The sequence below is a fragment of the Podarcis pityusensis genome, assembly GCF_964106645.2.
Source record: "Podarcis pityusensis genome assembly, chromosome: 17".
NCBI classification, from domain to species: domain Eukaryota; kingdom Metazoa; phylum Chordata; class Lepidosauria; order Squamata; family Lacertidae; genus Podarcis; species Podarcis pityusensis.
In genome coordinates, this window is record NC_138042.1 from 4,434,972 (window position 1) to 4,576,007 (window position 141,036).

The 141,036-nt window shown below is 46.4% G+C and overlaps 4 protein-coding genes across 12 annotated transcripts in view; 1 reads left to right on the forward strand and 3 right to left on the reverse strand.

The window, feature by feature from the left end:
• Positions 1–6,634: 6,634 nt before the first annotated feature.
• Positions 6,635–31,896, forward strand: KDM5C (lysine demethylase 5C). Of its 7 annotated transcripts, none has more exons than XM_080987603.1 (28): positions 6,635–7,672; positions 10,478–10,555; positions 11,451–11,573; positions 11,861–12,031; positions 12,347–12,481; positions 14,925–14,993; positions 15,403–15,526; positions 15,615–15,796; positions 16,183–16,341; positions 16,558–16,677; positions 16,884–17,042; positions 17,171–17,352; positions 17,946–18,108; positions 18,197–18,316; positions 18,512–18,706; positions 18,807–18,988; positions 20,118–20,242; positions 20,683–20,830; positions 21,102–21,198; positions 21,333–21,691; positions 21,855–21,993; positions 22,088–22,267; positions 22,363–22,503; positions 23,470–24,009; positions 25,452–25,509; positions 25,714–25,913; positions 27,406–27,609; positions 27,727–31,896. In XM_080987603.1, the coding sequence occupies exons 1-28, from the start codon at positions 7,154–7,156 to the stop codon at positions 27,733–27,735; spliced, it is 4,881 nt and encodes a 1,626-aa protein (XP_080843729.1). In that variant the 5' UTR covers positions 6,635–7,153; the 3' UTR covers positions 27,736–31,896. The 7 variants fall into 7 exon arrangements, with proteins under 7 accessions (XP_080843729.1, XP_080843731.1, XP_080843733.1 ...); XM_080987604.1 differs by having other exon boundaries at positions 6,636–7,672; positions 23,473–24,009; XM_080987608.1 differs by having other exon boundaries at positions 6,636–7,672; positions 12,350–12,481; positions 23,473–24,009.
• LOC308467121 (semaphorin-3F-like) lies at positions 30,733–63,628 on the reverse strand (the record flags this gene model as incomplete). Its single annotated transcript, XM_080988542.1, has 20 exons — positions 30,733–32,796; positions 33,147–33,280; positions 39,457–39,524; positions 41,156–41,313; positions 41,575–41,616; positions 41,710–41,798; positions 42,303–42,525; positions 42,793–42,937; positions 43,055–43,124; positions 45,033–45,147; positions 48,430–48,569; positions 49,660–49,779; positions 50,436–50,529; positions 51,490–51,609; positions 52,150–52,212; positions 52,550–52,710; positions 60,961–61,085; positions 62,525–62,711; positions 63,156–63,383; positions 63,532–63,628. 20 exons carry the CDS (start codon positions 63,626–63,628, stop codon positions 32,335–32,337), a joined length of 2,841 nt encoding a protein of 946 aa, XP_080844668.1. The 3' UTR covers positions 30,733–32,334.
• A 5,880-nt stretch (positions 63,629–69,508) lies between these two features.
• LOC308466605 (uncharacterized protein) lies at positions 69,509–85,240 on the reverse strand. Of its 2 annotated transcripts, none has more exons than XM_080987500.1 (13): positions 85,040–85,240; positions 84,510–84,588; positions 83,984–84,228; positions 83,389–83,525; positions 80,378–81,893; positions 80,002–80,170; positions 77,739–77,995; positions 76,893–77,023; positions 75,791–76,028; positions 75,431–75,566; positions 73,496–73,743; positions 70,499–70,635; positions 69,509–70,403 (listed from the first exon to the last, which is right to left on the reverse strand). In XM_080987500.1, exons 1-13 carry the CDS (start codon positions 85,098–85,100, stop codon positions 70,137–70,139), a joined length of 3,621 nt encoding a protein of 1,206 aa, XP_080843626.1. In that variant the 5' UTR covers positions 85,101–85,240; the 3' UTR covers positions 69,509–70,136. The 2 variants fall into 2 exon arrangements, with proteins under 2 accessions (XP_080843626.1, XP_080843625.1); XM_080987499.1 differs by having other exon boundaries at positions 84,417–84,588.
• Positions 85,241–97,930: 12,690 nt separating this feature from the next.
• HUWE1 (HECT, UBA and WWE domain containing E3 ubiquitin protein ligase 1) overlaps positions 97,931–141,036 on the reverse strand; it is a 74,022-nt gene continuing 30,916 nt past the window's right edge. The window contains exons 25-80 of one of the 2 annotated variants that reach the window (XM_080987512.1): positions 140,378–140,572; positions 137,169–137,385; positions 136,872–136,994; positions 136,281–136,515; positions 135,592–135,822; positions 135,329–135,451; positions 134,953–135,048; positions 134,385–134,654; positions 132,958–133,110; positions 131,827–131,954; positions 131,366–131,447; positions 130,930–131,106; positions 130,675–130,834; positions 130,226–130,584; positions 129,798–129,993; positions 129,357–129,533; positions 128,861–129,006; positions 128,426–128,492; positions 127,890–128,104; positions 127,467–127,678; positions 126,620–126,802; positions 126,125–126,297; positions 125,764–125,912; positions 125,260–125,335; positions 124,649–124,747; positions 124,213–124,346; positions 123,683–123,854; positions 123,005–123,233; positions 122,624–122,802; positions 122,024–122,113; positions 121,783–121,934; positions 119,867–119,912; positions 118,817–119,095; positions 117,272–117,530; positions 117,048–117,181; positions 116,725–116,948; positions 115,695–115,983; positions 115,495–115,597; positions 113,974–114,514; positions 110,919–111,486; positions 108,669–108,787; positions 108,407–108,563; positions 107,233–107,365; positions 106,944–107,146; positions 106,571–106,698; positions 103,872–103,968; positions 103,561–103,716; positions 103,231–103,476; positions 102,851–102,968; positions 102,152–102,292; positions 101,618–101,905; positions 101,401–101,506; positions 100,526–100,643; positions 99,841–100,022; positions 99,221–99,411; positions 97,931–98,459 (exon numbers count right to left, since the gene is read on the reverse strand). In XM_080987512.1, the coding sequence (XP_080843638.1) occupies positions 98,357–98,459; positions 99,221–99,411; positions 99,841–100,022; positions 100,526–100,643; positions 101,401–101,506; positions 101,618–101,905; positions 102,152–102,292; positions 102,851–102,968; positions 103,231–103,476; positions 103,561–103,716; positions 103,872–103,968; positions 106,571–106,698; positions 106,944–107,146; positions 107,233–107,365; positions 108,407–108,563; positions 108,669–108,787; positions 110,919–111,486; positions 113,974–114,514; positions 115,495–115,597; positions 115,695–115,983; positions 116,725–116,948; positions 117,048–117,181; positions 117,272–117,530; positions 118,817–119,095; positions 119,867–119,912; positions 121,783–121,934; positions 122,024–122,113; positions 122,624–122,802; positions 123,005–123,233; positions 123,683–123,854; positions 124,213–124,346; positions 124,649–124,747; positions 125,260–125,335; positions 125,764–125,912; positions 126,125–126,297; positions 126,620–126,802; positions 127,467–127,678; positions 127,890–128,104; positions 128,426–128,492; positions 128,861–129,006; positions 129,357–129,533; positions 129,798–129,993; positions 130,226–130,584; positions 130,675–130,834; positions 130,930–131,106; positions 131,366–131,447; positions 131,827–131,954; positions 132,958–133,110; positions 134,385–134,654; positions 134,953–135,048; positions 135,329–135,451; positions 135,592–135,822; positions 136,281–136,515; positions 136,872–136,994; positions 137,169–137,385; positions 140,378–140,572 (10,127 nt within the window). In that variant the 3' untranslated portion in view covers positions 97,931–98,356. The remainder of the gene's footprint in view (positions 98,460–99,220; positions 99,412–99,840; positions 100,023–100,525; positions 100,644–101,400; positions 101,507–101,617; positions 101,906–102,151; positions 102,293–102,850; positions 102,969–103,230; positions 103,477–103,560; positions 103,717–103,871; positions 103,969–106,570; positions 106,699–106,943; positions 107,147–107,232; positions 107,366–108,406; positions 108,564–108,668; positions 108,788–110,918; positions 111,487–113,973; positions 114,515–115,494; positions 115,598–115,694; positions 115,984–116,724; positions 116,949–117,047; positions 117,182–117,271; positions 117,531–118,816; positions 119,096–119,866; positions 119,913–121,782; positions 121,935–122,023; positions 122,114–122,623; positions 122,803–123,004; positions 123,234–123,682; positions 123,855–124,212; positions 124,347–124,648; positions 124,748–125,259; positions 125,336–125,763; positions 125,913–126,124; positions 126,298–126,619; positions 126,803–127,466; positions 127,679–127,889; positions 128,105–128,425; positions 128,493–128,860; positions 129,007–129,356; positions 129,534–129,797; positions 129,994–130,225; positions 130,585–130,674; positions 130,835–130,929; positions 131,107–131,365; positions 131,448–131,826; positions 131,955–132,957; positions 133,111–134,384; positions 134,655–134,952; positions 135,049–135,328; positions 135,452–135,591; positions 135,823–136,280; positions 136,516–136,871; positions 136,995–137,168; positions 137,386–140,377; positions 140,573–141,036) is intronic. The other variant, XM_080987511.1, reaches the window with a different exon arrangement.

The window sequence follows — 141,036 nt, forward strand, 5'->3', positions numbered from 1 at the left end:
GTCCTTTATAGGTTCTCCATCGGTAGGAAAAAATAACAGGCCAACCAGAGAATATTGAGAAGCAAAGCAGCTAGTAAGCCTAATCTTTATTAAACAGTTGCAACAGGGTGCTCCCCCCACAAGCAGGAGAGAGGAGGAGGACCACGAACCATGTGTGCTTGCCGTTATATAGCCATTTTTAAATTCCCTGCCCTGGAGCTCAAGACTACCCCTCCATACATCATTCATAGATCACAGAAGAGGCAGCCTACAACAGAAATTTGAATGTTGTTGTTTTTCCTGTCTGTCAGGTTATCTGATAATGCCTTATCTGATTGCCTTTTCTGGTAGTCTTGCCATTCCTTTGAGATGGTGATTACTTAATTCCTAAGACAATGGGAAGGTTTTTTTTCATTTCCTCTTACCTTGCAGAGAAACATTTGGTCAGTTGGGGAGAGTTAAAATGGTTTCAGGACTGTCTTCCTGTGCTGCTTCAGACATGTGGTTTATATATTTACGTACGTGTATCTTAGACCTTAAAATTCTTATGTGTCTAAGACCTTAAAATTCTTATTACAATGGGTTACGGTGGTGACAACATCCCTGTGTCACTCCACCAAGGAAGGAGCCAATCCATTCGCACTGATGGGACTGTGCTCCCATGGCACCTTCCAGATGACAGAGCACCCTCCGCTGCACAGTGTACTGCTGGTCTCCAGGTGTTCCTGCAACACAGTGGTTCAAACCTTGTATACTGTTGCCACATACATGCACACTGCTCAAAAGTGCAAAAGGAAGGTAAGAGGCAGCACGGCATCCAAATAGTTCCTCTGTCTTTCATGAACTACCCATCCCAGAGTTTATTGTACATAAGTAGGAAGCTGGCTCCAAGACTTTGACCACCTCATGAGAAGAGAAGACTCCCTGGAAAAGACCCTGATGCTGGGAAAGATGGAGGGCACAAGGAAAGGGTACGACAGAGGATGAGATGTTGGGCAGTGTTCTCGAAGCTATGAACATGAGTTTGACCAAGCTGCGGAAGGCAGTGGAAGACAGGAGTGCCTGGCGTGCTCTGGTCCATGGGGTCACGATGAGTCGGACACAACTAAATGACTAAACAACAAAAGGAAGCTGGAACAGCTTGGGGGAAGGCAGGAAAAAGTTAAATAATAATTGGGGACAGTGGGAGTATTCATTCAGAAGCCCTAAATATGTAGGAAGGGTAAATTGGGTTTACAAAAACGATTTATATTTATACCTTGCCCATTTGACTGGGTTGTCCCATCCACTCTGGGCGGTTTCCAACATATATAAAAACATTAAACAATAAAAAAGTCCCTATACAGGGCTGCCTTCAGATGTCTTCTAAAGGTTTTTAAGTTGCTTCTCTCCTTGGCTCGGGGGTTGCATAACTCCATACCCTCCAACATACATTGCTTTGTCTGGGATTTTCCATCACTTCACCTGCCCAAATGATGGCATAGGTGGCAGATACCCAAGTCTTACAAATAGTTCCCCTTTCTGAGCTCAGAGCCCAGCACCCCAAGCCCACAGATAAGGATAACATCACAGCAAGCCAATTAGCTTATATCAAAGCAACTGAATACTGTATAAACATATATGACCTCATTGATACCAACTAATGGTAGGGTTATTTTGACTACCAAGGTTACATTAGCAAAGCTTCTGGAACACTTCACCTTCAGTTCAACACAAGGACAGAGCAAGCTTATTTTCTCTTTTTTTTTTTAAATGATATTTATTAAGAGTTTTAAAGTTACAGAAAAAACAGAGAAGAAAAAGAAAGAAAAAAAAACAAAGGAAAAACAAACCACAATCAAACAATACAAATTGATAAAAATCAAAGTCAAAAAATAAGAACAAAGCACGTAACAGAACACAATCAAAAAGCAAAAATAAGCCACAAAAATCTAAAAACAAATCCAATATTCTCATATCCTTGACTGTCATTACCTTCTTTCTTTGACCTCCTCACTCCTCCCTTTTTTTGTATCCTAGTTATTAATAGTCACAGCAAATCCTTTCCATTTTTCATAATATTCTGTCATTACATTACCTTAATCTATTTTAACCTTATCTTACTATAAAAGACCTTAAAACTTAAAACTTAGATCTTATTTATACCCATTTCTCATAACCATAACATATTCTTACATAATTCTTTTAACATTTTTGCTAAAGCCAAATAATTTCGTTCCAACATTTTTCTAACATTCATCAATTTTATAAAACAATCCTAATAAAAAAAATTTTCTTCCAATCTTCATCCAGCGTCTCTTCCTCCTGGTCCCAGGTTTTGTCAGTCCTTTCTATCCCATCAATCTAGCGCATTAACCTGGTAATCTTATGTCCGAGGCCCTTAAGTCTCTTCCATGTCCCTTCTGCGGCTCTTCTTCATATTTATACCTGTACTTTACTTTGTCTCCTGCTCCTTTCACTCGTGGGAACTCCAACTTAACAGTGTTTTTGACCCTTCTCGACAAATCAAACCCCTTTCCATGCTCCACACTAAACTCCATGTGGTATTTAAAAACATGTTTCAAAGTCCCTCCAGAATTAAGAGCCCCCACAACCCCAAACATCTCACGGCCCATTGCCAGACTTGAAAAGTCCAAACATCCCTGCATAGGGGGGTCTATCCAACCCCCCATTTCCAAACCAAACCAAACTTTATCTTTCCAAATCTGGCTTTTTCCAAGTTCATTTGTCAGATCCAAAAACTCATGTTCCTGCTGGGCCACAGCTCCCTCCATCTCTGGCACCCGAGGTTCAACAACATCCTCTTCCCTCATCTGATCTGTCAGAGCACACTCCTGGTTTAATTCAGGAGTGGGCTCTATATAGTTACCCACTACCTGTCCGAAATTTCCGATCGCAGCAGTCATTAAGTCCGTCTTCTCATGTAGCTGTTCCAGTAGGGCACTTGTTTTACAGAAAGCACGCATCAGAGCTTCTGAATACATTGTTCTGCAAGGTCAGAAGTCTATTCCCACGATCGTAATCTGCTGCAGCTGCAGAGCTCCCCGATTCAGATTTAGTAACAGTTTCACAGGCTCCCTCTAGGGGAAGAACTTCTATTTGTTCTTTTCTTTTAAAGGCAGATCTAACAACAAAGTTTCCTTTTTCAGATATTTTGTCAATATTTGTTCCTTTAAAATGCGAAGGAGAACAATGGAATCACTATGTTTCTCTTCTTTTAACTATCTGTCAAAAACGTTTGTCTCTGGTCAATGAGCTTCCCAAAGAATGTCAGTCCTGACACCCGCTCCCAGGATCAAGACGGTGGAAAATTACTTTGCTTTACACTCTTTCTGCAGGTTTAAACAGTCCAAAAAAAAATCCCCCCTCTTCTCCTGCTTCCGAAGGGGGTTCAACAATTTTAAATGATGAAAGTTAATCCTTTACAAGCGATTTTCTGAACTCTAGTTTGCCATGTCTTTGCTTTAATCTATCTACAAGAAACGGAAGGCTGACTTCCTGTTTAGACCTTCCCGTTTCAGTGCCAAATTGAGATGAATTTCTTAGTCCAATTTTCCTTTCTACTCGCAGGTCATTATTCAAAGTCCAATTGTCCGAAATTAAAGTACTCACGGGTAATTGTTTTAAAAGCCAAATTGTCCCAGGAAAAAGGCAGCGCTCTCTGGCAACGGCTGTGCGGCTTCGCTCCGCAGAAGAAGCAGTTGACTCTCAGAACCGCGCCACTTCCCCCTCTTCGCTCCGGAGCCCGTAAATGGGTTCCTTTACGGGTTGGGGGGGCGCTAAAGGTGCCCGCCGAATCCCATGGTCACAAGCTTCATCCGCCTGTGATTTTTGAAAGGGTCCCCGCTTCGCCGTAGCGGGAAAGACCCGTTTTCCATGGAGCTGGTCCCTCCGGATCAGAGGGAGTCCGCCATTACCGATGGCGCCACCCCGGAAGTCCTTTCCTCCTTTCCTCTCAAGGCTAGGACTGGAACCAATGGAAGGAGATTTCAACTAAACATCAGTAAGAACTTTCTGATAGTAAGAGCAGTTTAACAGTGGATCAGATTCCCACAAGAGGTGGTGGACTCTCCTTCCTTGAAAATTTTTAAGCTGAGGTTGGGTTGCCATCTGTCATGTGTGATCTAGTTGAGATGCCTGCATTGCAGAAGGGTGGACTAGATGATCATCCAACTATAATTCTATGGGGGGGGGGAGTTTCCTAGTAGGCAGTTAGCTTTCCACATTCAACAGGACAACTTACCCAGCTCTCCCCAGGACTCAACACACTTTGCTTTGCTTAAGGACAGGTATACTTTCTTCCCTCTCCTCTATCTTCCATGTGACCTTGAGATATTTCAAGATGGCTATCATATTTCCTCTCAGTCTCCTCTTTTCCAGGCTAAACATACCTAGCTCCCTTAACCAGAGGTGCCAGCTTAGGTCCAAGATTTAGGGGGTGGGGGCATCGCACCATGCATGTGGGAGGACTGCTTCTGTTCTGCCAATCCAGACCACCAGGGGCTTTTTCTCTCTCCCCCCCACCCACTACCCTCACACTTACTTGCATGCACAAGGCACAGGTTACTGCTCACCAGGACCAGGACGACTGCTGGCCAAGGTACAAATCTGAGAAGAAACAAATCTGACACCGAGCATGGGTTGAAAGATTTGCCCTGTTTTACAATGGGAGCTTTAAACATGCTTATCTTTATGAGGGCATTATGGTTTTCACAAACATGGGAAAACCAAGACCCTTCCAATATTCTCTACCATTTTTCTTCAAAATATATATATTTGGGGGGAGGGAGACAGAAGGAACTTTATGGGGAGTAATGGCTGTAAAAGGGAAATTGCTGGAGAAGGGAAATGGATTTAAAGTGTTGCATTTTAGCCATTTCTCAACATAGCTGCCTGAAACATGGCTAGCTCATAGCACTCATCAGGTAGATATGTCATGATAAATTACAGAAAGTTTAGACAAGTTTTCTTCATTTTATTCTTTTTTAGAACATCCAGGTTTCTATAATGGTGGAATATATCAAGCCCTCACAAATCTCACCCGCCCCCAACCTTTGCCACTATCAGTCTGCTATTGTGGTTGAAGACCTACCTGGAAATAAAGTAAATGATTGATTTCAAAATGACTACAGTTTAACTTTTAAAAAGTAATTTTACTAGTAACATGCTTCAAAAGTAGAATTTAACAAAAAAGATTATTGAGGTAAGTTAGACCCTGCAGTGTTAATTTAAATTCCTCATTAGGCTATCAGGAAGCCCTAGAGACGAAAACAGAAGATGTACAGCAGAAGTGAAATTTTGGGTTCATAGCAGAAGAGAAAACAAACAAAAAATGCCTAGATGAAATACTGAGTTCATTGTTAATTGGTTTTTTTACTTGCAAACCAATTGGAAGCCTATTTTGGCATTAAGCAGCATATAAATAAACAGATCAATAAATAACTTCAATAAGTTCTCCCTGCCAAATTAACATTACTCAAATACCCAAAATCAGTGTTACAACTCCTGTGTCAAGACAAAGTCAACCTGGCACTGCATGACTCCCTAGAGTGGAATTTACTTCTGGGGTTCAGTGGATCTCAGCAGTGCTCTGTTATGTCTCCCTCCCTTTTTTTCTTTTGTAAACATGGGAATGAACTTCAGGTTTGTTTGTTTGTTTGTTTGTTTTATATAAAAAATGGAAAAAATATACCCCGGTGTTCTTGAAGTGGTATAGCCACAAAAATGAGCATTAATAATCATTATAATCATTTTATTATTTATACTCTGCCCAACTGGCTGGGTTTTCCCAGCCACTCTATATCATTTATGATATAGGCAGAATCCTAAGTTATTTTCCCTAATCTATTTTGAGAAAGTCTCTTACCTGTTTGAGACCCCAGTTACTTTAGGCATTTGGTAATTTTCCTTGCCCACTGATATTTGGCAAAGGACCCCTGATAACTTCACTATTTCCGTGTAATCTTAAAAAAAATAGAAAAAAAATAAAAACAATAAGGATAGATTGCATCAGTGATAAGCATTGGCCTGTTCCACAAGCAGTATGCAACACACCCTTGTAGACATTATGAGTGTAGAAAGGAACATCTAATGGAATACTTTTCTGAAATTCTCAAAACAGGATACAGCAGCAACATGCCAACATCTTAGTTGCTACCCGGCTTGTCACCACCCGCATTGTCCTCCAGCATTGTCAAGCTCCAAGAAATAAACTTCTATATTATAGCAATTCTCTTAGGGACAAGATTGCCTTGCCCTGCGTGCGCTGAAGAAGCTCATGCTGAAGCCTGTTGGATGGACTGCAATTAAAATGGAAAAGCCAGCTGCTGGACCAAGATATATTTGAACAATAGATTGCAAAGAATAGGGAGTCAAAAGTTTGACTTGGCCTTGTTCCTAAACGCATCGCATATACGCCTAAAGGAGTCCGCATGAGGTAATCTGTCAACAATATGCAGCTAATGATCCTGCTGATAGAAACTGAACTGAACCGAACCAGCTGTGAGGATCAGGCTCTTCTGACAACTGAATGGGTGGGGCTAGCACTTGCCCCGCCCACTCGACCGCCCTCCCCCCTCTTCCTGTTTTCTGTTCTCTGGCGCAGGCGCGATGCGGCCCTTTAAACGTGCGCAAGGAGTTCCAGCAACCCCATTCCCCTGCTGGTTGAATCCTTCCGCCTTGGCCCTGAGGGACTTTTTCTTCTGCTTTCTTTTGCTTCTGGAGCTCCCGACGTAACTCAACGCACTTAGCTGAGCCGTTTGGATGGGGGTTCCTGCACGAGATAGGTCATTTTAGAGGCGCGCGGCGACATTTGGGGGAGGCTCCTTTCGTACCTGAGGAGAGTGGCGGAGGGAGACGCTTTGTTGTTGATGGCACAGCCTCAGCGGAGGGTATTGAGAAAGTCCAAGATGGCGGCGGCTGCCAGGCCGAGGGGACCCGGCAGGCCCTGAGTCCGGGAAGGGAGGGCTGTGAGAGCGGCACCGGGCCCGGAGAGGCACCAGGGAGACCCCGGAGAGGAGGCGGGAGCAAGGCTAAGGGGAGCGGCGACCCCGGGGAACCGCTACGGCCGAGCGGCCTAGTTAACCCTCTTCCGTCAGGCCTGCGGCTCAAGTGAGGGGGAGGGGCCGGGTATGGCCCCCTGAGGGGCCCCGGGAGGGAGGAGCGGGCGGGGGGCATGGAGTCCCGGGAGGAGCTGGGGGAGCAGACCGAGGCGGGAGACCAAGGCCCGGGAGACTGGGCGCCTCGCGAGGAGAAAGGGGAGCGAGGGGTGCGGGGTTCGAGGGCGGAGAGAGGCCCTTCAGGCGAGAGTTGGGAGCACGGGGATTGTGGGGAGCGTGGACCCAGGTCAGAGAAGGCCGAGCGGGGTGCCAAGGGGGAGCGAGGGGCTCCCAGGGGCGACAAGGCTGAGCAAGGGGATGGGGGTCCCCGGGGAGATCGAGCTCTTCGGGCTCCCAGAGGGGCGGACCAGGCGGACCGGGGGCTGTGGGGGGCAGAGCAAGGCGAGTGGGTGGAGCGTGGCCCGGCCTGGGCAGGGGAAGCCGAACCCCCGTTGCCCCCGGAGGATTTCTTGCCGCCGCCCGAGTGTCCCGTCTTTGAGCCCAGTTGGGCTGAATTCAGCGACCCACTAGGTTACATTGCGAAAATCCGGCCCATCGCAGAGAAGAGCGGCATCTGCAAGATCCGCCCTCCTGCCGTAAGTATGGAATACTGTGGGCAAGGGGACACGAGTTGGGGGGCGCCTGTGGATTTCGGAGTAGCCCGTGCCTGCCAGTGGGCATGCGGAATTTGGAACAGCAGGTTCTTGGTGTGCGACAGGCAGGTGCTTAGAGCAGGTGAGGGCCGTTGGGGCTAGTGTCGGCAAGTGGAGTAGATTGAGTGGGAATTATATTGGGGTGCTCCCCTTTCAGTGGGTGAGAGAGTTCAATTTCAAGAAGCACCAGTGACAGAGCTTGGGTGTGGATAACATGACTTTAAGGATGTATGGGGCTGTTGTAACTCCTGAAAGGAATTATTGACAGCTGTCATAGTTATGGAAGGAGTAGAGTGTGGTGTGGAAGATGTATGGCCTTGGTGGGTTTGAAATATTTGGGTTCTTCCAGCAAGTCATAGCAGTGGGAGCCAACCCAGTGCCCACCAGAGGTTGTTGAACTCCAGTTCCCATCAGCACCAACCAGAGTGGCCTAAGATCAAGGATGATTGGAGTTGTAGTCCAACAATATCTGGAGATCACCACGTTAGGTGTTTTTAGTCTTTGGGATGCTTGTCTTGGCATGATAATAAGAATGGATACGTAGCATCTGTGGGTGCTAGAGGCAGTGATGCCCAGCATGTTGTTTAGGAGCTGAGCCATCACATTGGAGCATCACTTGTGACATAATCAGTGAATGGATGCTGAGTAGATGAGCAAGTTGATGGAGTGATTGGCTTTGTTTGGAAGAATGTTGATTCTCTGTCTTCATAGTATTTGTATCAACCTCTGTCATATTTTTGTGGACTTGGAAGAGGCTTCAGTTTCTGATTGAGTTGTCAAGATGTGGTGAAATGTGTGTTTTGATGTAGAGCTTGTTCTTTTGCAAAGTTGTAGAAGTTGTAGATTGGGTTATCTCCTGCTTCTATTACTTCATGATTATTTCTACATTCTGATGTCTCATGAATTTCTTAGTTTTTCCCTTGCTGGGCCTCAGCTGTAAACTGCACTACAGCTAGCAGTTTCATTCAACAGTGATGAGGTTAAGCTTATATTATTGATTTGCATGTATGTTATTTAGTTCTTTCCCTGTTGTATTATTTTGATGCAGGGGAACTGGTCATAGCCTAAAGATTTCAAAACCCAAAACAGAAAGCATTTCTGTAATGTCCAAGTGACATAAACTTTGTCTAAGAAGCAGTAAAGGGAAAGGCTAGTAAGTATTATTAGAGCAATGCTGCTTTTCTAGCAGAGATTGTATCAAACGAGGCATTGCATAGAGTTTTGATTCTTCTGTGGGACCAGAAGAGATGGTGAAATGGAATTCAGGTAGGTGTGTCTAGAGGAGAGGGCCCATCTGTTTTAGCATTTCTTGCCCTCTGGTCCCACTTAAGCTATTGAAACAACTCCACCCACCCTTCTTTCTCTTCTTCACTGAGAAACTATTGTGGTTTTTAGTCAGTGTACCAACGTCTGTCCAGTGAATAGCTTTTTTGTGAAGGTAAAATGGAACATTTTGAACAAGTGGTTTGTTCCACATTTGTTTCTAGAGAGGTATATGCTGTTGTTCAAACTAGTCAGTGTCCTCCATATCAACTGTTTCTGCTGTAGTCAAGCTTGATGTAGGATGGGAACCTGGACAGTGTGAGTCTGGACAATGATGTGAGTCTGGACAATGGTGCCTAAGAGTTGTCTTGTTAGCATGTTTGGTTTTCCTCTTCCATTTTTAGGTTTTGGAATTTTAAGAGGCATTACTGTTTGATATCTTTGTCATGATTTTGTGTGTGTGCTAACATTTAGTAGAATGTATGGCATTGTAGATCTGCTTTATTCCTTAAGCAAGCATTTCACTAGAAATCAGCAATGTGATAAAATGCCTTGCAACTGAGAAAACAGGAATTTTCCAACTTAGTCTGCCTCTTAAGTTTATTTTTTTTAGTTGAGTTATACTGTTAGAAACCAATAAAATACTATTCTTTGCTGCCACGAGTCCAAGAAATAGCACATATTTATATGAATCATATCGGAAAGGGGGGACACAAATCCTGGTGGCTGTTCAAGCTGATCGAAATTAAAATGTGCAACCATCAATTTGACCCACTTTTGTTACGAGACCTGGAATCTCTCTGTCTCCCTCTCTCTCTCTCCCTCTCTCTCTCTGTCTCTCTCTCTCTCTCTCTCTCTCACACACACACACACTCCTTCACAGGCCTTCCCTTGTCTTTATGTCTGGCATTTGATGACCATGAGCAGTTGCCCCACCCTTGAAGTGCCTGTGTATCAGCATCAGCATAGTTCAGTTCCTGTATGTCCAGTGCCTTGGGGAAGAATATTGCTAATGGGTGAAAGAGACACTGATGATGTCCTGTACTTCTGTCTGTATAAGTGGTCCAGATGAAGACATACACATGCGCACCACTTTACACTGCCTAATGCATTCATGCTTCACTAGGAGGCATCCATGTGGAAAGCTAGGCCTCTTTCAAGTGTCAGCTGTGTCTCTGCTTGATCTCTCTTGTGTATGGGGGGCTGTTTTGTTGTTACATCAAGGGTATTCCCCCTTCTGCCAAAGTTTTCCTGTTTTTAATCTAACTAACGTGCTTAAGCAGTCTAAGCTTAAAATCAAATGGGATCCTGTGGGACTACTTTCTGAGTTTCAAGGCACGTAGATATTTAGCTTAATCCTTGCTCATGGTGGTGTGTTGTGAGCAAAAGTACTGGAATCTCTTGCTGTTTAGATTTAAAAGATTTACATGTGTGCACAAAGAGCATTGGGATCCTAACCACACCATCTTTCCCTCTCATTCTCAGGACTGGCAGCCTCCCTTTGCTGTGGAAGTGGATAACTTCCGGTTTACCCCACGAATACAGAGGCTCAATGAACTAGAGGTGAGTCTTGCAAGTGTACAGACAGAGAACTGTAAGGTTCCTTGCACATTTTTGATAGAATGAATAGGCTAGCTAATACAGATGCCGTGCCTTCTTGTTTTTTGGTACTGGAAAAGGTTATCAGGAGAAGCCTTTAATCAATTGCAGCAAAATTAATATAATTCGAGAAATATGAGAGCATCCTGGAGGATAATGAGAAATTGTGGGATTTCTGGGTTTAATGGCTGTCAGATTTGTATGTAGTATATTTATTTGTATTGTAGTAATTGTTTTACAATGTATTTTAAGGGTTTCCCCACATCTTCATTGCTTTAATTAGAGTATCTCTGATTCTCTGCTCTTGTTCTTTCTTCTCTTGTACTTTTCAAACAATTTATGTGCATAAGGTACTGGCAAGATGGTACAATCCTATACATGTCTACTCAGAAGAAAGCCCCATTGAATTCAGCGAGTCTTTCTCCTACTTAAATGTGTATAGGATTGCAGCTTGAGTTGTATTTGATGAAATAAGTGAACATTCTGAGGCTGCAATCCTAAATGCACTTGTTAAGCCCTGTTGGAGGCACTGAGAATTACTTACATAGGATTGTGCTGTAAGGAGTTAAGGTGTGAGATGGTGACCTAGCACTCTAGCTTCCTTTTTGGAGTGAAGTAGTCAAAGTTTAAAGTCTTAGCTACGTAGATGAGAAAAGTTGAAATATTACTATAGTGCACATGTCTAAGCCGAGTTCAATGAGTGTGTCTGCTATCTACAAAACTGATTTCATCATGGCACCATGAAAATATGTTAGAGGTCAGTAATTGGTGATTGAAAGATTCCATAATTAGTCGGAAACTAATGTAAGTCATTGATATGAGAAAAGCTGACTGCAGTTTGTCATGTCCCTATTACCAGGCACAGACCAGAGTGAAGCTGAACTATTTAGACCAGATTGCAAAGTTTTGGGAAATCCAAGGTTCTGCACTGAAAATCCCCAATGTAGAGAGGCGAATCCTTGACTTGTACAGCCTCAGCAAAGTAAGTTGGAAACTAAATTCCTCCATTGAAAATAAGCTATTCCTTAAAAACAGAGATGGGAGATAATATGTAAAGTTTAAAAGGGATGGTAGAATGGATGGATTTCATTACTGGTTTGGTGAAGGGACTGCCAGGGCTCAGCCTTGGGTTGCTGTGGATCATGATTTGGAGACAGGGATAGGAAAAACCGAGTATGATACTGGAATATGCATTCCTTTTGTGTGATGATTGTGTGAAATTAGCCAAGCTTGGGAGGAATAGTATTTCTCAATATTTTTGTATTCCAGATTGTGATGGAGGAAGGTGGATATGAAGCCATCTGCAAGGATCGGCGGTGGGCACGAGTGGCTCAACGCCTTTCCTATCCATCGGGGAAGAACATTGGATCCCTTCTTCGCTCCCACTATGAGCGCATAATCTACCCTTATGAAATGTACCAGTCCGGTGCCAACCTGGTGGTGAGTAGCAGATCTCTTTACAACAGTGTTCCGTAACTTCTTAAAACCTCATTGCGCTTGCCATTTCCTTCTTATTTTAGATGCTTATAGGAAAGATTGGAACCTCCTGAATGCATTCCCCTTGGGAACTATTCTGTTCTGGAAAAGGATTTTTTTGTAGGCAGGAAGGCAGAGACTTGAGCTGCACAAAGATGTCATGTGCTCCCTTGTGTTAGTCTCTTGCTCTTGTGGGAGAGCTGGATTGCTATCTGATCCCTAGTGATGGGGTCACTGTAGTCATGAGGTCTGTTTGGTGCTAATTCTACTCTCCCCCAGCAGTGCAATACCCATCCATTTGACAACGAAGAGAAAGACAAGGAGTATAAGCCACACAGCATCCCATTGCGCCAATCAGTTCAGCCATCCAAGTTCAACAGCTATGGGCGCCGGGCCAAGCGTCTGCAGCAGGAGGTGAGTATAAGACACACCTTCAGCCCTAATTACAATTTTTGTTCTAGGTTGGGCCAGTCACTAATTCCCAGGGCTGTTACACACATGCATCTCCCTGACTCTGCAGAAAGCCTTGTTTCTTCCTAGACCTGCTGGGGTGCATCCCTCCCACATAAAGAAGTCTTGTCCTCACAGGTCTTAAAGACTGGAAATGTTTGTCTTTGGCTCTTCTGGGACAAAGCATTGCTTTTGGAAGGAACAAGCTCAGTGATTTTAAATTTCTATAGCAGGAAGAGAAAGGAATGGTGATAAGACCAAGTAAATGAGAGTTTACAAACGTGGGTGTTCTTTTCTATAGAAGGGATATTGCCTCACATTTTTGTGTGCGTGCTTCATCTTTATGAGCTAACAATGTAGGTTTAAGCCTTAGTCAGCTGTGAACCACTAAAGGTTTATTGGAATGTAGTTTTGGGTTTTTTAAAAAAGATGTTTTGTTTTTTGTTGTTTGGTTGGTTTTAAGAAAGCAAAATCTGACTATTCTTGTACCTGTATAGTATGTGTAAATGTTGAATCTAGTTGTTTAGAGCATGTTCAAGGGACAGGTGTGTTTATGCATTTTAATTAATTAAAATACATAAGCTGCTTTGCAGCAGCTTCTTTGAAAGTGGCATGCAATAAAATAACTAAAATATGATAAAGATTCAATAAAAGAACAGCAGACACCATGTCATTAAGAGTTGGATTAAAATATGCTGGTTTGTGGAGTACGGATTATTCCAAGCTGAAGGCCTGCCTAAAGAGGCTGTCTTTCAGTAGAGGAAAGGGGTAGAGCAGACTCACAAGAAAGAGCATTCCAGAGTATGGGTGCTGCAACTTGAGGGAGCCCTGTCCTGCATAGCCACTTGCTATCCTTTTTTCCAGAGGTAGGGAAAACTCATAGGTGAAAAAGCATATTATCCCAGTGGGAAGTTGTCAGCTGCATTCCAGTAGCGGGTGGGGGGCCACCAGTCCCATAAGTGGATGGAGCCAGACCACACAGTCATATTCACACACACTCACACGCAAAGCTATTTCCCATGGAAACAGAGACGTATGTTTAAATCTTAGTAGATCTGCTCTAGTTTCACCATTTCTAGTTTGTTTTTAAAAGTGTAAAAAAAAAGTTCTTCAAAACCCTTTATCCTGACTGCAAAAAGCACACAAAAAACAAAAAATACCCTATAATACCAGACGAAGAATGCAGAAAACCTCAATGCATCGCTAAACTTCAGGCCCTGCTTTGCAGCTACTCAAAGCCTCATTTCATGCATTCAGTTGCAATATGTACAGATGCTTTTTGCATATTTGCCAGGAACACAAGACTACCTCTTGGCTGATCTTCTTACAAAGAAAGGATCTGCATTTGCACACTTTGCACAACACCAAAGCATTTTTCCCTCTCAGCCATTCCCTGCTGAACAGCTGATAGGTGGGAGTGGAACTGGCGAGCCTGAAGGAGTTCTGCTGAGTTCTGTATCTGGTTCAGAAGTTGGGAGTTCCCCATCCCTGCTTTAGGCAGTGGTGGAACATGGAGCAAGACCTTTCTGCCATATCTCAGCGGGTGAGCAGGATCATGAAGAGCAAACAACATTTTGGATGTCCTTGGCCCAACCTTTCAAGAACTTCTCTCAGGGTTGGCAGGGACACGAGTCTTGTGGTTAACAGTGTGCAATTGGAGTGTAGCCTCATATATTTCGTTTTCAGTTATAAAATGAAAGACACAACCGATAATAGTAAAGGGGTTGGGAGTTCCTCATCTTTAGGAGCATGGAAATTTATTGGGGTATGTCTCGCAAACAAGGTTAAATCTTTGGCATGAATTAATCTGAAATAACCTCATGATTCCATGGTCTTCATCATGAATATGGATTAGAATCCCCACTTTGTCTGTTTACAGTGAAAGGATAGCTCAGAACCCACATTTTCCTACTCTCAAAACTCTGAAAGAACTAGGGTGACAGCATGGTTTAAAGGTGTGAAGGGCTAGCTAATCTATATTAAGGTGCCTATAGAGGATGAGGGGCGGTGGTAAGAATTAAAATTTCAGGATTATTTCTCCCTTCCCACATTTTAAGCTTTGCTGTGTTGCTGAATAGTTCCCCTCTTGATTCCCCATCAGTAAAATGAGCCAAAAAATAGTTTTCCTCCCCTTTTCTTCTTGCCCCTTCCCCCACCATGACTACCCTGAAATTCTTGAGGAATTCCAGGGGGAGAGTAAAGCCTAACCAGTTGTAGCTCCATTGTAGCAGATGGCTTTCAGTTGTAAGGCACCTTAATTCCTTTCATTTCTAGATGTTCAAGAAAAATAAGTCGTAGACCAGGCAGCCATCTCCTTCATTACAATCCAGCACTACTCCCTTCATTAAAATTCCTGCAGCCCTGTTGTTGATCCCTACTCCCCACTCATTTTGTCGCCCTCCTACAGGAATCCGAATCGTGCCTTGAGCCTCCCAGCGCCCCAGCTCTGTTACCTGAGCGAGCGCCTCAAGCATGGGTACAGTTCCTGTTCTGTCCATCTCTCCTGCCTCTCTCTTACTCTTACTTATCCTGCTTCATGGCTGGAAGTCCATAGACCACATAAAATGAGAAATACGGCCTAAGGAGACTAAATCTCCCATAATACACTCTTGACTTTTGTTTATGTTGCAGTATGGCATGTTTCACATCAGGGATGTATGTAATCAAGAATTCCGTTGCACAATGTGAGGTTCTGCCCCAGGAGCTCAGTCACAGCTTAGCACTATCCTTGCATTATCCAGTTCTCCCTATGCAACAGTTCTTCTCCCCAGTCTATCTTCTACTGTTGCTTTCCTTTGCTGCTGCTTTCTTTGAGTGTTTGTGACACCGTTTAAGGCTGGTAACCTTATATAGTTATCCCCTTTCTAATTACACCTTCCTTGCAGCCAGAGCCAACAGAGGAAGACATTGAGAAGAATCCAGAACTGAAGAAACTGCAGATTTATGGTGCTGGGCCTAAAATGCTCGGTTTGGGGCTTGTGGCCAAGGACAAGAATATGCGCAAGAAAGGTGGGAATTGTGAGCTAGCCCTGCATTTGAAAAGCCGGAGGCAGAGTCGGCCCTCTCCATTCCTAAGGTTTTTTCTCCCCAAATATAGACAAGGAGATGCCTGAGTGCCCTCCAACAGTGATAGTGAAAGAGGAGGCCCCTGTTCCGGAGACTAAGCTGGAGCCCGCATCACCCCGACGCTATGCAAACATGAAGGAGGAGCTGAGGCACAGTCCAGAACCTTGCACCAAGATGACAATGCGCCTGCGTCGCAACCACAACACTCAGTTTGTAAGTGGAATCTTCTGTGTTTGCTACTCATTAGTCAGGTGCCCTCCATTTGCCCCTCTATATCCTGCCGTTGCATTAAGTATCCTTTGTTGGCGGAGGAGGGCATCTAGAGCGGGTTACCTCCTCTCTCTTGTTCAAGGTCTCAGGATCTCATTTTCCTCTTTATCTGTGATGGGATGGATCAAGACTGACTAATAGATGCTGGTTGCAGGGAGATCACAGTCACACTTTGCCTGCTTGTATTCAATAGCTGAATCACCGTCCTGTACTTTCCTTTGGAACATGCAGTGATGGCTGCTGTCAAAGAAACACCATTGATAGGGTTTAGCAGACACATGTTCTTGATTCTTATATGAGTGCTTAGGGTTTGCTCCATTTTCTTCCAGATTGAGTCTTTTGTTTGTCGTATCTGTGCACGGGGAGATGAGGATGACAAGCTCTTGTTATGTGATGGCTGTGATGACAACTACCACATCTTCTGCCTATTGCCCCCCTTACCTGAAATTCCAAAAGGCGTCTGGAGGTGTCCTAAATGTGTCATGGCGGTAAGGGGTCCCTTTCTGCCTCGTGACAGCAGGCACAGTGGAACATTTCTTGCACATCTAGATGTGAAGATGCCTGATTTAAATGGATCTGGTTTTGATTAAAAAATAATTATGAATCTACTGCTAACCTGATCATCATTGATAATTTGGTGGGAGGGGGCAGTGGCCATGTCTGAATCCTTTTACTTATTTTTTTCTGTCTTTGTTCTTCCAAAGGAATGCAAGCGCCCCCCAGAGGCTTTTGGGTTTGAGCAGGCCACTCGAGAGTACACACTACAGAGCTTTGGCGAGATGGCAGATTCTTTCAAGGCAGACTATTTCAATATGCCTGTACATGTGAGTCACAGTACCCTCACTGTAGGCTAGGCCATGGGCTAGTAGGACCAACTTATTTCTGGGAAGGTTGTGGAATATGCTGGGTGCTGGAAGCAGGGAACACAGTATCCTGTTCTTTTGCAGATTCTGCCATGCAGTTTCTAGTGTCTTGAGTTTAAAAATGTGGGGTCTGTATTCTTGACTACTTCTTCTGCTTCTTTTCCCAGATGGTGCCAACAGAGCTGGTGGAAAAGGAGTTCTGGCGCTTAGTAAACAGCATTGAAGAAGATGTAACAGTGGAGTATGGGGCTGATATCCATTCCAAGGAATTTGGAAGTGGCTTCCCCATCAATGATGGCAAAAGGCAGCTCTCTCCAGAGGAAGCGGTGTGTACCCTATTGAAGGCAGATGTCCTCTTGCCTACATATCTTAAGCCCCTCACCCTTTGTAACTTGAGGCTTACATTGTACTACTAGCCTTACCCTCTTCCTTAGCTCTCTACATGTGATTGCAGGAGTATGCAGCTAGCGGCTGGAACCTCAATGTGATGCCAGTGCTGAAGCAATCGGTGCTATGCCACATAAATGCTGATATTTCGGGCATGAAGGTTCCATGGCTCTACGTGGGCATGGTGTTCTCTGCTTTCTGCTGGCACATCGAGGATCATTGGAGTTACTCTATTAACTACCTCCACTGGTAAGACATTGGGGTGTGGAGGGGAGGGGCCATGGAGGCTGGATTTGTTGTCGAGTGCAAGGCTTCTCTAAAGGCAGCACAAGTGGGAAGTAAGAAAGTCACTATTACAAAGAGTAAAAATTTAAAAATCACAAATAAGGGTGAAGGAATATTTTATTTTATTTTTATTAAATCTAAATAGAAAGACAGATGAAAGAGAAAACGGTGAACACAAGTCCGCTTTCATGGCACTTTGCATGGAATTTAGAGGACCCCAGAAAGAATTCTGCTATAATGGAGCTCACATTATATAGTCTTTAAATAATAAGCCTTTAAGATAAGCAGTGCAGCGAGCACGCTTTCTTTTGTTACTCTGTCAGTTTTCCTCTCTTTTTCTGACTTCCTTCACTACCACCTGTTTTTGAACCTTGATGTGAACCAGTTTGGGAGACAAAATTTGTCTGAAATAAAATTTGCCTCTTTCTATACACTTCAGTAACCATATGTCTTGAGGGGGCATTTTGAGGCTGCAAATCAGTGGATGCTCAGGCTGCCTTCTCCCGTATTTTAGGGATAGCTGAAAGCAGCACTTCCTGACTCAATTTCTTTTTCAGGGGTGAGCCCAAAACCTGGTATGGGGTCCCATCATTTGCTGCTGAACATCTGGAAGATGTAATGAAGAAGCTGACCCCAGAACTGTTTGAGAGTCAACCAGACTTGTTGCACCAGTTGGTGACGCTCATGAACCCCAACACACTCATGGCTCATGGGGTCCCAGTGAGTAATCTATCTGTCTAAGTAGCATGTATGTGTGTCTCCCTTGCACTGCCCTGTTCTCATTGCTTCCCCCTGTATGCTTCTGCAGGTTGTCCGAACCAACCAGTGTGCTGGAGAGTTTGTCATTACCTTCCCTAGAGCCTACCACAGTGGTTTCAACCAGGGCTATAACTTTGCTGAAGCAGTAAACTTCTGTACTGCTGACTGGGTGAGTCATATTTCTGCATTTTTAGAATATTTTTCTTGTAAGAAAGAGTGTGGTGGGCTACCAAAGCAGGACTTCAGGGTGATGAACGTGGGTTGCAGTTTATGACTGTGGAGTATGTAAGGTTCACCTGACAATCCTGGGAGCCAGAGATCCTCAGTTGTATTGAGGAATGGACTTCTTTCTTTTTCTTCTTAGTTGCCAGCTGGTCGCCAGTGCATTGAGCACTACCGCCGCCTCCGTCGATATTGTGTGTTCTCACATGAGGAGCTTATCTGTAAGATGGCTGCTTGCCCTGAGAAGCTGGACCTGAACTTGGCAGCTGCTGTGCACAAAGAGATGTTTATTCTGGTGCAAGAGGAGCGCAAATTGCGCAAGGCTCTTCTTGACAAGGTGCAGGGAAATATGATGGGTATATGATGCAGGGGCAGGGAACAATTGTATGATAGCTGTGGATGCCTGAGCAGTTGATCATTGTTTCTTCCCACCCCAGGGTATCACGGAGGCAGAGCGGGAGGCCTTTGAGCTGCTCCCAGATGATGAGCGCCAATGTGACAAGTGCAAGACAACATGCTTCTTGTCAGCACTAGCTTGCTATGATTGTCCAGATTGTCTTGTCTGCCTCTACCACATCAATGACCTCTGCAAGTGCCCCAGCAGCAAGCAGTACCTCAGGTGGGCAGAAAGAAGTAGACTGCTTTGTTTGTTCATTTAAATGCATTTATAAACAAATTTAGACTTCTAAAAAGCTCTAAGCAGTGCGTAACAAAAAAACAAAACAAAAAATTACATAAAAGCAACAAAACATCAGTTTAAAAGCACATGAAAAGAAGAAATCAGGTAATTTAACCAGCCAGAGCAAAAAGACATGTAAATGCAAGACATGTAAATGCGTTATTTTGAACAAGTTATTTGTCTCCGCCCCTTATTTGTATTTGTTTCCCTACATCTGGCTGACTGGCCCTTTCAGCACTGAAGGCCTGAACTAGGTGATTTGAGTATTATAGCATTGGAAACATGTGACACTGCTTTTTTTTAAAAAGCAGCTAAGATCTTAAGACTGTTTTCTTGGTGTCACTTTAGAGGAGAGGTGCTGAGTTGGACACAGGGAAATGTATGGTTTATGACTCCTGAAGTGTTACTAGGCTCAGCTTCCGTATAGGTGAAATCGTCATGACTGTCACACTTCATTCAAAAACAAAATTAACATAAGCAGCCATCTGTCTAGCACACAAAATTGGCAACAGTCACAACTGTTCTAGGAGTGATGTGTTTACCCCAGTGGTCCACACGGCAGCGTCTTGGTACCCTGACTCAGATGTTGGGGTTGGGAGACACCCTGGGAAAAAGGGGGGGGCGGGCTTGGGAAACTTGTTGAGAACATTGCAAGATAATGGCACATCTGTGCCTGCCTGACATTTCAGGCTTGCATGTGGAAGTTTGGAGGATACCTTATTACTATGTTAAGAGTGTTCTGAAGTGCTCCTATAAACCTATTGTCTGTAAAAAGGCTGCAGAATAGGAATACTGAAGGTTTCACTTTTTCAGAGATGCTAACTTGGAAGTGAGAAGCAGTAGCCGTTAGTAACTATGACACAATGAAAGTGATAGGAAGATTGACACTAAAATAAATTGTAGGTGCATTCAAAGTCTTAAAAAGATGGTGTGTTGCTTTGTGAGAGGAGGAAATAATAGTTTCAGTACAGGTTGTTAGGTATGATTTGATGGTTGATGAATGGACTTTTGTGGGCTTTGCTCTGATTTTGAGATCAGACTGATCCCTTCTTTTTACTCCTCCATTCAGGTATCGGTACACTCTGGATGAGCTCCCAGCCATGTTACACAAGCTGAAGGTTCGAGCTGAGTGCTTTGACATGTGGGCCAACAAGGTTCGAATTGCTTTGGAAGTCGAAGATGGACGCAAAAGAAGTAAGTGACCTTGGGCTTCTTATTTCTTAAGGCACTGGTGTCTTCTAATGAATAAGGTTAATCTCTATGGTCTCAGTGGGGAAGTGTGCAATTATCCCCCAAGGCCCTGCATACAGGCTGAGGTATGATGTGAGCAGAAAGTATGCACCCTTGCTGTAAGCATTAGGACTTCCTTTTGTTAAGTAGAATGTGAGAAAAGCAGTGATAAGTGGGACACGGTAGTAGGAACTGAAGCATAAAATTCAGAATGAGAGTGATGGAGCTGGGAATCAGGTAATGTGTCACCCAATGATTGAGAGACAAGAATCCCACAATCGTTGGAAAGCTTTTGGCAACTCATGGGCTTTTTTCTGACCTGGGTTCCTGAGGTTGATAGCAGGAGGTGTAGCTGAAGAGGTGTAATTGGCTCTGAACTTCATGGAGTGTGTCTGCTCTTGCAGCCTTGGAGGAATTGCGTGCCCTAGAGTCCGAGGCACGTGAGAGGAAGTTCCCTGAGAATGAGCTCCTTCATCGACTCAAAAGCTGCTTGAGTGAAGCAGAGAAGTGTGTCTCAGAGGCCCTGGGTCTGATAAGCAGCCAAGAAACTGGGTGAGTGAAGACTGCAGATAATGAGTTTTATATACAACAGTATAAAGTGTGGATGGCATAGTCTTGCATCCAGCTTTATATGTCCATTGGGCTGAGGCAGTCCGTTTTCCAGGGAGCCTCTTCTGCAGGGACACTCTTCTTTGTTTTCATCGTACTGTATTGGTGAGGGGGCTGTTTTCTTCAGTAGTTTTCTGTGGGATCAAGTTTTGTTGTGTTTCTCTCTTTATAGCTGCTAAGTGCATTCTGTCCTTTTTCCTGCTTGCTCTTACAGGGAACCATCAGTCCATATGACAGTGGAAGAATTACGTGTTTTCCTAGAGCAAATGAGCAACTTGCCTTGTGTCATGCACCAAATCAAAGAAGTCCAGGTGGGATAATTGGTGGTGTATTGTGGCCCCCTGCCACAACTGGAGATATATTGTGCTCCACTGGGAACACTGATGACTGGTGTTGCTTTCTAGGTGAAAGGAATCTGTCTGACTTGATATGTATCATATTCTAGGGTGTGTTGGAGAAGGTGGAAGCTTTCCAAGCTGAGGTTCAGGAAGCTCTACAGGATCTCCCAGGCAACTCCCCAGAGCTGCACAGACTGCTGGCTCAGGGAACATGCCTAGGGGTGGAGGTGCCAGAGATGGAACTACTGGAGAGACAGGTGCAACAGGCTGTCTGGCTGGAGGAGGTCAAGCAGACTCTGCGTTCACCCCAAGATAAAGTCACTCTATCTGTTATGAGAGCACTCATCACCTCTGGTTGTGGGGTTGCACCTAGCCTTGCTGTGGACAAAGCCATGGCTGAACTACAGGAGTTACTCACTATTGCCCAGCGTTGGGAAGAAAAAGCCCAGATGTGCCTGGAGGCCAGGTGAGGTTTAAGCACCATTGTTGACAGGGAAGAGTTCAGATGCCTGAGTATTCACAGCCCTTGTTGGGAGGGTTCACCTCAACAGAACTTAGTTATTTGTGTATGTGCCAGAACATGCCCATGAAAATCCTTGTCTGATGACTTCCCTCCCCATCACTTGCAGGCAGAAGCACCCACCAGCTACACTAGAGGCCATCATCAAAGAGGCAGAGAACATCCCAGTGCACCTGCCCAATATCCTGTCACTCAAGGAGGCTCTTTCTAAGGCACAGGCTTGGATTGCTGATGTTGAGGAGATCCAGGTGTGCTGTAGCCCTGAGGATTTGGGTAACTTTGCTGTAAAGGCCCCAGAATCACACAGTAACCTCTTCAATATGTACTATAACCTCTTTACAGAATGGGGATCATTATCCTTGCCTGGATGACCTGGAGGGGCTTGTAGCTGTGGGTAGGGATTTGCCGGTGCGTCTGGAGGAACTGCGTCACTTAGAAGTGCAAGTGGCTACTGCACATTCCTGGCGGGAAAAGGCTTCCAAAACCTTCCTCAAAAAGAATTCCTGTTACACGTTACTTGAGGTTAGTGATGGCATTGTGCATGTGAGATGGGTGGATGCCATTCTAGGGCCTGATCTCTTGAATCAAAGGCTTCATCCCTCGCCTCTTTCTCCCAGGTGCTGTGCCCATGTGCTGATGCCGACTCGGACAGTGTCAAACGCACCAAGTGGCAGCGGGAGAAGGAACCAGGCCTATACAAATCTGATACAGAAAGCCTGGGCCTCTCAGCACAAGACCTCAGGGACCCTGGCTCCGTTGTGAGTGGCTGGCTTGAGAGGGCTGTTTGTATTATGAATGGGATCTGGGGCCTTTTCTCCTATGAGAGGTGTTGGTTCTGAACTAGCCCCAGGTTGGCAGGATTGTTTCTCATACCTTCACCTGCAATGGTGATGGATTTGATTTGATCTAATATTTCTGAGCTCAAAGCAGCTCACAGTCATCACAATAGCATTAAAAAACAACAGACACTGCAATCACTATACTATCAAACACAGTAACACATGAATAAAGCAAACAACAAATTCTTCAAAATGATTGATACAATTCAATAAAATCATAGCAATGCTTTAGATATTGCGGAGGTCCATATTCAAAATTTAATGATTCTGAAAGCAAGTAGGACTGCATTGCTATTGAAATATAAAAATTGATATGGTGGACTTGTGCTTTTGTAGATGAGTACAGTGGTGCCTCGCAAGACGAAATTAATCCGTTCCGCGAGTCTCTTCGTCTTGCGGTTTTTTCGTCTTGCGAAGCACGGCTATTGGTGGCTTAGCGGCTATTAACGGCTTAGCGGCTTTAAGAAAAAGGAAACAAACTCACAAGAACTCGCAAGACGTTTCGTCTTGCGAAGCAAGCCCATAGGGAAATTCGTCTTGCGGAACGACTCAAAAAACGCAAAACCCTTTCGTCTAGCGAGTTTTTCGTCTTGCGAGGCATTCGTCTTGCGGGGCACCACTGTACTGAAGAATCTGGGAAATGGGTGGCATGTCTGGATTTCTGCTAATAACTTGCTTTAGTTCAGAGTTGGGGTAGCTGTAACCTTCCAGCTCCTATAAATGCCCAACCAGATAGTGCAGCAACATCTGGAGGACCACAGATTTCCCATCACTAATCTAGTAGTACCTTGTTTGGAGAAGGGGAAATTAGGTTCTAGTGAGGAGAATGGGATTCTGCTTAAGTTTTTACTTCTGTGTAATCACGACTATGTAACCTTGTGCCAGCAGATCTTGGCCTTCAAAGAAGGCGAGCAGAAGGAGAAAGCGGGGATCCTACGCCTACGTCAGTCAAATGCCCAGAAGCCTGTGCCATCAACGCACAGTCCTCCTGGGGGCCAGTACTGTGTATGTTCCCAGCCTCCAAGCCCTGCTATGCTGCAGTGTGAACTGTGTCAGGACTGGTTCCACACCACCTGTGTGGCTTGGCCCCGCCTTGGCAACCCCCGCCCCTCTCCTGCATGGTGGGAATGGGAAGCAAAATTCCTCTGCCCACTCTGCCAGCGCTCTCGCCGGCCCCGCCTGGAGACGATCCTGGCTCTGCTTGTAGCCCTACAAAAGCTTCCTGTGCGACTGCCTGAGGGAGAAGCTCTACAGTGCTTGACAGAGCGAGCCATTACATGGCAGGACCGTGCCCGCCAGCTCCTAGCCTCCTCAGATGTAGCAGCTGCCTTGGAGCGTCTGGCGGGGCTGCGGCAGCGACTGGTTGGAGATTCGGCCAAGGAGGCAGGTGCTCTCAAAGAGAGCAGCTGTAATGAACAGACCAAGGTAAGTGAGTACAGGGGGAGATGGGTTGGTTTTTAGTGCTAACTAGTCAAGTCTGGATTGGGAGCGTAAGTGTGGTGCATGTATTTGTCTTTCATATAGGTGTGTTTGCTTTCCAGTGGCAGAATGTTCTTATTTTGTAGAAACGTCAGCTTAGCAATAACAATAAAAAGTAAATGTATAGATTTTTTGTCCAAATAGGTATCTAAATGAGACTGGTGGTTATAATCCACATGTTCCATTGTAGAAAGAGCAGTGAAATCTTCGTACAGTTGTGCAGTCAGTGGATGGTGGGTGTTCATCCTTCCAGCCTTTGCAATAAGGAACTTCTTTTGTTGTACATTTGTTAGTGCCCATGCCTACTGGCAGAATTCTGAATACACTTTACTGTATTTGGGGCCTTCGAAGAATTTGGTAATTTTGGCTTTAAAAAAATGTAAATTACAAAAAGATACTGTAGGGAGGGAGATAAGGAGGAACAATAATCTTTCTTTTTTACAAAAAGAAGTGCTGGTACCATTAATATGCAACAGAATGGAACCACTTGGAAAAATACAATTCTTTTCCAGCTTCTGAATCTTAAATCTTTTCATCTGTTCTGGAAACCAAATAATTATTTGATTCAGATCAATATGTGAAATTCATCTCCCACCCCTATTGCTTGGCCTTCATCTCCCTTGCCACACTGCTATAATAACAGGAGGAGCCACTGCTGCCAGAATTTTCCTGCATCTAGCCCTTATACACCCCTGCCTGCCCACTTCCTGTTATTAATGTGCAGTTGTCCTATCGCCAGACACTGTGTGTTATTTTGCCCCACGTCCATCACCCATTGGTTCTTCAGGCCACTGTCTAGTTTATCCCACTTGGTTTTAGCCACCCTCTTTCTGGACCACCACCTCCAGCATTCCTCTCTCTCTCCGTCACTTAGTATGCAGCACCTCTCCTTAAGCACTGGAAAGTTCATTCAGTGTCCTTTTCTGCTTTTCTTGATTAGTCCCTTGCCTCAGTTCCTAGTTTTCTCTGCATTTCTGCAAGCCTTTTTCTCCTGACACTTTCTACAGGTCTCTCATTGTATTGCCTATTATGAACCCCCCTTTCCGTAGCTGTTTCATGTCCTGGGACCTCCTCACAGTCCTCAGACTGTGTGTGAGATTTCAGCCTCACCCAAACCTACCACTTTCTTCCCTCAAAAGCTGGTTTGCCAACTGCTTTGTTCCTTAAACAGCTGAGCATTCCAATCCATCACACCAGTTTAGCCACTCTGTCTCTCAAAGGTTTGAACATGACAAAGTGTGATGTAATATACATCTTTTGAATTGCCTTGCCTTGACTACCATGATCTCAAGTGAATCTCTCTGCAGGGCTACATTAGTCCCTGTGCAGAAACTGCATTTGTGATGTGGAAGTCCATTTCATCACGCATCTTCTTTTTCCTCAACCAGGTTTCCTTGGAGAACGGAGACTCCACAGCTCCAGAAAAGAATGGCTCCTGTGCCTCAGGTATTTCTCTAGTAAAGCCCTTACTTTGCCAGCTTCCCTACGTAGAATTTAGGAAGTTTGTAGCTGAGTGTTCCCCTTATTTTTAGGCACCTTTGGTGTCTGCCTGGTTTAACAATTATTTGGGGAAATTAGTCCTAGCCCTGTTGTGCAGCAGAGGATTCTAGCTGTTTCTTCTCCTCAGTTGCCTTTCTGCCCCTCTCACAGACCTGGAGACACTCTGCTCTTACCTGCCACGGCTGCAGGGCCCTGTACTGGAGGTGACAGATGCCATTCGCCTACCCCTGGAGGAGCTGCTAATGGAGGGAGATCTTCTGGAGGTGACGCTAGATGAGAGCCAGAGCATTTGGCGCCTGTTGCAGGCTGCTTCTGCTCCCCAGCTCGACAAATTCCACCAACTGCTAGATGTAAGCGACCATGCTTTCCCCCCCCTCTGGGGGCATATTCTAATTATCATCAGAAATCCTGATCTGATTCCTTATTTGTTGGGACTTCTTTCACTAGCCATGAATTCATTATGGCCTCCTTCATCACAGGAGTGTTGGAGGAGGACTCGTGGATGTGGCATTTGTCAGTGAATTAGGAATAGATTCATACCTCAAGGGACTCTTATCAAAGCTGGAGTCACTCATGAACTAAGCAGCTGGCTGTTCTTCTTTTTTTAAAAAAAATGTTACATTTGTATCCTGCCTTTCAAAAAAAAAAGTGCTCAGCTAACAGCAATAAACAAAAATACAATGAAATGCCTTGGGGCACCTTTAAAAATGTCATATTTATTGTGTCTTTAAAGTGCTGCAACATTCTTTGTTTTCCTAACATGGCTTCTTTTATCCAACCTGCTCTCTAGCAGAGAGCAGATCTAGAATCCAGAAAAACTGAAGGTGGTTTATTAGAATAAGTGGTAGACTTCAGGTGTAGAATAAGTGTGCCTGTAGTTGCATTACCTGTGTGAAGGGGCCTGAGGAAGGGCTTATCGTGCAGGTCAGTGCAGAGGGGTTGAGTCATAAGTTAACAGCATTGTAGAAGCAACTGATTACTATGTAGGTATTAGAATTACCTGCACAGGATTATCTTGGAAATAGCTTTGAATCCATCCTTTTTCTTTTTCTTCCTTTTTGCATTTTGCAGTAACTGCAGCAGTTGTGATATTCTCTGGAAGTCACACAGGGGCAGAATTGGAGCACCCTGGTCTTGCTCTATATGGCATCAAGGAAAACAACCCTGCCCATTGTTGTACTTTGTACATTTCTCACATTTTCCCAATATTGGGTTTCAGAATAGTTTGAATACTTTTGCAAAGCCTTGAGTGAGTTGGCTGCAGCAACTTCACAGGCACAGATGAGTGCCCACATGACAGATCTGTATCTGTGGTGTAGTTTTGCCATGAAAAAAAAATTGAAATTAAGCCAAAGCTTGCAGTAAAAGGTAAAGGGACCCCTGACCATTAGGTCCAGTCATGACCGACTCTGGGGTTGCAGCGCTCATCTCGCTTTATTGGCCAAGGGAGCCGGCGTACAGCTTCCGGGTCATGTGGCCAGCATGACTAAGCCGCTTATGGCGAACCAGAGCAATGCACGGAAGCACCATTAACCTTCCCACCGGAGCGGTACCTATTTATCTACTTGCACTTTGACATGCTTTGGAACTGCTAGGTTGGCAAGAGCAAGGACCGAGCAACGGGAGCTCACCCCGTCGCGGAGATTCAAACCGCCAGCCTTCTGATCGGCAAGTCCTAGGCTCTGTGGTTTAACCCACAGCGCCACCCGCGTCCCTAAACTTGCAGTAGGCTGGGATATTACACTGTGTATCTGTAAGAGGCATAAACTACGTAATAACCCCACATAAGTATCAGAAAAACAGGATTTGTCAGCCCCTGCTTTCTTGTTTGATCCTTTTCAGCTGGAGCAAGCAGAGCGGCGTGGCACCCGTGGGAGAGGCCGAGACTCTGAGCGAAGGCGGAAGCGGAAGACAGAGCGCGGCGACTACCCACCCTTGCCCAAGGAGGAATTAGAGCCAAAGAAGATCCGGGGGGCAGACCCAGCGCTGCCTCAGGGTGGGGCTCCCCCTGCAGCAGGCACAGATTGCAGCCACAATGGAGTTGGGGTAAATGTGGAATGGGGCATGTTCTGAACTAGTAGTGGGGCACTTAGGGGTTTGGTGTTTGGTTTTTTTAAGTCAGGCGAATAGTTAATGTGTAGTAACTGTCTTCCTTTTTCCTAGCAGTTGTGACGGCTAGATGATGCCTGGATTTCCCCTTCCTGGACTATACTGCACTGCAAGGGACTCTGGCAGCCCCATGTCACCCTGTTGGTTTGACTAGCACTCTGCATGGGGGGGAGGCACCTAGTCCCAGAAGCTGGAGGCTACAATCTCCCCCACCCGGACTCAGCACTGGCCCTGCACCAGACTATTTTCAGATGATGTAATATTTCATTTTCTTCTTTTCCTCCTTTTGTATTGTTGATACCTCGGCAGGGGGAGGCATTGCAGGGGTCACCATGGGCACCAAATGCAGGACCCACCAGTTCCCTTTGGTGGAAGCAGCAGGGTGCACCCTGTTGCTGCAAGGACTAGAGCCTTGCAGAGACCTGTTGTGGGTGGCGATAGCAGTGTGTGCTGGGAAAATCCCCAGCTCCTTGCTTCTGGCAGTAAAAGGAGTCAGGTGCCCTCTTAAGGGCAGTGCCCTGCTCCTCGTACCAGCATTCCCTAGATACAACAGGGGCAGCGCCTCCTGTTGCACAGAGGGGCAGCTCTCCCCAAACACCCTTATCTTCCTCCTGGTACCTGTTGGGTTTTATAGGAACTGGGGTAACCACTTTGTTCTTTAGGGTGGTGGACGGGGCAAGGAATCTTCCCGTTCCACTCCAGCCTCCACTCCACCCTGACCTTCCTACCCCCAAATCATGGGCCCCATGCTGCCTCAGGCTCTGACACTAAAGTCCTTTTGTCTTTCTCTTTTTAGTGTTTTTCCTTTTTTCCAGCAGGGGAGGGTGGGCTGTTGAGGGTAGGGAGGGGTGTGTTATTTTATTGTATTATGATTTTTTATTATTATTAAACTTTGGAGGTTAATGAACTTACTTGGATTTTGGGGGTGAGCGCCACCTCATCCGTCAGGGGTGCTTTTAGCAGTTGTCATGTAAAATGTAGGCATGCACAGGTCTAGTGACTGCTCCTGTCTTGTAACTTCCTGCTATGTAGGAGGGTAGCTGTGGAGCACTGAGAAGCCCTGATTAGCTGCTTTCTCCTTTTGAAATTCTGAGTTCTGGCACCCTAGTTTTCAGTAAAAAATAGTGTGATATGATTCTTCCAGGTGCCTAATAGTCACTGTAGAGCCAGAGTGGGGAACCTGCAGCCCAAGGGCCGCATGTAGCTGTCAGCCTAATCCCATACTGCTGGTGATGGTGGGGAACCTACCAGAAGAGGAGAAGGAGGGGGGTGGGAAATTCCACAATTGATCAGTTCGGTCCTGTGGCAAAAGTAATCTGTCCCTTTCCCTAGCAGTCCACTCTCTAGGGAGAAGTGGGTGACAAGAAAATAGAGAAAAAGGTTGCCCACTTTTGGCAGCAGCCTGGCCCATCATTGGCACATGACAGAAAGTTTCCCATACTCTAGCTGTAGCAAGCCCTGCTCTCCCTCCAGTAGTGAATTGCACATCACCAAGAAAAGAGAAAGCCCTTTAGGCCAAACCTACATACGTTGCCAATAAGACACAAAGAAGGAATTTGAGGGGCAAATTGTTATGGCTCTGAAAATGAATATTTAAAACTTTTTTTAATACTTCAGAAGCCCTACCACCCCCCAAAAAGCCCAGAGAAGTAGAAGGACCAGTAGATGACAGAAGGGTACTGAACAAAGACAGAAAGAGTGAGATTAATAGATTTTTCTGTGTCAGATGATCTTTGAGACTTAACAGCGAGTGCACCTGAAAAGCTATGTTAAAGGGAGGTGAGAAAGGATGATATTTCAGAACTCAGTTGTCAAATAAAAAATTAACATCAGCTGGGCTGGGCTGCATGACACTTTAACCAAGGCATTTTCCCTCCAATATTAAATCATTGATATTTTGTGTAAAACAGGAAAATTATTTTTTTCCTTTTTTTGGAGAGGAGTTGAAGGCAGGCAGTGGAATAACAGGGTTTTTAAACATCCAGGAAATTAGAAAGCCATTTCCCCAGGTAAACTGATAGAAAGCATTATTTAAGACTAAGATACTTAAGTCTACATAGGACTGGCCTTCCTGGTGAGAATCAACATGGAGGAAGTCTTGCCTCCTTAACATCTTTGGAATTCAGTGTCTCGAACACTGAGCTAAGACCAATCAGCATTAGATGCTTGGGATTCCAGAATGCTTTTGACTGTCCCTCCCCATAGCTTCCTAGGAAAGCTTTGCAGTGAGATGAGAGGAAGAATTTTCCCGTGGACCAGTAACTGGCTATAAAGCAGTGAGAAGCAAAGGGTAGATGTGATTGAGTAGTTTTCACAATGGAGAAGAGCAGCCAGTAGTGTTTTAAGTGTCCCTCTTAGAATTGATGCTATGTAATATTTTTAAGCAAACTATAGGCAGGGAATAGTAAGTAGCCAAGTTCTGCAAATAACACCAACTTGTTCAAAATGGTGAAATTCCAAGGAGTCAGGGCAAAGCTTCAAAAGGGGCCTCCACAGAGGTGTATACTATTTTATGCTATGTGTAACTACCCTACACAATGTGCTTTTAGTTGTTATAATAATAGCACCAAGCTTCGATGGCTTTTAAAAAGGGTTACATAAATGTGTGGAGGGCAGAGCTATTGCTACCCATCAACAATAGAAGCTTAATGGAAATTACATGTGCCAAAACACCAGATTTTTTTGGAGGGGGGGGATGGTAAGATGGCTATTGTTTCCAGCAGCTTCTGCAAAACACAATGTTGAACTAGATGGGGCTTGATCCATCGGGGAAACCTTTGGTTCTTGAGCTGGATACATGTCCTTCTGGAGCCTTTGTAGCACCATTGCTAGGTTTTTTCCCTTACCCTTCCTCCTTGGTCCAGCACTTGAAGGTGGGGCTGCAGGGGTGTAGGCAGAACCCTCCTACAACTGAGGCATAAGGCAGTTCCCCTACCGTGGGGAGAAGGAGTCTGCACACACAGAACATGTAAAAGGGTGTCTTTCCTGCTGTAGACAAAACAGAAAAGCTGGAGAACTCCAATCATCTGAATAACCTGCAGTCCAAAGCCTGCTACTGCATTTCAGTTCAACAAGCATTTTATACAGGACTCAAAAAAATAATAATAAGCAAAAGTAGCCTTGTCTTATAAGAAAAATTCCAAACTTCACATTAGAGCAACAACTTAACCCAACCAAACTCTCACAAAATTGTTATCCAGAACGCTCTCATCAGGCTAGATGGCAAGCAAAGCAGGGGGGACTGTAGACATCAGCATTTGTCAGTCTTATGGTGGCATGTAGAAGGAGGTGGCAGGCATTAAAATGAGAGACTTGAGCCTGATGACTTGTTCCCCCAGACTATTAAGAGGAAATGAGATCCCAGTCAATCCACCAAGGATTGCAAAAGGCATAAATGCACCCATTCTGCTGGTGACCAACAGTGTTTGCGGGAACCATTGCCAAGGCAAAGAACCGTATGATCTAGTTGAGATTCCTTCATTGGAGGGGGTTGGACTAGATGACTTTGGGAACGCTCCCAATGCAACAGTTCCATGATTCAATGAGGTTTTGATGATTAAGCGGTATATAAAGCACATTAAATAAAATTCTATAGTTGCAGGTTTCAGGTTGCATCTGTGGCTGCTGGGAGAAAAGGCACACATGATGGATGAAACCTGCAAATTACCTAGCTGTGTTTCATTTGAATGTCTGCTACATCCTCCCACATTCCATCTTATGATTCTGACTAAATGTAGTCTCCATGGTTTCAGCACTAGCCAAGTCTCCCCTCCATGCTTTTGTTTACCTGAAGAAGCATTCTAAAAAATTTGAAACCTTTATAACATTTTGGTTCACTTAATAAAAGTATTTTCCTAAGTTGGATATTGAATATACAGAGCAATTGGTCTTCCCACTCATGCAAATTAACTGTATTTGCTTATTTGGCCAGAGACCAGACAAAACCTAGGATAGATCTGTCTGTTGATTACTTCCATTCAAGGGTAAGGGTCAGTTTTATACCTGTGTTGTAGCCAAGGTAAAAGTCAGCTTAATAACATGTTTTTTATCCTTCTCTGGTGTTGACCCCTCTCATTCTCGGTAGGTCTTTGATCTAACTGGATGGGGCATTACAACTACATTTTAAATATAATTTTAGGATCACTGTGCAGGAATGTTGTTACTTTCAGAAATTCACCATGGCCCTCTGCATTTTGTTTAGAAAATAAACTGGCATTTTTATTCTCTGCAGTCTGCTCCTGTAACAGAGGGATAATAAACCACGAGGTTAATGTTGAAGGAAGCCCCACCATTTTCCTATCACAGTAGGAAAAACAGTTTGTCATGTTAGCGGGGGTGGTGGTGGTAGGTGGGTGGGAGTGAATGAGCATTGTAAAAAATAGACTCTAAAACCAAAGCCCCTGGAATCTGCACTGGTCATATATCTACAGCTGTGGGACAAACCAGTGAGCCTTGGTCCTGCAAAACCTTGGAATTAGCCTGGACACACAACACAACACACACGATTAGCATCAGTGCTGTCCCCTCAGTTTGAGGAGGAGAGAGGTTTCCCCCGTCTCTGTATCCACCCATCTCTTACAAAGAGTCCCTTGGAATGTCATTCTCTCACGCCAGAGAACGTGGGTTCAAATCCTCTCCCCGCTCTTTCCCCTCCCATGAAGCTCAACTCCGAGGAGGGGAATGGTGGCCTGTCCATGGCTTGGAGCGGTGGTGGTGCTGGCGGCGGCGGCTACTGCTGTTGATGCTGCTGCTTCTTTGGGAGTGCTGGGGACTACTTCTGGTCCAGTTCAGAGAGTGCTGGGTGGCTCTGTACCAGCTGCTTTGCTGTTCCGAGTCCCACAGACTAGGTCCGGTGTGGGACTGGCGGCCGCTCCGACTACGCCGTGTATCCTGGCCTTTGTTGAGCTGTCGCCAGTAGCTCTCGCAAATGCCAAGAGCAGGGGCCTCCTGGGTGATGGCCCCCTCCAGCAAGGCATGTGGAAGTACGTGCAAACGAAGACGGCGCAGTGTGTGGCGGAATCTGTTCTCTGTGCCTATGCACTGGTAGAGCCCACCATCAGCCGGTGTCACTGGGCCTAAAAGCACACCCTGGGGCGTGCGCAGCAACACACGATCACGGGGCAGCTGCAAAGGGAAGAAGAGAGTGAGGTAACTGAAGGGATTTAAATTTTCTCTTTAGAAATTGCACTCTGTCCGTAAATTCCTGCATCGGTTAGTGTAGCTGCAGTTTTTGTGAGATAAGTAAAAGCTGCTCCCAACATTCCTCATGTCAGAGATGCTATCAGACTGCTTTTTTTTTTTAAGACAAATGTCAGTGTGACTACTCCCCCCCCCCCCCGAAAAAGTTTAACATCATAGAATCATAGAGTTGGAAGAGACCACAAGGGCCATCGAGTCCAACCCCCTGCCAAGCAGGAAACATCTCCACAGTCCACACACTCATAGCTAAAGGTTATTCAGGATGAGGGACTTACCACCTTGCGCTTGTCAGAATTATCAGCTTGCATAAGCCACTTGATGGAGGCATGGGGAGATCGTGGTTCACACTCTAGGAATACACTTCCGCCTTCTAGTCCATATTGAATCTGCTCATGTAATTGTTGCTCTACTGTAAAAAAAAAGAAAAAGTTTGCAAATAAGTCCAGGATTTGTTGAGTGTTATAACCCCACTGTAATTCTGTATGTTCTGCAAGTTTGTCTTACTTGGTTAGCACATAGGTTTGCTTTTCCAGAATTGTTGCTGCAGAAATAGTTAACTCAAGAATTCAGCAATCAGCACCCAGTCCCCCATGCCTACACCACATCTGTGTTGCCCAAAGCTTCATCTCTGTTCCATGTAGTTAGAGATAGCAGTAGGAATTCCCCACAGCCTTGGAACTGGGCACCATGACTAAGTACAGCTACCTGCAGCACAGCCAGTTTTAGGCTACACCTACGTTGAGTAGAATATAGGCAGTGCTCCTGGAAAGGCAGTAAAATGACATGCATTACAGCTTAGCACAAAACAGAGCACTTCTGCACCTGTGAGGGAGATGTGCAGACAGGGCCAAGTCCTGGTAAGTCTTCAAAAGCAAAGCAATGAGCTCAGTTAATGAGAGGCCCAACCAGATCAGCTTGTTCAATGGTTGGGAATATAAATCCCAGGAGGACCAATGCTTTTTTCTGCTAGACATTTCAAAAGTCAACATAATTTCATCCCAGTCTTGTTAGATGAGAGTGGTGTGGGTTCAGTTATCTAAAGCCGTAACAGCATGTTATGAACTATATTAAAAGCACTTCGGTCATTAGGAGCTATGGATCACACCAGTGATGCCTTACTGAACGCCTACAAGCAGCCCTCATTCTCCAGTGCTTCCAACAGATAGGAATGAGTTGTTCAAGAACCCACAAAAAACACAAGCCAATGGTGCCTTTGATTTAGATCAGGCATGGGCAAACTGCCCTCTGGATGTTTGGGGACTACAACTCCCATCATCCTTAGCTAACAGGACCAGCTTTCAGGGATGATGGGAGTTGTAGTTCCAAAACATCTGGCGGGCCAAGTTTGCCTATGCCTGATTTAGATACATCGTAATAAGTCTTCCAATGGAGGATTAGTAAAGCTGCCAACCACCTGGCAAGCAGTAAATACGTTGGGAGATCACACTTTGCTGAATCTGCATTAAATGTGACAGAGCTGAGCAGCCAAGTCAGTCACTAGGAAAAGAGCTAGTGCTGGATTCTGGACCAAAGTGTAAGTAAGGCTCAAGCAGTATTACAAAAATTTAGGAGAGTCCTTTGTCACAACTTCAACAGAGGCTAATCATGGACAAAAAATACCCACCATATCTGTTTAAAAATGTGTTGCTTTGGATGGGGACATATCCTCAGTTGCAAAAATTACAAAAATTAAATAAAAAACAGAAATTTGCTGCTTTCCTATTAGAGATCAGAAATGCTATGGAGACTAAATTTGCCTACCACATTTCAGCCCACCTTCCTTTTAGTTAGACTCCATTTTGTATCCTGTATCTTCTGGGCCATCAAAAATGCCTTTCATTCCCCTCTCCAACTTTTCTAATTTCTGAAGTGGAGGACAAGAGGAATGACAACCATTACCAATGATACCACACCTCACAATGCAGGAAGACTGCCAAAATTGCCAAATTAATGTAGAAAAGTCCAGGAACAGGGATGTACAGAGTTAGCTCTTAGGAAGTGTTCACTGCCAATTTGAGATAAGGGAATGCCTTCATTGTGGAACTGATGTAGCATCTTTTTAGTATACCCAAGATAAAACATATGACTAAAACACACTCCTGCAGCCAGAAGAAGCAAGCAAGCAACACTTAGAAATTCCTGATATCCAAGAATTTAATAGAAGAATTTAACCTTCAGATAAGCTGAGAATAGCAAGAAGTACTAGCGCACACACCCTGCTTTGATAGCTGAGATTCCTGTGATCCTCAAACCTACCAAGCTTGAGATGATCCTGCAGTACAGTTGACAAAGCAGTAACTGGATGTTCACAATCTCACAGCCCCACTCAAGCGCCAGCTAAGGCAGGAAAGCGAGTAAAGCTGGAAACACCACTTCAGCAAAACTCTGTATGATTACATCTTGACCATCCTGATCTGGCTTAAAAGGTAGATTGCTTTGCCACAATTTGCATAAGATTTGGCCCAGGAGACTGTGCTAAAGGGGCAGGCTAGTGATAAAGAAACATTCTCCAGGGAAAGTACAAAACAACTTTAAAATAAATTAAGCTTTGCATACCATTTCTCCCATTGATGAAACTGTCAGCCACTGAGTTAGCAACTAACACATCCTGACCATGACTGATATCACAGCCAAATCCTCTCAGAGCTGGCCTAGAGGTGCAAAATCCCACACTACAAGAGGGATAGGGAACCTATGATCCTCTGGATGTTGCTGCACTACAACTCCCATCATCACTGGCTCCCATTATTGGCTCTGCTGTCTGGGACTGATGGGGGTTAGAGTCCAACAACATTTGGAGGACCACAATTCCTCCATTCCTATTCCTTGAGAAGGCCTTGCCCATTGCGACAGTTTCCACACTCCAAAAGCAAAGTACACCAAAAATGACCACTGTATCTAAGGAAGGAGGCTTGAGTCCATCAAAGCTTGTGCCATAATAAAGTATTTCTCTTTAAGGTGCCACAAAACGTTTGTTGTCTTTGCTGAAACAGACTAAAACAGTTGTATTTCTGGAAACACTAACATGAAGACAGGCATCAGTCAAGATAACCTTTGCATCTCACATTCTTCCACCAGTGATTTCACTCGGAGGCGGGCAATCATCGCAGGCAACAAGTGTGTGTTCTGCAGCAGTGCCTGCCTATGTTCCACCTGAGAACATCAGCCATTACCCCCTGTTGCCAACCAGAGCTGTGTGTGGCCTAAGGCTTATCCCGCAACCTCTAAACTGGAAGATACTGTCCCATTGCTAGTGCTAAGTTTGTTTCAATTTCAGCCCCAATCTGTTTGTGTGTGAGGAGCAGGGGACACCATCTTGTTCTTTGCCTCAGGAACCAAAACGTCTAGGACCAGCCTTAGACAAATTTATTTGGAAAAAGTAAATAAATTGCAAGAATCTTGGTCAGAAGCTGCCACTGATAACAATAAGAAAGGAAATGACTTGGCAAGTGCTTCTACTCAGTTGGCAAGAGGAGTAGGCTTTTAGTAAGCCTTCCTGACGATAAGCCTTGATAGTGTTAGCCCCATTCTCTTCTGTTGCCTCTAAAGTAGACTGTCTTTCCTTCTGCGATGATGTCCCTCAGGTATTCTTCATAAGCAGGGAAGCCCAAGAGCTGCATAGGTGTAAGCAATCTGACTAACCCCTGTCAAAAAAATTATAAACCCTCCCAAACATCTTGGAACTAGACTGAACACAAGGAACTAGATATTAACACAAGGAATAATAACATAAGGAAGTGTGTAAGGGGGAAAGTATTTGCTGGGCAGAGGGCTGTTGTGCTCAGGTCCTTTGGGCTTCCCTTAGGCATCTGGTTGGCCACTATGAAAACAGGATGCTAGCTGCCCCATTGGCATGATGCAGCTGGCTCTCTTCACATTATTAAGGTATTGGGAATAGAGGGTTGTTCACATGTCACATTGAACATAGGCACAAGCCGTATCTACACATGTACCAGTGTTCATATGAAAAAGGGCGCGTGTGTGGATTTGTGCAACACAACTATTTACTTGTGGAATCACACCATGTATGCCCACTTGACCACTTTGATCTGCAGAATTAGCACTGCCATAGGTGCCATATTTGCCATATTTGTACTTTTTTTTTGCAAACTGCTTAGAGGTTGGTGGTACATAAAGGTTGTGTGTGTGTGTGTGTGCTACATATGAATACCACTTACTGTGGCTGAAATTCCCTGTGTCAAAGGTACTGAAGATTTTGTGTTGAGCCCCAGACTATTGCTGATCAGTCTGAATCTACTTCAGCAAAGCCCTGTGGACCCACCAGGCCACCCTCAAATCGTTAGGAAGATTTGTCTGGAGGGAAGGAGGCAGACTACACCTAAGTAGCAATGAGGTCACTAGGATAGAGCAGCATACAGTCCTAGTTGAACCCACCTCAGCAGAGCACAGCACTGGAAGAGGTGCAGAAAAAGATAACCTCAGATGATCAAGGGGCTAAAGCATCATCACTACAAGCCTAAAGTGTCTGATTGCTTCGTGGCTTACAATGCAGGAGGACAACTAAGGGAACCACAGCAGAGGTTCATAAAATTACGCATGTTGTAGGTAGAGAGGTTTTTCTCCCTCTGTCATCACATTAGGCCACCCAATGGAATTCATGGGCAGCAGATCCCCGGACAGACAAAAATAAGCACTTTTTTCAACCAGCGCATCATTAGTTTATGAAATTCACTGCCTCACAACAAGGTGAAGGCCACTGTCTAATCCTCCTTTAAAGTCATTTATGCCAAAGTCGCAGAGGATGTAGCTCCATGAGCTCTATTAGCCATGAGGTCTATATGGAACACCCACTTTCAGAGGCTGAATTTCAACTACTGTGGGGCAAGCAGCGGAGCTGTGTTGGCATCATGCTCTGCTTGCCAGTTTGCCAGGAGAATCTGACTGGGATGCCAGACTTAGGCGGACCTTTGTTCTGAAGCAGCAGGGCTCTTCTTACACTTCTATAAGATTTCCATGGCCTCAAGGGTCTTTAACAAAGAAATTGAGCAGATTATTCAAAATAAACAATTAAAAAACAAGACTCTAAAAGATTCTCCCATCTTTCACCTTTGTCACCAAAAGGATGAAACAGAAACACAGGTTTGGAGCACCTTGTAACTTTATTAGAGAGGAAGACTCTCTTTCAGAACCAGCATACACAACCCATCACAGGTGGCATTTCTTCTGGTAACTCACAGCAGTTCTTGTGGGGCAACCCATCTTGCCATTGTGCAAGAATTACTCTTCCATTACAGGAGTATCATGCATAGGGGTAGTAATGTTTATGTCTCACAAGGGTGGGGAATCTTTTTCATTCCCCCATGGCCAACCTTCTGGAGGCTTGTTGGTGGTTGGCAGTGACAGAAGCCAAAGGGGGCGGAGATGCTTACTTTTGCCAACGGACTACATTCCAGCCAGCCAAAAGACAAGATTTCTACCTCCACCTGACCTCTCTCCATACTTTATCTGAGCAAGCAAGAGTTCTCACGCTCCAAGGACACATTCCCACCAGGCAAAAGCACAAAAGGGGTATCAAAAGTGGCCTGGGAAGACTCCTGAAGGCCAGGCAGAGATATCAGGAGGGCTTCGTGCCAACTTAGACAAATGCTTCCCATGTGTGGAGATCACATTGCTTGCCCATGCCACTTTTCCCTGCACAACCCCAGTGCTGGCTCTTAGCATTATCCCACTCTGCATTCCTAATCCACTAGAAGGTCATTGTGCTCCCCTTTTGAAGATCCTGGCACCCATCTCCCCTGCACTAGTAAGTCCTCAAATGGTCAATTCAGTTCATTTCCCACCCCCACCAATCTCTAATCTAGATCGTCCTCTGACACTTAATGCAGAGGAGAAATACCTTCAAATTTATCTTCTAAATCCTCATTATGTTTAACACAGCATATGCAATCCTACCCTTCTAAATTGGAATTACATTACTTTCAGGGGGAAAGGAAGCTGCCTTTTACCAGGTCAGAATATTTATCCATCCAACTCAGTATAGTACTCTGGCCACAGCTCTCCAGGGTCTCAGCCAAGAGTCTTGCCCATCACTTGCTAAACCAACCCTTCTTTTCAAAAAACCTGTAGATGCCAGGGATTGATTCTGACACCTTCTGTATTCATCCTATGTGCTATGGCCTCTTCATTCAGCAACAGAGCTGGCTTTTATAAAGCCAGGAGTTGCTGCAGCAGCCAAACCACAGAGAGTTTTCTCTCAACCTTTATTACATTACCTTCCTTGCAGAAGCAGTGGATTTGTTTTTCTTTTGAGAGTGCTGAGCAGGCATGTCCTGGTCTGAGCATCTGAGATAACCCTTTCCTCCTGTGGCAATTAGGAACTGAGCCTGCCTCTGCCTTTTGATCCCCAGAGGAGCCGGACTTCCCATTCCACGCAGCCCTCCCGAGACTTGCCAAATTTTGTCAGCATTTGCGTTAAGGGAAACGGCACATTTGTTGGCAAGCACTTCTTCACACAGCACACAGTTGGACTATGGACTATGGATCTCCATCAGCTTGGATGGCTTTAAAAAAAGGATTAGACAAACTCTTGGAGAATAAGGCTGGGATGGTGCTGTGAAAACTTACCTTTGGCATTAAAGCCCCGGCACTGCCGCAAAGGGTCACCATGTTTGATGTCCTGACGGCGGCTCCTCCTAAATGAGAGGGAAGAGGTCAAACTCATTCCCTTTTCCAACCCAGGAGACTTCTTTGAGACTTTCTTTTGAGCAGCTAAGGGAAATTAGTAAACAACGACCAACCATAATCATGATGATAGGTAAAGGTAAAGAGACCCCTGACCATTAGGTCCAGTGGTGGCCAACTCTGGGGTTGCGGCGCTCATCTCGATTTATTGGCCAAGGGAGCCAGCGTACAGCTTCCGGGTCATGTGGCCAGCATGACTAAGCCGCTTCTGGCAAACCAGAGCAGCGCACGGAAACACTGTTTACCTTCCCACCGGAGGGTACCTATTTATCTACTTGCACTTTGATGTGCTTTCGAACTGCTAGGTTGGCAGGAGCAGGGACTGAGCAACGGGAGCTCACCCTGTCATGGGGACTTAAACCGCCGACCTTCTGATCGGCAAGTCCTAGGCTCTGTGGTTTAACCCACAGCACTACCCATGTCCCATCAATCATGGTGCTTATTATTTTTCTGTTTAACAGCCAGGGATGGAGCACCTGTGGCCCTCCAGATGCTGTTGCACTACAACTCCCATCATCCCAGACCATTGGCCATGATGACCAGGGCTGATGGGAGTTGGAGAGCCACAGATGCCCCATCCCTGATTTAACCAACTCATCCTGCCCCCCTTCAGTTTAGTGCTTCAAGGCTGCTTCTATTTGAACAAAATAGTTTTCAGTCAAGTTTCCACATGCAGACCCTCCTCTTAGAACAAGCTGCCTTGCTCTCTGCCCTTTGTCCACACTGGAGGGACACACCACAGGCAAATAGGGCAAGGCTGGGAGGGGAGGAAATCTCAGTATTGGTGGCAGCAGGGGGGCTGGGGAAGCCACTTCGGAGCAGCCCAGACCAATCTGAGAGTGGAGGAGAGAACCGCCAAGCCAGGGATGCTCCTGCCACAGCCAGTCACACATTACAGTGGTACCTCTAGTTAAGAACTTAATTTGTTCTGGAGGTCCATTCTTAACCTGAAACTGTTCTTAACTTTTCTTAGCCCACTTTAGCTAATGGGGCCTCCCATTGCCACCGCGCCGCCACCGCACGATTTCTGTTCTCATCCTGAAGCAAAGTTCTTAACCCAAGGTACTATTTCTGGGTTAGCGGAGTCTGTAACCTGAAGCGTATGTAACCTGAAGCATCTGTAACCCGAAGTACCACTGTACTTTTGCTCAGGGATCAGACCTGAGGGCAGTAAATAGCCCTCGTAGAAGTGGCCTTGGAGGAACTGACTCTTTCTTTTTCCCTTGCCAGTGGTGTTTTCGGGTGCCTCTGCCAGAGCAAAGAGCAAGCCCTACCCCTGGAATGGAATTCGCTCCCACAAGATATAGTGATGGTCACCGCCAACACGGATGGCTTTATAAGATGATTAGACAAATCCATGGAGTGGCTGCTAGCCTCCACTGGCAGAGGAAGTATGTCTCTGAATTGCTGTGGTCCAGCTTGGGGGCTCCCCACAGGCACACGGTTGGCCATTGTGAGAACAGAACGCTCAACTCAATGGACCACCGCCCTGATCCAACCTGCAGGCTCTCCTTACATTCACGCTTCCCTCCCTCCTTCCCTTGGCATTTGCATTCCCAACTTAGCACTCTCAGGATGTTACCTTTTGGCTGTGTGGCTGTAGCGTGCGCAGCGCTGCCCATCCCAAGCGCAATAGGGATCCCTGGCCAGGCAGCAATCGGCACAAGCTTCACCGTATTCGCGGCATCGATGGAGGCTCAGCTGGGAGACCCCCACGTCTGAGGAGGCGTACAGCTGTTGCTGCAGAGCAGAGAGGAGAGAGCAGCGGCTGAATGGGAACCTGGATTTGTCCTTTTGTTGCAAGACCACCCGCTTGCCTCCTACAAGAGGAAGCCTGGTCTTCAGCCTCTGCACAACAGCAGCGGAATCCTAACCTCCCTTCTCAGAGTTGGAGGACTAAGCCCACAAGGTCCTTCAGGTACCTGCACCCCTGTCAGAGCAGCGACCCAGAGTGCTCATCTCCTACTTTGCTCCTCAGCAACAGGTACCTCAACCACCTACCCGTTTAGAGGATATCCACAGGGTCTTCACAGGCGCTGGAGCCTGTAAGGCAAAAAGAGGAGAGGCCAACGTTGAGAAGGGCAGACAGGTGGCAGTGTTAGGGCAGCAACAACAGGGAGCCACGTGTTCACTCACCCTGAATACTTCCACCTCCTCCAGGGTCAGCTCTTCCAAGTTGCCCTGTTCCTTCGGCAGCACAATCACCTTCTGCACTGTGCCCTGGTCTGGAGGAAGAAGACCCAGACATCTTCCTTCAGAAGCTATGGAGGACATTTTACTCCAGTGCTTCAAAGAGCTGAACTGGTTGCTTGTGGACGGTATTTAGGGACAACTTCAAAGGTGTTGGTGTTTACCTTCAAAACACTACGCTAGGGATGGGGAACCTGTGATGGGGAACTTTAGAGGTTGTGGGACTCCAACTCCCCTCAGCCCCAAGCAGCATGGTCAGAGATGATGGGAGTTGTAGTCTGAGAACATCTGGAGAGTCACAGTTTTCCCATTCAGCCGGGGAAATTAAGAAAAAGAAAAGTCACTCAGGTCACAGCTGGGAATTCAGTGGTATTCAATATGCACTTGAAGCACCTATTAGCACCTTTAACAAGAACAGGTCAAGAGGTGAGTTTTCTAGGTGACTTCCACCACAGCCTGTGGGAGTGGCTGAAGAGTGACAATGTCAGAAAGCATCCCTAGCTAAGCACTCTCCAGCAACTATAGCACCCATTACTTACCTGTCCCAAGAAAGAGAACCTCATAGCGCCCGTCCACTGCATCCACTAGGTCCACGGCCAAGGTGGTGAAGCTGTAAGGCACATTGGTCCTCACAAGCAGGGGGCGGCGCTGCAGTGGGTAAACAGCATTGTACATCAGAGGGTGGGCACGCACAAACGTCACCAGCTCGTCTGAAAATTCACGTGTGGAGCGAAGCCCTGGGGTGAAGGTTCCTCCTGGGCACTGAGAAAGAGAGCCAGGTAGCAGAGTCAGAGTCTTGGCCAGGGTGGGGGGAACTGTAGGGGTCCAGCTTTCCCCACCCTACCCTGCTAACCTTCTTTGTACCCATAATGCAAAGGAAACACACAACTGAGTGTAAAGCAGGAGAGGGGGTAAATATAAGGAAGAAATCGCAAGGAGCTTAGGGAAGGAGAAAAGGGAGGCAGACAGTGAAATCCAGGCGCTGAGGGGAATAGCACATTAGGGGAGTGAGAGGCCTTGGTGACTCACAGCTCCAGGGCGAGGGTAGGGCACCCGTCCTGTGTAAGGGCCCCACTGGTAGTTGTGTCCCTCCTTGTGGGCAAAGGGCCCATTGAAGACTGTGCGAATGTCGGCCATGGAGTAAACGCAGACCGCAGAGCCACGGAACACGGACCTGGAGGAAGGGAGAAGGGAGACAGGGGCACACACCTGTGTGAGGCCCAAGGCCTGCTGAGCAGGCTAAGCCCCAACACTGAAGCCCAGCTGTCCCCACCAGGGGGTGCTCACTCACCCCAATGAGGAGAACACCCCATAGAGCAGAGGGTGCTTCTCGTCCTGAGTCGGCAGCAGGAAAACGTCACCTGGAAGAGGGAAACAAAGAGGCAGAGCTTCTTGAGGGAGGGGGGTAGGTTGTGCCTGAAAGATTTCCAGTCCCCATCTAGCCTATGGCCAACCCCCTGCATCAGGGGTGACAACCTGAATAAAATATTTGGGGGAGGGGGGTAAGCTCTGCCCTGCATAATCAATCACAAGACGCACAGACACCATTTGAATGGCAATGCTCACCAACTTTAGGGGGGCAGCCCCCTCAAATATTTTTTGGGGAGCCAAATAGACCTCAGCCCCTAGAAGTTGGTGCCTATACCTTGCATGTATCTCTCAATTACATCTGTGCTGTGGCTTAGGGGGACATACTGAAGCAAATGGCAGCGAACAAATGGCATGGCAAGGGGTTGGATTAGATGATCCCCAGATCCCTTCCAACTGTCCAATTCTATGATTCTATGAACACACATGGAAATCCAAGGGTTCCTTCCAAAGGGTCATAGGAATGGATCAAGTCCAGAGAAATAGGTTGCTTACATTGGAGATGGGATTGATGGGAGTTGGGAATCCACAGGATCCCCATCCTTGCCTACACAGTGAATTTAGGGAGATCTGCAAATGGCCAAATGAAGAAAAACATTTTTCATCCCAATGGCCACTGGAATACACAGGGCTGGGATCTTCCACCTTGACCTGGAATGCTAAGAACAACAAGCATCTTGGCAGATGTCTTTTGGAATGGCCTCAAGAACCACTTGAAGTTGACAGAGCCAAGATATTTCAATGGCCACTCTCTGGTGACGCCTGGCTTTAAGTCATAGAATCATAGAGTTGGAAGAGACCACAAGGGCCATCGAGTCCAGCCCCCTGCCAAGCAGGAAACACCATCAGAGCACTCCTGACATATGGTTGTCAAGCCTCTGCTTAAAGACCTCCAAAGAAGGAGACTCCACCACACTCCTTGGCAGCAAATTCCACTGTCGAACAGCTCTTACTGTCAGGAAGTTCTTCCTAATGTTTAGGTGGAATCTTCTTTCTTGTAGTTTGGATCCATTGCTCCGTGGCCGCTTCTCTGGAGCAGCAGAAAACAACCTTTCTCCCTCCTCTATGTGACATCCTTTTATATATTTGAACATGGCTATCATATCACCCCTTAACCTCCTCTTCTCCAGGCTAAACATGCCCAGCTCCCTTAGCCGTTCCTCATAAGGCATCGTTTCCAGGCCTTTGACCATTTTGGTTGCCCTCCTCTGGACACGTTCCAGTTTGTCAGTGTCCTTCTTGAACTGTGGTGCCCAGAACTGGACACAGTACTCCAGGTGAGGTCTGACCACAGCAGAATACAGTGGCACTATTACTTCCCTTGATCTAGATGCTATACTCCTATTGATGCAGCCCAGAATTGCATTGGCTTTTTTAGCTGCCGCGTCACACTGTTGGCTCATGTCAAGTTTGTGGTCAACCAAGACTCCTAGATCCTTTTCACATGTACTGCTCTCAAGCCAGGTGTCCCCCATCTTGTATTTGTGCCTCTCATTTTTTTTGCCCAAGTGCAATACTTTACATTTCTCCCTGTTAAAATTCATCTTGTTTGTTTTTGCTCAGTTCTCTAATCTGTCAAGGTCGTTTTGAAGTGTGATTCTGTCCTCTGGGGTGTTAGCCACCCCTCCCAGTTTGGTGTCATCTGCAAATTTGATCAGGATGCCCTTGAGTCCATCATCCAAGTCATTCAAGCTAATTCTTTCTCCAGAGCTTAGGGTGCAATTCTGTCTCCTGTGCCTCAACCCTCTGACAGTCACCTGCACACACAGAGACAATCACTAAGCCTCAGGTTTCTGCACCAAGGGTGGAACCTGAAATCCTTATGGCCTCAACCTCCCCCTGCCAACATAAATCATTTCTGCCCCGCCAAAACAAAATCCCTCTCCAAAACAGCAGCTCACGGAGCTCATCAAAGAAAGTCTCCACGCCGTCCTCTCCAATCACTGAGCAGACAAGCCGAGCTTTAAGGAAAGTCGTCCACTTGTTCACCAAAGAGCGCTGCCCGCCATCATCATTCTGAAAAGGGAAATGTACAAGGGTCTGTCAGCTAATCCCTACAGTGGCCAAAGCGAATCACATGCTTGGTCTCTGAGTGCACAGCTTTTCTTGCAGAAATAGACAGCATGTAGAGCCCAGTCTGGATTAGGATATTGGGGGGGGGGGGTGGCTTTAGTTCTCCCCCGCCACCAGTATGCTCCCATTCTAGAAAAGAGGGTGATGTACTTGCAATCTGCATTGGGTCAGGGGGAAGCTTTCATTCACCCCTGAAGAACAATAGATCCAGCAGCCACCTCTGCGCTGGAAGATGAAGAAAGCCATTATTTGTACTGGGACCTCTTGCCTTAACACCAGAATGCAAGCAAGAATCAGAAAGCTTAAAAAAAAAATTAGAACATGGAGGGCATGGAATAGGAAATGGTAGGAAAGTTTTATCACAGAGGAGCAGAGAAAGCCAAACAGAGACCCTAGGATTTGGAGATCTAAGAGCAGCAGGAGACTCTTAGTTGATTCAATTAGGGGGTGGATCAAAATTCTCTAACCCAGGGACGGGCAGGCTTCAGGCTTGAAATATTTAACTGCATCTTTTTTTTAACCAAAACATCAAGGTCCACCCATCAGAGCAGTGTGCAAAATAGTGGCTGGTGGGTGGGGCGGGGGAACACAGAAATAAGGAACAGGGTACCCTCTGAAACCTTTGCTGATCCACTGCAAATCAGCCAGAGATCTATCAACAGAGCTTGGTCTTTCTGTCTACCCCTGCTCTAACTCTTTTTCAGCAATAGCACTGTTACCCATAGAGAAGACAGTTGGGTGAGCACTAATTTCCAGAGGAGAGCTCTTCACAATCAACTTTAATTGTGTGACCTGAATTTGCTGGTATCTGAAGTGGCACCATTTCAAGATCTACACAGTTAAAAGAATCAGGAACTATGGTGGACCTTGGAAAGTGAAGGACTCTCCTTCCTTGGAGGTTTTTAAACAGAGGTTGGGTGGGCATCTGTCAGGGATTCTTTAGTTGTGATTCCTGCATTGCAGGAGGTTGAACTGGATTGTCCTTGGTCCCAACAATTCTATGGTGCTATAAATATATGGCCCCACCACCCACTCACAGCACACTGGAAAAACTTAGAGGTTACAGAAAGAATGCACATGGGTCTGGCCCACTTTTCTTTGAACCATACCTTGATTATTGATTATTGAAAAATAAGGAAGAAAAGTTTAAAAATAAAAATGAACTGGCCAAAGGGACAAGAGTAAGTAAAAGGGATGCCAGGAAACCGGGAATTAAGTTCACATGTAGTGGGGGTATAAATACGTACAATTTTTAGGGCAAAGGGTGTTTAAGGAGATAACAGAAATCACTGGGTAAAAGCTGGCCGAAAGTCCAAAGGTAGCATTATTATCAATTTACGATGGGGTGGAAAGTTCGCAGGCTATGAAGGACTTGCTCACAAATTTATTGACAGCTGCACAAGTCATTATAGCTAGGAAGTGGAAGGGGCAAGGTGAATATAAAATGGAAGAATGGTATAAAGAGGTGTGGGATAAATTTATTAATGATTTATTTATTTATTTATGATAAATTAACATGTGCTATTAAGGTAAGACGGGGAACATGCAAGAGAAATGATTTTGAGGAGATATGGAAGGGGTTTGTAGAATTTGTACTGTTAGAATGGAAAGGGGTCAAACCATTGCAAGAGAGGTGTTGAAATCTTGGGATGTTGGATAGCTACAATGGAATGGTCTTGCGGGTGGGGTGCACATTTTTATTCTTTATTTATTATTATTACTTTGTCAAAATAAAAAATAAAATTATTTTTTAAAAAACAGAAAGGATTTGGGGTAACCAGTTCAGGCATCCTTTATTAAGTGCTGCTGGGCAAATCACTAGGCTAAGTAAAACAGGTTCCCCCCCCCGCTGGGTAGGGTTCTGTACTTAATGTAATTGAGAGCATTTTCAGACCTGAACAACAGTTTGAACCTCATGAATGTCCTGTAACTCAGAATGTAGTGGCTCTCCCCTAATCACATGACAGGGTTTCAGTGGCCATGTGGTGAGTTGTCAGGGAAATTCAAAATATTAATCACACACAATCTACCAGGAAGTTCCCTGCACAAGCCACAATGAAAGGATGAGGGAATCTGGGCTCTTTTCCAAGCTCCCATGAATTTCAATAGGGATTTTGCAAGAAAACATTTGAGTTAGTTGTGGTCACAACCTGTGCACAACGAAGACCAGAATGGCTGTGCATATACCTACACCTTCCACAGGCTCGCTATGGTGCACAGATGTGCCGCAACTGGCACAGGACCAGCGTGCTTGCTTGCGTGTCTGCATCTCTGTGTGCTTGTGGGAGTGCAGAGAGTAATGTGGAAGTGGGGAGCGTTCCTGTTCAGGGTTCCAGCCCGCCAATAGTGCTCTCTTCCACAACACACCATCACCCAACAACAACAGATACCGAGTGTTCATTGAGCTGTTAGCTTTTCTGTGTTGGTTTCTTAATTGACGCACAAACACATGCCCGGCCAAAGATAGCCTGCACTTCTGTAAACTCTGAGGTTCTCCCAAGCATGCTGACACCTCCCTTTTATTCCTCAGTTGCCTAATTTGGTGCTGTAATCCTGCTGACACTGACTAGCAGAGTTCACTAGCTGAAAGGGAGTGATATGGCCCAAAGCAGATCCCTGCTGGAACAGACCAATGACAGTTCTGGTCCATTATCCTGTTCCTTGGGGAGTTTACAAACAAGGCATCAGGCAACTCCCACTAGATTTCCCCAACAGCAGCATCTGCCATACTGCCTCTGAATTCTTATAGTACAGTACAGCATTGTCTGGTTATTAAATCCAGCACACTGTATGGTAGTCAACTAATTCATTTTGTAAGTGGATTACCACTAGCACAACAGGACTCCCTCCCCAGCTCCTCCCCCTACACGTGCCCCAAAATTTGCTCCAGGGGGTTGGAGGAACCCTAGAAGAAATTTAGATGTATTCAAAGGTAGGGTGGGGGGAAGTCCCATTGAGCAAGCAGTAATCCTAAGGCTAGTGGGACCTTGACTTAGCAACATTTAAGGCAGCCCAGAATTTGGAACCCTTTTCTAGGATCTCCAGGTGCAATTTTAGCTCTGCAGGAGCGGGGACACAGCCATCGCCACCAGCAAAACACACGCTCACACACCCCTCAGGCGGCAGCCCCCGGCCTGCTCCATCTTTCTCAGCCTGGTTCCCCATGCCTCAAGCCAAAACTCAACCGTGTGGGTGGGTGTCTCCCCCACTCCAAGCGTCGCTCACCAGGCAAACCCGTCCCACCCGAGCGAGCACAGCAGGCCCCACGGCACCCTCAAGCGCTTTCTCACGGAAAAAGAAGTAGAGCTTGTCATCGTTGTGGTCGGAGCTGTCGGGGATGACGCGGGCGTGGAGGAAGACAGGGTCTGGTGGGGAGGGGAAAAGTGCCGTTACCTTGGTCCGCCACTAGGCAGCACAAGCAAACACTTTAGCCCAGTGGCTGCCAACCTTTGGGGGCAAGCGTGCCACAACAAGCCAAGTACAACATCTAGGAAATTTTCTACACTTTAGTCCAGGCTTCCTCAGCCTCGGCCCTCCAGATGTTTTGAGACTACAATTCCCATCATCCCTGACCACTGGTCCTGCTAGCTAGGGATCATGGGAGTTGTGGGCCAAAAACATCTGGAGGGCCGAGGTTGAGAAAGCTTGCTTTAGTTATAACACATATTCTTATGAATTGGGGTAATGCTAATTTTTTCAACGGGGTGGGTGAGTTGGATCTGTCCTTTTGCATGATGAGCATTCAGATTCATAGTCTGCTCTTTGTACACTCAGTTTTAACGTTTCTTTTAATGCCACGAATCGCTTTAACTCACTTTTGTGAAAAAGTGACAAATGAACACAAATACAGTGGTGCCCCGCAAGACAAATGCCTCGCAAGACGGAAAACCCGCTAGACGAAAGGGTTTTCCGTTTTTCAATGCGCTTCGCAGGACGAATTTCCCTATGGGCTTGCTTCGCAAGACGAAAATGTCTTGCGAGTCTTGAGATTTTTTTCCGCTCCCCCCCCTTCTTCTAAGCCGCTAAGCCTTTAATAGCCTTTTAGCAGCTAAGCCGCTAAGCCTTTAATAGCCGTTAAACTGCTAATAGCGGTAATCCGCTAATCCGCTAATAGGGTTGCTTCGCAAGACGAAAAAAACCGCTAGACGAAGATACTCGCGGAACGGATTAATTTCGTCTTGCGAGGCACCACTGTAATAATGAGGATGAGGACGGGCGTAAGTCTGCTGAGCTGAGCGGCAGGCAGCAGCCTAACAGAGGAGAAGCAGGCGGGGCTGCAGGTTTCGCCTCTATGGCACTGCCAAGTGCAAGGCTCCCAGGTGTGCCGCAACATGCACCCCGCTACCTGTGCCACTCACGCCACAGGAGGTGAGCCATAATTCTCGCCATTATCCACAGTGTGCTATCCCAGCACTCATCCCCACCCACTTCTGGCTACCTCCATCAGCCTCATACCATAGAGCCAGCGGGAATCATGTTGCTCGGTGCGCACAGCCGGTCGAGGCCCCATCGTTCGGAACACGGCAGCATCAGTGCCCATGAAATCCACATGAACTCCAGCATACAGTGTGTTATCTGGGGAGAGGAGAACGGTGGAAGGGGCAAATGGCAGCATTAGTCGAATAGACACAGAGACACAAGTAGACATATAGCCGATGCAAACCTGAAGGCAAGGGAACTGGGTACAAGAGTGTAGACCTTTGGTCCATCTGCTCCAGTATTGTCTGCCTTAACTGAGAAACAGCAATCCAGAACATTAGACGTGGGTCTCCTAACCCTGTTTTTGAATCTCCTTTCAATTGTGGTTAAACATGGGACCTTATACTTCCAAAGTATGTGCTCTGAAACTAAGTTATGGCCCCTCAGTGGAAAATATCTTCTTGGCCTGCAACATCCTCAGCAGCTTCTTGTTCCCTGCCAATCAGCTGTTTAGCGCTAACTGGCTGCTTAGCTAATGCAGCATGTCTAGTAAATGCAAGAGAAAGACAAGTCATCAAACAATGGTGGCTGTAAACACACAATGACATGGTCTCTGGCTCCATTGGGCAACCTGTGGCCATTTATATGCTGACAAGCAAGATAGATCACACTCATCTAGAGCTCTCTTGTAAGAAAAACAAGAGTTAAAAGACAAATACATGTATATGCACAACACTACTGGTACTTCATAGAGATAACTGGTAGCAGGGTTGCATCCAGGGACACATGCAAACTCACTCAAAGTCACTTACTGACAAGCACAGCCGTGCTGTGCTGCCGGGGGTCATATGGGCACTTGCCCTTCCCTGGCTCCAGTGAACGAGGCACCATGCGGAAAAGGTACTCCTTTGAAGGGATGAAAAAAGAAGAGAGCATGAATATGAGCATGGAAACCTACCTTGAACACCTAACCTAAAGCCCAGCTCATTTCCAAAACTGTGGAGGGACAAAATCCCACTCTTGACCTGCTCTCCTTTTCAGAAGTACCCTCTCTCTTCAGAAGCTCACACAGGTAACTGCCTTAAACTAAGGCTGTGTACTCACTAAAACACATTTGTAGAACATTCTTTCCTCTTAAAGAATTCTGGGCACTGTAGGTCACCCCTCACAGAGCTACAATGCCCAAAAATCCTGAGCAAACTATAGAACCCAGAATGTTTTTTAGCGGTATAGGATGTATGTAGCGTACATTTGTCTAGCGTACAATTGGTCCCTCTAACTTGGAAGGCTTTAAAAGAGAATCTGACAAATTCATGGCGGAGATGGCAATCAATGGCTCTTGGCCATGACGGCTATGTTCTGTCTCCACAGCTGGAGGCATCAATGTTTCTCAACTCCAATGGCAGGAAACTACGGGAGGGGATGGTGCTCTTTTGATCGAATCCCGCTTGTAGGTTTTCCACAAGCATCTGGTTGGCCACTGGGAGAACAGGAAGGTTGACTAGATGGGTCATGTGCCTGATCCAGCAGGCTCTTCTTGTGTTCTAACTCACTATGGTCAACAACAGGGAAACCTGTGGGTCTCTAGATGTTGTTGGCTGCCAACACCCATCCGTCTCAGCCTCCATGTCCAATGATCAGGGATCAGAAGAGCTATAGCCCAGCAGTATCTGTGGGGCCATAGGTTGCCCACACCTGAGTTACATTGACTGGCAGTGACACTCCAGGGTTTCCGACTGGGATCCTTCCCAACTCTACCTGGAGATGCCAAGGATTGAACCTGGACCTTTGGGCATACAAATCATGTCTCTACCACTGAGCAGTGGCTCTCCTCCCAGCGGGAAGCAATCCAGGTTCTCTGCTTACTTCAGAGCGCCAGCCACGGTTGACGAGGGCACAGACTGGGTGGTAGGCCCCTGTTCCACACACGTACAGGTGAGTGCGGTTCAATGGCTGCATAAGCCGGATGTAGTTGAAACATTCGCCCTGGAGGGTAAAGAGGAAACAGGGCATGAGCTGGCAGACATCCTCCTGGCAGCCAGAAGTTGGCTCAACCCCCATTTTCTTACCCTGTCCCTTCCCCAAAAAATAAAGAGGAAGGGGAGCTGACTTCTGGTGGGGGGCATTGCTCAGAAACACAGGCTATGCAGGATCAATGGATAGCAAAGATGATGTCATGGAGGTAACAGCTTTGGGGTTTTTTGGTAATATTGTTCTTAGAAGTACACAAGAAAGCCCGGGAGGTCCAGGGGTATTCCTGAAGGCACATCATCTTGTTGAAGGTAAGCAAGTCTGGGCCTGGGAACCACATGCATGCCACCTCAGGTTCCACAATGGAAGAAAAGCGGGATATAAATGTAAGAAACTAAAGTAAGGAGTCAGATGGATTCAGGGACAGCCATAGCCACAAGACAAATGGTCTTTCCACAGGGATTTGGGGCATTTAGACCAAAAACCCCACTAGCGGTTGTGAGGTGATACCCAGGGTGATAAGAAGAGAGCAGTGGAGCAGCAACTACGACTCACCCTCTGCCCCTTCCCTGCCAGGCGACACTCATTCTGGTGGCTGGGAAGTGCTGGCCAATGAATCTGTGCAGAGAGAGACAGAGAGAGATGAACAGGATGGGGATTGGCTTTGATAGAGTGGAGGTATTTCTCCCTCCATGCCAGGCCTTCACGCACTTGCAGTTAGCTGTCTTCTGAAGCTTGGCCAAGAATCCAGGGTGCCCATCTCCCTGGCTGCCTCTGCTCCAGCCTATCCCATGTTCTTCTTCACCTCCTCCCATGTTACCCCCACCAACCAAACCCAGCCTTTTCTGGACGCATCCAGCGGACCACAGCCCAACCCCATAAATCCTGGGCAATGTGGCCCCTTTCGTTCTGACGCAGCGCAGCTCTCCTTGAGGCCCTCTGCAGCAGGGCTTACAATGAGCGGCTCCTTGTTGATATTGTGAAGATCCAAGGCCACCAGGAAGTCTCGTGCCCCCAGGTAGAGCCGCTCCTGGTCTTGGTCCATCAGCAGGATCCGGTAATCGCTTGTGTTGAAGGAAAAGCTGAAGGGGCGGGCGGTGCGTGTCTCCAGGAGTTCTGGGGAGATACATCCTCGGAGTCAAGGACCAGTCCCACAAGCCAGCCCACTCCCTCAGCCCACTGGCCTCCAAAAGGAGGGTAAGTCTCAAGCGTCCTCATCCCCCTTCTTTCTTGCTGCCTTCCCCATAGAATGGGCAGCAGTGGGAGCAAGCTAATCTATGTGATCCCTGGTCTGGGCTCAGGCCGAGCTGAGCTGAGCTCAGGGGGTATTTTGGTCCCATGAAGTGGCTAAGGCGGAGCCGACGTGGGTGGTGGGGGGAGGGTGCTCAGCGGCTGGTACAGCAAAGAGCCTAAATCCCCCAGCAATCCCCCTGGCCACATTCCAGAGGCGAAGATCAGAGAGTGGCCTGGTGAGCTTCCCACCTGCGGTGACCTTGGGGATGTGGCCAGAGGACAATCAGCCTCTTGGCCCAGCTACTGTCTGCAGCCAAGTCTGGACAAGAATTCAGAGACCAGGGACAGAAATTGGCCTAATCCCTGTGGACAAGTGGACAGAAGAGCAGATTTCCGGGGAGCTCAGAGAGGGAGACAGGTGGGGAGCGGGGAGGGAAAGGAGCCTGAGTGGGATGAGGAATTGAGATCCAATTAAAATGAAAGGAACAAAAGTAAGTGCAGGAGCAGGACTCCAGGGCTCTCTCCTCTGTTCCTTCTGCTCCGATTCAGCCGACCGACTGAATCTGAACGCCGGAAACAGAACCCGGAGAACCTGGTGGAATTCCCCAAGCATTAACACATGGCAGGTGGGAGACTATCATCCCCCACCCTGCAATAAATGTCAGGCAGCCCCATGGCAGGATGCCCAGGGCAGGGTGTGTCACGCATACCCATATCTGATGTATACAATGACCATTATATAACACTGCATACACCAGCAGTGCTGGGGACCCCTTTCAGGGATATACACACAACCAAGCAATACTGGATTATTTCTTAGGCATTATAAGCAGCAACTTGAGAGGGCATGGGAGAGTTTTTCAGTCATAAAGGAGGTGGTGGTGGTGGTAAACTTGTGACCCTCTGGATGTTGTTGGACTCCCTGTATCCTTTGCCTTTGGCCATTCTGGCTGGAGCTGATGGGAGTTGGAGGCCAACAGTATCTGGAGGGTCACACACTCCCCAACTGTGCCATATGAAAACTGGGTGTTATATAATTACCAGCGGAAAACTGTCAGTTATGATAATTAATTACTAGGTGTTAGGTGAAGGTACAACTTCCCTGATATTCTCCTCTGACAGGAAGGGGAGAAGCACCACAGGGTGCTCTTGCCATACCAGCAGCAGTTTGGGAGGCTGTCTATATGGGTCCCCAGAGACTTTGGAGAAAGAATGTGTTTATGACGTTTGCACGGGATAAATCTGGAATCTCTCTGGAAATAACATGCTGTTGTTTTTTCTGTCTGGGGAAATTCATGTGGTGATTCTGTTGCTGGGTAAACAAAGGCATAGTTGCTAAGGAACACAAATCTGCAAGGAAAAGGACCTTTTGGGGCTCTGAAAACCCCTCACGTCTTCTCTCCTTGATTGGGCCCACCAGTGGCAATGGATGGTGTTTTAGATGTGTCTCCACCACAACAATACACAGAATACTTTGAAAGCTGCCCCTAATTTGCACAGCCAAGGTGGAGGGACACTTCTACCAGCCAAAAACCAAACAAATAAAAAACAGGCATCATTTCCTGTATTCGCACACAAGGCATTTGGGCAACTTTGTCAGGAGCGTGCAGGAAGACTCCCTGAAATGCATATCCAGACCAGAGATGTGCCACTAATAAGAGCCTTGCTAGATCAGACCAGAGGCCCATCTAGGCCAGCATTCTGTGGTCACAGTGGCCACCCAGAGGTCTCTGAGAAGCCCACACACCAAATATGAGTGCAATAGCTCTCTCTCCTGCTGTTGTCCTGCAAAGACTGGAGCTCAGAGCACATAGCTGCTATCATGACGAGTAGTCATTGCTAGCCTTATCCGCCATGAATGTGTCTAATCTCCTTTTCAAAGCCGTCTAAATTGGTGGCTGTCACCACATCCTGTGGAAGCAAATATCATAGTTTGAGTAAGTGCTGTGGGAAGAAGTACTTCCTTTTGTCCATTTCCACACAGAGAAGGTATTAAAAACTGTCACCAGACATTTATTAGAACCAGGTGGGTATCCTCTTTCAACGAACCACGTTTGGGGTTAGTGTTTGGAGGAAATCAGTTGGGGCATGAAATGTGGGAGGCAGTTATGGATTGACAGTCGGGATGGTGATCAAATTTTGTCGGTTGACAGTGGAGGGGGGAGAGGATGAAGGGTAGAGGGGATTAGCTGAGTGGGAATGTGTTTAGGAGATTACTAGTTCTAATTGCATTCATCCCAGACTTCAGCTGACTGAATTTATTTTCATTGTTCCTCAAATAAAGCACTTGGTTGTTAGCCCTGGATAACTGTTGGTGAAAAAACATGTTTAAATGGTTTGAACACCTACCCCAATACACCTATTCACTACCTGACCATGAGTTCGTAGTGGATAGCTCAATTAAGACGTTGTGTAAACAGCATGGAATAGTTGCCGCCGCTGCCTCCCCCCCCCCCCCCCCAGTTCCATGCTAGGAACCATTAGGAAAGGAATTTGAAAGAAAACTGTCAATATCATTATGCCATTATACAAATCTTTGGTGCAACAGCACTTTAAATACTGGTGCAGTTCTGGTGGTCTCACCTCAAAAAAGAATATGGTGGAACTAGGAGAGGGTCAGAAAAGGGCCACCAAACTGATCAGGGAGATGGAGCAAGTCCCCTGTGAGGAACAGTGGCAACATATGTGGCCTTTGAGTTTAGAAGAAAGGCAAGTAAGAGAATACAGTGGTACCTCGGGTTAAGAACTTAATTCGTTCTGGAGGTCTGTTCTTAACCTGAGGTTCCACTTTAGCTAATGGGGCCTCCTGCTGCCACCGCAAGATTTCTGTTCTCATCCTGAAGCAAAGTTCTTAACCCAAGGTAAAGTGGTACCTCTGGATACGAACGGGATCCATTCCGGAACCCCGTTCACATCCTGAAGTAAACGTAAGATGTGACTGTGGGTCTGTGCGTGCCACATTTCGCCACTTCCGTGCACGTACGTGGCATCATTTTGAGTGTCTGCGCATGCGTGAGCGGCGAAACCCGGAAGTAACACGCTCCATTACTTCTGGGTCACCGCAGAGCGCAACCCGAAAATACTTAACTTGAACCTACTTCAACCCGAGGTATGACTGTACTATTTCTGGGTTAGCGGAGTCTGTAACCTGAAGCGTCTGTAACCCGAGGTACCACTGTACATGGCAGAGGTGTATAAAATTTAGCATGGCATAAGGAGAAAGTGAACAGAGAAAAGTTTTTCTCTCACACATAACGCTAGAACTTGGGGACACCCAATGAAGCTGAACGTTCAAAGATTCAGGGTGGGCAAAAGGAAGTTCTTCTTCACACAGCTGAGCCATGGAATCCACTCCAACAAGATGCAGTGATGGTCATCAGCAACCCGGATGGCTTCTAAGAGGATGAGGCAGATTCATGGAGGAGAAGGCTATGAGCAGCTACAAGCCACCAAGGTGATGTTCTACCTCCACTGTCAGAGGCAGGATGCTCCTGAACGCCAGTGGGTGTGAATCACATGTGGGGAGAATGCCTTTGCTCTCAGGTCCTGCTTTGTGGCTTCCCATAGACATCTGCTTAGCCACTGTGGGAAGAGGATGCTGTACTAGTTGGGTCTATGTTCCTTTCCCAATAAAAATGCCTTGACACTTCCTGCATCTACATACTACTGTTAGCACAGCAAGACTACAACACTTTTGGAAAGCCATGAACTTTAACAAGCCTCTGGAAGTCAGCACGAGTGGCAAATGACCCTTGCAATAGAACTTGCTGTCCCCTCTGCCCCAAGCTCACTGGGTGGCCTCACTGGTTCTATTTTATATCACTAAAAAATAAAATGTTGTTACATGCCTTGGCACAGGGCAGACAATCAGTTGGACATGACCTTCCCACATTGTGCAACAGCAGGAGATCCCACCATATCAAAGGCACACACAAGCAGAACCCGCTTTGTAAAGGTGCATGGGCTCTTCATGCGGCAGACGTGTTGAACAGCCACAAAGAACATTGCGCCCCCAGCACAGATCTTTGCCACACCCTGGCCAAGCCCACAGTGCAATCTAGGCTGCAGCAACCAAGCGGCTTCAGTTCACAAAGAGCAACTGTACAACACTCTTCTCCCCACACTGTTCCCAAATAGCAATGCCCAGCCATACTTCCACTGCACACCCTCCTGCCTTCATGAAACATAAGCTGGCCAGGCTCCACATGAGATCACTGACTCCCCAAGCCTGCAATCCATGACATGCGTCCTCACCACATACAGTCCTATGGGTGCACACAGACACAGGCAAACACACGTGTCTATGCATGTGTGCATTCATGCGCGCGCACACACTGGGCAGAGTAGTGTTCAGGGCTTTGCCTTTTATAGGCAGGATCGCTGCTGCCAAAAGGAATGAATTGTCCTTTGGCCAAGGATGTTTCTCTCTCGCGCGCTCTCTTGCACACACATGCACACCCATCCACTTCAAGGGCTGGGCTAGCACCAAATGCCTTAGCTGAAGGAAAGGAGGGGAAAGGGGCTGCAAAGAGAGCAGAGGGCTGGGTGCCCGTAATGGGGGTTGTGGCACGCACTCCCCCAGCAATTAAACGATCTCCTCTCTGCACCAATCTCTCTCACTTCCCCTTCCCAACAATGTGCTTTGAAAAGGGGAATCCATCCAAGTGTGTTCCAGCCTCTTCTCTGTATGGCATGCTGGGTATTTTAAGCCCTTCTGGGAAATCCTTTCCCCCTGTGACTGGCAAGTAACCAGATCCCGGAATCCCCGAGAACAGAGAGTGTAGGGGGAACCCAGCAAGGTCATAGGAGATGTATTTGGGGATGGGGGGAGGGCAGCAGCAGAAGCCAACATGACAGCAGAGGACCCACACATACAATGGCATGCGTTTGTGCAACTGGGGAAAAATACACCTGTAGTAAGGCACTTTGCACAGTAAGAACACAGTCTAGGCGATTTTCCTGCCTTCTGGTGGTATCTCAGCATGCAAGGGCATGCCTTGAAGGTGACGCTTGTGCCAAATTCGCAGGTGTCATTGGCACATGAATTGACATGATTTGCTGCATAGGACGCCGTCAGGGAGAGAAACCCACACAAGCAGACTTGGCCCTGTGCACATTGACTGCATGGCCCACTCATGCTGTCCTACACATGGCACAAAATGCTGCTTATGTATGTACAACTCATGGCAACCATTGTGGGAATGTGTTCACCTTCACTTATGTGTGAATGGCTTTATAGTTCACATATATAGTTGACAATCTCTGTCCAAAGATCTGCTTGTGGCTAAACGTTCCCATTTAAGTGTAACCAACTGCTCACACACTTGCCAGCACACGAAAAGGTGTTGCTTATTGTGAGACTACACACGTACAGCTGCCAGAATAAGGCTGCATGATTATGTGGTGCCTATGGAACTTATTGCCATATGGTGGTGCGGCTGCTACAATGAGCAAAAGCATTTTTTTAAAAATCACAATTAGATGAATGTAAGGAAAACAGACTTCGCTGGTGGCTTCTAGGCATAATAGCCAAAAACGCAGCCACCATAAAGGAAAACAGCATCTCTCTGGCTACCACATCAGAAGGCTTAACAATGAGGGATGGACATGGGCATCAGACTGTGCTTGCAAATCTCTCTGAGGATTCTGGTTGGCTGCTGTTGCCAGAATTCCAAGCCAAAAAAATCCAGGCCGATGGTCAGATACCAACAAACAAATTTCCTGATCTGACAGGAGACCTTTTCCTGTTGCCCCATGGAGGGACCCACTGCACATGCATAAACATAGGTAGAAAGGGGTACCTATTTTCTAGAACAGGAATGTCCAACTCCCAATAGACTGCAATCTACTCACAGTACGGTATATAGAAAAACTGGCAGCGGTTTACCCATCCCTGTCATTGGATGGACCAAAGTTGTTGAGCTTTTTTGGGAAAGGCAAAGTTATTGAGCCACTGTTGTTTCCCCCCCTTTTTCGGGGGGGGGGGGGAGGAGATCACTGAGGGGCCAAAGATCTACCAGGATCTACCAGGTACACCCCACCATCTACCAGTAGATCATGATCTACCTGTTGGACATGCCTGCTCTAGAACACCTTACTGTGGGTTCTGTGGTTCTCAAAAAGGAACATCCATGCTTCCTTGCGTCAACCAACTTTCAAGATGAGAAATGTGGCATTGTTCTTTACGGGCCTCATCCGCATGCAAAAAGGGCATCTTCATGTCCTCCTCCACTTGCACACGGGCAGATATCAACATTTATAGTCCACCTTTGTTTGAGCAGCTCACGGCAGCACACATGGGGATTATCCCACTATATCCTCACGGTCTCCCTGTGAGGTGGGTTAGGATCAGAGATAGTGACTGGCCCAACATCATGTAGGAAGTTTTAGAGCCAATTGTATATCTCTCTAGCCCAAGTGGCCCTGCATCATGCTAGAGTTGTGAAATGATTGCCTACATTTTACACACACAACCCAAAGCCCTTGCCTACCACTGCCACAAGCACCTGTGAATCTGCCCCTGTTTTTCTTCTTTCCTTTCATGTCACTGCTTACTCACATACAACCTGCCCTCTGACTGATCAACACACAGTCTGCTCCTCCTCAATGAATGGCTATGACTTCAAACAATTCCAAGGATCTTGGAGTACAAACACAACAAGTGAACATTATAGAGAAAACCACGTGTGGAGATCCTCAAGATGAACTCAAGTGCAAATTCAAGGAGTGAAAGATCTCTCTCCCCAAACACCCCCTCCACCAGGTTTCCCTTTTTTAAAGGGAAATTCCCTTATTCCGAATAGGACTCCTCGCAAGAAAAGGGAAAAGTTGACAGCTATGACCAGGCTCCTGCACAGTAATAATGCACTATTATTATTAGTAGGGCTGAAAGGTTTAGCCAATCAGTGAGACAGAGCAATTCAAAATCTTGTAGATATTACAGGGCAGCAGATTTAAAATAATTCACTAGCTTTTACCCATGCACATATTTTTGAATTCACAGGCAGCAAGCACATTCAGATGAGAGGAATCACCCCCTTCCAACTTTCTCCCAAGGAGGGAATGCCTCTTCTGGGGTGGGCACCTTCTGTGGGACACCCACATGCACCCGCTAAGAATGCTACACTCCTGCCTCAGAACTGTAGTTTTATTCATATGCAAACCAATGCAGATACAGTCAGTTGCTCAATTGATTAAAAATCTTGCATGGCTTAATCAGCTTACCGGTTTCTTTCACCAGCTGACAGCCCTAACTATCCTGATCTCTTGGTGCTGCCTGCTGCCATGAGAACCCCATATTAGGTTGGCTGACAGAAGCAAACATACACATTTTAGTATGGAAAGACAGTGTTGTGTAATGGTTAGTGCTGTACTAAGGAGAGATTGATTAAAATCTCTGCTCAGCTGCGAAGTTCACTGGTTGTCTAGTCATACCTGTTCACCTAACCCTACCTCACAGGGTTGTTGAGAGGGTAAAAAGGAGGGGAACCAGAACTGTGTGCAATGCATTGCCTTGAACCTCGAGACAGGACATCAATAAAATAATAAAATAAATGCAATGGGCTGTAGCCAACTAAGTTCTACTCAAAGTAGACCCATTGAAATGAATGGACCCAAGTTAGTAATGTCCATCAATTTCAGCAGGTCTACTCTGAGCAGGACTAACACTGGATACAACGCAATGAAAATCACACGCCCTTCCATAAGAGTTCTCAGTTCTAAGCAGCGCCCCTTCCCAGAGTTGCCCCAGGACCAGAGCCGGCACTGCCATTAGACCAACTAGGCAGCTGCCTCAGGGGCAGACCTCTGAGGGGCACGATTTGATACAGATTAGTTTGGGTTACATCTTATAAATTCCTGATAATGTTTTACTTTTCCATTTTGAAGAATCTTATGTCTACAAGACACGTGTTTCTGAAGAGTGAAGTTAGCAATTTGGGAGGCGGGGTGCCGGGTACTTAGCCTTGCCCAGGGGGCAAAATAGCCCGGCGCCGGCACTGCCCGGTGGTGCCCCACCTCCCGCTTCCCTTCTGTGCCCACCTGGAAGGCGACGCCCACGCGGCCTTGTCCTCCTCCACCCCCAGCCCTGGGCCTCACCTGAGTCCCGCTGAGCCGCCCTCTTCTTCGTCTTACCTTTGTAGGTTAGGTAGACCCGGGGGCGCCGGCGCGGCTGCTCTGGCCCAGGCAGGAGCAGCAGCGGAGCAGCAGCAGCAGCAGGGGTGCCCAGGGCGCCATGGCCGAGGGAGTCCTCGGGACACCTGGGGCGGGAAGAGAGAGAGAGAGAGAGAGACCCCTGGAGGCGCGCCCTCCTTCTGCCGGGCTCCGGGGCACCTGGCGAGGGGCGCGGGCGAGGGATAGGCGCGCGCCCCTGGGCGCTTGGCGGGGAGAGGCCTAGAGGGCGCTGCGTCCGAGGGCGCCAGATCAAAGGCGCTGCCTCGCCCGGCCCACCCGGCGCCCGGCCAAGGCGCTGTAACCCGAGCGGGGCCGCGGCTCCTGGGCACTTCAAAGGCTCGCTCTCCCTCTGCGCGCTCCCCCCTCGCCATTCTTGCTCTCCCCTCCTTCCCTCAGGCCAGCGGCACTTTGAAGTTGGGGGGCGCGGGCTGGGAGTCCCCAAATGGGGGCTGGCTCCCAGCCCACCGCACCCCCCCAAAAAAACACCTCTACCTCATTGGACTGCTCCCGGACCCCGGGAAATGGCGCCCCCTGCCGGCGCCCCGCCCGGAGCCCTTCGCCTTGGGCCGGCCCCCTTCATTCTGGAGAGGGCACCGATGTTGCGGCGGCCTCCTGACGCCATCACTCTCAGCACAAGGGGGCAGGAACGGCAGCAATCCCTCCCCGAGCCCCAGCCGGGCTATAATCTTCCCCATGCCACAGAACAGGTGCCAGGGGACAATGCCAGCAGCACCCCCTCCGCGCGCCCCGCCAGCACACGCGGCTCCCACTCCGTGCCAGCGGGGCTCGGGCTGGGCGCTTTGATCCGCCTGCCAGTCCCGTCCCTTCGGCTCTCCCTGCCCGCGTGCGCCGCGGCGCTGCCCCGTCCTGTCCCTAGTTCCGCCGACGTGCTGCAACCTGTCGCTTCCATACCTGAGCCAGGTGCAGCTAAGCGAAGCAGGGCATGCTGGGACATGGAGTCCCAAATGGCCCCAGGAGCCAGAGGGGCTTGGCTCACCCCCCTAAATCGGGGGCCCGCGCTTTGCCTGTTGGGCCACATCTCTCGCTCTCTCCCTCGACGCGCAAGAACTCCGTGTCCCCTTCGGGTGCCAGACTCAGGTCCGCGCCCCCCGAGCCCAGATCCGCCACGGTTTTGTTTTCAGCCGGACAGAAGCCTCCCGTTATTTGCTGCCTGGCCCTCACCCCCAAAGCGGCTGCATCTCAGACCAAAGCTGCAACCCCAGCGCGCGCTTTCCCGGGAGCGAGTCCCACTCAAGCGCCCGCGGACCGTCTTTTGGGTAAACGCGCGCAGAGCCAAAGCCAGAAGCGAAGTAGAAGCGGCGCAAAGTGTGTGCGCCCCCCTCCCCGCTTTAGAGGAAAAATAAATAACAGGAGTGGAGAGGAGGAATGTTGCAAGCGAGGGTTGCAGTGGAGGTTGGTGAGGTGTTCCTGGGAACACTGGGAAGCACTGGGGCGAAGGAACAGGGCCAGGATCGTGGCCAGGGCTGCGGAGTCTCCGGCAAGGCAAGGCGCAGAGGCCACTCACCGCCCCTCGCCCGCGCTGCTCCCGGTTCCCGACCAACGCGGCGGCTCAGAGCCCGCGGGCGCTTCCCCTGGCTGGCGCGCACGAAACTTTCTCGGGGGTGCTGTTCCTCCGGAGGGGAGCCGCTCGCCGCGAAGGGAAGAGGCGCATCGCTGCCCTTCGCCTCCCCAGCCGCGGGGTCCTGGCTTTTGTCACTCTGCGGAGGGAAAGGGAAGCGGCTGCACGTCGCCCCGCCGGGCAAAGCCACCGCGCTAAGCGGCGTGCAAGTTCCTGCTCTGCCTCCTGGAGCCCGAGCGGCAGAGCCGCCTCTCCCGAGACGGGCGGGACGCCTTAACCCCTTCGCCGCTCCCGGAGCAGAAGAGGAGGAAAGCGCTCCCGAGGAGGGCGGGCGGGCGGCGTGGCGCCCCCTCCTTCCCCGAGCAGGAGGGACTCCGAGCAGATGGGCGGGGGATGGGGAAGACCTTCCCCAGCTGGGGGTCTCAGCCCTGCGCCCGTGTCTTTGATGCCTCCTTGCCTTCTATGGGGCGCTCCTCCAAATCTGCCCCATAGCCTTTGGGTGGTGGTGGGGAGAGAGAGGGAATCTGGCTCCAGGAGCAAAGTCCGGAGTCCGGAGGAGCTGAGAGAGGCCTTTTACCTGCGCCAGGATTGTGTGTCACATCAACCCCCGCTCGTGCCAGGCGGGCCCAGGAGGCTCCGGGGCGCGCTCCTCGGGAGCGGTTTGCATCCTGCCAGCCGCACCTTTGGCCTCTCCCCAGCGAGGAGGAGGGCGGCACCTGCAGGAGGCCAGGAGAGGGGGGTCCCTGGCAGCGGAGCCGGAGAAGGCGGGGTGCGAGGTGCTGGAAGGAGCCCGGGGCAGATCCGGCTGGAGGAGGAGAGGCGAGAGAGACGCCTTGACAGGTGGGCAGGCCGCCCCCCTCCAGACTCCAGCTCTTTCCCACCAGCGCACCCTTCGCACCGGGCGACCCACCTGATCGAGCTCCTCTTAAAAGACAGGATGGCGCCAGGCTTACTTTGGCATCCAGCGGAGATGGGATGGGGCAGCTCTTGCACAACAGAGCCCAGGATGTAGCTTCCAGGAGTGCAGCTCACAGGAGCAGCGCGGCACATCTCTTGCCTCCTTCAAAGGGCGCAGAATGGAAGAAAGTCTCTTTCTCCAACCTCCCCCCCCCCTCCCTGATGCATCTCTACTCTTTATGACCCAGTGGGTTTTGAGAAAGGAGGGCTGTCAGAAAAGGACAGCAGTCTGAGCCCACAGCGCGCCGCATTTTGAAGTTAGCGAAATAATATACTTTATTGCCCAATGTTGGACTGCCCTGTAAGACCATTTCGTGTGGCCCAAACATACCACTGTTCCGAGGTTGCTTTCCTGAGCTTTGGACCACATCTTACATACAAGGCATAGCGAGCCCAAGATCCAGCCCTGAAAGTTTGCTCTAATGATGCCTCCAGGGTCATCTCTGGTGAGGCAGTTGCATCTTTTCCTTTGCTACAGTACAGGAGAAACATTGAACTCTAAAGGAAAGACCCCCAAAGGCAAAGGCCTGTAAATATAGTCAACCACAGGCACTACAAAACTATGTAAAAAACATGAGTCAGTGAACTGTAAAAGAAACACGCACACATGATTTATACCAAATATGGTCTTGTGTTGTGCAGGGATGGGGAACTGGTGCCCCCCCCCCAGATGTTGGTGAACCATCGCTCCCACCACCTCTGATTATTACCTGTCTGAGGCTGATGGGAGATGGCGTCTCACTCTGACAACATCGAGGGCCACAGATTCCCATTATATTTTCACAAAGTGTGTCATTGTGAACCTTGGTCTAGGACAATGCAAAAGGGAGGCCTAGCAGCTTGTTCATTTCATTAGCCTATTGATGAGGATGCATAATTTAAACATTGCACATCACATTGACATGTAATAATATTTTATTGAGCTAATACTTAGAGAGTACTGATTTATTGGGTACCAGATAGTGCCCATGAACATGAGCCTTCTAGATTGAATTGATTGACCAATATGAGTCATGTAGTTCTTCAGTTTGGGTGCAACCTTCCAGCCCATGTGAATCCACAGAATCCTTTAATTTTTACAAAATGACCTGGTGGCGGCCTGGGGGGTGGGGAAGGCGTGGTTGGCCATCTATCAGAATACTGTTACAACGCCTACAGAATCAGAAATACAGTGGTACCTCGGGTTACATACACTTCAGGTTACATACGCTTCAGGTTACAGACTCCACTAACCCAGAAATAGTGCTTCAGGTTAAGAACTTTGCTTCAGGATGAGAACAGAAATCGTGCTCCGGCGGTGCGGCAGTAGCAAGAGGCCCCATTAGTTAAAGTGGTGTTTCAGGTTAAGAACAGTTTCATGTTAAGTACAGACCTCCGGAACGAATTAAGTACTTAACCCGAGGTACCACTGTAGTCAGCAGGTTCCTTGCCCTGTGGGAGACACCTAAAGGCTGCATAGGGAAAACATTCTTCAACCAGGTCTTTGGCCGTTAAGCAGTCTTTGGCCTTTTAAATATTTGTGGGGTGGGGTTATATTGTAGTTGTTGTTAGCATTCTGTGTTTTTATGTTGTAAACTGCCCTGTAATCTTTGGATAAAGTGTGGTAATTAAATTTGGATGAAATGTGGTATATAAATTTAATTAATTAATAGGGAAGAGCCATAATTCAGTGGCAGAGCACTCTGGTCCCAACTTTAATCTCTAGTTAAAATTAATCAGATGATAGGAAAGACCACTTTCTGCCTGAGACCTGGAGTGCTGCTTCCAGTCAGAGGAAGCAAGCAATACTGGGATTGATGGATAAACAGTCCTAGTATATATATAACAGATTCATTTTTTGAGAGACTCTGTAGATCAGTGCTGGAACACAGATTCAATTCCTGGCATCTCCAGCAGCAGGTCTGGGAAAGACCCATTTGAGATCCTGGAAATCTGATGCCAGTCACCGCAAAACAATACTGAGCGATATGGACCAGAGGTCTGACTCAGTCTAAAGCAGCTTCCGATGTTCTTCATACGACCTTCTCCCCAGGAAGGCTCAGTATAAACTGACCTTGAGAAGGGGAAAAAATACTCTGTTCAAAGGCACAGGAAGCCAACACCCTTCTTGTATTAAGAAAATATCACGCCAGAAGATAATATTTGTGAGTGATTATAGTTGTGCATTGTATATTTGGAAGGATTTCAAATGTCTTGTGTACATTGGGCTTCTGAATGACCATTCTCACTACCTTCCTTCCTTCTGCTTAAGCCTCCTTCTATTTCAACCACAAATGTAAAAAAACAGAATCAGAGCAGGTGGGAAAGGCAAAGAAAGATGGGAACATGCTCACTTATAAGGTTGCCCTTCAAAAATAAAAATGGAAAAACAGTACTGCACAGAGTTGGGAAACTCCAATTCCCTTCCCTGTGCTAAAGAGTTCCCCTCCCCCACCCCATGCCCAGATTTCCCAGACTAGTGCAAATGCCTCTTTTCATGCTACAGCCTTATTGTTAGGAATTGCTGCCCAAGCATGAGCTATTCCTGTCCCCCTCCCCATCCTGTGTGCATGCCACACACAGCAGGAATGGTTCCCACGGTTCCTGGTCATCCCCCCCCCCAACCTCATGGAAGGGGGCTGCAGGGGAGGGCATTACTAAAGGGAGAGGGAAGAGGATGTGTTGATAGAGATGAGAGAGAAATGAGCCTGATTAGCGGAGGAGGGTTTGATTATTCCCATTGCCAGCAGGTGCCGGCGGAAGGAGTTCCATGGGGATGGGGGTGCCTAGCAACACTCTCTGAAGCGCAAACTGGGCGGAGGCAGATGGGACCTGAAAAACCAGCCAAGGAATGGGGGGAACCTACACACCCCCTGGAGGAGTTTAGGTCCCAGGTCAAATTCTTTGGGCCAGGAAATCTATTGCAATCCACAACAGAAGCAAATCCCAGAGAGAAAAACAACTTGGGCATCCATTCTCGCCCTTCATAGAAGCACTCTCCAAGCTTCACTTTCGACCCTTGCAGGTAAATTTGCAAGGGAGTTGAGCCTGTTATTGGAAAAGCCAGAAAGAGACTTCTAGACCTTGTCTACATTGCATTCAGGCTAACCGTTATGTGGGCCAAATACAGATCTACACTTAAGGTTTCCTCACTATCCCAAGACTGTGGGCTGGAAGAGAATAGAGGTGAAGTTGAAAACCTGTAAATGTAGAAGGTCTCTGATGAGATTTTATAGATTCTCTCTCAGCTATATCTATACTTAGAGTATATATAAAGCACATGGTTTCCTTCAAAGAATCTTGGGAAATGTAGTTTGTTAAGGGTGTTGGGGATAAATTCTTCAGGGATAGACATGTGCTTTAAATGTTTGGTGTGGATGTGACTTTTGTCTGTAACGTCTGGCTGAATCACCCAGTTACCGTATTTTTTGCTCTATAAGACTCACTTTTTCCCTCCTAAAAAGTAAGGGGAAATGTGTGTGCGTCTTGTGGAGCAAATGCAGGCTGTGCAGCTATCCCAGAAGCCAGAACAGCAAGAGGGATTGCTGCTTTCACTGCACAGCGATCCCTCTTGCTGTTCTGGCTTCTGAGATTCAGATTTTTTTCCCTCTTGTTTTCCTCCTCCAAAAACTAGGTGCGTCTTGTGGTCTGGTGCGTCTTATAGAGCGAAAAATACGGTAATTATACTGTGAAGGTAACTCTTGACACAGTGCATCTGGTGGAGTTAGGGCAGAGGCCAGGACTGAGAATCAACTCCTGGATTCTGTCACTTGCACACTCCAAATATGGTAGCTATGCCTAATGTATGCAGAAGACACTATTTTGCACCTTTCCTGAGAAGAACTTGGCACATGTTTTTGGCTCCTGCATAAAGTGGAAAGCAGAAGATGAGGGTGTCTGTGAGAACAGGGCACTTCCAGACAGCTGATAATTTTGCAAGTGGGAATCAGCTGCATATTGGGAAATTCAGGCCATGCAGTTAAGATGGATTTGGTGCTTGGGCTTAAAAAATAATAAATAATGAGAGTAACAGGGAAATACACTGGGAAATGTGGGGTAACAATTGCTTAATGGTGACATTCACAACATACATTTTATGCATCATTATACCACTTTAAGGGGATACGGGTGGCGCTGTGGGTTAAACCACAGAGCCTAGGACTTGCCGATCAGAAGGCTGGCGGTTCGAATCCCCGCGAGGGGGTGAGCTCCCGTTGCTCAGTCCCTGCTCCTGCCAACCTAGCAGTTCGAAAGCATGTCAAAGCGCAAATAGCTAAATAGGTATCGCTCCAGCAGGAAGGTAAACGGCGTTTCCGTGCGCTGTTCTGGTTCGCCAGAAGCGGCTTAGTCATGCTGGCCACATGACCCGGAAACTGTACGCCGGCTCTCTCAGCCAATAAAGCGAGATGAGCGCCGCAACCCCAGAGTCGGCCATGACTGGACCTAATGGTCAGGGGTTCCTTTACCTTACCACTTTAAGAGCCATGGCTTCTCTCAAAGAATACTGGGAACTTCAGCACCCTTAACGAACTACAGTGCCCAGGATTCTTTGCAGGAAGTCATGGTTCTTCAAGTGGTCTAACAGAGCGTTAAATTTATGGTGTGGACTTAAACAATTGTATAGATTCCCTGCAAACAAATCAGAATGAATGCTCAGTAAATAGCTGCCATCATAGGAGGTCCCCAGAACCTTTGTGCAAATGAATAATAATGAATGTTCAATAAGTAGGCTGCCTGCAAGTGACCAAGAACAGCTTGAAGGGCAGGACATAAAAGCTGGAAGTAGGCAAGGTGTGGAGGAAGGAAGAGAACTCAAAATTACATGGCAGTTCAGAGGGGAAGAAGGTAAATCACAGATTCCAGCCCCAAGGGCCTTGGCTGTGGAATGCCAGGTATTCCTTCCCCCTCCCTCCATGTCTGCAGTAATTGTCTGCTTTGCTGTTTCCCTTGCTCTAAACCTACATGCACCACCACTCCTTCTCTGACCCTACAAGTGATCCTGCCACATTTTCCAGTGTCCTTTGGTTCCCCCCTGTCCCTGCCCTGGCTTTAAGGCAATGGTCAGCAACTGACAGCCCCCAAGCCAAATCTAGCCCACAAAAGACTGCCAGCTGATATACAGACCATGGAAGCAACAAGCCATGTTCCAGGTACAGACATATAGATATTTGCTTCCAAACCCCAAACACACACCCCAAACACACTTCCTCACAGCTCATTGCATGCCTCTGTGAGGTTTCTGCCAGAAAAGGGGGAGGGGCTGAAAACGGTTCCTGTGGGGGAATCCTTTGGATGAAAAATGTGGGATAACCAGCCTCATATAGCCAACATGCTTAAGTCTAAGTAATGCATGAAGGGGTTAAATGCCATAGAGTAAACTGTCTGCCAGGCTTAGCTAGGGCACTCCCACTCTCCTTGGGAGGAGGGTAAACAAGCCTATTGTTGTACCTCAGTCTACCAGCGAAGCTAAGCATGTAAAGAGGTCTGAGCCGGTTGCTCTAAGCTCAGACCGCATGGCAATAACAAGCCACTCTTATGTTCCTATACCAATAATTTAGGAACTTTCATCACTTCATAACAAAACCAAGTTTTACTGCCTGTGTAACATTTTCTGAATGCCATAAGGGAAAGTGCATGAATCCAACCTTTGAAGAGTTTGCAAGCAAATCATTTTTAACTTACCAAACATGTGGTCTTTTTCTATGCTAAGGAAAGAGGGGACTATTTTGGAACTCACAAGGACATATTTTAAAGGTCTAAGAGCCTATATTTCAATGCTTTGCTTTGCTGCATGTTTTGTGGTTGTAAATCTCTGCTGGGGTTTCTCACCAAAGAATGCTTGCCTAAAACCTGGATAATGGCATCTGGAAAGTGTGTACATACACACACCCCACCTCCGTATTTTTTCCTTGCCACCAACAAGGAAAAGAAGGGCTTGAAGTTTCAGTGCTAGGCCCAATATTGGTCTTGTACCGACTTGAACTCTACAATGTATTTGAGAGCATTTTTTTTATTGATTCGTAGTTTTAATTATAAGATTATAGTCCAAGTGCTGATATCAGCTATACTTCCCAATTGCAGACACATATTCTATGCAAATACCATGCTTGGGAGAAGTAATGGAAGACTGTACAAATCAGAAGTTATCTGGAGGGTCGACTATGTATTGTATGGAAAATTCTCCAGAACGTCTACCATGGTTTTTCTATCTTTCTCCCTTAAAGTCCTTAGGACGATGCCTTACATATTCTTGAAATATCTCCATCTCATCTTTGTTGCTTGTTCCTTTACTGAAGCAATAGCTGGCGCAGAAGTCCACAGTAGCCTCAAGACTTGTTGCTAGACTCTCACTCCCAGGGACAGGCCTCTAGTTGATGGCATTGTCCGGAAAGGTGCGCATCTGGGCCATCCCAGCTGAGACTTGATAGACCACTGCTGGAGGCAACTGTAGCAACTGCCCTTCACCTGGTGATTTGTTTTGGATATCCCATGGTGCCTGCAGAGATGAGGAGAGCGGGGCCACTTCCAGCACAGAAAGTCATGCACCCGGTAATCGACTGCAGAAGCTGAACCGTCCAACGCAGCACCTTCAATAGGAATGAGAACACACTAATATGTGTGTTCAGCCTAACTCTGCCTCCCTAAACAATGAGAGGATCAGGAGGAGCATCCAGCTACTTGGTCCACAGGCTGCTGCTCTCCCACGGGGCAGGAATAATTGGTGCTTGGCTTGTCTGGACGTTTTTTCTATCCAGTCCACATAGGAGGTGATGCTGGAGGACAGAACAACCATCTGGGATCCCGGAAAGGGCTCACTCATCAAGCCAACCTGGCTCCATGTCATGCTCTTGGCCTCCAAGTGGCACAGCAGGGCTGCACCCTCACCTACCTGGGAGAAGAAGAAGAAAAGAATGAAGCAAGAATGGCCTATCACAAGATGTGAAGATGAGTGGTTGGTTGGAGGCTGTTTGGAGAGATACTCACAGCAGCACCAGGCAGGTAGCTAGAGCTATTTCTTACAACACAGTACATGCCTGGATTGACCCCAGGATGTTCCTTGGCACAGTCTGAGGGCATCAGCACCTTGACTTGGTATGCGCTGGAGTCAGCCCCAATTTCACCTGTCAAAAGATGGGTGATTAGCCAGCAAACTGCTTCCAATTCACTTCCCACTTTTGGGAAAGAAAATTTCCAGAATCCTTCCTCCATCCTATGGCATACTGCCCCAAGCTCCACCCTGTCAGAATCCAGCCTTGACTCCCAAATCCCCGGACTCTACATTTGTCCATTGAATCACACCATTTTATCCTGAACTAATTTGTCTCAGGAATTGTGCCCTCACCCCACCTCTGCTTCCATCACCACAATAATAATCTAGTTTAGCACCACTGAAAAATCCACCACTTCCCTACGCTTTTAGCCATATGCTTTCATCATACCTACACCATAAACGTGGGGCCTAATTGCAGGTGGCAGAAAGATATTTCTAAATTTGTCTGGCAGGGCAAGAAGCCTAGGATAAAATTTAAAATACTAACAGATGCAAAGGAAAGAGGTGGATTTGCCCTGCCAGACCTTAAACTTTACTATGAATCAGCAGCCTTTTGCTGGTTGAAAGAATGGCTACTTCTTGAAAACACTGACATTTTGGACTTGGAAGGTTTCAATAATGTATTTGGATGGCATGCATATTAAGGTATGATAAGGTCAAAGCACATAAAGCATTTAGAAACCACATTGTCAGGAAAGCGCTATTTAATGTTTGGGTAAGATATAAGGATTTGTTAGAAAACAAAACCCCAAGGTGGCTGTCACCAATGGAAGCGAAAGCCTTGAAAAAGGTCAATATGGAGGTCAAATGGCCGAAATATTGGGAAATTTTGGAACAAGACGGAGATAGATTGAAATTGCAGAGTTTTGAAAAACTAAAAGACAAAGTGCGAGACTGGCTTCATTATTATCAGATAATGGAGGCATTTAAATTGGACAAGAAAATTGGCTTCCAGGTGGAAAGATCCAAATTGGAAACAGAATTGTTAGAACCCAAAACTAAGAATTTGTCAAGAATGTATAACTTGCTGCTGAAATGGAATACTCAGGATGAAACGGTAAAATCGGCTATGATTAAATGGGCACAGGACGTTGGACATAATATTATGTTTGCTGACTGGGAACAGTTATGGACCACAGGTATGGAATTTACGGCATGTAATGCCTTAAGAGAGAATATTATGAAAATGATATACAGGTGGTACATAACCCCAGTCAAGCTTGCGAAAATCTATCATTTGCCCGATAACAAATGTTGGAAATGTAAAGAAACTGAAGGTACATTTTTTCACCTATGGTGGACGTGCCCAAAGATTAAGGTTTTCTGGGAAATGATATATAATGAATTAAAAAAGGTATTTAAGTATACCTTCCCTAAGAAACCAGAGGCCTTTCTCCTGGGCATAGTCGGCCAAATGGTGTTAAAAAGGGATAGAACTTTTTTTATGTATGCAACAACAGCAGCAAGAATACTCATCGCAAAGTATTGGAAGACACAAGAACTTCCCACGCTGGAGGAATGGCAGATGAAACTTATGGACTATATGGAATTGGCGGAAATGACTGGCAGAATCCGTGACCAGGGAGAAGAGTCGATGGAGGAAGACTGGAAGAAATTCAAAGACTATCTTCAGAAACACTGCAAAGTTAAGGAATGTTAGAGTGATGTTGGACTGAAAATAAGTGGCTTCCAGCTACATAGGTTAAAGTTAATGATAGACTAAGATTAAAGATCAAGATTAAAGATGTTTAAAGAAATTGAAATTTGATATGAAAAGGGAAAATTTTAACGTTATATGATACTAAGATCAAGAATTAGGTTTAAAGAAGTTGAAGTTATATATTTTAATATTTTATTAAACTAAAGATTGGGATTAAAAAAGTGGAAAAGAAACTGCTGGACAAATAATTTAGATGGGAATACAAAAGAGGGAGGTATGAGGAAGTCCAGAAAATAAGTAATCTAAAAATGGAATGGAAAAGAGAGTTTGTTTTTAATTGTTACGTTTTCTTTTGTTTTTTTATTGTTGAGTTTTGTATTGCTTTTTGTGTGTGTTGTTTCTTTGTTGTTTAAAACTTAATAAAAATTATTTTAAAAAAATAAAAATAAACGTGGGGCCTAATTGCGAGGGACACATTACCACAGACATATGGTCCCCTCCTGCCAGGTAACATTTAACTACAAAAGACATGAGCTATATCATCATTGCTTTCAGTGTTTTTTCACTGTACTTCATTGGATGATGTTTGCAAGGAAGGATGTGCATGATGATGGCATGTAACATGTCATTTAACAAATGTTACTAGGGAGACACAAGAGGGGCCGTGAGGCAGCGACAGTCAAGAGTTCCTCTCAACATCTTTCTGATACACTTGCACTAATTTAATAGCCGTTCCTTCTCCTCAGATAACCCTGGGGATTTTTTGCTCTATGAGGGATCGCTGAGAAGTCTCAGCACCCTTGCCAAACTATAATGCTCAGGATTCTTTGCAGGCAGCCATGGCCATTGCATAAAGACTGATGGAATATAGATTTGGAGAGTAGATGTGTCCCTGGTGGGTGTGTCTTCAAGGACTGTCTACTTCCACTCAGCACAGCTGATCCTTACAGTTCACACACAAGCTGTGTGTGTGTGTGTGTGTGTGTGTGTGTCTGTGTCTGTGTCTGTGTGTGTGTGTGTGTGTAAGCAAACGCGCACGCACGCACACAGAGTAGTTGGGGGCAAAAGCCAGGTTAAGCTCCATTGGCTGCCTGCACAAATCTTGATGCACCGTTACAGGGCTTCCAAATGAATGTACTAAGGGATATTTGATGTTAAGGAACAGAGACTGTTTGAAATAGTCTTGGAGCATACAGCCCTATACAATAGCAAGGTCCCTCTCTCCTCTCCCTCTCCCTCCACCCCACTCCCAGTCAGTCTCCTGGCATACCAGATGGCATCATTTGTAGACCCATCACTTTGCAGCTATCCCAGGGCTCCTTTGGGAAGTATGCCATAGCAGCCACATGTTGGTCAAAGGCGATGGGCTTCTGGAGGAGCAGCAGAGCCACGTTGTAGCTGCCAGAGAGACTGTGCTGTGCTGTCTCCTCATAAGGGTAAATTGCAGCAACATGGATGCCTCTGGTGTGGCCCTTGGGGTGTGTCAGCCTCACAAAGACAGCTATGTTTGCTGGGTCCCTGCAAACAGTAAAGAGGGGCCTGGAATAACTCCATTTTGGGTCAAAGGAAAAGCAACAAGGCAAAGGGAATAGTGAAGGCTAGTCCATTAAGGCAAATGGGGCACTGCCCCACCAACCTCAGTCTGCCCTAGCCCCCTACCCACCTGCCTTCTTAGCTACAACCAGTTCAGGTGATGGCACTGGCCGTCTGCTTTTTCCTCCTCCTCAGTCTCTGTGTTGCCCTTGCAGAACTCCGCAGGGAGCAGGATGGGGACAAAACTAAAATCAGTTGGCGCTGGCTGTTATTGACTCCAACTCCATTGTGGCCTCCCTGCTTTCCACCCTACCAGTCCCAAATGGGCACTAGCCATCACTAACAGGGAATAGCCTCTTGTTCTTCATTTTTTTTGCTCTTGGTAGGACCCATAAGGTCGGCGGTTCAAATCCCCGCAATGACGGGGTGAGCTCCCGTTGCTCAGTCCTAGCTCCTGCTAACCTAGCAGTTTGAAAGCACGTCAAGTGCAAGTAGATAAATAGGTACCACTCTGGCGGGAAGGTAAACGGTGTTTCTGTGCGCTGCCCCGGTTTGCCAGAAGCGGCTTAGTCATGCTGGCCACATGACCCAGAAGCTGTACGCCGGCTCCCTTGGCCAATAAAGTGAGATGAGCGCTGCAACCACAGAGTTGGCCACGACTGGACCTAATGGTCAGGAGTCCCTTTACTTTTACCTTTAGGACCTATAATGATGGGACAGGGCAGGCAGCAGGCTCAGCTATGTTTACATAGTTTATTCAAAGTAACAAGTCCTCCAGAAACTATGGTAAACTTGATGTTGACCCATGTTAAAATTAATCTGGGCCTTTTTCTTGCTTCTGTTCATATTATCTGAGCTCATTGGTGATGCTGCGAAGTACAGCCATCTCCCTTTCCTGTATGCCCTCTGAGCAGCTATATCCTACAGCAGGGGTCAGCAAACTTTTTCAGCAGGGGGCCAGTCCACTGTCCCTCAGACTTTGTGGGGAGCTGGACTATATTTTGGAAAAAATAATGAACAAATTCCTATGCCCCACAAATAACCCAGAGATGTATTTTAAATAAAAGGACACATTCTAATGTAAAAACACGCTGATTCCTGGACCACCCGCAGGCCGGATTTAGAAGGCGATTGGGCTGGATCTGGCCCCCGGGCCTTAGTTTGCCTACCCATGTCCTACAGCCTAGGTGAACAAAATAGGTGTGCCTCTTTCACATTCACCCTGTAATGAAATGTCTCCCTACCCTCCCATGTAGCACGGAATGGGTGAATACAGTGGTACCTCGGGTTACAGATGCTTCAGGTTACATGCGCTTCAGGTTACAGACTCCGCTAGCCCAGAAATATTACCTTGGGTTAAGAACTTTGTTTCAGGATGAGGACAGAAATCGTGCAGCGGTGGCACAGCGGCAGTGGGAGGCCCCATTAGCTAAAGTGGTGCTTCAGGTTAAGAACAGTTTCAGGTTAAGAACAGACCTCCAGAATGAATTAAGTTCTTAACCCGAGGTACCACTGTATTGATAATGAACTAGAGTTCCCCAGAGGGCATGGGCTCTGATCTTCTAACACAGGGCTAGAGAACCTGTAGCCTGTGGGTCCAAGTTGGCCCGCCATGCTTCTCCCTTTTGACACTGATTCTGAAGGAGGCCAGGAGAATGGGGGCATCACTTACGTCTGTTGAACACACTGTGCTGTAGTCAACACCCAGTAGCGGTTCAGAATTGAGCCCCCACAGCTCTGATTCTCACATGTGGCGATGAGCACTTGCCAGGGCAAGGACAATTGTGCTGAGATCCATGCAACCAGGGCTGAAGAGGGCAAAAAGGCTGGGTCAGTGTGTGGTGGGAGAGAGGACAATAGCAGAGCAAGGGAGGCTAACTCTAAACAGCAGGAAATGTACATGGAATGCCATTCCTGTCAGGGGTGCTCTGGAAGGCATTGTGCCATCCTATGTACAGGCCACAGTGACCTGGGGGAGAAGGGACATGTGTTTTGAAACAGGTCACATGAGAAATTCCAAGCTATCACTCACTCTCTGGTTTCTGTAGCTGCCTAAGATTTTTTGTAGGCCTCAGATGTTTCCAAGGAACTGTGCGATTGTAACGATACCCTGCAACCTTTGTGGTCCTCTCCAGCCAGGGCAGGTAGTGGGGCAGACTGCTGAAGACATAGGGGCGAGAGCAGGCTTCATCAAAACTGCTCAGTACCCCCAGCTGAAGCCAGGCCCCACCCTGGGGGTCAGGGCAGATCAGTGGAGAGCCCACATCACCCTGGATAGGAGGAGGGAGAAGGAAGAGAAAATGAGAAAGAGAAGTAGGTACAAGAGAAACTTCCCAACCATTACACTCTTTCAAACAGCAGTTGACCTGCTTTCTGTGGGGCACTTCGTGCTAGAGCTGGCTCAGTGGCTGCCTCAAACAGCAGGAGCCCCCAAGCCCTGCAGGTGCCCCCCTGACCCACTGTTGGCACAGAAGTGGTGCTAGTATTGGTGCCAATTTTGGCTGAAATCGCATCCGAAATTTTGCAAGACCTTGTGGAGCATGCACAATCTTGAGCAATTTCAGTGATATCTCACCCAAAATTGGCAGCAGGAAAGGGATGCGGGTGGCGCTGTAGGTTAAACCACAGGGCCTAGGACTTGCCGATCAGAAGGTCGGCGGTTCAAATCCCTGCGACGGGGTGAGCTCCTGTTGCTCGGTCCCTCCTGTCAACCTAGCAGTTCAAAAGCACATCAAAGTGCAAGTAGATAAATAGGTACTGCTCCAGCGGGGCGTAATGGTCAGGGGTCCCTTTACCTTTACCTTTATGGTAGCAGCAGTGGCAGGGCAAGGCGGCATTTCCTGTTTTGACATGCCGCCTCTATGCAAACCATGAAACAAGCTAATTTGTAAATACCCATCTACTGGATCCATGAAAGCAGTATGAGAGAGACAGAGAACATGCAATATCTAGGTGCTGTTGTACCCCTGAAATAGCTATGTGTGCCAGGCAGGAATTATGTCTTTTAACCTCTTCAGTTTAACAAATGGGTGAGGAGACTGACTTTTTAATCCACAGCCAGCTGATATCAGCGCCGAGTCAAAAAGCGGTGGAGGTGGGTCATAATGATGATCTACTCCCAAGCTCTCTCTCACCGTGCAGACTCCTTCCGGGCCCATTTGAGCCTTGATACAGAATATGGCATTGGAGGGCTGCTCTCCAAGCTGGTCGCAGCTGGTGATGCTCAGGATGTCTAGGGGATGTCTCAGCAGCACGGCAGGGCCTCCTACAGCAAGGAGAGAACATATGGGGGTAGCACCATCTGCCCTCAAGTTAGGCAGCATAAATCCATCTCCATGCCCTCAGTGATGACCACCAGTAGGGCTCACAAGAAGATGTGGCAGGGCACAGAGATGAGGATCCTTTCGCCTTCCAGCTGTTGCCAGACTACAGCTCCCATCATACATGACCTTTGACAATGTTGGCTAAGGCCAGTGGGAGTTGGAGTCCCTTAGCAACTGAAGTACTGCAAGTTCCCCACCCCTATAGTAGGATAAAGAAAGTGAGCAGATGGGAACAGGAAGGCTGAAAGCTGAAGTGGGCAAGAGGAATAAGGAGAAGAGTCCAGACCAGAGCAAAAGAAAAGGAATATTGGGATAGAGAGTGGACAATGGACAGGATAGAGAGTGGACAATGGACAGGAGTGTCCATGAAGATGAACTGTGGAAGGTTGATGTTCCCAGACTTATCTGAAACAACAAGCCAGCTCTTTGGCTGCCTGCAAGAGTGATGTAACACTAGCATTATATCTTTCATGCATAAAAAAACAAACAGACTTATCTCTCTTGGGTATCTTTTCTGGGGACCCTAACTGCTAACTGATATGCACTCTTGCTCACAGAATCACAGAAACTAGAAGAACCAACAAGGTCATTTAAGAGAGCCCCTCCCTGTGCAATTCAGATCAAAGTGTACAAGCAGAAAGCAAGTGCACCACTTACCTTCCAGCACAGACCAGCCTGGAAGCCAGCAATTTCTGAAGTCACCTATTGTATCTGCCTTGTCTGAGAGACACACAGGTGCAACAAAGGGACCAAATTCCAGGGGCTCCTCCAATTGCAAAAGGCCCAGGTTGTGAAGGTCCCTGTGCTCCAACCAGTTTGGGTGTGTCAGAGACTGGCGGGTCTGCACTGAGTACGTTGCCTTGGAGATGTCAACTAGACCAGCCTGCACCAGGGCCAAAGCTTCTGAATTTTTTCTGAAACAGAGATACAGCAACATAACAGTTTCAGCAACCACACACAACATGTTGCGGAAGCAGGTATCGAGCACTCCATTGTAGACACTGTTGTTATTTGAACTTTTATTATATGAACTGTGAACTTTATACAAAATGCAATCAAATAAAATGTGCTTCTGTGGCCCCATAACACCTGCACAGCATGTAAAACAAATTACATATATTTGGGGTGGGAAGGTTATTAATGCTACATAAGGACTTCCTACTTCAGTGGGCGCAGAATGATGAACACATGTTCCAGTGTGGTGGCTGGGTAACTTTTTAAGGCGCAACTCAGCACAAGTCTGGAAATCACTGAGAAGGATAAAAATGCATACTGTTCTAGCATGCTAGTAAACCACCCTGTGATCCTAGGATGAAGGGCAGTATAAAATAATAATAATAATAATAATAATAATAATAATAATAATAATAATAATTATTATTATTATAATAATACAATAAAATTGAGCATTTTAAAATGGATGCAATACTGGTAGCAAACGGGTGCTTGGGGCAGCAATATATTTTGTAAGAGTGAACGGCAGTAAAACGGCAAATGCAATTCAGTGTATTCATGGGCAAACAACAACAACTTCATTTGACTTATACGCTCATGGGCTCCAAAGTGGTGGTGATTGACCAGGAACGAAACCAAGGGGTCATAGTGGATAGCTTGATGAAGATGTGTGGCAGCTGTGGAAAGGTAAATTCCACTTGAAAATAAAAATGCTGTTATCATAATGCAGTTATTCAAGTCAACTACCTTTGGAATACTGTGTACAGTTCTGGTCACCACAGCTCAAAAAGAGTATTTATTGTAGAGCTGAAAAAGGTTCAGAAATGGGCAACCAAAATGATCAAGGAGATGGAGCAACTTTCCTATCAGGAAAGCTTACAACATTTGGGGCTTTTTAGTTTAAAGAAAAGATGTGTAAAAGGAGGCATGATAGAAATGTATAAAATTATGGAGGAAGTGGATGGTGTTTCATAACACTAGAACTTTGAGACATCCAGTGAAGCTGAATGTTGAAGGATTCAGGGCAGATAAAAGTACAGTTTTGAGTAAAACCATTGAAATTCATTCCTTATATCTTTAGAGTTTTGGGTCTACCACTGCAATTTTATTTATAATATTCTGTTTTCCCCCCTTCTGCAATTGCCATGCCATGTATGGCACCGAAAAATTAATTTTACAGCTTGTTATCAGATGAAGGAGAATATATTAAAAATTGTGTATAGGTGGTACCTGATGCCCATAAAACTCATCAAAATGTACAAAAGGGGCTCTAAACTCTGTTGAATATGCTCAGAGGAAGAAGGATCCCTAGAACACATGTGGTGGCCTTGCAAGCAATCAAAAAATATTGGGAGATGGTCTATGAAGAATTTTTAAAAATGTTTAAATTCACCTCCCCCCCCCCAAAACCCGAAGCCTTCCAGCTAGCCATCATAGGAGAGGAGCTACCAAAAAAGATGTGTAACTTATTTTTATATGCCACGGTTGCTACAAGAATTATGTATGCAAAGATTTGGAAAGACAAAGCTATTCCAACAGAAGAGCAATTGTTCGATAAACTGACAGTTTGCAGAATTAGCAAGCATGGCTTCTAAAATAAGGGATTGTGATGAAGGGAGGACAAGGGCTGAGTGGGAATATTTCAGAGAGTACCTAAAAAGAAATGATATTACAACTAGCCTGCAAGCAACCGTTTGAACAACAGTAAAATAAAACGAAGGAATTGGTAGAATTAAAATAAGGTGTAGAAAACAACGGAAATGCAGTAAACTAAGATTCTGTTAATGTCACTGAAGGTTAGCTTGGGAAGTCTGCAAAAAATAGTATAAGGTAAAATGTGTATGGTGTACTGTAAAATTGAAAATGCAGAGAGAGAGAGAGAGAGAGAGAGAGAGAGAGAGAGAGAGAGAGACCAAGACAATGCACCCATCTTGAACTAGATCAACCTGAATAACAGGATACTTACATAAGGTTGGCACAGTTGGCTGAGGTTAAAATCCACCAGGGGTTGAGAATGGAGCCAGCACAGGAATGCTGGATGGGCAGCTTGAGAGCAACAGCCCAGGGAAATTCCCCCAACTCAGCCTCAGAGCAGCTTGGGCATTTGGGCACAAAACCAGGCCGCAGCCCACATCCTGAAGGGAAAGACCAACATATTAGAAATGAATTTGCTTGCCTTCAGTTCTCAGATTATCTAACAGAAGTCTGAAGTAATATTATCCAGTACAGTCTATTTCCCGACAGAATGGTGGGGGAGCAACTGGTGGCACACACATAACCAGTTCCTCAGATCTCCCCATTATTATTATTATTTTTCAGGGGTGGGGAGTACATGTACTCACCAAATTTACGATCCGTAAGAACTGCCATCTTGTTAAGTTGGTAGGTATGGGAGTTGGCATCCCATGCCAGTCCCATCTCACACTGTTTCAGCGTCACCTGTACAGGGAGTTGCAAGTTGGGCATTATGGTTACACTAGGTGGGGCAAGTAATGCTAGGGAAGGGCCAGGAGATGGGCCTTCCTCGCGTTTACTCTTGGGGAACTGTGGCCTAGCTACAACAATATGAACAGGAGCACCTTGGTTGATATAAGTGTCTGGTATGGATGCTACGGCTGTTGAAGGAGGTGTTTGTGGCTGTGAAGTGGTAGCAGGTATTATTATTATATGTGGTTGTACAACAGCTGACATTTCTGTTGAGTGTATTGTGGATGTTACAGATATTTGGTTGGTTGTAGAGGATGTTGTGGACGACTGCCCTGTTGTTGTGGACGACTGCCCTGATGTTGTGGACGACTGCCCTGTTGTGGACGAATGCCCTGCTGTTGTGGACGACTGCCCTGCTGTTGTGGACGACTGCCCTGCTGTTGTAGACGACTGCCCTGTTGTTGTGGACGAATGCGCTGTTGTTGTGGACGACTGCCCTGCTGTTGTGGACGACTGCCCTGTTGTTGTGGACGAATGCCCTGTTGTTGTGGACGACTGCCCTGTTGTTGTGGACGACTGCCCTGTTGTTGTGGATGACTTCTGCATTGTTGTGGATTTTAGTGCTATTGTAGATGTTGCAGAAGATAGATGTTCAAGTGTGGAAGACACTACAGAAGATGTTTCTCTGGCCATTGTAGATGTCTGTCCAGTTGTTGAAGATGATAAAAATGGGGAGTGTCTGGTAGTTGTAAGTGTTACATGGGGTGTTGTGATATTGGGGAGGGACTGTGTTGTTGTGGATGTTTTCTGAATTGTTGTGGATGTTGTAAATTTTACATTATTATCTGCTGAAACTATTGTGACTATTGACTGTAGTCTGTTGAGTGCAGATGTAGAGTGCACTGAAGTTGTAGGTATTACAGTCAATGGTTTTGTAGCTTCTGGCGATGAGAGTTCATTTGTAAAGGTAGAATCCAACAGTGGGGGGTTGGTTGTCACTTCTGATGGTTCTTCTGTTACTTCTGATGGTTCAACAGGTCCAACTGCTTCAGATGCTTCAGATTCTTGTTCTACAATTGGGGGTGTTATAGACGCTAGTGGGACTTGTGTGGTTGTTTGTGCTGTTGATGTGAATACTATGCCTGTTGGGAATGTTACAGATTCTCCAGCTGTTGAAGATAATTCTCCTTCTGTTTCAGACAGAGCATATAATGGTGTGATTGCTGGGGGAGGCAATTCACCATTAGTGGTCTTGCTATCTTTCAGTTGTGGACCAAGTGCTCCTTCTTGACTCAGCCACTTCAAATGGGATAAAATCTGAGAAGCCAGGATAGGAGCTGTGCAGTCGTGTAAGCTCTGGGACACAACACCCATCACCTCCCAGTGCCCGCTGCCAGGGTCACGACAAATCACAGGACTGCCTACAGACACCTGTAGCAGAAAAGAGAGCATGATAATCAGATATGGAATGAGACAACTAAAGCAGATGATATAAAGGGTCTGTGCCACTAAAAGCAGTAAGAAAGGCTGCCTCTTGGGAAGCATAGGAGCTCAGTAGTTGTTTTTTCCAGCTCCTCAGCTATGCTGCAGTTGGCATGAAGAGGCAATTATTTTGTTTGATTGTGCTGTTTACTGTCCGCACCAGCAGGTGAAACATGACAGGATGTGTCCAGAATGAAGAAAAGGTGTCCCTGTCACCCCCGCCCTTCATTTCTCCTACATAACTATTTGTGCTTTCTGGTAATGTTTGTTGGTGTCCTATACACTTGCTCACACTTAAAAAAAAATCCCATTAGAATTCTGGTATTTCCAAACCTTGGCCAATCTTCCCTTCCCCTCTGCTGACTGTAGTTCCTTTCTAATCACATTGGTCTTATCAAATAGTATAAGACTACATCTAACTTCCCACATATACAAAATGGTGACTAGAAAAGGGAAGTATAGAATGGACACCCACTAGAGAACTGATGAGGTAGAGTTGGTTTGTAATACAGAATCACAATTTGCTGGTCGTTGCTGAAGTATGAGGGAAGTGCTACCCTTCTCATATGGTGCTGCCTTTTTGAATTTTGAACAAGGACCCCAAAATGCAAAGAGATATGACAACAATAGCATTGTGTGAAGTGCTCTGTCCTGGTACCCCATTTGCTAGAGAAAAGGCACCTGGCAAGGGATCCAGGAAGAGAAGAAATGTTAGCCATGCTTAAGCTCCTGGGTTGTTCTGGAGACAGGTTGCTTTGTACAAGAGGCTTCTTCTCTGTACCCTTTCTACCTGTTTCCCGTGGCCAAGGTTCCCTTTTGTGAGCCTTATGTGTACAACATGAAGTTAGAGAGATACAGACACATGCTGTGCACCCTATTATCTGGTCTCCCTGTGTGGGATTTACCGGTATATACAAATGGTAATGAGCTGTGATGGGTTGATGAGTGAGTCACCCCATATCCACCCCATTACCAGAAAGCACCGCATATACTCTGTTATGGAGATGTGGTCTGGACAAAAATTTATGTGCAAGTGGCCATTGTTCAATCCCTCCTCCCCAACGTGATCAACGGGAAGGATTTTTTGTGGCCAGGTCTAGCTCCTGCCAACCTAGCAGTTCGAAAGCATGTCAAAGTGCAAGTAGATAAATAGGTACCGCTCTGGCGGGAAGGTAAAAGGCATTTCTGTGCGCTACTCTGGTTTCGCCAGAAGTGGCTTAGTCCTGCTGGCCACATGACCCAGAAAAACTGTCTGCGGACAAACGTCGGCTCCCTCGGCCAGTAAAGAGTCGTTTGTCAGGGGTCGGCGTCAGGGGACTTAACTATCAGGGGTCCTTTACCTTTACTAGGGTTGGTGTAAGTGTGTGTGTGTGTGTGTGTGTGTGTGTGTGTGTGTGTGTCTCCATTCACACAATCGATCCTGAATCCATTCATAAGGGATTACCATGCAGTTTGTGTCATTAGACGCCTCTCTTGAAACGCACAAGTTCCATGATTTGCCTATGTCAGGCCATTGCTTGGCACATTCCGATGTCACCAAAGTATGCACAATGATCTCCTTCACTGACCATCTGAAGGACCCTGTGAAGAAGGAGAGATGACTATAAACCGCAAGGCCTGTTAGCCTAACTCCAGGGATCCACTCCAGCGCTCATCAGTCTCAGCGCTGTGCATGTGTGTGCATGCTTTTTTTAAAAATCAAATTCTCCTACATAGCTTTCTCTAACTTCTAAGCCTTCACTGACCATATTTTTTCTAATATTTCCATAGCCCTAAGATATATAATTTATATAATTATATAATAATATAATTATACAATAATATAATTGAGTAATAATCACCCCAACACTCAATATATTAAACTATGTGCCAAATACACATTAGTTGAGTATAGTGGTTCTAACAGATGTGACACATACACTTAGTCTTTTTAAATAACTTGCAGACTTATTAGTACCTATGACTTTGACTCTGGGCTGTGGTCACCTTCCCCACTAGCACAACCCCCTCAAACCTTGACAGGGCACCTCCAAACTCACCGTCATATCTCCGCTCAATAATCCTACATTCCTCTTGTGTGTCATAGGGTTTTTCTTTCCGAATGACACAAGCTGGCCATATGTCTGGCTTCCTTAAATCAACTGGCTGGCCAAGCAGAATGAGTCCCAGGTCATTGTTGGGTGGTGCATCCCAAGAGCTGAAACCCCGGTGTGAAATGAACTGGCTCACTGTCTTGGTGCTGAAACGTCCGTGAGCGCCAGTGAATTCTACATTGCTCGGCTGCCTGCAAGGCAAACATGGAAGGTCATTTAATAATCAACCATAGCTATTAGATCCTGAATGGCGAGACCTTACTCCACAACAACCTGTTCATTGTTCAGGCACTCTGTTTCATTTCAGAACCAACCATCTTAGGACCAGAGCTAGCACTCCATCAGGAGAAAAGCACTTCCAATCTCTCACATTACTCACATCAGTAGGAAACAGTTGGCTGCTGTCAGGACCCACCAGCTGCTCAGGACAACTCCTTGGCACCTTTTGCCATTGCCAAATATGTTCACTAACCATGGTGCTTCCAGGGCTTCTCTCTCTTCTGGGGAGGGAGACTTGTCCCAATTCGTCCAGGGATGTCGGATGCTACAGACTACAGAGGAACAGTAGAATATTGTAGGATCTCCCATTCCCTGCATCTTGTCTGTGGTACAATGTGTAATATATACTTTAGTTGGGGCTTTGGATATTGAGCTGTGGTTAACCCCAATGGAGGAGTCTTTGATGGCTCACCAACACTCCAGGTCAGTTCTAGAGTTAACCTCTAATGTAAACCAGTATTGCACACCCTCCCTCAATATGGTACAGGTTAGTCAAATGAATTAGTTGGTTGTGCAAATGAATGCCACATGGGACCTTTTTCTTTTTTTAAAAAATAAGCTTTATACATAGTTCATTGTCAGGGGCTAATGTTCTGTACTTGAAACCTCCCATTCAGTTATACCACTTAATCCTAAAGGGTTTCTGGGTTGCACAAGCCTTTTGGCTTCCCATAACATGGGGAACAGAACTCAAGTGTGCTAGCTCCGACTGTGGTCACTTACAGGTGGTGGAGGAGGACAAAAACAACTGGGAAAGGGCAGAGAGCCCAAGGAGAAGCTCCATCCTTCCTCTCTATGGCAGAGGGAGGCTTTGGGATCATAAAGGTGCTTCATAGGGAAGATGAGAAGAGGTAGTGTAATCCATAGGCCCCACTGAGGCAGGGAGTCAGCACATGAGTTGTCTGGGATGGAACATTTAAGCTCACAAAAGACTCACCTGTGACATCAACTCCATAGAACTCTTGAGACCTGCTTTGAATTCTAGCATGCCTTAAGACTCTAGTTCAGTGTTCCTGTCACCTTTTCTGATCCTTGAATGCAGTTCTCTTTCAAAGATGCTGCTGTTCCCAGCACTGGCTGGAGCTGATGGGAGCTGGAATCCAAGAAACATAAGAACATGGGAAAAGCATCCTGGACCTGGCTCACCTAGTCCAAGCAACCTGTTCTCACAGTGGGCAACCAGAAACATATGCGAAGCGCCAAAACAGGACCTGAGTGTAACAGCACTCTACCCATTTGTGATTCCCAGAAATTGGAATTTAGCAGGGGTTTGAACATGTGGAACTGCTGTGCAATTATGGACAGGGCAGTTTGAAATTAGAGATACTAATTATGTTTTATGGCACTGTTACACTCTAGAATAAGATGCATTTAAAATAAGGTTCCTCTGAGTCTTGTAAATAAAGGTGCAAGTGTTACCAATCACCTGCAGAAAATGTTTACTAGCCTACTGGGAGGCAGACAGGAAGGATGGAGAGCTCTGTCCCTCTTGGATGCATTTATCTCATGTGTGGAAAGTACTGAGTGTTCCATCTCTCCTCCATAGGCCTGTTCTCTCACTTTCATTGAATTCCATTTGCTAGTGGTTAATACAGGGCTGGGTTATCTACTGCCGTGTCAATACAGTACTGTCAAATTAGCATGCTTTAGCTGTACTTGTTCATTAATGGAATTCTCCTACTCCTCATATCAGTGTAAGCTGCTAAGGGGCACTTCCAGATGAGTTTGTGGAATGAGTGCTACTCCGTGCTATTTTTCTAGCAGTGCCAGAACTGAGTTCCAGATGGAAAAAAGCTCTGGTGCTACTCATGCAAGTTTTTTTAGTGCATCCAGGTAATGTCATCAGAAAACTAGCCCATGCTCCCCACCCCATTTAATATTGATTGCTCCTTAGCACACAAAATCCAGTAAGTATAACATGTGCAGTCACTGATGTTGAAGCTCCTTAGTTTTAGTGGGCAGTTTGTCATGTGGCTGGCTTCTATCACGACCCCCTTTGCTCTGTTTTGCTACTCAGTTGAGGATCATAACTTAGCCATTTTACTTCTGGTGCACAAGTAGAATGTCCCGACTGATATCTGCAACTCAGCGGCCACTTGCCAGAACCAGGCTGTTGTGGAGGCTGGCTGGAGTGGTGGCTGTGGGAGCCATGAACCCCAATAAAGGCTGTGAAAACTTGCACTAATTCTGCTCCAGCTTCTTTCTTGGAAAGTAAATGGCTGGTTGAAGGAACCTCCTCACTGGAGCAGGGGCAATATTTTGATAGAGGTCTTGCATGAGAGCAAACTTGCACAAGATCATTTTTAAAAAAATGGCTGATATATGTATTGTGACTATCTTTAAGCAACAGGATTTGGGACCTGGAAGTGGGGTAATGTTGAAGGAAAACAGCCAGAGTTACTGTAGCTCAGCTGGGCTTAAGATTTGAGTACTCTGCTGTATTCTGGTCCTTTATTATATCTGGAACCCATAGATGGGTGGGATTTGATGTTCCCTTGTCCTCCCCCACCCAAAGCACAAACCTCGTTTCCCCGCACTGTGAAATATGTTTATAATACTGTATCTGCTCTTGTGCAATTCTGTCAATCTTTTTCTAGGTGTGCATGTTTAGATAAAGAAATACCTGTGTTCATACCTAGAATGGAATAAATAGTGGAGGGTCAGAAAGGATTTATTAAGAGAAAATTCACACAAATTTTACAGTCACCTGGTTTTAGGGTGCTGGTACGATTGAACTTATTTTTTCAGTTGCCAACTCAACACATTCAAAGGGCTCAGGCTTGTGTGTATGTTAAACATTATTTAGAAAGAGCAGCCAGAGTGGGGTTGGGGGGACCACATATAAAATGCCTACTGAAAACAAAATACCACATAGCGTTTTTATGCTTATTCTCAAAAAGTAAGGTCTGCACCAAGCGTCATATTCCTGCTCTTAGTCACCGGGGTTTGATATTTTGAGTTAGATATTATTATTATTATTATTATTATTATTATTATTATTATCATTATCATTATCATCATCATCATCATCATCATCATCATCATCATCCCGCTTTTCCCTCAGACTGCCACCATGAGGGAAGTCATGTTTCACATGGGCCAGTGAGGTGGGCAAAGCCAGCTTTCCCCTCACGCTTCAACTTGCCCTCAGGCCACCCGAAATGTTCAAAAGAGGGCCTTGAGTCATCAGCGCAGGGTGCTTTCCCTGGCGACCATCCCCACAGCTGCCATTCCTACTTGGCCTCCCGCGAGTGGGCGAAGCAAGCACCTCCCTTAGCTGCCTAGGGATCTGTCCCCTCGCCCCTTTTAAAAATGGTGTCAGCCCCGTGAAGCTGTTCTCCATGAGGGCGCCTTTGCACCCCATGCCCTCAAGATGGCTACGAAGGAACTGGCACTCGAAGATTTTGCCCGCCCCAACTCTCTTCGTGTTTTTCGCAGTTCATGAAGAAGCAACATATGTTTTCCCAAGCAGAACCGTCTGAGGACGGAGGAATGGCTGCTTCACTGGGAACAGAACGATAAGACCAGTTAGGGGCAGAGGCTATCTTGCAAGGGAAGGCAAGATGCAGACATGTTTGTGTTTCTTTCCTCGGCCGGCAGACTGGAGTGGGGGGACGGGGACGTGCATGAACATGGGGGAAGCGCTGCCCTTCAAATTCCAATATACTTTTGAATTCCAGCGACAAAATAATTGCATTCCTCGACTGCTTAAGTCTCACGAGGGTGCGCCGTCTAGCTAGATCCGCTTCCACCCTCATGTTGCTTCTGTGGCAAAGGGAAAACGGGACACCAGAGCAAAGATTGCTGAAAGATCTTATGGGGTGGAGGATGACAAGTCTTCATCATGGACTTCCAAAAGGGCAACAGGGGAAAGAGTAGAAAGTCATCCTTCTGACACACACACACAAACACACACACACATTCTTCTTTCTACCCTTCACATCCAGCGTGTGAGACTTGTTTAGAACTGGCACTTCATGCTCAGGACAGAGCTGTGCTGGATGCAAACAATCCTATACATGTCTCCTAAGTAAGTCACATTCAGTTCAATGTGACTCCATGCCTATGATGCAGGATTCCATCTTTAAATGTGTTTAGCATTCTGTCTGACTCCTTCCTTTCCCCAGGGCTACAACTGTTTTGCACAAAGATACAGCAACTTGGGCTTTCAGAGGATCTCCTGGGCGCTGTGGCTTTCCCAGTTGCCAAAGACCATGTTAAAAACTAGGCTGTGGGACATAGATTGCCAGGAACTAATCTCAGCTGCGGAAAAAACATGCTCCCCTCTTTATTTTCGACTCTCTTGGGCGCAGGAATTTAATCTTAATTACTTGCAAATTTTGTTTAACCCGCAAGAAAGAAGGGCCTTTTCACTGGCCGGGTTCAATTCTAATCCTTCTAACCTCCTTTGGGGCAGGTTTGTGGGTTTGGCAGAAGGAGATAGGATCTGCCCATGCGATGCCCACCTGGTGGAAACTCTAGCTCACATGGCCCTTAACTGTAAAATGTATGATGATCTCTGCCAACGATTTCCAGACCATCTATGTATTCCAACATGGAAACCAGAGACGGAGGTTATGCGCTTCTTATTACAGGGGAGAGACCAGGAGCTCACCAAGACAGTAGCTAAGTTCCTCTATTTGATTTTTTGTTGCCGAAGTAAGCTACAGGATCCTGCCCTTGCTGGAAACCCACAGAGATGAGGCGGATTGCTCGCCTCTTCTGCCCTTTGGCGGGTGACTGCGCTGTTGGGGTGGCGACGAGATCGCACTGGCCTAGCTATTTCAAATGTATTCTGAATGTTCTTATGGGATGCCTGTCAGTGTTTGTAAAAAGCAAAAAAAAAGAAGGAAAGGGTTCTGACCTCCCTTTGTCTCCTCAGCCTGGTCCTCAGACCCTTGTCGGCATAAAAGAATCCAGAAGAATATCCTTGCAGAGTTTTATTCTTAAAAGTCTTTGTGCAAAACACGACTGAATAACTATACACACCAGCACTAACCAACCAACCCAAACTCCAGCCTCAGCAAACTAACATTTCTCACTCTATATATACAACTTGGTGCAGGCCGCTGAGATGCTGACCCAGCTTTATTCACATTAAAGAAACAGCGGCCATTTTAGCCGTGACAATGCCAATAAAGGTTACTTGACTTGACTTGAATTCAATGTGACTCCATGCCAAAGATGCAGGATTCCATCTTTGAATGTGTTTCATCCTGTTCTCACCCCCCCCCCCCCAAATTCCTGGGTACTCTGCCTCCACAAAAGGGCCACTGGACCAACTTAGGAGCTGCCAAGAGGGGGAAATGTAAACAGATGCAGTCTAGCGGTCTACCACTAAGCAATAGAACAACACCCCCCATTTCTTCGCCCTCTTTCTTCTCCACAACCATAATATGTCCATGACATTAGTGTCTCATACTGAACATTAAGTTTTGGAAAAGACTATGAATCGAAAGTGGAGACGCTATATGTATTTTCCCTTATTTGTTTATTTTGTAACACAAAGTCTTCAATACAAACCTTTTTTTAAGGGAAGAATGCTGCGCTGAACCACGCTAGGTGGCTCTCCAAAAACAGCCGCAAACGTATTGCTGCTGCATCCTTCCTTAGAGGTTGTGAGCACCTCTGGTGGTGCTAAAGATGTGCGTTCCTCTATTACGGCTGCTTTTGATGCTGCACTGTTAGCCTATAACTGTTAGCCTATAGCCTTTGAGGCAGAGAGAGAACAAATTCAAGCCATATATGAAGCTCACACAGTTTCTCCCCCTCCTCAATTAAAGAGGGCTTTGCTATGCTCAGGTGGTTTGGCTATGGGCAAGTGCTTCTCATCCAAGTGGCAAATTACACGGCAGGCTTATACACAGGCTTTCTCACTCTCATATATCATAAATGGATAGTTATAGCCACACTCTGTTCTGCATCCAAGCATTACTTGTTTTGACTTGAGCTCTACTTAAAAATAACAAATGTTTCTCAATAATGAGGTACTAACTTCCCGAAGAGTTCTCAAAAGCCAGCCTAGGAAAACTAAGCAGGATGTTCTGTGTCTCGGACATCCTTTATAGCATTTGCTTCCCACCCTTCCTGGAAGGAACTCCAGGCAACATACGTAGGATTCTCTAATTTTAACCTCACAACAGACCTGGGTGGTAAGTTGGACTCCAAAATAGCAATTTGATAAAGGTCACCCTGTGAACAACATAGCCGAATCAGGATTTGAATCTGGTTAAACACATCAGAATCCACCTATGGATTCTCCAGATACAGCAGGCCCCTCCAGATACAGCAATGTATGTCACCAGACACAGGAGAGCAATTAAAGGCATAACGAATAGAGACACCTTCCAAGTGATATGGACCCCTTTCTTTAAGCTTGTTAATGACAAATATCAAGACCTCATTATACAAACAGTTCAATATTTTCAGTTGGAGAGGTTACATTAAGTAATACGTTTGAACGTTGAATGTGGAAGTTTATGTCTAGAGTCAATGGATAGAACAAACACCGTTAGATGTACTGCTGCATGAGTGCTTAATGGTTTTTGTATTTGTTTAAGAACCAATAGAAATTTGAGTTTTTTTTAAAAAAGGATGCCCCTCCAGACTATCTCCAAATTTGCCCAAATGCCGAGTAATCACCTTTTAAAGGTAAGAAATAACTGCACTCTCTCTTTTTAAAACACTTCTGGGACAAGGAAACTGTAACAGACCCCAACCCCACTCCATCTGCTGCAGAAAATCTAGAATCTGAAAGTACTGCCTTCTGTCATTGAGAAAAACAGAAAGTTTTAACAGAAACTTTTAACTGATTGTTAAAAGTGTTTAAAGCAGAGTGAAAACCCCAATTTATGGTTGACAAGAAAGATTAGACAGACGAGAGGAGCCCCCTATATGTGAAAAATCTTTAATCCTTTTTCTGCTTCCTGCCACTAGAGAACTGGAAAAGCTGAAAGTAAAGTGATCATCATTAGCTGTGAGAAAGGAATTTGCTTTGAGATAAGACACAGTTGCAGCTGTGGAAATATTAAGGGGGATTTAGTTGCTAATAATATCTAGTACATCAAAAGCATCCAGTTAAGGTACTTTTGGATCTCCCAGTGACCGCTGGTATTGTTCAACAGTTGATGGCTGAACAATTAATAATGATCAGATCAATGTTAGATGAAGAAAATGAGCCAAAGAGATATGATATGGAAATGGGGAACACTCAGAGAATTCAGACCAAACTGATGAAAAAGTGGCAGGACTGGATCATGAAATAATTAAATTAAAAAAATGGAAATGACTTCCATACAAGGATTTGGAGGAGAGGATAAAATAAAAAATGGCGAGATGAAGAATTATTCAGATATGGTACTGGTAGCATTGAGAGGGGGGGGGGAAACTTTAGGAAAATTTCAGTCCTGGCCTTCCTTCAGTTCTAGCAAGGAGATAATATTCTGCATATGACCTGGAGTGAATTTAGAGGATGCTATTAAAATTATGGTACTCTTTCTGGAGCAAAAGCAAATGGAAGGTCATAGATGATGAGATTAGGATACTATCGTAAATGCAACAGGAAATGAAAATACAACAGGAAATGGAATTGAACATATGGAACTGGACGTGACCTAATGCATGTATAATGGGGGGGGGGAATATGGAATATTGGCCCAACGTGTGATCACAGTGGGGAGACTTTAAGATGGACATGGACAGAAGAAATTATTATCATTCAATATGGAGTAATGGTGGTGGGAATTAACAGAAGTAAAGTTTAAAAAAATGGTTGACATTTATCAATAATAACAATTAGGGAATCCATCTTTGTCTTTTCACGGGAAAAAGAAAATAAATGAGATACCTTGACTTAAAATAAATATTGTTTTACAGAAAGTGGAGAAGATGGATGTTAGCATGGACTGAATGATCATATTTTTTAATGTAACCAGCAGATGGAAAATCAGTTTTCTTTTAGTATCTTTTTGTCTCCCTGTCTCCTTTTGTTTTTCTTCTTTCTTTAGAATCCTATGTTCAGGGCCCTTATTAACACCCAGAGATTGTATACTCATAGGGCTGGTAGATGGTTGATGGAGGACCCCGTGTGAGAGAAAGGGAAAGGTCGGTCTCCCAGGGTGAGAGGCTGGGAGGATAAAGACCCAGGTGAGACCTGGGAGGAGCGAGTGTCCACTGTGGGTGGTAAGGGCTAAGAATTACTTTTTAAGACTTTGCATTCAACTTTTTTTTTTTTTTTTTTTTTTTTTGTAGCTGTAATTTTACTGTATTATGGGAATCTCTTAATAATTTTTCCAAAAAGGGGGTGGGGGAAGAGACAGAGTACTGAGAAGGCAGCAGGCCTGAGGAAGTCGGGGAGAAGTGCTAGGCTGGAAGAGTTCAATGTCCATTGTGCCGGATGATTTGGAGGAAGCATTTATTCTGTTACTTATTTACATGATTTTTATCCAACCAACTGGTCTGAGCACATGCCTTGTATGCTGAGAGCCCAGGTTCAATCCCAGCATCTCCAGCTAAATAAGGTAACATGACAGGGAAGGAAGGACCTTGGCCGGAGGCGCTGGACAGCAGCTGCTGCCAGAGACGGGCAGAATGAGGTTATTTGGACTAAAGTCAGACCAACATGGCTGCCTACCTGAATCTGGACTAAAGAAAGTATCATATGAAGATTGGAAGAGCAAACTGTTCAAGAATGATGGGAAGGAAAACTGAAGCAAGACTAAAGGTAAAGGGACCCTTGACAGTTAAGTCCAGTTGCGAACGACTCTGGGGTTGCAGCGCTCATCTCGCTTTACAGGCCGAGGGAGCTGGCATTTGTCCACTTCCGCAGTTTTTCCAGGTCATGTGGCCAGCATGACTAAGCCGCTTCTGGTGAACCAGAGCAGCGCACGGAATCGCCGTTTACCTTCCCGCTGGAGCGGTACCTGTTTATCTACTTGCACTGCGTGCTTTCAAACTGCTAGGTTGGCAGGAGCTGGGACAGAGCAACGGGAGCTCGCCCCGTCGCGGGGCCTTGAACCGCCGACCTTCCAATTGTCAAGTCCAAGAAATAAACAGTGAAGACTTTGGCATATGGATAGCCTACACTAAAACTGGGCTAAAGCCCAGCCCTCACTAGTACAGTCATACCTCATGTTACGTTTGCTTCAGGTTGCGCGTTTTCAGGTTGCATCCCACGGTGACCCAGAAGTACCGGAAAGGGTTACTTCCGGGTTTCGCCGCTCGCGCATGTGCAGATGCAGGTTGCGTTCATTTCAGGTTGCGAATGGGCCTCTGGAACGGATCCCATTCGCAACCAGAGGTACCACTGTACCCACAATGGTCAGGGATAATGGGAGTTGTACTCTGAAGCATCTGACTACCTTTGCTTGAGCAGGAAGAGTATTGCCATGGCTGTCTTTGACTTAGGAAGATCACTGCCCCCAACTAGCAAAACAGCCTCAGAGTAAGCAGGAAAGAGACATCATGGCCAATACTGAGGCACAAGGATTGCCAACTGTTTGGGGCCCTTTGGCATTTTGAGTGTGTCATGGGCATCATTCCCTCTTCAGTTGCTCCTTTCCCCCGCCCCCGGCAGATGGAAAGAGCAAGAGCACGTTCTGTGTGTTCTCACAGGATCTGGGTAAAGGTTGCTTCCAGTAGGATTAAAATGTAAAAAGGTAAAGGACCCCATGACGGTTAAGTCCAGTCCAATTTGACTATGGGGTGCGTCACTCATCTCCGCTTTCAGGCCGAGGGAGCCAGCGTATGTCCACAGACAGCTTTTCCTAGTAATGCGGCCAGCACAACTAAGCTGCATCTGGCGCAACGGGACACTGTGATGGAAGTCAGAGTGCACGGAAATGCCGTTTTCCTTCCCACCACAGCAGTACCTATTTATCTGCTTGCACTGGTATGCTTTCGAACTGGCTAGGTTGGCAGCTGGGATAGAGCAACGGGAGCTCACCCCATTGTGAGGATTCGAACCGCCAACCTTCTGATCAGCAAGCCCAAGAGGCTCAGTGGTTTAGACCACAGCGCCACCTGCGTCCCACTAGGATTAAAATGGAACCTCCTGAAATAAAGCTTACACTGGTGTACTGCACAGTAGAACAACAACACCACAATAATCTTCTGCTAGCCAGCAACAGAAAAACTCTGATTCAAGGCATGGATCCTTATGATTTTTTATGTAGGATAAAAAAAACCCCAATAAATCACATAATGGTGGCTTTGAGGGACTATCTTGCAAATATTATTTGGGCCTATGACCATCCATTTTTTGTATCATGTCAGTGGTGTAAAGGATTGAATCCATTATTTTTTACAGTTCAGTCAGTTTAGATAGACATGTTCTGTTTTGGGGGGGTTGGGGAGGAGTAACCTGTGAATAATTTCAAGAGGATTCTGCATCTGACTCAGGGGTGTGTGTGTGTGTGTGTGTGTGTGTGTCTGCGCACACATGAATTCTCTCTCTGGCTCTTCATTGCCTCTGCCTCTCACTCAGTCTGACACCACTCCCTCTTTTTTTCTGTCTCCACTCATCCTTCTTGCTCTATTCCAGGCTTCCTCAACCTCAGCCCTCCAGATGTTTTGAGACTACAATTCCCATCATCCCTGACCACTGGTCCTGCTAGCTAGGGATCATGGGAGTTGTAGGCCAAAAACATCTGAATGGCCGAGGTTGAGGAAGCCTGCTCTATTCTGTCTCCTTTCAGGACATACCACTATCTTGCCCCTGCCTTCTCCTCAGTCAGGCCATTTCCCTTCCCTTTTCCTCCTATCCCCCCCCCCCTAAATCCACTTTCTGTTCAGCTGAGCCTTGAGAAGCAGAGAGAGCTAAAAGAGGAAGTGGGAGAGTCACTCTTCCCACTTGCTTTCTTGTGTCATTTTTTTGAGGAGGAAACAATAATCCCCATTGCCAACTTATGGCAAAGGGGACAGAGGACAAGAGCATTTCCCTTGCCACTCACAAAACCTAAGGATATAGGCATCATGTTGTTAAGTCCAGCTGTAGCTTCACTACTAGTTAAAAAGTCAGCAAATTGGCTGCTGCCTCTCCAGTGCAGATCTCTGTAACTTCATTTTGAAACGTTCAAGCAGATTGCCAAAAAGTGCTCATCTTCCTTTCCTCTGAATGATAGTTTTACCTTACTTAGGAGAAATCTGTACATTAGGCCCAGCTGTTATTGCTGGGGAGACAGAAACTGGACAAACTTGTTTCCTCCCTCCTGACCACAAGCATGAAAGTAGTAATGGGACCCCTGACCATTAGGTCCAGTCGTGGCCGACTCTGAGGTTGCGGCGCTCATCTTGCTTTATTGGCTGAGGGAGCCGGCGTACAGCTTACGGGTCATGTGGCCAGCAGGACTAAGCCGCTTCTGGCGAACCAGAGCAGAGCATGGAAATGCCATTTACCTTCCCGCCAGAGCGGTTCCTGTTTATCAACTTGCACTTTGACGTGCTTTCAAACTGCTAGGTTGGCAGGAGCAGGGACCGAGCAACGGGAGCTCACCCCGTCACGGGGATTCGAACTGCTGACCTTCTGATCGGCAAGCCCTAGGCTCTGTGGTTTAACCCACAGCGCCACCCGCATGAAACTGGACAAACTTGTTTCCTCCCTGACCACAAGCATGAAAGTAGTAGCGTCATTCAATTTTGCCCTAAATGAAGCAGTAGGGTACAGAAAGGAATAGACATGGAGATTTTAAAGAGACTTTCAGAGGACAGAAAGGAGGAGTGGGCAAGAAGCCATTGCCTCTCACATAAGAAAACCATTCAAGAGGTTTCATCAGCATTCTGCTGGCTCATTAACTGCCTCCAGGTGATGTTTCTCCAGGTGGAGTGCTGGGGTTAGTGACCTTCTAGGTGATGTTGGGACCAGCATGGTCAATGGCCACAGATGATGGGAGATGCAGCTCAACAAGATCTGGAGAGCCAGTTTTTCCCCATTCCCCTTTGCCCTCTTACTACCAGACCACCCATTTCAAAATCTGGGAGTCTTAGTCCTCTACCAAAGCAACAAACAATAAGTAGTGATGCAATATGTATTAATATTAGGTATTCGGAAATAACAAAACACTCCACTTTGAGATTCAGTGCCCAGAATAAATGATTCAGAAGTTATTCTGGTCTTCCGAGATTGTTCACTGAGTTCACAGAGGAATTTCTGGCAAGGACTCATGTGGCAGAAGGGATAGAAATAGGATGACAGGAAATTGCCTTGTGGGGTGGAGGACAGGGAGCTTGTGTTGGACACTCAAGTCCCAACCTGTTAAATGAGAAGCATTGCCAGTTTCTTAGCATCTTGCCTTTTCAGACATAACTCCAAGTTATTTTTGCCAAAGCGATGTGTGGTACAAACCTGGTTAAAGGAAGTGAGGTGTGATTGCTCAGGATGCAAAATGGCATGCTGGCTAGTGATCTCATAAAATACAAGCATGTCATGCGCTGGCTGGACGCAGAGGAATGGTTGGAGGCACGGGCTGGGGAACCCCCAAGGGAAGAAAGCTCAGAGCCCAGGGAATGGTGCTGGGATGACAATGAGTGGTCAGAGCGCCAAGCCTGGAAGGAGGAGGTGTCAGAAGCTGAAAAGGTAACGGTTTAGTGAGCAGGGAGGGTCTGTGTCAGAGAGAAGTCCAGAATCAGAAGATGAAGCAGGAGAGGAGGGAGTCCAAGAGGCAGAGATGAGACAGGCTGGTGAAGAAGCTAGGATGTCTCCTCGCTGCCTGCTCCAAGCTACCAATCCCCCTGGTCGCCCAGGACCAGAAGAGGGGCGAAGGGAGAGGAGCAGAGACAGGCACGTTGGCGTAGTCTCAGATTGTTTGGAAAGGACGAGATTTAGACAGCTGTGGGAAGGTGCGGATCTTCAGCCTTCATAAGGGGCAATACCTATCAAGAATTGTTGTGCTGATTAGGCCTGGCTCCCCTGAGCAGACCTTGTATCTTCTAATGAAGAGTTAACTTCACATATTCTATGTGATTCATTGTTGGCTACCTCTGACACATAACTAGAGATGCCACCCTGCCTTCCCGAAACTGCCAAAATCAAGAGAGCTGCTTCTCTCTCACGCTGAATATACACACCCCGTTTCCAGCAAATAAAATTAGTGGTGAAAACTGGCACAAGAAGCTGCCTTATACCAAGTCAGACCATTAGTGTATCTAACTCAGTATTGCCTACACTGACTGGCAGAGGCTCTCCAGATATTGAGATTGACAACATTCCCAGTCCTACCTGGAGATGCTGGGGACTGAACCTGGGACCTTCTGAATGGAAAGCAGATGCTCTACCACTGAACTACAGTCATAGGTGCTAGAAGCAAGATCTACCCCAGCTTGCCAGAACACTATGCAGACAGGAAACAACCACATGGAGGACCATTATTTGGGGTGGGCATGTTGTCAAGAGACTTCCCATCCTACTTGAGTAATCTTTGTCTTGCTAGAATTTCAGTCACAAGTGTTAACCAGCTGTACATGGAGATGTCTGGGATTGAACCGGGAACATTTTGTATGCAAAGCATGTATGTTACCATTCAGAATGGCCTAACTGACTCCTTCTGCATCTCCAGAAGATCTTCCCAAAGCCAGGTGGACTCTCCACTCTTACCAAAATGAACACACAAGCACAGTACATTCTTATCAAGAGTGCGCTTTTATTTTTTTTATTTTTTTTCCTTTTTTTGGAATTTTTTAAACCTTAGGTTCCCTTCCAGCAGCAAATGGGTGCCAAGGAAAGAGACCAACAAAAGAATCCAAACGCTCCCTCCCGCCGCCTCATCAACACATTCCAAGCACAAATTAAGAAATGCAAACTAAACCAAAAAATATATATATATTTATATATATAATTTGTCTTTTTCTCTCCGGGTTGCACCCCGGCCCCACCTCCGAAGACGGCTGATTGGCTGGGGGTCTCTGGCTCTCTTCAGTAAGGGGGCAGCAGGGCACGCACACACACACACAGGTGGTTGGAAAAGGGGGAGCAGCATCGCTCAGTTCCACTCCCTCCTGTTGCTCCCCAAGTCTGACAGTAGAAAAATATGGCAGCTGGAGCCACCCTTACGCCAGGCCAAAGCCCTCCGAGCACTCCTGGATGGCCAGTAGCAGCATGTGACGCAATTTCTCATAACTCTCATAGGCAGGGAGGTCCAGCTGGTTGAAACTGGAGGAAGAAAGCATCAGTGTAAGGGGGTGGGGCCAACCAGATTGACTGCAAAGTCAATGCCTTTCTTTTTCCAAAACCAGAGCAAAAGACAGTACCTCCACCCTTCCCAAACTGGCCAGAAATCTTAATCTGTAGGCCGTGATCACTTTACTGACAAAAATCTACAGATCTACAGCCTGCTCACATTTGATTCTTAGCAGTATTTAATTTCAACCACAGGACAGCCTAAGAACCTGTTCTGAAGGTCAAAATTCAGTCCTTGGAAGTGATGAACAATCCTCTGCACATGTGCAGAATGTCTATCCCAAACAATTGTCACCCCATCCAACTCCATCTGGGATTTGGATTTGCAAGGCACAAAACTGGAGTTCTGGCACCTCTTTCTTTAGGACTTGACCACTGACTCATGACTCAAGTTATAGATAGCCTCTGTTTCAGAAACACACTCATTCCCTTTCTCCCCTCCCGGCTCACAAAATCCCCAATTGTGTTTCTAGGTAAAGGAGCAACAGATACTGCTGTAGAAGGGAAGCTCCTGTAAAATAGCTAGGACCTTACAGATATTCATAGGAAAAAACCTTCAGCAGCGTCATGGTATACGTGTTATGGCTCAAGATGATAACCAGTGAATTCTAGCACTTACACAAGCTTGGAAGGCCTCTTGGAGTTAGGGTGATTATATGACACACTTCCATTTACATAATTTTTTTTCCTGCATAATGGAACACTAACAATGGGCTTATCCATTTGCCTCTTACCACGTGTGAGCAGAAGGCAGTCTATCTGTTGAGCGGTCGTCTCTGTGGATCTGGAATTTCTGGATGCCGTTCATGCCCTCTAGGGCAGCAAACCCCTGCAAGGGCACCTTGGATGTGCCTGTGACGAACTGCAGGAACTTTGCTCTGTCTGCCTGATCAAAGGAGCGCAGGGCTCGCCAGAACCACTGAATCTGTGAAAGACAAAAGCAGGTCAGAGATGCTGGCATTTCTGAGAAAGTGAGAAATTTGCAGGCCTCCAGAAGTGAAGGGCCCAGAAGGACCAACACAAAGAGGAGCCAATAGGGGGAGAGGATAGCAGAAGGGATGGGGTCGCACATTTCCTGCCTTCCAAGCGGGAGGTAGCGATGATATATGCCCGACAGGAGAAGAGCCACCTTAGCGGCAAACAGAGTTCCAAGATCAAACTTGTAGTCAAACATATCAAGGCTGCGATACTATACAAATTTACCTGAAGTCTCATTGAGCTCAATCAACTAAGGAAATTAATTGTTATCATGCCAAGAAAAATCAAGAGGATTCCTCTCCATTAGGCCTTGACACTTCCACTCTGGAGAAGAGAGAGTTGGTGAAAGGCAACCTGCTAGAAAGGAAAGGCTAACCTGGATAGAGTTTGCCTGGTACTTGTGGTACTCTGTGTTGGACTTCAGGTCATCTATGTCAATGGTGGGCAGCCCCGAGATTAGCAGCTCCAGCTCCTGCTCCGTGAAGATGGAGATGAGGCGCTTGGGGATAATCTCATAGAAGCCCTCCAAGAAGGCAGCCAGCTGCTTGCGGATTGCTCCTGCCAGAAGGGAATATGGATTATCAATGGGTGGGGAAGGCAATGGAAGTTCTAAGTAGCCGAAGAAGAGGGGAAACTATTGCTCAGGAGGGAATAAAATCTAAACACTGAAATGTGCACATTTATGTAAAATTTACAACTTCTCACAGCTGATTGGTAGATGAATCTGCCTCAAGTACAGTGTCTACGTAATGACCTTAGACCGAATTAGACAACTAAAGTTTTTGTTGTTGCTGTTGTTTGTACACTTTTCCTTAAAAAACACAGTTTGGCTTCCTTCTTCAGGCTATTGCTATTGATCCGGTGAAACAGCAACTCATGGACAGCTCTGGTATGACACTAGTTCTTTGCTTAGAATTTAGTATAAATTATGAGATAGGGAGGGAATGTTAATTCAAAAGGTAGACGCAAGTTAATAAGTGGAGGGATCCCATCTTCCAGCAGAGATGGGTTTAGATCATCAGGTTCTTTTCACTGTTCTCAGGTGTACTCCCCCAACACACCTGTCATTCGCATCTGACACACCAGGTGTACATATTCCTTCTTGTTCTCCTCAGTCACAAGGATGTTGGCTCCGTTGGGCTTAAGGTCACGTACTTCACACACACCAAACTCTTGAACCTGTTTGGGTAGGGGAGGAGGAAAGACAGAAGTGTACTAAATAAGTAGAAACTGGATTAACAAGAACATCTCTTGGGAAAAGAGAAGGCTTGCCTTGCTCTTTCTGACAAGGACCAGAAGTGAGAATGACTCAATACTGGCCTTGATTCAATCCTTTTTCAGTTTCACAAATTCCTCCTCAGCCTCAAATTACAACCCAATGGATGCTTCTCTTAACAAAACACCATAATGTAGTTGCAAGAATCAGATTTACCCCTTGTGCATAGTAAAATATAAACACACAACCAAAACCGAACAGCAGCAGCCATCATTCAGGGGCAACGAAAGACTCTGGCAGTTATCACCAGATAATACATCCTTACTATTCTGGAACACTGTGTCCGAATGCCATTCTTGTTACAGTGCTTGATAATCAATGCCAATATCCACAGCCTCATTGTTTCTCACATTGTTTAGAGAGTTCTAATTTTTTAAGATCAAAAGAAATCTGAATTCAAAAGGAAAGAGCTGTATCCACTGCTAGAAAATCCCTGCAAATATATAGTCATCTTCACCTATTATTACACATGGAGGGATTTGTACAACTTCTGGGTGAGGAATTCTACCACCTTCTTGATTTTTATCCATCATCTTCAAAATTGTCCAGATTGAATGGTTGCCCATTCTATGCGATAGCCCTTTGTCTCTTTAGCTTCAATATCCTTCAACTTCCAAAAGATTTGCCCCAAAATACTTCCATGAGAAGGGGACAGCTTACCTCTGTGCTGAAGGTGAGGTCATAGCCCAGTGTGGAGACATCGTTTTCCAGAAGATACACCAGTCCCTGGTAGAAGTGGTAATCCTCACTCTCCATATCTGTGTACCTGTATGGTTGAAGGAAGCTGGCTGGGTTAGGAACATGTTTTGGGAAAGATAGGAAAGCATTTTAGATGGACTAGTTCAACAAAAACCCTAAAAGCAAAGGCACTACTCACCTGACAGATTTGCCCAAGATATGCTTGTAGAAGGAGCGGGTGAAGTAGCATTCCAGCAACCGGTTATCATATACTGCTTTGGCCACAATGCGCCCTACAAACTTGAAGTAGCTCAGGTGGTTGGGGTTACAGTGAGAGGAAGGATTGATGGTGTAGGTGACTCGATCGCCAGGCGATGTGCGGAAGAGCGCATACATGGGGTTAAACATCTCCCGTGAGATGATCATGTACCACTCGCGCAGGAGACCTCCAGCATCCTGACCCTCTTCCCCTTCAAATACTATGTACCTGAAAAACAGAAGAGGATATAATAATAAGGAAACGTCAGAAGTGGATGATGGGTTTAGAACAATAAGGCTGGCAGGGACTGAATGTCTGGTTTATAGGTTCAATCTACAAAATAAGGAAAAATCAACATTTAGACAAAACGTGGGCAAAGGTCCTCAGCAAGGGTAAGAAAGAAAACGGTGCACATAAGAAGACTCTGATTACAGCAGCACGCTAAAAGTTCTAGTAGCTGAAGAAGTTGCTTACAATCTGTTTTTCATTTCCTCGGGCGACTTGCGATGCAACTCCCGGTATGAGTCTTCAAAGACATGATCTCGACGCACATGCACAGCCATGTCTTCTTTCCGCAGCCCCTCATCAAGTCTTTCCAACTCTTGCCGGAAGTACCTTGGAAAGAAGAGTAAGCATGTAGCCATTACCTCTCACATTGGGCAGCCCCCAGGGCTATTACTATGGAACTCCCTGAAGCCAATTCACAGTTACAGTTGCAAAGCACTAACAATGAAAGAGATGACATGTTCTACAGATGTAGATGAAAAGTGGGCGGGTTTGCCATCTCTCCAGCCCTTACAAAGTGTCTTCAGAATTGAGGCTGAGAGACACTTTTGACTATACTTCATTCTAGGGGAAGAAGCATATCAAACTGAGTAAGACCACCCATCCAGTCACCACGACTTCTCCTGCCCCACACTGATCTTTTTGCCAATGGAGGAGCTGAACAATGCCAAGAAATGAGAAATGTCTGGGTAGCCAACCTAGAGGGCATCACAGCCAATAGAAAAGTCAGCACACAAGCCTAGAATATCACTCAAGCAATCTGCCCTAGAGGTCAAAAGTGAGACATCATACTCGTGCTTACAATCAATCTCTGGCATCTCCTTGTTTTTTAATTATTATTTAAAATGAATAGGAAACAGAATACTAACACCCCACCCTAAAACCTACTTCCGTTTGACATCAAAATCCAGCACACGTATGTAATCCACGAGGACAGCAAAGGGGCCGTCAGCTAAATGGGTGGTGGACTGGCGCAGGATCTGGTTCAGCACAGTGCGGTGTGTTTCTGCAAGACGAGAACAAAAGTGAAGGTTCGGCTGCACGCTCCTTATTGTGTTTCTTCCAGGCATGCTGCAGAAACCCGTTAATGAAATTCCTCCACAAGTATATTCCCTAGTTAGTCACACCTTGATCCACACACTCCTCCCTCAGCAAACCAGCTGCCCTTCTGAGATAGAGACAGCCGAGAAACCCCCACTTGAAGCCCTCATGAAAGAATTAGTCTTAATACCCTGGACACAGCCAGACATGCCACAGTTTGAACTAACCTGCAAAGCGGAGGAACTTCTGTGTGTCTGGGGGAAGGCTGGAGGAAATGTGCATGGAAGAAGGTTCACGGGAGAAAAAGGGGTCAAGGGAGGAGGGTGTTGCAGGGGTCAGTGGGGCAGGTGAAAGGGGTGGGGGCTCGTCCTTGATGTGAGCCAGCTGGCTCTCCCGGGTGTCACGCACTGGGGGCTTGCTTTCCCGCTCTGTGGCATGCACCAAAAAGAAGGCCTCCACTGCAGGCTGCAGCACTGTAGGGAAGAGAGCAGAAGGTGAAGTTCCAAGAGGCAGAGAGGCCTGAAGCAGACCAACCTTCCAGCAGCCCAGAACCTTACCAAGCACAGCATGTTGGTCATGCGATTCTTCCAGCTCCTTCAGGCACTCGCCCAGCATATCCCATAGTTCATCCAGACTGAGTTGCTCACTTAGCAGAGGCAGATCCGGAGGACGCTCCTCTTTCTCCTTCTCACCCTGCTGGGACCCTTCTGACACTGTAAGAACAAGAGATCAGTCCTTCACACTTTAGCCTTCCCAGTTCCAGGACAGGCAACTCCTTCAGACCTGTAGAAGGAGGGCCTACGGCAGGTAAAACAGCTTCTCTACTTCAGAGACAGCCACCCCTCAACTGCAAAAAGCAGATACTAACCAACTGATTGGGTGTCTTGTGTGGTGGGTGACGGCTGATCCACATCCATAGGTGATTCGTCTCTTCGTACAGAACCCTCTGCCTGGTTTGGCTCCGACTGAACAGAAGAGATGCACACATTAGTGAGGGCTGAAGCTTCCCAAGAGCACTTAGGAAATAGGTGCTGGGAGGTCAGCCCAGTAACTCCCAAAAGGCAGGGAAGAAAATGGACCATCAACAGAACTGTGCATGGTGGCCCTACCACTTTCCCCATCCTTTACAAAGACCAAAAGAGGTTAAACATGCTGTTATACACAAGCTAAAATCTGCAGAGGGAATGAGCCGAATGACACAGCTACAGGAGAAATAGGGGAGCAGGGAAAAAAAGCTAGCAGAAAGCATGACATGCGTGAATCTGGAGGTGGAGCACTTACAGCCAGGAGCAATGGTGAAGTGCATGCACCAGAGTGGGGAAAGTTCTTGGAAAGCAAAGAACAGGTGTGGAGAGAAGAGGAAAGTTGTCATCAGGGACCTTCCTGCAGGGATAACCTCATATTTAACAAGGCCCACATGCCAGGGGCAAAGGCAGCCCACATCTCTCTACAGAAACTGGACAGGACTGGGGCCTCTAAGATGCAACAATCTGGAGAGAGGTAGGCTCAAGGATTGTACACACATTACTGTATTGTCACATCCACTCCACAATAGTTGTGATTGAAAAGTACACCAACGTGATTCAGTTGTGTCACTTGTGCTTGCAAACAAGCTTGGTTCTTGCTGACCTCTAATGCATTCTCTCTACCTACTGCAACCCAGAAGTAAATGCAGCAATTACTTTTTATTGCTCAGCTACTTCTCATAGGAAAGTAACGTGCGTACAGGCCCTAAGAATTTGGGCTTCAAGCCATGCTGTGTGGTTGCTGTGCTGGTCCTGCCCCGGGGCCACAGGGACAGTGGAAGTACCCTGAATACATGCTGGATCTAACAAGTGGAAGTGAGCTCTTAGAGCTACCATGCGTGTCAGCTCACTCACAGCCATGTCAAGTTGGCTTTCCAATTTGAGTGGCTTTGAGCCAGGAGAAGAGAATAAGGCTGAAGGGCAGAGGAAGGCAGACCAGAACTATGGATCACATGTTCAGTCCACAACTTGTACAGCTTTGGGTTAGCTCCCTTGCTGTTTGTGCTTTTTGAAACTTCCACAGAAATCCAAAAGATTTACTATTAATCACAGAACATCTGAAGCACTAAGCAAGTGTCAACGGCTGAGACCACAGCAGAGTGTCCCCTGACCACTTGTCTTTTACTTCACTAATATTACTTGCCGCTGCCACAATGCCCACCTTTTAAAATGTCAAAATTCCAACAACTTAAGCAATCAGAATGCTAAACTTCACAAAACTGATTTGGTCTGTAGGCAATGGAAGGTTATTTCTTACAGGCAGTATTTTGCTTTTCACCTGAAGAATCCAGGGTGGATCACCAATGCTAAATATCTGCCACTGTAGAGATGGCTAGCTTGCTTTCAGCTTTTAACACGCAGCTTTTCAACCAACAATCCTAGCCAAACAGTGTATGAAAAAGGCAGCTGAAACCAGAAAAACAATCCCTACCCTGCTTACACAACTGCAGAGCCTTCCATTTATTCCTGGTCAGGCCTTGGCTTTCCATTAGTAAGGAAGGGGAGATGCATAAAGGAATTCCCCATCCCAAGCTCAGTTCTCAATACATAAGCAGCAGTTAGTGATGTATCCACCATGGAAGTGGATGGCCTTTCAAAATGGGGAAGGCATCTTGAAGCTGCAGAGGATTCTTCACCCAGCTCACTGTCTCCTACTACAAACCCCGTCCCACATTCAACCTGCCTTCAGCAGATAACCCAAAATCGTATGAAGAGGAAGCAAATAAGGTTAGAGCTATTTGGCACAGAAGTGTCCAAGACATACAGAAGCTAAACACATTTTTTAAGTGTTGGAAGAGTAACTAAAATAATAGAAAACAAAGGGGTGTATGCAGGAGTGAAAAGTCCGAAGACCACAATTTGTTAAAAGATACTATGCAAATATCCAACTCAGATTTTTCATATCAATAAGCAACTTCATAAAAGGTAACCACCACCAGAGCCCATGGAGGTATATATTGAGGTTGTTGGGAGAACAGCCAAGGAGTATGCATAAGCCAGGTACAAAGAAGGAAGACTTCTTTTGTCTTCAGCATTTCTTACACTTCAGCTGAAACCAGCTGTTTTCTCATCCCTCTACCCAATACATAGAACCAGTGCTTTTTTCTGGGGGGGTACGCAGGGGTACGCATACCCCCTAAACATTTTGTGAATCTTTGTACTTTTGTCCATTTACTGTATTTCCCCCAATTTGAACTATAAAATGGTGATTTTCTTGAGTCAAAATGAAAGTACCCCTAAACATCTTTTTAGAAGAAAAAAAAAAAAAAAACACTGCACAGAACCCAGAATCCAAATCACAAACTGTCCTCACAAGCTCTTCCTCAGCCTGCTCTGAAGAACAGCTTTTTAGGATCAAGAGCCAACAGCAGCAAGGAGCTGAAGCTTCTTCCTTCCCTGGACAAAGAAGCTCCTCTGATGACAAACCAGTTGGCATAAAAAGGGAGGAGAAAAGATGGAGAAAGGAATGTAAAATAATGAAAAAGGGTAGTTCAAATAAACAAAATGAGTGGCCTACAAGCGCCACAGGCACCATGCTAACCGTTGTTGCTTGCTGCTGCCTCCGGGCCCTCTGACCCTCACGTACCATTTGTATAATGGCGTCAGCCTCAGCCTCCAGCTGCCGAACAGCGGCCTGGATGCTGCTAACTGAGCCCAGACCGGAAGTACCTGCAAAAAGAGGGGGAGAGAAAAAGAAGAATGAGGGTTGGTTCCTACAGCTGAGCCTGTAAGATTTAACTCCCTACTCAAGCTTTGAACCGACCCCAAAAAACTGCAGTGGCCTATGGGCCTCTCAGGTCTTCTGTAGGTAAAGTATGACTGGTCTGAACCAGTATCAGGAGATCTCCCACCCATGCTCTAGCATCTACAAACAGGCCTTGTGCAGACAGAGCTTGCTCTCCTGCCTAACATACCTAGCCTGCCTGTCTGTTTTGCCTTTTTGTTGGCACGGCGTGTGTCATCCCGTAGTTGGATGATGACCTGCAACACCCTTAGGAAAAACTTCTGTGTGGAGGTCTTAGAAGTCAGCATGGACATTGAGGGTAGCTGGAGCTCGCGACCACCCAGAGGGCGCTTCTGTGATGCCACAATCACCACGTTCTCAGCAATGTCAAACCTAACAATTGAGGAAGAAGGTGGGGAAGAAAGTCAGAGAAGGCCACTCAAAAGACAAAGAGAAAGGCCAACTTGAAGGAGACTCACCTGCTCTGCATCTTGCCTTTCAATTTGGTGGTCTGAGGCTGTTCTTCAGGGAGCCCGTCTGGTGACAGGGACTCACACTGGGCTCGACGTTGCTGCTCCAAGTTGTATTCTCGCAGCTCCGCCAAGAGAGTACCTGGAAAGGGAGAGTAGAGAATTAGTGAGTCCTATTTAAGAAAATTGATCCCACCTCTCCACTATAAAACTATACCCAACATGACAAACAATATCAAAACACATGATGGTAAAACCATTAAAATCCAGAAAACAAAGATTACGCATCCACAATTTAAAACAGTCAGCATAAAACCCGAGGCAATAAAAAATCCCTGCCTAAAAGGAATTGTGTTCACTAGGAAGTAGAAACTAAAAGGGCCAGTTGAATGTCCCAGTGAGAGAGCATTCTGCTACTGGGCTCTCACACATCCCAGCCAACCTAGAATAAGCCCACACTGAGACACAGAGGAAAGATCGTAGATGGTATGAATGGTCTTGGATGTGAGCCATTTAGGGCCTGATGCCAGGTTGGTTGGCATTTTGAATTGCACCCACAAACTTACTGGTAACCAGTGCAATTGTTCTAAAATAGGTAACATGCTTACATAATTGTGTTCCTGTGAGCACCCTACAGCTGCTATTTTCTGGATCAACATGGGTGGTCATGTAAGAGTACAATTTAGGGCCCAGATTCAACTTATCTGGTGCGCTAGTGGAAGTCAGTTCAAGGGCTTCTACTTAGCACAAGGGGGATTCCCCGGCCATGCTTGCTACCTTGTTCAGAACTGACTGAAATCCCATATTTGGTTTAATCACCCTGCCCTACCACCAGGAGCAGTTCTGTTATGCTATGGTGTGACTCTTTCTAGCAGAGACAGTTCCAAAAGAGACTATAGCTCATTCAAATGTGACAGCAAGGAAAACAGTCTTATGGGTTACTATCCTCTGTGAGGAGGTGTGCATTTAAATGTTACCTGTGCTTGGACATGTAAATCCCCAGACTATCACACTGGTACATGAGAAGAGCACTGAAGCCCATTGTTTCTATGAGCTACTGGCTAATATTCCTAGCTTCACATTTCTGACTGTTCACTGTGGTACTCAGTGTTTGAGGCAGGGCAGGACCATTAACCAAGCCAGCTCCTCAAACTGGCACTTCTCCAGTCTCATCTCTCCTTACCTATCTGCTTGCAAAGAGTGTAGCCTAGTTGCCGGGCCCCATTAAGCAGAAGCTTGAGCACAGTGTCACGTGTGGCTGAGTCACCCCGTGACAGTTGCAAAAGAACGTTGGCAGCATCTTCCAAGCCTTCTTCAGAGCAGGAGTGAGATGTCAGCACCTGGAATGGAAGATGAGAAAGTCACTGTGCTGCTGACAGCTCAAAATGTTAATCCCTTCCTCTCCCCTCCCCATATTGTGTGTTGGCCACACCCACCACACTCACCTCCACAGACAGCTGTAGCTGGTTCTCCGTTAGGCCTGAGGCAGCCATTTTGCTGTCAGTTCCACCTCCACCTCCCACTTCGCCTACCTTGGCTGGCGATTTGCTGTTTTTTGGGATAGCTGCAGAGAACGACAAGATACAAGCTAGAACCAACTTGGGATTTGACAATTAACCAGTGAGAGAATGACCAAGCAAACCACCAGCTATTTTTTGAAGTCTGGGTCTCCTTTGAGCACTTGCCTACCATCTACCTCCATCCCTACACAGAAGTCACAGAGACACCCTCTCTCTATCAGGCTTCTATAAGTAGGCAATATCCTCCTTGATCACGGCTGTGTTCATATATGTGATAAGTTTGCAAATACCAAGGTGGCAGTGGAAGCTACAATGTACAGAACCATTCCTGCCTGTCCCCAGAGAAGGAAGAGGCATGTAGTGGTGGCAGGTGATGCCCTACAGATGCGGACAGCGGCAGCAGTGTGCAGAAGAATGACTCATGCTTTCAGTTGTCTCTACACAAATGCACAGAATATGGGAAACAAGCAAGAAGAACTTGAGCTCTTAATACAGAATGGCAACTATAATCTAATAGACATTACTGAAACCTGGTGGGATGAGGCTCATAATTTTAATGTAGAAATTGAGGGGTACAACCTGCTCAAAAGGAACAGATCAGTCAGGAAGAGAGGAGCACCAGCATTGTATGTAAGGGATGTGAACACTTGTAAATGGAAACTGGAGCAAGCTCGTTTTCTCCTACTCTGGAGGTAGGACCAAAACCAGAGGATTCAAGTTACAAGAAAGGAGATTCTGACTAAACATCAGGAAGAATGTTCTGACAGTAAAAGCTGTTTGGCACAGAGTGGAACAGACTCCCATAGGAGGTGGTGGACTCTTTCCTTGGAGGTTTTTAAGCAGAGACTGGATGGTCACCTGTCATATATGATCTAATTAATATTCCTAAATTGCAGGGGCTTGGAGTAGATGACCCTTGGGATCCCTTCCAACTCTATAATTCTATGAATTCAGCGACAGCACAGATTTAACAGTGTGCGATATTAAGAGCTTGCCTTGTTGAGAATCCCAGCTCTCTACAGTGGTGCCTCGCAAGACGAAAAGAATCCGTTCCGCGAGTCTCTTCGTCTTGCGGTTTTTTCGTCTTGTGAAGCAAGCCCATTAGAGGTTTAGCGGCTTAGCGCTACAGTATTAGCGGCTTAGCCGGCTTAAAGATCAGCTGATAAGCGGCTTAACGATCAGCTGATAAATGGCTTAAAGATCAGCCGATAAGCGGCTTAACGATCAGCTGATAAGCGGCTTAGCATCAGCTGTTAAGCCGCTTAAAGATCAGTTGATAAGCGGCTTAGCATCAGCTGTTAAGCGGCTTAGCGATCAGCTGATAAGCGGCTTAGCCATCAGCTGATAAGCGGTTTAGCGGCTTGGGAAAAGGGGGGGGGGGAGGAAAAAAACCCCGCAGGAACTCGCAAGACATTTTCGTCTTGCGAAGCAAGCCCATAGGAAATTCGTTTTGCGAAGCACCTCCAAAACGGAAAACCCTTTCGTCTAGCGGGTTTTCCGTCTTGCGAGGCATTCGTCTTGCGGGGCACCACTGTATTTTGTTTCAACAATATTTTCCTTAGGGCTGCAATGATGGCTTGAAAGTGTGTGCAGCAATACCTACTGAAGTCTTAAAAGGTGGCTAAATAAGATTTCTAGCAACTGAGATAAATATTTGGGGTCCTTCATAGCTCCCTTCTCGTCTCCATGGCCACCAAAACACAGAATTATGAAAAATAAATTAAATTAATGCAAATACACATACAGTCGTACCTTGGAAGTCGAACGGAATCCATTTCAGAAGTCCATTCAACTTCCAAAACTTTCGGAAACCAAAGAGTAGCTTCTGATTGGCTGCAGGAAGCTCCTGAAGCCAATTGGAAGCCCCGTTGGACATTCAGCTTCCAAAAATAGTTCAAAAACCTGAAAAATCACTTCCAGGTTTGCAGCGTCTGGGAGCCAAAACGTCTGAGAACTAAGTTGTTTGAAAACCCAGGTATGACTGTACAGGTCACAGAGTCTGGATTGCCTGGATGTAGAAATTTACATGTATTTTTCTCTTTAGACATGTCCTGCTCCACAACTCAAATGAAGAAAGAAAAAGGAATGTGGAACAAGGAGAAGAAAAGTATCCTTTCCTCTTCTCGTCTCCGAGCACCCCTCCCCACAAAAAACCCCAATCAATAGAATACTTACTGGACACAGTGGTGGGGAGAGCAGATGTCACAGTTACCACGGCAGCACCAGAGGTGGCGATAGAAGCAGCAGTTGCGGCGGCAGCTGCAGCAGCTACAGCGGCGGCAGCAGCCAGGGCAGGGGCGGGAGCAGGTGCTGGGGTGGTAGTTGCAGTAGTAGCAGCAGCAGCATGGTTGGCTACCCCCTCAGCCGTGGTCTTGTTCTCAGGCAGAGCAATGGAGATGAGTGACAGCAGGCGCAGCAGCTTCTCTGTCAGCAGGGAGCTCCGTCTGATCACTGGATGGGACAGCATGTTCATGAGCTGACCCAGAGGAGAGGCTTCTAGACTGTAGGGAGAGCTCTCTCCCTCAGAGCCAGCACTCACAGGCACAGATTTGATGGAGTTCTTGCCCTTGCGGCTTACGTTCATATTATCCAGTTTGACCAACAAGTCCCAGAAGTCAGTGGAGATGCCACTGGTGCCCATTTGACCTGGGCATGGGCTGCCCGATTGCTTGGTGCCCCTCTCCCGTTCACTTTCACAGGTGGTCTCTTTGGTCCGCTGCTGTGTGAAGTGGCTGGGGAACACCTGGAAGGGGGCACGGAGGAGAGAAGCAAGTCAAATCATGTTCTGGAATTCCTCATTGAAAAATGTGGCTTCCAGTTCTATAGGATTATTTATTACTCTGCCCACCGAATCAAGGTTCAACAACAGCACCCTCTCCAACCAGCATCCCTAAAAAAACCCAACCACACACCCCTCACCTTCCAAGTCTACTGGCACACCTGGCTCTAGATAAACCTGAACAGTTCCAAGTAGATGCTCTCTAGAAAATGCCTACATAGATATATACAGCACTGCCAGTCGCAGCAAAGAACAAATTGTTCAGCAGCAGTTATGTCCTGGGAGAATAAGCTTAAATCACAGAGCAACGACCCCTAGAGCCTTGCTCCAGGAAGACAGTCTCCACTCTGTAATTGGAAGGTGTCCCACATGGAATATCTACCTTGTGTACATAGTACACAATAGTACAACTATGCCTTTGAAGCAGCATTAACACAAGCCTCCAACAACAGTTTTTCGCCAAAGCCAGTATTTGGAATCTCTATAGCTTCCTTCAAATTAGCAGAGTGAGAAAGGGGACCATGCAGAGCCGCTAGTGTGTGACAGACTCCTCAGGTTCCCAGTCAGCATTTGGCTGAGTGGCAACAATCTACAGAGCACCAAGTTCACTTCTCTCCCCATGTATGTTTGCCCTTACTCCAGGTACAAGCGAGGGACTCACTGGATGGTTTGGGGCAACTCATGCACATAACCTTAGGACCCAAGTAATTACTTATTCCCCAGGGTTGCTGCAAGACATAACTATTAACAGCTATATTAAAGAGCATATTCAGAGCTAATAAGATAGTAACAAGGTATTAGTCTTCAGATAGGAGGTGTTGGCCCCTCTGCCCACCAAAGGAGGATGAACCTTCCCTGGGAAATAAGCTGCTCCCCTAAGTTGAGAGCTATGCTCCTCCTTGTCACCAGTTCTGGTCCTTTGCTTCATGGGACATACAGCAGATAATCAGAAGCATCTTCCCTGTTCCATGGGTCAGAAAAACTTCCCAGATTTACAAATGCTGATCCCACCATATCATCACAATGAAAAACAATAAGAGGTGGAGCTCTTACAAAGTTCTGCTACCCTGAAACTGGCAGGACTAGAAGTGGGGAGGGACGAAGCACAAAATTTAGTTACATTAGCAGTGCCCCTGAGGCAGGTGTAAGGAGAAACCCACTCCTGAATAACCATCATCACAGAAGAATTGGAAAAGTTATTAAAAACTGCTCTGGAATCATTTGTTGACAAGATACTAAATTGTTTTAAATTAAAAAAAATGTAATTATTATTATTATGATTTAAAAAAAACTTGCACTTTTAAATTCACAGGTTTTCAGGATGCTTCATGCTAACAAAAGTAGGGCCCATGCTGTGTTCACATGATTTAGCAAGTCACACATGAGCAAGGAGATGCTGCAAGCCGTGGGCTCACGTGCTTCCCTGTCTTTCTTTCCTCCACTATCCGGAGGACCAGCAGTTCTTACCCTCACACCGGTTTTCCTAAATCTTGGCTTGTCAGGGCATCCAGACCAGGGACTACTGTTTGCCCCAAATGCTGGTTAGTTCAAGCAAAACAGCTTGTTTTGAAACCAACCAGAGGTTGTGATAAGCAATCCCTGGTGTGGATGACACAACAAGGAGAGAGAGAGAGAGAGAGAGAGAGAGAGAGAGAGAGAGAGAGACACTAGGAGGAAAAGGCTGTTCTTCTTGGCTGTGCAGGAAGATGGGGGAATACATAAGCAAGAGGCTCACAGCAGCTCCTTTCTGCTCATGCAAGTCTCACTGATAATGGTTTAGCATGATGTGCAAACTAGCCCATGAAGAAGAAGTTTCCATGGCTATTATTTACTAATCTTATTTATTCTGAACAGCAAAGGAACCAAGAAGTTAACTTTTCTAGCTCCTTTTTAGCACAACTGGATGTTTCCTGGTACAGAATATGCTACGAATGCCTGCCCATTATTTTCCTTAATCCCTGCACACCAAGAGACCAGCTGATTAGCTGGCAGCAACTGCAGTGGCGAGAGGAACCAATTTCAAAACTTGTAAAAAACTTTTGTTAGCTGTTCTGAAGGTTTGTGGGTAGAAATGCAGCCTAGAAATACTAAAATAACTGCTCTCCCATTTTTTAAATGATGACCCCTACACCTTTTGCAGCAAATTTGCACTTGTTTGTTTTAGGCGTTTTTATGCAATGGTAATTTTGTTAGCCACCTTGAACATGATGATGGACAAACAGGATCTAAATCTACTAAATAACAACAACAATTACAGGGAGCTTAACTGCCTGCTTGCTCTCAGTTTGGAACTCACCCTAATATTTAGTCTAGAGAGCTACCTCCTTGTAATCTAAATCCTTAACTTTTTCTCTTAAGCTATGCAGACCAAGAAGTTCCAGACTTTCATCAGAATGACAGAACGCCCATCGCATAAAAAAGAGCACCACTCTAGACAGCCCTTGTCTTCACCTTGGCAAGTTGGATGAGTGTGTCAAGTACATGGCGGCAGACCACAGGAGCAGCCTGGGGGTGAATATGAACAGTGGAACCGGCAGCAGCATGCTTCTCCGTGTGCTTACGCCCTCCTGCTCGCTGGATCTGGAATATGTTGGTTCGGCAACCCAAAGCAGCATCCATAGAGACGGAGAGCCAAGAAAGCTGCCCTGAGCTTTTGGATTCCATCTTGTGCAGAAGGTCGAGTGGCCGGCTGTCAGGGGCACAGGCCTTGGCTGCTCTTTTGCCTTTGTCATCTGGTGCAGCAGTCCCCTTAGGTGTCTCTACACAGAGTTCACTCTCACTGCTGCGCTGGAGGATAGAGAGCAGGCTCCGAATCACCCAGCTGCGTGTCTGTGCATGGTAGCAAAGGTTCCGCAGCACCCGATGTAGCCGGCTAGTGTTCAGCTTTGGCTCATCCACAAAAAGCAGCACCAGCAGGCAGGACAAGGCCTCATGGTCCAACAGAAGGCGTCCACGCAGGCGGAGCAGGCTGTCCACATTGCTGCCTGATGGCCTAGGAAACAACAAGACAAATATCAGCACAGTCTACAATGGACTCTGAAAGCATAGCAGAGTTCTTTACAGCATCCAAGGTGAACAGCTCTCCCCTAGCAGTGTCTCATCTAAGTGAGGGTAGACAGTTTTTACCATGACATCTTGCAGCTGGTTCCTGTAAACCAGCACATCCTACTGGCCTCGCAACTCTGCCCACTTGCTTTCAAGTTGTTCCCTAAACTGATGCAGTGATCACCGAGCCCATCTTTCAGCTTACATAATGGGGCAGGGAGTGTTTTTTTTCAACCCAAGTATTATTTATTAAACATTTTTCCACCCTTCCTCCCAAAGGAATCCATGGCAGCCCTGCAAGAACTAGGGGTTATTGGGAAGGATTGATAATTGGAAGAAGCAAGATAATACCCCTGGTTTCCAGACTTTAAGGTTAACCTTAGGTACTATACAATTTGGGAAAGTTTTTATATTTCTAGTTTCCCCAAGCATACCCAACTTAACTAATAAGTTTTTCCCTAGGAATCCTAACCCTCAGCTTATTCCCTCCAAAGAAACTGCACTACCTTCCCCCATACGTCTAGTACAGTGTTAGAAACTGAGATATGAAAGCTAGGAGCTAAATGGCACCTTAAACTTAGCTTATGGGTGCAACAACAGAATGTCTAGGCACACGTATTTAAATAACAAGAATACAAGGCTGAAAATGAATGAACTGCAGCTAAAATATTATGTTCATTTTTCACATGGTCTAGTCCTTACCCTGCCCCCCCCCCATATATTCTTAAGAGGGTCTCTTCTCCAGTCTTCAGAGAATAGTTGGAAGTGAGGAGGCAGAAAAAGTCCTCCTTTCCTTCCACTCTGCAGTTTTAATCTGAAATGTTAGCCGCAGTACTGCGCCCAGAGCTCAGAAACTGCTCGCGCTAATGAAATTCCCTGTGCAAAATGTGCCTAGAACTATGGGAGTTTTGAACACTGATCTTGTACCTGCTGTGGCTGCTGCTACCACCCATCTGGAAGGTTCCTCCTCTTTGTACAGCCAAACGTGTATACTGGACACCTCTGTTTCCACTCAGTCGGCTTGTGAAGGCTGAGTTAGGGGAAAGAAAATAAGCAAAGCAATCAGATCAGGAGTCGAGATATAGAGAACTAAAAACAGTAGTATGTCAGAAACAGATGCACTTTACCTGGGCTACGCAAAATGGCAGACAAGGCAGAGGTGCTGGAGTGGCCAAAGAGACGCTCGTGCATGAGCTGGCGCTGGCGCGCTTCTTGTTCACGCCGCAGAGCCTGTGCTTCAGCAGCAATGTCAGGAGGCATGACTGCCAAAACACTGTCCTCCATATCCTCCAGCACACTGCGCCGCAGGTCTGATGGCAACGTCTGAATGAAAGTCACAGGGTCCATGGGAGTGTCTGAGCTTGTGCTCTGGGCCAGCTCCCGACGCTGCTGCTCTGCCCGTTGTTGTGCCAGCACCTGAGATGGGAGGGGGAAAGATAAAAATAACTTCTACTGTTAAGCAAGAACAGAGCAAAAATAAAAGACCCAACCAATCTCTCTAAAATGACTCTCCTCCTTCAACCACAAATTGTTCTCTCTCTTTCCGAGGTGATGGGGATGTGGGACAGAAACTGGGTTCTGTGACCACATGATGGGTGGAACTCCACAGCTGGAAGCCCCTTTTAGGGTGTGAAGTCTTGGTCATTATTAATTTAGTTCTGGAAATTTCACTATATTTCAAAGAAATACATATTTCACTGAATTACATCCCCCTTTTGTGGAATTTACCACAAGGCAATGAACTATGGATCATGCATGCAATAAGGTGAGCCAAACACATCCACACAAATAACTTGCATACCTTGTCCTTATGCAATTTATAACTTAAGCGCAAAGAAGATAAATGCAACTGCCCAGATTTTCTTGTGACTTGTAGTTGGCAGTCCAGTAGATTTGTATTTACACCTACTTTCCTATTTTGACTTCCCTTTTTGTGTTTTGTTTGTATGTTACATGTTTTAAACAATACAATTCAAGCAATGGAAAAATTCTATTTTTTATTTTTTTTAATTAAGGTCAGGAATCCTAAATTCAGAAAGTTTTGTTTTGTACAGTGCAGGGCCACAGGCTACATGAGTTTCCTTCAGATTTCATAGTTCTATTATACTTGTTCCTAAACTGTGTATTACCCCATAATCTTTAAAAGTGCCACCTTACCTCCTCTTGGATTGCTGGAGGCAGTGCAGCCAGGAACTCTGGACTGACTTCTGTCACACTAGGGTTTCCCACCACGGGCGGTGCTGGGGTAGCAGCAGTTGTGGTAGTCGGGACAGTACGAGCAGGAGGCCGGATACCCAACTGGTTCTGTAGCACTTCACGCCGGATGTCATCAGGCAGAGCGGCCAGAAAAGATGGGTCTACACCTTCCGGAAGATTTATCCCTATGAAAAAGCATGTTAGAGGTAGCTGCTATCCCTACTAAGAAAAATGGCATTGACTTAGTACAGCTCCCTCTTTTTATGTCCTCTTCTAGTATTTACCTGCCAAGGGGTCTTCTTCCTCACTGCTGGTAGAAGGAAGAGGTTCTTCCAAGATGCCCCGAGAATCAGCACCGGAAATGGCCACCGCCGAATCTCTGGTGGAGGAGCTCTCAGAGGATGAGGCAGGTGGGGAGCTGAAGAGCAGGAAGTGACAGTATTAGCAAGTGCGGTGCTAATGATAAAATTGGCATATCACCCCCTTGCACCTCATCGCTGCTCCTTACCCATCATCCACCTGCTGGCTGGGATCTGACTGGCCCTCCCTGAGGGCCTGTGCATTGGAGCCCTGCTGGGCGGTGTCTGCCGTTGCTACAACAGTGGCTCCCCCTGCCTGGTCCACATTGCTAGGGCCACCAGCCTCTCCAACTCCTTCTTCGAGGTTGCAAGAGGCCAGGCTGCTGGTATCCATGGGTGAGCCCTCCAGCTGGCTGCTGACTGCTGTCAAGGCATCAGAGTCTTCAGCTCTCTCTGGAGAAAGCGAAGCTGGTGGGAAAGGAAAGAAAGGACTGAGAGGTAAGTCTGACAAACGTCTGTCAAACCTGAATTCTTATCATCAGATTCAGCCCAGAACATGGAAAGGACAGAAACCTACCCATTGACCTCCTGGCTTTTAGACACCCTTCCTAAGAAGCATTGATAGAAGCACTGCCTGAAAACCTGATACACTGGATTCAAATTCTGCTGCCTATTATGACAGGGCTCTGGTTCCAATTCAGCAAGGAAACTTCTTGTTTTGGCTGTGATATACCCTTCACTACCACCTACTATAGAGTAACAGGCTTCAGAAATTGCCTGTGAAGACTGTCAAGTCAGAATACTGAGCTGAATTGATAGGTCTGATCCAGCACAGCATTTTTATTTTTAAAAATGAGAGATTCAAAACGTGAGCTTAAACCTCAATAAAAAGCTACTTAACAAACAAACAAACAAACAAACAAACAAACAAACAAACAAACATCCAGCCAAATTTTGAAAGCTAGGATCAAATCATTAGGTGGGTGAGTAGGCTTTTAGTTTCACTTTGCAAATTTTAGTTAATATGCAAGTATATGCACTTTTAAAAAATTGTTTTTATTAAAGATTTTCTTGGGTTACAAAAGTACATACAGCATTTCTGCTTTCCGTTCATAAGACCCTTTCTACAGGTTATACTCAATGTGAGACACTTATGTTATAGACAGTATAAGGCTGGGGGAGAAGAGAAGTGGGGAGAGCATACATGCAAGGTTTTTGTGTCAGCGTCACATGGCCAGGTTCTCTTTCTATTCATTTATTAGTTTTAATTGGTGGTGAGGGAGGTTGGGGGCAGGGCATGGTTGGTTGCCTTCAGTTGGCTGCAGTGAGTTTTGTTTGCGTGTATAACGGGGAGTTGTTGTTAGGGTCAAGTTAGCCATATTGATTTATATGCTGCTGGTGGGTTCTTGTCTTGTTGGGCTGTGTATGTAATAAAGGGGAGCCACACTGGGGTGAAGGTGTCCTCTTTTATTTGCCCCTCTGTCAGTTTCAGTCTGTTGGCTAGCTTCTCTATGGGCTGTTTCCCATATGGTTTGGTACCACTGGTTCATGTTCTCTCCAGTGTCTAGTTATGATGCTCCTGGCCGCTGAGTAGCTAGGTGGCTGATGAAAATATATGCACTTTAAAACTATTGCTGCCTTCTCCTGAACATGTGGAAGATGGTAGGAATCAGAGTATGTTTATGCACGTACAAGTGACACACAGCCAGAAAGGGGGTAACATCTGCTGCAGGTTGAAGCCTGGGGCCACTTACTGATGGTGGGAGCAGGTGAAAGCTCCATCTGTGTGGCCTCAGCATCAGTGCTTGGCCTCCCAGGGCCTGAGTCCTCCTGTTCCACCGGCATCAGCAACTGCCCAGAACCCTGGGCATTGGACTGCCCCGCCAGCTCTGAAGGAAGCTCGCCTGCCCCTGTCACCTGCTGCTGTTGCTGTTGGGGGCTCTCCAGCGTGACCAGAGTCTGCTTGGGGCCAGCAGAGGCGTCTTCAGCTGCAGCTGGGACTGCAGGATAGCCATCAGGATGGGCAGCACCATCTGGGAGCCAAGAGAGGGAGGGAGGCTGTCTTAAAACCCAGACCACTGAGCAGCAGCAGGATTTCAAGCAGGGAATTGGCTTCACCCTGCACCCTCAAGGTTAGTTCAAAAGCTGGGCACATCAAACACCCACCTCAGTCCTGGGTACTTCACTCCTCCCAGGGAAAGTAGTAAGTTGTATAGTTATCTCTGATTTGGGGCACAAATCCCTACCCCACAACAATACAACTTACTACCTCACCCCAGCAAGAGCAACGTCACAAAGCCTCAGCGTCAGGCAACTGGTTCTTCCCCCATCTGAACAGCCAGTTTTTTAAAAATCCTGCAAAATCCTTTCACATAGATCTGAGGAGAACACTCATGCAGACGATCCACTCCCCAAGCCACAGCAAGATCCAGGGAATCCTGCCTACAAGATCTAATGACACACTATCCCACTATTAACCCCCATCCCCAAATTTCTTTCCACATATAGGGATGGAACCAAGGAACTCAGGGGCTTTGATTCCAAATTTCATTCTTGAGCCCATGTTCTTTCCTCCTGAGCTAGGCGTGGTTTCTCAGTGGCTTCTCTCTTCTTCAATGCTGGCACGGCGAATTGTGAGTCCTCATAGGAAAGACAGTAGATTGTATAGTTATCTCCAAGACCGGGTGTGACCCTAAAACTATACAATCTACTACCTCATCCCAGGGGGCCCAGGAATAGCATCTGCTTCAGCTGAGCTGAGGAAAGAAGACACCATACAGACATAGAGTAAGGGAACAAATTACCTGGAAGGTTCTGCTCAGCAGAGCTGTTTGACTGGGGTAAGGCTCCCTGCAGAGGGGGGAAAAAAAGTAAGTGAAGATTCATCTGATTAAAACTCATCGGAACAGGAAACTGCCTATGTAGCTTCTGACACCCAGGACAAGGAAAGGAGGCAGAAGCTTCAGGTCACAGCTGTACCTTCCCTCTAGAGTGGTACCTCTGGTTACGAACTTAATTCGTTCCAGAGGTCTGTTCTTAACCTGAGGCGCACTTTTGCTAATGGGGCCTCCCGCTGCCACCACGCCACCAGTGCGCGACTTCTGCTCGCATCCTGGGGCAAAGTTTGCTACCAGAAGACCTACTTCCGGGTTAGCAGAGCTTGTTACCCGAAGCGTTTGTAAGGAGGACAGTACGTAACCTGTATGCCTTTTGCTACAACAGCTCTGCCGATTTTCATCTAGTCCAGTGAGGCACATCTATCAAAATGTTCTCTTCTACATAGAAGCAAGCATTCTAAATACTGCTGGAAAATGTGTCAATAAGTTTTCCTTTCTGTAATTGGTTGACAAAGATATCCGGCTTGTACAGATTATATACAGAAAAATGTCAAGATATTCTATTCCCTCAGATCCAAAAACAATCTTGCTAAACTGTCTTAGATTTCCTTCTCCTTAGTTGAGATTTAACAGCTAAATTCTTTATTGAAAAAATAAAAGAACGACCACTTTCTCTTCTGCAAATGTTTGGAACAATGGCTAAAGATATGAATCCAATAGAATTACATCAATGAGTAAACTTCCTGACAATGTCCTCGTAGCATTCATTTGACAGGCAGAGATATGAAGAAACACATTAAAGTGTGTCCATCCCTGTCTCTGCTAACTATTATGACTGTTACCATATTCCACTTACTGCCGGTGTCTCTATTCTTGATAACACCGTTTCTTTTGTTCCTGTAACAGGGTGTGGGTGGGGTGTTTTTTAAAAAAAGAACAGACGTAAGACCTGGCTCTAGGAAGGGAATGTGGTGACTTTCCTTCTTACAAAGAGCTACAGTGAACGTTCGGGTTGCAATTCAGCACTTCTGCACATGCATCGAAACCTGGAAGTAACCTGTTCTGGTACTTCCGGGTTTGGCGTGGTGTACAACCCGAAAATGCACAACCTGAATCGTCTGTAACCTGAGGTATGACTGTACTAAGAAAGATCGGTTCTCAGTCTAGTGTCTGAGTTTCTGCTTGCCTTCCTGATAGGAAAGAAAGGAACAGAGGTTTATTCTCTGATTTCATCTCTGTCTGCCATGTGCAAAAGAGCACACAGACATGTGGAATTATATACTGAAATGACAGCAGGGGTTTCTATTTTGTGTTTTCCCTTATATACCTAAGTGAATGAACATCCCCAACTTTATTTTAAGGTGGCCCACTTGCCACAATTTAAAGTTTACCAAAAAACAGTTTCACATCTTTGCTCTGGAGCAAAACAGATTTGCTGTCTTATCAAGCTACCAAGACCTAAACGCGTCTGCTGGCATTTTCATTCCGAATTATAGGTACTCTGCTTCTCATTTACAACCCAGTTGCATATATTCAAGGTGATATTCAACTGATTCGCTCTACTAGTGCAAGCATTACCACGTTCCCTGCTTGCAGTCCATGCCCTCCCTGAAACTTCTCCTGAGGATTTGGGGAAACACCCCTAGAACAGATTTAGGGATGCACAGGAGGAGAGTGTTCCATTGTGCAAGCAGAAAGCCTTGCGCTAACTTAACAATTGCCTTAGTGCTACAATGAATACAACTCTTAGTCCTGTCCCCCCACCCCAGTCACAATGCAGCTTCCATAATGAAAACCATACCAGATGAAATCAGCCCTGCTGAAAGTTTGCCATTCAACAAGCTTTTAAAAAAGGTCACAGATGTTCAAGTTGGGCTTCTAACCTGGGCATTTTGCTCTTTGTCTTCTGCCTCCTTGGCCTTGTCTGCAACTTTGGCCTCCTCCTCAGCCAGCTGTTTTCGCCTCTTCTCTCTACGCTCCTCTAGTTCCTCATCTCTCAATGCCTCCAGGTGGTTGATAATGGGAACTTTGACCACTGGATGGAGAAAAAGCACCAGATTAAATAGAGCCAAACAGAGGAGGGCCTGCATTGGCTGAAGCAAGGGAAGTTACTTGTTAGCTCACCTGACACACAGTCATGCATGCTTTCTGCATCTAGTACTTTGCATTCTTCTGTCCAGCGTGTCAGGGCAGTAGGGATGCTTGACAAGGTTCCTATAGAAAGAAAAGTGGGGGACATATTACTGATAAGCCAATCCATACAACAGCTCACCAACACCCTCAAGACCCACAGCTGTGCTGTTGGCCACCCACTCTCCGCATCTGCCTAACAGCTGAAAATGTGAACTGACTCCATTGATAAAGATGTCTGAATTGATGCACAATGGTATAAAACGGTTGTAGGCACCTGACTGCTAATTCACAAAAGGTTCTTTTGCAGTCTCCAAAGCATCCCTCAAATTTTTCCATTTAATTTTTTTTAAAAAGAAAAATTGAAATTTCAAAAAAGTGTTACTGACCAACCACTCCCAAAAAGTCCTGCTTTGGAAGGTAGCCTTGAGAACTTTAGTTCTCACTGCACCCATATTTACACTTTGGCTCCCTGAGGGCTGACCATAGGGTCGATGTGGCCCCAAAAGGGTCAGCCATTCCCACTGTAGAGTTTCAATCTATTGGTCCTTTTGATTTTACCTACAAATCTAGTAAACAGTCTTAAGGACTTGCCTGCCTGGCTGGTGGCTGTGCTCTGGTCATGGAAGAAGTCATCCAGCAACTCATCATCTGAGCGAGCGATTATGTGCACGTCGTCGTTGCCTACTAGAAGGCGAGCTCGACCTCTGCTTTGTAGTGGGAGGCTACTGCTTAGTTGAAGAATATCTGCAGCTGCTGAAGGGCCCAACAACCTAAGGAAGACATAAAAGGAACACTTGTTTTCCTACACAGAGATGCAGTGACTTCTAAAAGAGTCCCCCAGTTCTCAGAACAAGATTATGGGGAACACAGGGGCAAACCAAACTGGGTTGGGATGTTGCCAGAACAATTCACTGTTCTGTATTCTACAGCTTTTGGCAAAATGTGATACTCCTCCACTCCCTCAAGTCTCACCTCTGCAGGATCAGAGGTGGGTTGGGCTGGCGGGTGCCAGGGTAATGAACATGGATGGTATGGCCAGTGTTTGCTGTCAGCTGCCGAAGGGTCCTCTGGCTGCGGCCAATGCCTTGCGCCAATCGCGTCGTGGAGGAGCCACTACCCAAAGTCAAGGAGCTATGGTCTGCATGCCGTACCATGAGTGGATGAGTGGCAGGAATATTGCCAGGTGATGGAGGAATATCCGCTGGGAATAGAAATAGGCAAAGTTAGCAAGCCAAGATGGAGCTTTGAAGACATACAAATATAATTTCCCTGGAGACAAGAACTAGCCTGAAATAGGGTCAACAAAGTCATAATTACAAAGCCTCCCAAATTCCAGAGCAACTTTTTGGAGCTAGAAAACAGATCATGTGCTAGAACACAGCACTGATCATGGATAAGGCAGGAAAAGGAACTGAGATGAAGCTGAATGTGGCCAAAGCCTGGTTGCCTGATCCTGCCTGTTCTGGGCAGTGGGAGGAGACAACCCATTACGTGGATGCTTCCGTCCCACTGGACAGAGAATGCTATTCCATTTCAAATAAAAGCCCAGCTCCCTAGTCCATAGGATGTGGGGGAAAGCTTAGCATCCTGGCTCCCAGCCCCCCCAGAATCAGCCATGTCCTGTGGCTTTCCAGTTTTTAGAGTTCTTACTGGCGCTGGAGAACATGTTGTCAAACTCAATGATGAGGTCATCTTCACGGTCAAAGCGCTCAAAACGCACCAGTGGGGAGGCATTCATATCAGGGTAGTCTTCATCTAACTCCATCTCGGAGCCATCATCGTCATCTTCCTCCTCTTCGCCTTCCTCACCTTCTTCATCATCCTGGAGGGAAAGTTATCACCAAACACAAGGCTAAGCAAATGCCGGCTAGAATATGGCATCCTGAAAACCAGTCTTCATACCGCCTCACTCCAACTTCAGTCACTCTCTTTACCTGGCACCACAAACTGAGGCAAGGAAATTTTTGGCTCTCACACTATAAATTACTCTAGATCTAAAACCCAAACATCATGGTGCCTAGCTCCCATTAGCTCCCCAATAAAAACCTATTACATGCTGTCCTCAATTGTGACCACCCCTTCCCTGTTATTTTTGACATCTGTCCCACAGCCTCCTATGTTAAGATCATAAAGCACCCACTGGAAAGACTTCTGCACTGCCTTTCCTTCAATGCCCTTACCTGGTCATCTTCATCCTCCTCCTCCTCTTCTTCCTCTTCATCCTGACTATCATCTTCATCCTCATTGCTGCCACTGCTGTCTTCCTCCTGTGTGTGCTCCTCTTCATCTTCAGGATCCAGAATATTCATAGAATCTAGAGAAGATTAGAGAGTGTAGCTATGGTGAGTTGGCCCCTGCAGGTTAAGCGAAGATTCTTCCAGTTACCTTTCTGGCAAGTTCTATCTTCAAACTCCTTTTGCCAGACAGGCAAAACCTCACAAAGCCAGGTCTCAGAAACCTCCCCCTCCTCTTGCTTCTCTTACGAGAGTGCAAGCCTATAACAACCCTTCTGCATCATGCTAGTTCACCCTTCTCTTGCACTTACCCTCCCCCTCCCCCTCCAGGGACTATAGGCACTTCTACTGACTCCATGTAACATCGTAGGCAATGCCTCACCTTCCCTGTTGGCCTGTAATGTGGAAGCCTGGCTGAGATTGGAAGGTGCCTCATCCATCAACACATCCTCCTGAGACTCATCCTCTCCACTTCGGCCCACTGAAGGACATAAAGGATGTGTATAGGGCTTAGCAAAGTTATGAGCAAACAACCCTCTCCCTTTAGAGGACCTTCTGGGCAGTCCCTAAACTTGATGGCCATTTATCTTTGAGTGCCCGTTATGGTCCTGATGTGATGCTGCTTTCCATATACAGATGGCAATTTTCTTGGCAGTTATAAAGCTACCATGACAAGCCTCTTGCCTCTCAGAAGTTACCCCACCCACCAATAATTGTATAGGAATAGATTATCTCTATAATGGGCGAAAAAGCAACACGGACATATATCTGATACAGCACCCATGCTGTGTGATAAAGAAGAGCTGCAGGGAGGAGGAAGAGAGAAGAACAGTAGATGATCTCTACCTGGAGTGGTCTTATGAGGTAGGATTCTCTACAGCAAAGCAAAAAATGCATTTGGTTCCCTCAGAGGCCACACAGAGGAGGAAAGGCAGAGAGTCCAGAGATCCTGAAGGAAAGTTCTGAGGCAAAGTGTTGGGGCTTTGTACTCACCTATTATTGTACTATTCCCTGAGCCACCATCCTGCTCTAAAAGCTCATCGATCAGGTCCTCTAGCTCATTTTCCACCTAGAAGATGGTAAAGACAAACACACTGGTGATCTCCAGTTCTTTACAATCAAGTCTCAAAACCGTAAAACAAGCTGCATCACCCTGACTTCTGAAACAAGTCTGATTTGTGCTCTACCCAAGTCACATGCTATATACGACAGGCACCCCAGCCTCAGGTATCACAATCTAAATTAAGCAAGCAAAGGGTCATTTCAGTTTGTGCAGCTATCCAGATTGTACTCATTAATCTCAGAGCAAAGCTGTGATCAACAAGTCTTCATTTACACACTCCTCTGCATATAGCCCTAAATAAATTGCAACTTTAAGCAACACAAGCAGGAATGGAAGCGATCCCAGCTATAGGTCACCAACATCCCATGCCTTAAAACCTGTGGCCACCTCCTGCATGCAATACAGGCAGGGTCCCTGCAAGCCACCATCAATACCTGCATCTCCTGCGTGCTCAGCACCTCAGGCTGTCCAGCAATCACCACGGCATCGCTCTCCGTTTCACCATCCATGATGTCACCATCTGTCACTTCTGCTTGGGCCACATCATGGTCCTCCTCCGGGGCCTCTGCTTCCCCGCTCTCCCCTGTAAGTCAAGGTCTCAATATTACCTTCTCAAGTCATCCTTGAATTAGCTTAAGTGGCAGACTAATGGAGACTCATAATGGAAGTCAGAAAAATTCCAGGCCAAGGAAAGGAGGGGGTGGCAGGTGTGGATCTTATCGTGGAACAGGTTGATGAAAAATCACAGAGAAGAGGTACGTGACCCATAAACAATGGATGCTGAGGATGGCATACCTGCATCTTGTTGGCCACTGTTGGCATCTTGTGCTGCTCCCTGAGCATCCTGCTCCGCCTTGCTCTTGCTCGAGGCACTTTTGCTACCGAAGAGACTACTGGGCTGATTGACAATTCGTGATAACGTTTCCAAGGGTTTCAGGGCTGCATTTACTGTGTTGGCCATGTTGGGACTTGGAGGAAAAACACATGCCAATATAAGTTTCCAGACTGTGAACAAAGGTCTTAATAGCAAAGCTAACCTTAGCTGGGGTAGAACGAAGAGAAACCTCTAGTGGGAAGATGTCATGATTCTACCTGCTCTCTCAATATGCCAATTCAATTATGTTCTAGAGATAGGGGAAAAAACTTTCTAAGGCCAAATCTTAATGGAAGGGATTGTATCTGTCTTCTACATTTGGTCTTGTACTGGTCCCCTACACCAACTGTTCAACATCATCCCTGATCATGAAGGAGGCTCCGTTCCGTCTCCTTGCGGTTAAATAAGCCACTTACCTGGACAGATCAAGGCTGTGAGGCACCCTGGCCAGGTCATTGACCAACCCCTTCTTGAGGAAGAGGCGGATGATGTTGTTCATGCCATTGTGCTGGGTCTTTGCTGTGGCATTGCTGTAGAAGCTAGAGGTGGATGGGCATGATTCCATAATGGTGCTGATGATGCACATGACAGCTTGCAGCCTAGAGAGTGGAAAGTGACATTTCTTTACTTCCAGAACAGTGTCATGGTTAGCAAATCCTGCAGTAACCTGCCCTAATCCCTGTAACAGGAAAGATCTATTTTCCTGCAGCAAGTATTCTAATTTAATAAAGTGACAGAGAACCTGTGACCCTCCAGATATTCTACAGCTCCCATCCTCCCTGCCATTAGCCATGCTGGCTGGGACCAATGGGAGCTAGTGTCCAACAACTTTTGGCGGGCCAGAAGTTCCCCATTCCTGATTTACAAAATATTGTACCTGAAATTTTTATAGTCGTACCTTGGCTCCTGAATGCCTTGGTAATTGGACATTTTGGCTCCCGAATACCACAAACCCGGAAGTGAGTGTTCCAGTTTGCTAACATTCTTTGGAACCCGAACATCCAACATGGCTTCCGATTGGCTGCAGGAGGTTCCTGCAGCCAATCAGAAGCCATGCTATGGTTTCTGAACGTTTTGGAAGTTGAATGGACTTCCAGAACGGTTTCCGTTCAACTTCCAAGGTACGACGGTACTACTAAAAAGAAACATGATTTAGTCAAGACCTTTGCTGGGGTGCAAAGCTACAGGAACCTATTACAGGAGAGTTGTCATACAACACCCTCTTCTCAAGTGCTAATCAATCCTCAACACCTTCCAGCTCACCTGGCATGCTTTTCAGTACTCTCTGTCATGGCCAGTGCCCGACCCAGGGCTGCCTTCACCTCATTCACCAGGGCCACCTGGGCATCTGTGCCACTACCTGCGGCAGCCAAGCTGGCTAGGAAGAGGCGCGCCAAGGCTGGTGTATCTTTGTCTTCTGCATTCTGGGTGTGAGGGAGCAAATGGTCCAGCACAAAAGCCAACACACTACAGTCCTGGAAAGACAAAATGAAAGATAGTAGCGAGAGCAGGCCAGGGTGGCCTAGTCATCTTCTTTCATCAGCAGCTCCTCCTCCCAAGCAGTCTAACCAAACTCACTCCTCTTCTCTGGAACCTAGCAGTGCTGGCCCCAAGTCTTATTTTGCATTTACCCCACTCCTAATCCACAGTTCCTTAGGCTTGTTTCGTTCTTCCAGGGCTTCTCACCTCCTTTATCAGCTCAGACTGGCCCACAGTATAGTTGTAGTTGGCAATTAAGGTGGCAATGCCAACATATGAGCGCACAAGCTCTGCCAGCAGCCTCAAGATGGTGGATGTAGGCATAAGTGGCTTGCTTCCCTTAGCCTTCTGCTTGTTCTCCTCTGCTGCTTTATCACCCTCCTTATCCTTCTTGTTTTCTCTTGATTCTTCAGGAGTGGAGGCTGTAGGACACAAGGGAAAAGGAGAACCAGTGAAAGAACTGCTCCCTGCCTCCCTCCCCACAAAGTTTCGGGAGAGACATGGTTCCAGTATGGCAGATGGGGCTTGATCTCACTTTCAGGAAAAAGACTGAGGGGCCCCATCTTTACAACTAAGAGAAATGAGACTGGCGTCCCATCACTTGAAGTGACTGAGCAGGGGAATGTCATTTTGGGTCTGTTTTAATCAGGGACTAGTATTTCCAATCGCAGGATAGCTTGAAGGGAGATCCCCGGAGAGGCATTAAGACACTGTTGTGTCTAATCAACAAAGATAAGACTTACCATCTCCTTGGGGAGTTCCAGACTGGGGAGTCTCAGCAGCTGCACTATCAGCAGCAAAAACCTGAGCCTAGAGAAGAAGGACAAAGGCAATGAACAAAATGGTGCCGAATGGCCTAAAATCCACCAACAGAGTTCCACACATGACAAGGCACTACAGTTTTCACTGCCATCTGCTACTTTGGAGCAACAGAGAGGTGGAATACACAGAGGTCTCAAACCGTAAGAAATCAGAGGAGCAGTCAACATCTAAACAATGCTTCAGAAACAGTCCACAACCCCCAACAACTGAAAACCTCAAAAAGCAAAAGGAAATAAAAGAGCAAAAAATGAGATGCTATGGGATTCATGATACTGCTGCAGAAAAAATGGCTCAATGATTTTGACAGCTGATAGATGTTACTGTGGAGTTTGGGTTTTTGCTTCTGGCAGACTCACATTGATGCCAAAGCCGGTCTGAGAGTCAAAGTCACTGCCCTGACGGGTTAGAGAGCGATACTGCTGGTACATATCATCTCCAATTTCTTGCAGGATCTGGCTCATCTCCTGGTTAGTACTGCTTGCCTTGGGTTCAGACTTGTCTGCTGGAGAGGGGAAATGAAACCATGACCACCATTGACAATGTCTCTTCAGAGAACGGTTATACATATATACATGGCAAATTCAAAGTGTTTATTTCAAGAAGCTGGTGTGGTGTTTATCTTACACCCAATTCCATGATCTGAAGACTTGCTGAAAGAAAAGCACTTTGTTATTACTAGTCTTTTGGGGATGGGAAGTGAAATGGTTAATACGGGGTTCCAGCTTTAATAAAAAGGACTGCTCAGAAGGGAGCTTCTGTTCAGGCAACATGAAGTCCTCCTCAACGGAACGAGGCCCTTGGTTCCCCCATGCACAGAAATTCCCACCCATCCTGTCCCAGGCTGTCATGTACCTTCATCAGGGGCATGGTAGGCAGCCAGAGCATTCAGCATGTCATAGATCACCTCCTTGATAGTGTCAGGTATGACAGGCAGTGGTGAGGGCTTTACTGGAGTGGTTTTTACCAGCTGCACAGCGTTGGGGCCCTTGATCCGCAGGTTCTCGAATTCGTCATCAGAGGCTTGGGGAGCAAAAGGAGAAATAATAAAAAAAACTAGAGCAGCCAACACTGGTAAAGGAACCTGGGACTTAAGGAGGGAAGGGGCTTAGTTCTTTGCCATTTTTCCAGCTGCTTTTTATTTTGGCACAAGATTACTATGGGATTCATAGTTCTCTTCTATCTCTGACCCAGATCTCCTTCTACCTCAAATTATGATGAAGATCCTTGTGCAAATGGGCACACAGCATTAGCGTGGACACTGTAGGAAAACCAGCAGGGTTCTGAATTACTTACCAGTTCCAGAGCCACGGGGAGCAGGCAGGGCAATGCGAATGCAGCCATTGGCCACCTCAGTGAAGATCTCTGGGTTGCGGCAAGCAGCTGGGCCCAGCACTCGCAAAATGTAGTTGATCTCCCGAGAGCCCAAACTGCCTGACACGACACCTGAAGTTGTGCTGCCTGCTCCACTGGTGGCTGCTGAGCGCACAACCTGAAACAGACAAAAAGAGAAATGTGTGTTCATACTGGCAATTGAAAAAGCCAGTTCTAATGGACAAGGCAATGGAGATTTCAGGAAGCCCGAGCAATTACTGAAGCAGCAACACTTTCCATATGCTGTCTGAGCTGAGTCAAGTCTCCTCTTTAGTGTGCAAGACCTATACAGAAGAAAGCTTCTAAGACTCTACCTTCTCTATGGTGAAGTCAGCAGAAGCAAGCCATACCTTCTCCATGGTGTGATGGAGTGTGCAGGGATCCTCGATTATGTGTCGGAAAAGAAGGGTGACAAGAGGCGTGAAGCCGTTGAAGCCAGAGCTCTGCGTGAGACCCAGGATCATGCGTGTGCTCTTGAGCTCTGCAAACATCATGGCGTATTTGTGGTGGCGGGTGAGGCGCAGACAGAGGCGCAACGTGGCGTGTAGTGTGTCCGGTTCCACAGGAACACCCAACATGCTGACACAGGCACGGATCAACACGGTAACCATTTCCTCTGTCAGGCCCTGGATGAGGATCTCTGATGGTTTGGCCTCTTCTGAAGGTGCTTCCTTCTCAAGGGTGAGACTCTCAGTAGAAGCAGGGCTATCTGATGAGGGAAGATAAAATAGGTCTGAGGTTACAAGTTCCAGTCTCCTACTTTATAGGTAACTCAGTGATGAGACTACATATTCAGTACCATTTGCTTTCTCCTCCTTAGGCTTGCTTTCCACCTCCTTGCCTTCCTCCAAGGTTCTCTCCAGCTCTTGTCCATTGCCCTCTTTCATACTCTTACTGAGCCGGGGCACCCTGAGCAAAGTCAACATTACTGGACGCCTGTTCCCAGTTTCTTCATTCACCTGATTAAGGAAACAAGAGGGAGGTTAAGACTACCATACCCCATGTGCCCAACGACCTCAGAGAACACCCATGACAACATTCCCAACGCCTATACCTGCACCATTGTAGTGAATTGCACAGTATAGCGCCGACGGCCAGCAGTGAAACGAACACTGGTCTCTCCTGCTTTCCACGCTGTGTCGATGGTGCTGTTGTTGCTTGCACTATAGCTACACCAACGGCCTGAGCGATCGTCAAACCAGCGCCAGTTGTTGCCATTGGCTTGGAGGTACTGGAGAGAAAGAATACAGATTCTTAGCATTTGCAGACCTACACTGCAGTTCTCTCCATGTCTACTCAGAAGTGAGATCCATAAAGTTCAATGGAACTTGCTCCCAGTTCTAATAAAAGATTGCAGCCTGGTTGTATGTATTGCAAATGCCACCGCTTATTTGCCGTGCACACTCACAATTCCACAGTGGCCAGGATCCTTTCTTCCAGTCCCCTTCGTAATAGCTTGCATTTCCCACACCACCACCCTGAGCTCATACCTTGTTCATCTGGGCCCTCCTCTTGGAGGAGATAGCTGTCTTCTCATAGAAGTCAATCAGCAACAGCACTGGGGTGATCCACCTGTGGGAGGCAAGTTAATTACATCAGCTAAGGCATCCAACAAAATATATTGCACGGGTTCCTAAGCCAAGATACTGCAGCCATTTTTGGACTAAAAGCCTGTCAAGGAAACAGTAGCAAGACCTTTTGGCCACCAGGCAAGCTAGCTTAAAAAAACACATTGGACTCAAGGAGGGAGGCAAACCCAATTTCATTCCAGGTTAGTAACTGCATCCAGCATTATTAAACCATTATGTATTTCATTAGGTACAAATACAAAACTGGTAGCTTCTCCTCACAAGTAAGACCAGAAGCAAAACCCAGGTGCTGTATATCAAAGTGTGGGTAGGCCTGGCTTGGGGCTTTCCAGCTCCATCCTATATCCTGTTTTGTTGCTTACTTTGGTGTCTGCACTTCCTTTTGCTCCTTGGCAGCTTGCAGGCAGGGCTGCACCACTTCTAGCAGTTTGATCAGAACGTTGAGGATGCCGCTAGATTCTACAACACGAGCACATGGCAACTTAAGCTCCTGCAGGGAAACAAAGGTAAAGAGGTTGGCAACCATGCAGCAGATAGGACTAATCGGAGCACAAACTGACCATTACATTCAAAGTTCTAAGTGCTATCATCACTTTACAGCCAAGTGAAGGGAGAACGTGAGGCATTTTCTTTTCAAGTGCATGCTCTATTGTACAGGTCCTCAGAGTAGTTCACATCTAACAGCATACATCAACCTCTTTATCCAAAGTTTATTAAAGTGTTTTTTGACATACTGTAAGCCGCCCACAGTGGCTGGGGAACCCCAGCCAGATGGGTAGGGTGGTAATACTAATACTACTACTAATAATAATAATAATTGTTGATGATGATGAATGAATGAATGAAAAGCACAACTGTCCTGTAAAAATTACCCCATCCCACACAACTGTATGCTGTAATACAGCATTCCTCAACCAGGTGACCTCCAGATGTTAGCAACAGCTCCCATCAGTACCAGCAAGAATTTGGAAGGCATCAGGTTGGGGAAGGCTGGCCTAGTAGAATGCAATCTGTAGCTGTGTTCACCAAAATTATTTGAAGTTGAGTATTTTGTGGTTGTATATATATTTCAGTGTCAAATATGAAATATGAATTTATTAATGTTAATGTTATATAACACATACAGACACTGCTTAACATATAGATGCCTAAGTAGTTACAAAGGAAAACCCTAAATGACAAAGTATCATGAACTAAAGTGATCAGGTCCACTCTCTCTATCAAATAATTACATTCCTTATGCTCTATATCCTGGACTTTGGGAAGTGAAAACATCTAGTGATTAAAGCAATAAAACAGCACGAGAGGGCTATGAGATAAATGCTATATGTAAAGAGCAATCCAAATTCTATAGGAAAACATGATAACTATCACCTCAAAGGCTTGAAAGTCCAGTCCTGACCCTCCAACCCCACCCCAGGTAAAAGTTGAACAAAGACACGGGGTAACTGGTGGGGGGTGGGTACGTCTCCTTCCCCTTTCCTTGGACTCACCTCAAAAAGTAAAGTTAACAGCAGGATGCGTGTGGCCAGGTTGGAGGCCTGTGGCAGGGTAGCCATCTGGCTGATCCACTCCGAGACAGTCTTGGTGTCGCTAGTGGTGAGGGGCAGAGCTGCTTTTATGAGGACATCAGCGGCTTCCCACACCTGCCAAAGAAAGGGCATGTTATGAATGGAGTGGATAGCCTTTCTTGGACAGTAGTCTTAATCCATTACAGAACATCCAGAACACAATGGCACTAAGATATCTGCTCAGAAGGCTATGATGCTAGGCCCCACAGGCATCTGGTGGCAACAGGAAGTTAACTTCTAAAATTTAGACCTAAGCATATCAAACACTGACCTCTATGAATTCTACCTGGAGACATGCTCTTGTTAATTTGTTATACCTTGGGTTCCACATTATCTCCCTGCTGCCCCCCAGCTACTTAAACAGAGTTTTCCCCACTGAGATAAATGCTTATATTTCAAGAGAGACGTATAGCATGTATATTCAGGTATCCCCCCGCTTACATGTGTTCAATTCACGTGTGACCGCACATACGCATGGCTCCAGAAACCTGGAAGTGGGGGGAGATACCTGATGACCCTCAGCAAAGCCCTGCTGCGCCTCTAGCTCATGAGGAGACCCTCCCCGAAGGGGACATCTTTTGGACTCTGGGGATGAGCCAGAGATGCAACAGGGCTTTGCTGAGGCTCCCAGCTGACAGCTGACGTGTGGCAAAGCCGCTGCTGCAGCAACTTCCTGCGCATCAGGCAGAAAGCCCCGCTGTGCCTCCGGCTCACGCGAGCCAAAGTGGCAGCGGGTCTTCTTGACCAGCTCAGCTGATGCACAGGGAAGAAACTTCTTCCACACACATCAGCGGGGCTTTGTTGAGCTGACAGGCAACTCCCCATTTTATGAGATTTCAGTGACACGTGCAGGGATTCGGAACGTAGCCGCTACATAATTGGGGAGTCGCCTGTACCGTTACACTGAGTTACCCTGTGTGTACACATCTACCTCAAAGCCTCTGTGGCCAACTGAGCTTCCTGCTTTGTACACAAAGAAGAAAACATGCAGTTTTCAATTGGGTTCTGGATTTTTCCTAATGTATCGTACATTAAGCAGTCCTTGGGAGTCCTGTCATCCAGCACACATTGTGAGGCCCAATTCAGATATCATTATCTTCTAGGATCTCAAATCCAAGCTCTAACTGAACCCAATGCTTGCAGCCTGTCTTCCAGATTGTCCCTGAAAACCAGGTGAACTTAAGTACCTAAAGAAGCCTTTTCCTCTTCTAGAGCATCTTGGATAATCACCTAGGCTAACAGAGCACTGGGATAATGCAGTCTTGTTCAGGGCAAGAATAGCATAAAATGTATTGTTCAGAACGCCTCCCAATGTAAAGAGATTGTGTGGTCTTGGTAGATACACTCACCTGATTCACCACTTGCTTGAGGATCATGTCTCTGTAGTCAGCCCCATTGCGCTTGATGGCAGTCATGATGAGGTCGCAGACACGGTACACCGTGTCTGGCAGCTCATCCAACAGGTGGAAGCAGCCAGGAAGCATGGTGTCTGTAAAGCTGTGCAGCTCTTCTTGCTCCAGAGGTTCGGCATCCTGGAACTTCTCTAGACACTTTGCCTCCTCCTCCTCTTGCTTCTCCCTGGCCTTACGTTCTTCCTCCTCTTTTCGGCAGGCAGCTTCCTAGAGAGCAGAAACGGCTGGTTATAAATATTGCTTTCACAGCACCACAGACTCACCTGCCTGCCTCCCTCCCTCAAGGATAAGGCACGGTTCCTCTGCTATTTGCAGCTGTCCTATTATTATCAAAGAAAATTGAGTCTGTGATATTTACATTGTCATGACCACAGGTTCTCACCACATTTCTGCAACCTTTGAATTCCAGGGTGCATATGCCAGCCCACTCCCGACTTCTTTCCAAGAACTTCACCAGTATTCCTTCAACCCAGCACTTTATGGAATCCCCTTATGAAGCCTTTACCTCTGGTGATTCAGCTCTTTGGTCCATGGGGATGTCTTGTCCCAGTGACATAGCAATGGCCCTCATCATTTGATCTTCTTCAGACATACTCAGATCCTGTCATACAACACAGAAATAACCCTGTGAGGTTACAGAACTCAATGCAAGGGAAACTAAACAGTTCTCCAAACAGTCTACAGGGCCTAAATTACAGAATTCAAGTAGGAAGAGACTACCCTTTGGGTACACTGCTTATCCTCCTGGCTAAGGCCACCACAACTACATTAAATTAGCTTGCAGTACACATTTTCCTTCAGAAGTATCAAGCTGGAGAGAGTGGCAGCCCAGGAATATGCCCTTCCCCTGCTACTTAGTCTTAGCTGCTAAGTGGCCTTACCCTAACAACACCACCCATAAGTGGAGGAGGATGGGTCAGCAGATACTCTGTAGCTTGTTCCATGGTGCTGGTATTCAGCAGAGCTTCCATGGCATGCTCCCGTGTAAAGCCCATATCCATCAACTGAAGAGAGAGAGACAGGTTTTTAAAAGATCAGAAATGCAGACTGAAGAGACTGTTGTAGAAGACACAGCTTGGATGGAGTATCTCTGGATGGGAGGGTGCTGTTTTGTGGAATGGTGGAATAATAAGTTGATTTCTACCTGCTGCAGCTGCTGTTGGTTGACCTGGGGCTCCCTTCGGGCACCACCTTCCTCTTGCCCTGCCTCCTCCTCACTGCGTGCTCCTTCTTTCTCCTTCCCAAGGCGCTCACGGATGACAGGCTCTCCACGCAGGATGTGGCACAGAATGGCCAACATGGACTCTGCCATGCGTCCTCCATATACCTTCAGTGGCTTGCGGTTCCATAAGTTCTTGATGCAAGTGAAGGCTGCCTGCACCATGGAGAAAGAATTAGCAAACTTAGTCCTACTTGGGTTACATTTCTTAAAGAAGAAGGTGGCAAAATATGTGTCCGTGTGGAGGGGAGGGGAATCATTCAAAAAGAAAAGGGCAAGAGGTTTCTCAGTATGGTGCATTCTGCATTAAGTAGCAAATTCTGTGCTTGCAGGGAATTGTGCAACACAAAACCCTGGCTAGGGATATTAACAGAATTAAATGTTTATAATTTAGCATTTATATAGCATTTTGAACTCTCTATAAAGCGTTTGATGAACAGGTTTGTTGTAAGGACTACCGAGAGCACCACATAGGTCAGCTTTATTAGACTATAACATTAGAATAAAATAAATGATTTGAGAGTCCTTGCCACAGTCAAGTCACATTGCACCAGATTCTGGTATAATGGTGCCTATAGACCTATAGTATAAGCTAGATAGGAGAGGCTGCTCACCTTCTGTGTTACCACGAGGAAGCGCAGGGCACTGAACTGCAGGTAGTTCTGCCCACCTGGCAGCTTGGCAGGCAATGAATGGGGAGATTCCAGCACTGTGGTGGGATTCACCATTTTCTCCACCAGCATAAGCCAGGCATCCAGAAACTCTCCTGTGCCATCAGGTAGGTCTGGGTGTTCCAGGCCCTCAGCGACAGGAACTTTGCCACCCATGGAAAGGGCCCAGTTGAATGTTCTAAAGGAAAAAAGGAATGAACACAAATAGTGTCACAGCCTCTAAGCATTTGGACTTGAATGTTTTTCCTACAGGATCCCACAATGTTATGCACCCGCATTTGGGCCCCATTTATTGATCTTCCCGCTGACTTGAAAGCTACTTTTCACATACTCCTTGTGCCACCTCCATCAGCCACACAATTAGTGTCATTAGCAACGTATGTTATATTAAGTAATTGAACAAACAATGGATGACAGAGGCCTTAGTTTTTCAATCTCATTTTTTGACTACAGCACATAAAACTACAGAACCTTCAAACCCAATTTTCTGTCTCCTACACTAGAAAAAGTGGCGTGCAGTAGATAAATGCTTACTCAAAGAGTGCGTTGTGGCCCCCCGAGCACAAAAATTTCTGCAGCATTAGGTGGTAGGGATACTTCCGCTCATCAAACAACATTGGTGAGGTGAAACCCACAGAACAGATGAAAAAAGTCAACCTAGAAGAAAAACAGATTTAGATAGTTAGGCCGATGATTCTGCGAGATTAAACACTGTATTCTTTAAGTCCCAGCACCTCAGGAAGAGTATTTACAAGCATCCAAGCCTAAAATTTCCTTTCTTCCTGCAAACACTGTGGAACTTGAGATCAATTTATAGTAGACAGGACTCACCGGAAGCGGGGGGTGGGCGTGTATGGTGGGGGCTGCCAGGAAAGCCCCTTTGTGAGTAGTTTGGTCAGTGCTGATGCTGTCGAGCGAGCAGCCGGTGTGGGAGCAGTAGTGGTGCTAGCAGCATGGTGGCTCCGGCGTTGTCTTACTGGAGAACCTACACACAGCTTGACCAGCAACCCAAACAGTTCAGCCAAGGCACGGCCTAACCTAGAAGAAGCTGAGATACAGAGAGAGAATGAAGAACTGATTCTCTTTACTTGCAGGAACTCTTGGTAAACTGTGACAAAATAAAGAAGCTTATGAGGACTTTCCACCTGGTGTTGGCATAATCTCTAATTTCCTGCTTTACTGAGAACCATAAAGTCATAAAATCATAGGATTGGAGAGCTGGATGGGATGCAGAGGTTCAACCAGTCCAACCCCCTACACTGCAGGCATCTCAGCTAGATCATAAATGAGACGAGTATCCAACCTTTGCTTAAAAACCTCAAAGGAAGAACAGTCCACCACCTCTCGTAGGAGTCTGTTCCACTGTTGAACAGCTCTTACTGTCAGAAAGTTCTTCCTGATGTTTAGTAGGAATCTCATTTACTGTAACTTGGAGCCATTGGTTTAGGTTGCACCCTCCAGAGCAGGAGAAAACAAGCTTGCTCCATCTTTCATGTGATAGCCCTCTAGATACTTGAAGATAGCTATCATATCTTCTCTCAATCTCCTCTTTTCTAAGCTAAACATACATAACTCCCTCAACCGTTCCTCATAAGGCTTGGTTTCCAGGCCCTTGATAATCTCTTGGTTGTCCTCCTCTGCACATGTTTCAACTTGTCAATATCCTTATTCAATTTTGATGCCCAGAACTGGACACATCATTCCAGGTGTGGTCTGACCAAGCCAGAATTGAGCAGGACTATTACTTCCCTTAATCATCTTGCATCCAGATTCTATCTTCTGAGGCATTAGCTACCCCTCCCAGTTTGGTGTCATCTGCAAATTGGATGAGCAGCCCCCCAATTCCTTCATCCAAGTTGTTTATAAAGATGTTGAACAACAGCCCCAAGAACCCTGTGGCAGGCCACTTTTTTCCAGGATGGTGAGGAGCTGTTACCAGCTACAAACCCACCTAAGAGTTACCTCTTCCAGCCCGCATTTCACCAGCTTTTCTGCAAGAATACCATGGGGGACATCAAAAGCCTCACTGAAATCAAGATACACTATGTCCAGCGCATTCCCCTGATCCACCAACCTTATAACATTCTCTCTCTCTCTCTCTCTCTCTCTCTCTCTCTCCCTCCCTCCCTCCCTCCCTCCCTCTCTCTCTCTCTCAAAATGAGATTCGTCTGGCAGGACTTGTTTTTGAGAAACCCATGCTGGGTCTTAGTAATCACAGCATCCTTTTCTAAGTGCTCACAGACCAACTATTTAATTATATGTTCTAGGACTTCTCCTGCTACTAAAGTCAAGCTCAGCTGTCGGTAGTTACTTGGGTATTCTTTTTTCTGCTTTTAGAAGATGGGAACATTTGCCCGCCTCCAGTCCGCAGGGACCTCACCTGTTGTCCAAGAATTCTCAAAGATTATAGACAAAAGCTCTGAGGGTACACCTCCAAGCTCATTTGCATGGTCAATAGTCAGGGGTGATGGCAGCTGGAGTCCAGCAACAGCTGGAGGGCAACAAGATGGGTGTAGCTTATCAGGCCCTGGAGAACTGAATTCATTTAAAGTAGCAAGGTGTTCCCTTACTACCTCTTTTCTTATCTTGCGCTTCAGCTCCCTCCTTGCATCGTTTCTTCTGTTATCACCTGGTTGGGCACTACTTTCCTTTTGAGTGCAGAGGCAAAGTAGGTGTTGAACAGTTCCACCTTCTCTCTGTCATCCAATAGCATTTCTCCATCTTCTCCACGCAAGAGACATGCTACTTGCTTGTTCTTCCTCTTGCTTCAAACACAGCCAATGAAACTTTTTATTATTATTTTTAACCTCTCTTCCAAGCAACTTGTGTATACTCTTCCTTTGTGATTTCTCCTTTCTTCCATTACTTTTACGTTTCCTTCTTAAATCTCAGCTCATCTGTAAACTCCTTATGCAGCCACACTGGTTTCTTCAAGTGCCTCCCACTTTTCTTTCCGGAATTGTATGCTTTTGTGCCTTCAATATTTCACCTTTAAAAAACTCTCATCCAACTTGGACTCCCTTCTCTTTGAGTATTTCTGACCATGGGACTACACCCAGTAGTTCCTTAAGCTTTTTGAAATCAGCCTTCTTAAAGTCTAGAGTGCATGTCTGACTACACTCAGCTTTCCCTTGCCTGTGTGTAATAAAAGCCAAGAAGACATGATCACTTCCTTCCAAAGTTCCCTGTACCTCTCCTTTTTGAACGTTTGGTAACCTGCTTGAGGAATGCATTATCCAAGTCCTCAGTCCGGCTTGGAGGTCTATAGAAGACACCCATAGTAAGGTCACTGTTGTTTTCCTTCCCTACAATTTTTACCCATGTACTCTCAACCTGCCTTCATGCTCCAAGTCATGAATCTCTTCACAAGTGTACATATCCCTTACATATAATGCTGCCTCTCCCCACTTCTGGTTTGATCTATTGCTTTTGAGCAGGTTGTACCCCTCAATTTCTACATTTCAGTCATGAGACTCATCCCACCAGGTTTCAGTAATGCCTGTCAGGTCATGTTTGCCATCCTGCATTAAGAGCTCAAGTTCTTATTTCTCGTCTCCCATAGAGACAACTGCATTCATGTAGAGACAACTGAAGCCATGAGTCATTCTTCTGCACAGTGCTGCCTCTGTCCCCCGTCACCGCCACCCCTCTCTTCCTTCTCTGAGGAGCAGCAGGAATTGTTTTGTACATTGTAGCTTCCACCACCACCTAAGTATGTTCTGAGGTCTGCAACAATTGTTCTTGCTCCTCTGGCCAAGAAGCAGTGTCCACAGTGAGAGCATGAAATCAATTCTGTAGCTCCGGAGACATACTTTATTCTTTCTTTCTTAAAAAGGATACCCGAAACCTAACACATCTTATAGCTTCAGTAAAGGAAGGGACATGTCATATTCCAGTGCCTTCTCTTTCTACTTCAGCATAAAAAGGAAAACAAGGAGCAAAATAGCATACAAAGAATTTTTGACTCCCAGCTGCATATTCTGCTTAAGCTCTTGTCTCTTTTCTTAAACCCCCCCCCCCCAATATTCTCCTGCTCTCACCTGACAAGAGGGGCTTGATCTGTTTGATCCTGGCTGCCATGGCTGGAGTGATCTTTGACTTCCCCTTGGGATCAGAGGAACTGGGCTCATCTGTTTCCATTGGTGCCAGTGTGTCACCATCCAGGCCAATTCCTTCTAGCAGGCCTTGAGCAGAGGCTTCCATGCTCCCAGCTGCCACTGCCTCCGATTCACCATCTGCAAGAAGAATATGTTAAATTACTAGTCTTGCATTCTTCCAGTTCTAAGTCAAGATCACTTGGAAACCTGGTTCTGTGAGCCTATTTTCCACAATTCTACTTAGGAGGTACCAAGAGTCCATAAATTCAAATGTGCAGACAAAAGGTCCTGGGTAAAGCAATCGCTGAAGAATGTAGCTCTATCAGTTGAGTTTAGGAGTTTGGAAAGGGATTTATTTATTTATTTATTTATTTATTTACATTGGGGTCACCAACGTGGTGCCAGCAGATGTCAGTGTGTTCACTGGTACCTCCTATGGCACCCACAAAAGGTCTCAGTAAATAATCCTTAAATATTCAGGATGCACGAGACATGGCTTGCTCTTCCTTATGAGCGCCTGTTTGCCCTGACTGGTTCAGCCTCTCCAACACTGAACATGCCCCCTTAAAGCATGTACATGTCACTGGATACCAGAGGAAAGA

Coding starts and splice junctions, on each gene's coding strand:
- KDM5C (XM_080987603.1), top strand. CDS start 7,154: ATGGAGTCCCGGGAGGAGCTGGGGGAGCAGACCGAGGCGGGAGACCAA. Junction 16,678..16,883: donor ATTTCAATATGCCTGTACAT/GTGAGTCACAGT, acceptor TTCTTTTCCCAG/ATGGTGCCAACAGAGCTGGT. Junction 18,989..20,117: donor AGCAGCAAGCAGTACCTCAG/GTGGGCAGAAAG, acceptor TCCTCCATTCAG/GTATCGGTACACTCTGGATG.
- LOC308466605 (XM_080987499.1), bottom strand. CDS start 85,100: ATGGAGCTTCTCCTTGGGCTCTCTGCCCTTTCCCAGTTGTTTTTGTCC. Junction 84,589..85,039: donor TTTGTCCTCCTCCACCACCT/GTAAGTGACCAC, acceptor GTTCCTCTGTAG/TCTGTAGCATCCGACATCCC. Junction 83,526..83,983: donor TATTGAGCGGAGATATGACG/GTGAGTTTGGAG, acceptor CCTTCTTCACAG/GGTCCTTCAGATGGTCAGTG.